The 144,179-nt window shown below is 46.1% G+C and overlaps 1 protein-coding gene across 4 annotated transcripts; it reads left to right on the top strand.

The window, feature by feature from the left end:
• Window positions 1-49,895: 49,895 nt before the first annotated feature.
• On the top strand, window positions 49,896-133,429 carry PPP2R5C (protein phosphatase 2 regulatory subunit B'gamma). Of its 4 annotated transcripts, none has more exons than XM_077269211.1 (16): window positions 49,896-50,074; window positions 52,731-52,796; window positions 58,432-58,591; window positions 107,282-107,481; window positions 108,374-108,484; window positions 108,807-108,899; window positions 109,007-109,137; window positions 111,845-111,904; window positions 118,347-118,455; window positions 126,317-126,370; window positions 126,557-126,727; window positions 126,801-126,928; window positions 127,710-127,811; window positions 128,194-128,266; window positions 129,881-129,962; window positions 132,539-133,429. In XM_077269211.1, exons 1-15 carry the CDS (start codon window positions 50,048-50,050, stop codon window positions 129,932-129,934), a joined length of 1,539 nt encoding a protein of 512 aa, XP_077125326.1. In that variant the 5' UTR covers window positions 49,896-50,047; the 3' UTR covers window positions 129,935-129,962; window positions 132,539-133,429. The 4 variants fall into 4 exon arrangements, with proteins under 4 accessions (XP_077125326.1, XP_077125313.1, XP_077125321.1 ...); XM_077269198.1 differs by having other exon boundaries at window positions 129,846-129,962; XM_077269206.1 differs by lacking the exons at window positions 49,896-50,074; window positions 52,731-52,796; window positions 58,432-58,591 and adding an exon at window positions 88,434-88,772 and having other exon boundaries at window positions 129,846-129,962.
• Window positions 133,430-144,179: the final 10,750 nt, after the last annotated feature.

Raw genomic sequence — 144,179 nt, 5'->3', positions numbered from 1 at the left:
TGACCGATGCACAGTGACACCATCTGCAGCAAGTTGATGCTGCAGCTCTCTGGAGGTGGTCTGAGGATTGTCCTTGACGGATCTCACCATTCTTCTTCTCTGCCTTTCTGATATGTTTCTTGGCCTGCCACTTCTGGCCTTAACAAGAACTGTACCTGTGTTCTTCCATTTCCTTACTATGTTCCTCACAGTGGAAACTGACAGGTTAAATCTCTGAGACAGCCTTTTGTATCCTTCCCCTGAACAATTATGTTGAATAATCTTTGTTTTCAGATCATTTGACCGTTGTTTTGAGGAGCCCATGATGCCACTCTTCAGAGGAGATTCAAACAGGAGAACAACTTGCAAGTGGCCACTTTAAGTAGCTTTTCTCATGATTGCATACACCTAGCTATGAAGTTCAAAGCTCAATGAGGTTACAAAACCAAATAAAAGTGCTTTAGTAAGTCAGTAAAAAGTAGGTAGGAGTATTTAAAACAAGAAAATGATAAGGGTGCCCATACTTATGCACCGGTCAAATTTTGTTTGAATGCAGATTGCACATTTTCTGTTAGTACAATAAACCTCATTTCAAGGCAGAAACATTACTGTGTCCAACAGTTATTAGATATATGAAACTGAAATAGCTGTTGCAAAAAATTTTTTTTATAAAACATTAAGCTTATTATTAATAGGGGTGCCCAAACTTTTTCATATCACTGTAGAAGGCAGTGATCAGGGAGAAGGGACACTAATGAAAGCTTTGCACTGGGTTCATTATACATATCCATAATTGTCATATACTTTCCGCTCATGTAGAATTGATCTAATTTATACCATATGCTCTAATTTTCCGAGTCCCTACCACACCCGTACATTTCACATGTTCATCCACTTCTGAACAGCTAGAGATCGCTCCCGGTCTTTTGCCTCCTTTTCACTATTCTTGGAACTCCGTCTTTAATGTGTCATGATGTTTCCTATTTTGTAAGCCGGAGTGACATTCCTTGGGTAATCCGGGAATCCACCCACGTGCATCTCGCTCTATACCAATACTGCGGTCTCTTTAGGGTCGGTAATGGACTCCATTATAATACATAATGCACTGACAATTACCCACTTAAGATCCTCCACTGTAAACTGCACACAACGCCCCAGGCAGATTTACTGTAGAAGCCGGAGCAATGGAAAATCTGTGTACTGTGTATAACTACAAAAAAATGGCAAGACTGTAAATGACACCAATGGTACAAAGCCAAACCGGCCACCAAAATGGGGGATTGTGTCCCCTATTCTTCCCTTGCCCCAAGACCATGACTAGGAGTAGATGAATGGTGTGGCAGGTCATGCAGGGAATTTAATGACACTGACAAGTGCAGCGCTGCGTTTGGCTATCTTCAGTGTCAGATATAATTGAATGGCAGCGCACATGAACAACATAAAACATCTCTTGGGTGTGATCCCCCATTCTGGTGATCATAGAGGTCCTGGCTGTTGTAATTTATTACGCTTTGCTTATATAGCATCATCATATTCCGTGTCACTTTACAGGCATCATCATCATTGTCCCCATTAGGGCTCACAATCTACATTCCCTATCAGTATGTCTTTAGAGTGTAGGAGGAAACCCATGCAAATGCGGGCAGAACATACAATCCTTGCAGATATCATTCCTGGTGAGATTTGAACCCAGGGCCAGCGGGGCCCCAAGCAGACAGGGGGACCCAATTACCGTCGGGGACACCGGTGCACTATGGTTCCCGGTGCCAGGGCCCGTGAGTGGTCCCCCCGCCTGCTTAGGGCCCCAATATTTGCCTCTCCCTGTTCCTCCGCTGTGGCGTCTTCTGCTTCTTCTGACTGTGATATTTCAGGTCAGAGGGCGCAATGACGTGACTAGTCTGCACTCTCTGCCTGAACAGACAATGCAGAGAGCAGGAAGACGAAGACGCTGACGCTGAGGAGACCAGAGCAGCAGCCAGCGAGGAGAGGTTTTTAATTTTTGGCGCATTATATGGGACTCAATATATATGGAGCATGATATGGGGCCCATCATATACTGGAGAATCATATGAGGCCCATCATATATGGAGTATTATATGGGGTCCATTATATATGGAGCATCTTATTAGTCCCATAATATGGAGCATTATATGGGGCCCATCCTGTTAGGAGCAATGTATGGGGCTCATCATATACTGGAGCATTATATGAGGTCCATCATATACTGTATGGGGCCTATTCTGTATGGAGCAATATATGGGGCTCATTGTTCTGTATGGAACAATATATGGGGCTGATTATACAGTATGAAGTAATATGTGGCTCATTATACTGTATGGAGCATTATATGGTGCCCATAATACTATATGGAGCAATAGATGTGGCTTATTATTCTATATGAAGCAATATATGGGGCTCATTATACTGTCTGGAGCAATATATGAGGCTAACTATTCTGTATGGAGCAATATATGGGGCTCATTACAGTGTATGGAGTATTATATGGTGCCCATAATACTGTATAGAGGAATATATGTGGCTTATCATTCTGTATGGAGCACTATGTGGTGCCCATAATACTGTATGGAGCAATATATGGGGCTCATTATTCTGCATGGAGCAATATATTGTATGTGGCTCATTATTCTGTATGGAGGAATATATGGGGCTCACTATTCTGTATGGGGCTTATTAGTCTGCATGGAGCAATATATGTGGCTCATAGTCTGTATGGAGAATATATTTGGCTAATTATTCTGTATGGGGCTCATTATTCTGCATGGGGCAATATAAGGGGCTCATTAGTCTGCATGGAGCAATATATGTGGCTCATTATTCTGTACGGAGCACTATGCAGTGCCCGTAATACTGTATGGAGCAATATATGTGGCTTATTATTCTATATAAAGCAATATTTGAGGCTCATTATACTGTCTGGAGCAATATATGTGGCTCATTATACTGAATGGAGCATTATATGGTACCCATAATACTATATGGAGCAATATATGTGGCTTATTATTCTATATAAAGCAATATATGGGGCTCATTATACTGTCTGGAGCAATATATGAAGCTCATTATTCTGTATGGAGCAATATATGGGGCTCATTATTCTGTATGGAGCAATATATGGGGCTCATTACAGTGTATGGAGCATTATATGGTGCCCGTAATACTGTATGGAGGAATATATGTGGCTCATTTGTTGTGATTTTGCTTTTTGCTCCCTCTAGTGGTCATTAGTGATTTGACTCTGGAGCGTCTGTCTTTTCCTATATCCTCACCTGGGCCGTTAGTTCAGGGGCGTTGCTATATAAGCTCCCTGGACCTTCAGTTCAATGCCTGGCATCGTTGAAATCAGAGCTAATCTGTTGTGCTCTTGTCCTCTGATCCTGGTTCCTGTTTTTCAAGCTAAGTCTGCTTCTTTGCTTTTTGCTTTTGTTTTTGTTTGGTATTTTTGTCCAGCTTGTTCCTATCTGTATCCTGACCTTTGCTGGAAGCTCTAGGGGGCTGGTGTTCTTCCCCCGGACCGTTAGACGGTTCGGGGGTTCTTGAATCTCCAGCGTGGATTTTTATAGGGTTTTTGTTGACCAGATAAGTTATCTTGCTATATTCTGCTATTAGTAAGCTGGCCTCTCTTTGCTGAACCTGGTTCATTTCTGTGTTTGTCATTTCCTCTTACCTCACCGTTATTATTTGTGGGGGGCTTGTATCTTGCTTTGGGGTCCCTTTCTCTGGAGGCAAGAGAGGTCTTTGTTTTCTTCTCCTAGGGGTAGTTAGATTCTCCGGCTGGCGCGAGTCATCTAGCGATCACCGTAGGCATGATCCCCGGCTACTTCTAGTGTTGGCGTTAGGAGTAGCTATTTGGTCAATCCAGTTACCACAGCCCTATGAGCTGGATTTTTGTATCTTGCAGACTTACACGTTCCTCTGAGACCCTGTCCACTGGGGTCGGAACAGTATGCCAGGCCAGTATTAAATGTTTAATGCATTGCAGAAGTGGGATTATAAGAGAGAAAATTTTGAGTTTTTTTTTTCCCTCTCTCATTTTTTTTTTTCTTTTCCCCTTTACCTCAGAGTGGCTTAAGCTTGCTGCAGACATGAATGTCCAGACCTTGATTACAAGTGTGGACCAGCTTGCCGCTCGTGTGCAGGGTATACAAGATTATGTTACCAGAAATCCTAGGTCTGAACCCAAGATTCCGATTCCTGAACTGTTTTCAGGAGACCGATTTAAGTTTAGGAATTTCAGGAATAATTGTAAATTATTTTTGTCCCTGAAACCTTGTTCGTCTGGAGACTCTGCTCAACAAGTAAAAATTGTTATTTCATTCTTACGGGGTGACCCTCAGGATTGGGCTTTTTCGTTGGCGCCAGGAGATCCGGCATTGGCTGATATTGATGCGTTTTTTCTGGCGCTCGGTTTACTTTATGAGGAACCCAATCTTGAGATTCAGGCAGAGAAAGCCTTGCTGGCTATGTCTCAGGGCCAGGACGAGGCTGAGGTGTATTGCCAAAAATTTCGGAAATGGTCCGTGCTGACACATTGGAACGAGTGTGCACTGGCCGCCAATTTTAGAAATGGCCTTTCTGAGGCCATTAAGAATGTTATGGTGGGTTTTCCCATTCCCACAGGTCTGAATGATACCATGTCCCTGGCTATTCAAATTGACCGGCGGTTGCGGGAGCGCAAAACCGCAAATTCCCTCATGTTGTTGTCTGAACAGACACCTGATGTGATGCAATGTGATAGAAAAACCGCAAATTCCCTCATGGTGTTGTCTGAACGGACACCTGATTTGATGCAATGTGATAGAATCCTGACTAGAAATGAGAGGAAAATTCATAGACGCCGGAATGGCTTGTGCTACTATTGTGGTGATTCTACACATGTTATCTCAGCATGCTCTAAACGTATATCTAAGGTTTTTAGTCCTGTCACCGTTGGTAATTTGCATCCTAAGTTTATTCTGTCTGTAACTTTGATTTACATAGTTACATAGTTACATAGTTATTGAGGTTGAAGGAAGACTTTAAGTCCATCTAGTTCAACCCATAGCCTAACCTAACATGCCCTAACATGTTGATCCAGAGGAAGGCAAAAAAACCCCATGTGGCAAAGAGTAACTCCACCATGGGGAAAAAAATTCCTTCCCGACTCCACATACGGCAATCAGACTAGTTCCCTGGATCAACGCCTTATCAAGGAATCTAGTGTATATACCCTGTAATATTATACTTTTCCAGAAAGGTATCCAGTCCCCTCTTAAATTTAATTAATGAATCACTCATTACAACATCATACGGCAGAGAGTTCCATAGTCTCACTGCTCTTACAGTAAAGAATCCACGTCTGTTATTATGCTTAAACCTTCTTTCCTCCAGACGTAGAGGATGCCCCCTTGTCCCTGTCTCAGGTCTATGATTAAAAAGATCATCAGAAAGGTCTTTGTACTGTCCCCTCATATATTTATACATTAAAATAAGATCACCCCTTAGTCTTCGTTTTTCCAAACTAAATAGCCCCAAGTGTAATAACCTATCTTGGTATTGCAGACCCCCAAGTCCTCTAATAACCTTGGTCGCTCTTCTCTGCACCCGCTCTAGTTCAGCTATGTCTTTCTTATACACCGGAGACCAGAACTGTGCACAGTATTCTAAGTGTGGTCGAACTAGTGACTTGTATAGAGGTAAAATTATGTTCTCCTCATGAGCATCAATGCCTCTTTTAATACATCCCATTATTTTATTTGCCTTTGTAGCAGCTGCCTGACACTGGCCACTGAATATGAGTCTGTCATCCACCCATACACCCAGGTCTTTTTCATTGATGGTTTTGCCCAGAGTTTTAGAATTAAGCACATAGTTATACATCTTATTACTTCTACCCAAGTGCATGACCTTACATTTATCCCCATTAAAGCTCATTTGCCATTTATCAGCCCAAGCTTCTAGTTTACATAAATCATCCTGTAATATAAAATTGTCCTCCCCTGTATTGATTACCCTACAGAGTTTAGTGTCATCTGCAAATATTGAAATTCTACTCTGAATGCCCCCTACAAGGTCATTAATAAATATGTTAAAAAGAAGAGGGCCCAATACTGACCCCTGTGGTACCCCACTGCTAACCGCGACCCAGTCCGAGTGTGCTCCATTAATAACCACCCTTTGTTTCCTATCCCTGAGCCAGCTCTCAACCCACTTACACATATTTTCCCCTATCCCCATTACTCTCATTTTATGTATCAACCTTTTGCTCACTGTCATCTTATCCTGTCATGGCGTTTGTAGATTCAGGTGCTGCCCTGAGTCTTATGGATCTCTCATTTGCTAAGCGCTGTGGTTTTATTCTTGAACCATTAGAAAATCCTATCCCTCTTAGGGGTATTGATGCTACGCCATTGGCAGAAAATAAGCCGCAGTATTGGACACAGGTTACCATGTGCATGACTCCTGAACACCGCGAGGTGATACGTTTTCTCGTTCTACATAAAATGCATGATTTGGTTGTTTTGGGGCTGCCATGGTTACAGACCCATAATCCAGTCCTTGACTGGAAGGCTATGTCAGTGTCTAGTTGGGGCTGTCGTGGTATTCATGAGGATTCCCTGCCTGTGTCTATTGCTTCTTCTACGCCTTCGGAAGTTCCGGAGTACTTGTCTGATTATCAGGATGTCTTTAGCGAGTCCAGGTCCAGTGCATTGCCTCCTCATAGGGAATGTGACTGTGCAATAGATTTGATTCCAGGCAGTAAATTTCCTAAGGGAAGACTGTTTAATCTGTCGATACCTGAACATACCGCTATGCGTTCATATATCAAGGAGTCTCTGGAGAAAGGACACATCCGTCCGTCTTCTTCCCCTCTTGGTGCGGGATTCTTTTTTGTGGCTAAGAAGGACGGATCTTTGAGGCCTTGTATTGACTATCGGCTTTTAAATAAGATCACTGTCAAATTTCAGTATCCTTTGCCGCTGTTGTCTGACTTGTTTGCCCGGATTAAAGGTGCCAAGTGGTTTACCAAGATAGACCTTCGTGGTGCGTACAACCTTGTGCGCATTAAGCAAGGGGATGAATGGAAAACCGCATTCAATACGCCCGAAGGTCATTTTGAGTACTTGGTGATGCCTTTTGGGCTCTCTAATGCCCCTTCAGTTTTTCAGTCCTTTATGCATGACATTTTCCGGAACTATCTGGATAAATTTCTGATCGTTTATCTGGATGATATTCTGTTTTTTTCTGATAATTGGGACTCGCATGTGGAGCAGATCAGGATGGTCTTTAAAATTTTGCGTGAAAATTCTTTGTTTGTCAAGGGCTCAAAGTGTCTTTTTGGTGTACAGAAGGTTCCCTTTTTGGGGTTCATTTTTTCCCCTTCTGCTGTGGAGATGGACCCAGTCAAGGTCCGAGCTATTCTTGATTGGACTCAGCCCTCGTCAGTTAAGAGTCTTCAGAAGTTCTTGGGTTTCGCTAACTTCTACCGTCGTTTTAGCGCTAACTTTTCTAGCATTGTGAAACCTTTGACGGATATGACCAAGAAGGGCTCCGATGTGGTTAATTGGGCTCCTGCTGCCGTGGAGGCTTTCCAGGAGTTGAAACGTCGGTTTACTTCGGCGCCTGTTTTGTGCCAGCCTGATGTCTCGCTTCCCTTTCAAGTTGAGGTGGATGCTTCAGAGATTGGAGCAGGGGCCGTTTTGTCGCAGAGAGGCCCTGGTTGCTCTGTTATGAGACCTTGCGCCTTCTTCTCTAGGAAGTTTTCGCCTGCGGAGCGAAATTATGATGTGGGCAATCGGGAGTTGTTGGCCATGAAATGGGCATTTGAGGAGTGGCGTCATTGGCTCGAGGGTGCTAAGCATCGTGTGGTGGTCTTGACTGATCACAAAAATCTGATGTATCTCGAGTCTGCTAAACGCCTGAATCCTAGACAGGCCCGCTGGTCATTGTTTTTCTCCCGTTTTGACTTTGTTGTCTCGTATTTACCAGGTTCAAAGAATGTGAAGGCCGATGCTCTTTCCAGGAGCTTTGTGCCTGATGCTCCTGGAGTCGCTGAACCTGTTGGTATTCTTAAGGATGGTATTATCTTGTCAGCTATTTCTCCTGATCTGCGACGTGTGTTGCAGAGATTTCAGGCTGATAGGCCTGATTCTTGTCCACCTGACAGACTGTTTGTGCCTGATAAGTGGACCAGCAGAGTCATTTCCGAGGTTCATTCCTCGGTGTTGGCAGGTCACCCAGGAATTTTTGGCACCAGAGATCTGGTGGCCAGATCCTTTTGGTGGCCTTCCTTGTCTAGGGATGTGCGGTCATTTGTACAGTCCTGTGGGACTTGTGCTCGAGCTAAGCCTTGCTGTTCTCGTGCCAGCGGGTTGCTCTTGCCCTTGCCTGTCCCTAAGAGACCTTGGACACATATCTCCATGGATTTCATTTCTGATCTTCCGGTGTCTCAGGGCATGTCTGTTATCTGGGTGATATGTGATCGCTTCTCCAAGATGGTCCATTTGGTTCCTTTGCCTAAACTGCCTTCCTCTTCCGATCTGGTTCCTGTGTTTTTCCAGAACGTGGTTCGTTTGCACGGCATCCCTGAGAATATTGTGTCAGACAGAGGATCCCAGTTCGTTTCCAGATTCTGGAGATCCTTTTGTAGTAGGATGGGCATTGACTTGTCGTTTTCGTCTGCTTTCCATCCTCAGACTAATGGACAGACGGAGCGAACTAATCAGACTTTGGAGGCTTATTTGAGGTGTTTTGTCTCTGCTGATCAGGACGATTGGGTGACCTTCTTGCCGTTAGCTGAGTTTGCCCTTAATAATCGGGCTAGTTCCGCCACCTTGGTTTCGCCGTTTTTTTTGCAACTCTGGTTTCCACCCTCGTTTTTCTTCGGGTCATGTGGAACCTTCTGACTGCCCTGGGGTGGATTCTGTGGTGGATAGGTTGCAGCGGATCTGGAATCTTGTGGTGGACAACTTGAAGTTGTCACAGGAGAGGGCTCAGCGCTTTGCCAACCGCCGCCGCGGTGTGGGTCCCCGACTACGTGTTGGGGATTTGGTGTGGCTTTCTTCCCGCTTTGTTCCTATGAAGGTTTCCTCTCCCAAATTTAAACCTCGTTTTATTGGTCCTTATAAGATATTGGAAATTCTTAATCCTGTATCCTTTCGCCTGGATCTTCCTGTGTCGTTTGCTATCCACAACGTGTTTCATAGGTCCTTGTTGCGGCGGTACGTTGTGCCTGTGGTTCCTTCTGCTGAGCCTCCTGCTCCGGTGTTGGTTGAGGGCGAGTTGGAGTACGTGGTGGAGAAGATCTTGGATTCTCGTCTCTCCAGGCGGAGGCTTCAGTACCTGGTCAAGTGGAAGGGCTATGGTCAGGAAGATAATTCCTGGGTGGTCGCCTCTGATGTTCATGCGGCCGATTTAGTTCGTGCCTTTCACGCCGCTCATCCTGATCGCCCTGGTGGTCGTGGTGAGGGTTCGGTGACCCCACACTAAGGGGAGGGTACTGTTGTGATTTTGCTTTTTGCTCCCTCTAGTGGTCATTAGTGATTTGACTCTGGAGCGTCTGTCTTTTCCTATATCCTCACCTGGGCCGTTAGTTCAGGGGCGTTGCTATATAAGCTCCCTGGACCTTCAGTTCAATGCCTGGCATCGTTGAAATCAGAGCTAATCTGTTGTGCTCTTGTCCTCTGATCCTGGTTCCTGTTTTTCAAGCTAAGTCTGCTTCTTTGCTTTTTGCTTTTGTTTTTGTTTGGTATTTTTGTCCAGCTTGTTCCTATCTGTATCCTGACCTTTGCTGGAAGCTCTAGGGGGCTGGTGTTCTTCCCCCGGACCGTTAGACGGTTCGGGGGTTCTTGAATCTCCAGCGTGGATTTTTATAGGGTTTTTGTTGACCAGATAAGTTATCTTGCTATATTCTGCTATTAGTAAGCTGGCCTCTCTTTGCTGAACCTGGTTCATTTCTGTGTTTGTCATTTCCTCTTACCTCACCGTTATTATTTGTGGGGGGCTTGTATCTTGCTTTGGGGTCCCTTTCTCTGGAGGCAAGAGAGGTCTTTGTTTTCTTCTCCTAGGGGTAGTTAGATTCTCCGGCTGGCGCGAGTCATCTAGCGATCACCGTAGGCATGATCCCCGGCTACTTCTAGTGTTGGCGTTAGGAGTAGCTATTTGGTCAATCCAGTTACCACAGCCCTATGAGCTGGATTTTTGTATCTTGCAGACTTACACGTTCCTCTGAGACCCTGTCCACTGGGGTCATAACACTCATTATTCTGTATGGAGCACTATGTGGTGCCCGTAATACTGTATGGAGCAATATATGGGGCTCATTATTCTGCATGGAGCAATATATGTGGCTCATTATTCTGTATGGAGGAATATATGGGGCTCATTAGTCTGCATGGGGCAATATATGGGGCTCATTAGTCTGCATGGAGCAATATATGTGGCTCATTATTCTGTATGGAGGAATATATGGGGCTCATTATTCTGCATGGGGCAATATATGGGGCTCATTAGTCTGCATGGAGCAATTTATGTGATTCATTATTCTGTACGGAGCACTATGCAGTGCCCGTAATACTGTATGGAGGACTATACTGTCTGGTTTCAGACCTAATGTACATTTCTGAACTAATGTAAAATTTACAATATTATTATTATTATTATTATTATTATTTATTGTTATAGCGCCATTTATTCCATGGCGCTTTACATGTGAGGAGGGGGATACATAATAAAAACAAGTACAATAATCTTAAACAATACAAGTCATAACTGGTACAGGAGGAGGACCCTGCCCGCGAGGGCTCACAATCTACAAGGGATGGGTGAGAATACAGTATGTGAGGATGGAGCTGGTCATGCAGCGGTTTGGTTGATCGGTGGTTACTGCAGGTTGTAGGCTTGTCGGAAGAGGTGGGTCTTCAGGTTCTTTTTGAAGATTTCGATGGTAGGCGAGAGTCTGATGTGTTGTGGTAGAGGGTTCCAGAGTAGGGGTGATACGCGAGAGAAATCTTGTATGCGATTGTGGGAAGAGGATATAGATATCACTCATGTAATGTAAGAAGTAAGTGAAATGTTTGGCATTGTACTATACCTATATTTCTCTGCCATATCTGTGCATTATGAATTGTGATATGGGTTAAAGTGGCCCACTGAGCCTCTTTTGCCCGGGGCCCACGAAAACCTGGATCTGGCCCTGCCAGGACCTCAGCGCTGCAAAGCAACAGTACTAACCAGTGAGCCACCATGCAATCATACAAATTTAACAATTATAAGTTATTGGACGGATAGGTAACTATAGACATTGGCAGAATTGGAGTTCAATGGCAAAGTTGGGTCCAAATCCAGGAAAGATGGGCAGAACAATAAGGGTACATGCCCATGGTCAGTAAACGCTGTGGGTTGGACGCTGCGTACTTGTGCAGCGTCCAGCCCGCAGCGGCCAGATGTTACAGCATAGTGGATGGGACTTCTAGAAATCCCATGTCCACAGACGCCCGCAGCTCACCCGTGGAGATAAACATGCCGCGCGTCTCTCCAGACCGCAGCATGTCTATTTATCTTGCGGAGACGTGAGCCTCCTCATCAGAAATGTAGTAAATACAATGTATTGGACGGGGTGAATCTGCACGGTTCAGTGATCACAGAGGATTCACCTGCCGTGAATAGACGGCAGCGCTTTGAATGCACCGAACATACGCTGTGTCCAAAGTGCTGCTACTTCCGAATCGTGGGCACATACCCTTAGGTAAATGAAGTGTCAATAGCCGAGTAATCAAAGGGATAATCCAAACTGACTGGATGGCTAATTTCTGGATATTTAGAGGTCTAACGATCGGTTTGCTTCTCGGTTTACAATAGGTTTAATCCAGTGCCTTATTCACTGAGCCAGGTGATGACATATGAACCCCGGTCTGTGTGAATTACAGAGTAACACTTCCCATTACTAACATGTGCGATCCTGTGAAATGTCAGGACCAGATGCTGTCACTTCTGCACAATGACCTTTTCCAGCCGGATGCAAGAGACATGAAGTCCTGACGACTGCACGGTCAGCACAGAGCTCTGCTCAACATTATGCAGAAAATATCCTGGGACTGGGGCGGAAGGAGGAAGAAAAGAAGCATGGGAATGGCTCCTGTCTGCATCCCCGGAGTCTGGCAAAAATCACTAATGCCATATTTATGTTATTAGCACTTGTATTGAAAGGCGTTGTCTACTTTTCATTAAAAGGGATCTCGAACAATAACTGGGACCTGTAATGATCAGCTGTAATCTGTGGGGTAAACCGGAAGCAAGTTGTCAATTTCCCTGCAGTGCCCCCAGAGGGGTAATGAGGCATTGCACAGATGATGTTCTTTAGCCGCTCCTTGCTTTCAAATTTGACGGCACAAATATATTTGCTGTTTTAAGAATTTGTTACAACTTATTGGTGTAAGGCCATGGTCACACGTTCAGAAGTGGCTCAGTATTGTACATGAGTATTTGTAAGCCAAAACCAGGAGTGGTGATAATACAGAAGTGGTGACGTCTATTCCTCTGATTGTTCCTCTTCTGGTTTTGGCTACAAATACTGATATAATAAACTAAAAAAGGGGCATACAATAGAGAAAGCTCATCCATAAAAAAAACAAAGAGAGATGGACGCCAGAGCTATATAAAATACTCAATAATTGTTATTACAAAATTAAATAACATGATAAATAATAAATTCAGTAAAGACGAAGACAAGAAGACGACACTTAAGTGCCACGTGAGAGCAGGGGAGTGGTAGAAAGTCTATCTATGAGGCTGCCATCACACTAGCAGTATTTGGTCAGGATTTTACATCAGTATGTGTAAGCCAAAACCAGGAGTGGAACAATCAGGGGAAAAGTATAATAGAAACATATGCACCACTTCTGCATTTATCACCCACTCCTGGTTTTGGCTTACAAATACTGATGTAAAATACTGACCAAATACTGCGAGTGTGACGGCAGCTTTAGCCTGAGCAAAATCAATCAAAGCAGATATGTTTGGTAGTGGTTTACATACGAAAAATATAATAAAATCAAAATTAGAAGTGAATACTTGATGTAAAGAAAAATTATATATTAACTTGTTATAACTAAACCCCAGTAGCACAATAATACAGCACAGATATAAAGAAACCACTACAATAGCTCTAGGTATACATCATAATTAGATCAAATTTCAAAGTGATTCAATAGTGCAAATATATCCAATAAAGTGCATAGTGCCACAGTACCACAAGATGTAAGGAGCAAACATGCCCACAATCAAATAATAAACAATAATATGGGCATAAAGAAAGTGGAGGGGGGAAGCCTAACCATGGGCTATACACTTATAAAGTCAAGTGAAAGCAATATACAGATGTTAAAAGATGCCCAGATAGACAGACCTGCAAGAGACGTGGAGGATGGGAAACCCCAAAGCGCGTTTCTCTCAATGCTTCTTCAGGGGGCGTCTGATATAATACTGACTAAATACAAATGTGTGAATGTTGTGGGCTAAAAATGATAAAGATTTAAGAGGGGATTCTGCGCAGTAATCTGCAACACCTCAGGAGCCAATCCACATCCCATACATTGAAATTTCTGAATCCGCTTTCACATGGGATGGAAAATTTCCTGCCATACTGTATATATTTGATGCCACCAAAAATAAAAATAACAAAAATTATTGTTACTTATTTTGGGCATAAAAGTTGGGAATTGCAATGGATTTGCATCATATTTGTGTGAACATACCCTACAGATACAATCTTGATTTTCATGATAAATGATGCTGCAAAATTGTCCTAATGTCCCTATAGAAAATATTGGCAGATCTCATGAAATAGAATCCACCAACAGCAAGCTTGAGCAGCTTTAGGCCATGCTCAGTATTTGGTCAGTATTTTACATCAGTATTTGTAGCCAAAATCAGAAGAGGAACAATCAGAGGAGACGTATAAGGCTGGAGTCACACACAATGTATACAAAAAATCTGTCCGATTTTGTCTGCTGAGAATCGCACAAATGTTCTCGGTATGGTGATCCGTATGTCATCCGTGTGCAATGCCAGGATGCATTTTTTTCTAAAAAAAGTATCCGTGTGTCATCCGTGTGTCATCCGTATGGTGAGATTTTCTCACACACTTGCAAAATGAGCAAATAATGGCTGAGCCTTTCCTGTCACCTGCCCAATGCCTGAGAATTTCTCGCAAGTCACACGCATGGTCCGTGTGCTGTACTATTTTTTCTCACGCCCATAGACTTGCATTGGCGATTCTCGGCTGAGAAATGCGGACAATCGCAGCATGCTGCAATTTCACTCGCAAGTGTAATACGGACGAGAAAAAAACGGATAATAGGGGCTGCCCCATAGAGTAACATTGGTCCGAGTTCTATGCGATTTTTTATCGCATAGCACTCGTCCGTATTAGAGACTAGTGTGACCCCGGCCTTACAGAAACCCGTCACCACTTCTGTATTTATCACCCACTCCTGGTTTTGGCTACAAAAATACTGTAAAATACTTTGGCTACATGTAAAATACTGACCAAATACTGAAGGTGTGAACGTGGCCATACTGTTGCAGCATTCTGGGTTCAAAATTATTTTGCATAAGTCATAATTCTCATAATAATACTGAAACGGCTTGATTTCCAATTATTATACTTCTCCTTTAAAACTCTTTTTTATATGGGAAAGGGCTTGTTTTTGTTTCCTTCATTTTTACTTTCAGCCCATGAAAATCACCTTCCGCCATCTCTCATCCAACAAGTAACAGCTGAAGGTCAGGCTTGAGGACAGCAGCCAATTATTGCCATGCAGCAGTATTTGTAATGGAAGAGCGGCGCTCGGCCCTGGAACGCTCTCAGCTTGTTGTGTAGCAACACTCCCCGTGTTTCCTGATTACCAAACATAAAAAAAACCTCACCAAGCCCAAAATAATGAGAAATTTCACAGTGCAACTTCTGCTCTCACAAATTAAAAGTATTAAAAAAAAAAATAGAAACAAAAACAGATTGCACCATATTATTCCCAAATGGTTGTTCTGTTTGTTCGTTTTTGTGCTTTCATTTTTTCTCTCCTTCTTTAAATAGCCATAATATTTGTTATTATTATGTCCACATAGATATGCAAGGGTTTATTTTTTGCAGGATATGTTGTAATTTTGAATAACAACATTCAGTTTACAATATTTGGTCCAATTAATCATTTACATGTCTTTTTTTAAGTGACTTGTGGAGACACAGTAGCGTATCTTAATCAGAGCTGCCACTAGGAATTTCGGGGCCCCATACTGGCAAACTTTTCGGGGCCCCCTTGAGACTCCGCCCAGGCTCCACCCCAGCCCCGCCTCCACCCCTCGAACTGTCCACAGTCAAAAGAGTTTTAAAGCCGCCACCACGACAAGGTCGGGCCCTACCCTACTCTAACCTATTAAACATTTGTTAAAATATCCAATACAATTTAGGTATATTTTTATTTTTAAAATGACCAATACCACATAAAGGGGACAAATACCACCGCACCATGACCAGATATCATATTACCACCAGATACTGACCAAATAATAGCACATACAAGCACAAATACCACCACACCATGTCCAGACCACATATTACCACCATATGATCACCAATAATACCACATACAGGGAACAAATACCACCGCACCATGACCAGACCACATATTACCACCATATGATCACCAATAATACCACATACAGGGAACAAATACCACCGCACCATGACCAGATACCATATTACCTGTTGTGAATTCCGTTCTCGAACTCCCTCCTGTGGTCATGAATGGTACTTCGGTGAGTTCTGTCCTTGGACTCCCTCTGGTGGCTGTGAGTGGAGCTGCTGGTTCTGAGATTCCTTCTCCACCTGCCCTCGTTTAGGGCTAGGCTGGATTCTCTATTTAACTCCACTCAGATCGTTACTCCATGCCAGCTGTCAATGTTCTAGTACTGGTTCAGATCTCTCCTGGATCTTTCTGAGGACCTGTCTACTCCAGCGAAGCTAAGTTCCTGCTTGTTCATTTGTTACATATGGTTTTTCTTGCTAAGTCTAGTCCAGCTTGCTATCATGAAACTGCCTGGCTAGCTGGAAGCTCTGGGGGTGCAGAGTGGCACCACCGCACCGTGAGTCGGTGCGGGGGTATTTTTTGCACACTCTGCGTGGTTTTGTAGTTTTTTTGTGTTGACCGCAAAGATCCCTTTTCTATCCTCAATCTGTTTAGTTAGACTGGCCTCCCTTTGCTAAAGCCTATTTCATCCTGTGTTTGTGATTTCCTCTTAACTCACAGTCAATACTTGTGGGGGGCTGCTTTTACCTTTGGGGAAATTTCTCTGAGGCAAGTGAGGCTTTGTTTCCTTTCTTTAGGGGTAGTTAGCTCTTAGGCTGTGAAGAGGCATCTAGGCAGAGTCAGGCACGCTCCACAGCTATTTCTAGTTGTGTTAATAGGAGTAGGGTTTGCGGTCAGCAGAGTTCCCATTTCCCCAGAGCTCGTCCCGATTCCGTGTTTAACTATCAGGTCATTCCTGGTGCACCTAACCACCAGGTCCATAACAGTACAGCTGGCCCACAAAGTGTTAATGCATCCCAATAGAGGGAAAAGAGAAGTTCTGAGACCATTTTTTTTTTCTCTGCAGTATGTTTTGCCTTTCTTTTCCCCTTAAACTCTGGGTGGTTCAGAACTCAGGTGTGGATATGGACATTCAAGGTCTGTCCTCTAGTGTAGATCAACTCGCTGCAAAGGTACAAAACATTCAAGATTATGTAGTTCAGAATCCTATGTTGGAGCCTAGAATTCCAATTCCTGATTTGTTTTCTGGGGATAGATCTAAATTTCTGAGTTTCAAAAACAATTGTAAACTGTTTCTTGCTCTGAAACCCCGCTCTTCTGGTGACCCTATTCAGCAAGTAAGAATCATTATTTCTTTGTTGCGTGGCGACCCTCAAGACTGGGCATTCGCCCTGGCGCCAGGAGATCCTGCATTGTGTAATGTAGATGCGTTTTTTCTGGTGCTGGGATTGCTTTATGATGAACTGAATTCTGTGGATCAGGCAGAGAAAATTTTGCTGGCTTTGTGTCAGGGTCAGGGTGAAGCGGAGGTATATTGCCAGAAGTTCAGAAAGTGGTCTGTGCTTACTCAGTGGAATGAGTGTGCCCTGGCAGCAATTTTCAGAAAGGGTCTTTCTGAAGCCCTTAAGGATGTTATGGTGGGGTTCCCCACGCCTGCTGGTCTGAATGAATCAATGTCCTTGGCCATACAGATCGATCGGCGCTTACGTGAGCGCAAAACTGTGCACCATTTGGCGGTATCCTCTGAGCAGAGGCCTGAGCCTATGCAATGTGATAGGACTTTGACCAGAGCTGAACGGCAAGAACATAGACGTCAGAATGGGCTGTGTTTTTACTGTGGTGACTCCACTCATGCTATCTCTGATTGTCCTAAGCGCACTAAGCGGTTCGCTAGGTCCGTCACCATTGGTACTGTACAGCCTAAATTTCTTTTGTCCGTTACTCTGATTTGCTCTTTGTCATCCTATTCTGTTTTGGCATTTGTGGATTCAAGCGCTGCCCTGAATTTGATGGACTTAGAGTTTGCCAGGCGCTGTGGTTTTTTCTTGGAGCCCTTGCAGCATCCCATTCCTTTGAGGGGAATTGATGCTACGCCTTTGGCCAAGAATAAGCCTCAGTACTGGACCCAGTTGACCATGTGCATGGCTCCTGCGCATCAGGAGGATATTCGCTTTTTGGTGTTGCATAATCTACATGATGTGGTTGTGTTGGGTTTGCCATGGCTGCAGGTCCATAATCCAGTATTGGATTGGAAATCAATGTCGGTGTCCAGCTGGGGTTGTCAAGGGGTACATGGGGATGTTTCATTGTTGTCAATTTCTTCCTCCACTCCTTCTGAAGTCCCTGAGTTTTTGTCGGATTACCAGGATGTATTTGATGAGCCCAAGTCTAGTACCCTACCTCCTCATAGGGATTGTGATTGTGCTATTAATTTGATTCCTGGTAGCAAGTTCCCTAAGGGACGACTTTTCAATTTGTCTGTGCCAGAACACGCCGCTATGCGGAATTATATAAAGGAGTCCTTGGAGAAAGGGCATATTCGCCCGTCGTCGTCACCATTGGGAGCAGGGTTCTTTTTTGTGGCCAAGAAGGATGGTTCTCTGAGACCTTGTATAGATTACTGCCTTCTTAATAAAATCACGGTCAAATTTCAGTACCCTTTGCCTCTACTGTCTGATTTATTTGCTCGGATTAAGGGGGCTAGTTGGTTCACCGAGATAGACCTTCGAGGGGCGTATAATCTCGTGCGTATTAAACAGGGCGATGAATGGAAAACAGCATTTAATACGCCCGAGGGCCATTTTGAGCACCTGGTGATGCCATTCGGCCTTTCTAATGCTCCCTCTGTGTTTCAGTCCTTTATGCATGACCTCTTCCGAAAGTATCTGGATAGATTCATGATCGTATATTTGGATGATATTTTGGTCTTTTCGGATGATTGGGAGTCCCATGTGAAGCAGGTCAGAATGGTGTTCCAGGTCCTTCGTGCTAATTCCTTGTTTGTGAAGGGATCTAAGTGTCTCTTTGGAGTTCAGAAGGTTTCCTTTTTGGGTTTCGTTTTTTCCCCTTCTACTATCGAGATGGATCCTGTTAAAGTCCAAGCTATTTATGATTGGACTCGGCCTACATCTGTGAAGAGCCTTCAGAAATTTCTGGGCTTTGCCAATTTTTACCGTTGCTTCATCGCTAATTTTTCTAGTGTTGTTAAACCGTTGACTGATTTGACCAAGAAGGGTGCTGATGTGGTGAATTGGTCCTCTGCGGCCGTTGAGCCTTTTCAGGAGTTGAAACGTCGTTTCTCTTCGGCTCCTGTGTTGTGTCAGCCAGATGTTTCGCTCCCTTTTCAGGTCGAGGTTGATGCTTCTGAAATTGGAGCAGGGGCTGTTTTGTCTCAGAGAAGTTCTGATTGCTCTGTAATGAAGCCATGCGCTTTCTTTTCAAGAAAGTTTTCGCCTGCTGAGCGTAATTATGATGTTGGCAATCGGGAGTTGTTGGCTATGAAGTGGGCATTCGAGGAGTGGCGACATTGGCTTGAAGGAGCCAAGCATCGCGTGGTAGTCTTGACAGATCACAAGAATCTGACTTATCTCGAGTCTGCCAAGCGGTTGAATCCTAGACAGGCTTGTTGGTCGCTGTTTTTCTCCCGTTTCAATTTTGTGGTTTCGTACCTTCCGGGTTCTAAGAATGTGAAGGCTGATGCCCTTTCAAGGAGTTTTGTGCCTGATTCTCCTGGGGTTCCTGAGCCAGCTGGTATTCTCAGAGAGGGGGTAGTTCTGTCTGCCATCTCCCCTGATTTGCGGCGGGTGCTGCAGGAGTTCCAGGCTGATAGACCTGACCGTTGTCCAGCGGAGAAACTGTTTGTCCCTGATAGATGGACTAATAGAGTTATCTCTGAGGTTCATTGTTCGGTGTTGGCTGGTCATCCTGGGATTTTTGGTACCAGAGATTTGGTGGCTAGGTCCTTTTGGTGGCCTTCTTTGTCGCGGGATGTGCGTTCTTTTGTGCAGTCTTGTGGGACTTGTGCTCGGGCTAAGCCCTGCTGTTCTCGTGCCAGTGGGTTACTTTTGCCCTTGCCGGTCCCGAAAAGGCCCTGGACGCATGTTTCCATGGATTTTATTTCAGATCTTCCTGTTTCTCAAAGGATGTCGGTCATCTGGGTGGTTTGTGATCGCTTCTCTAAAATGGTCCATTTGGTACCCTTGCCTAAATTGCCTTCTTCCTCTGATTTGGTTCCGTTGTTTTTCCAGCATGTGGTTCGTTTGCATGGCATTCCGGAGAACATCGTGTCTGACAGAGGTTCCCAGTTTGTTTCAAGGTTTTGGCGTTCCTTTTGTGCTAAGATGGGCATTGATTTGTCTTTTTCTTCGGCTTTCCATCCTCAGACAAATGGCCAAACCGAACGAACCAATCAGACTTTGGAAACCTATCTGAGATGCTTTGTTTCTGCGGATCAGGATGATTGGGTGACCTTCTTGCCATTGGCTGAGTTCGCCCTTAATAATCGGGCCAGTTCGGCTACTTTGGTTTCGCCTTTTTTTTTGTAATTCTGGTTTTCATCCTCGTTTTTCTTCAGGGCAGGTTGAGCCTTCGGACTGTCCTGGTGTGGATTCTGTGGTGGACAGGTTGCAGCAAATTTGGACTCATGTGGTGGACAATTTGACCTTGTCCCAAGAGAAGGCTCAACGTTTCGCTAACCGCCGTCGCCGTGTTGGTCCCCGACTTCGTGTTGGGGATTTGGTTTGGTTGTCATCTCGTTATGTTCCTATGAAGGTTTCTTCTCCTAAGTTTAAGCCTCGTTTCATTGGCCCTTATAGGATTTCTGAAATTCTTAATCCTGTATCATTTCGTTTGGCCCTTCCTGCTTCATTTGCCATCCATAATGTGTTCCATAGGTCGTTGCTGCAGAGATATGTGGCGCCTATGGTTCCCTCCGTTGATCCTCCTGCTCCGGTGTTGGTCGAGGGGGAGTTGGAGTATGTGGTGAAGATTTTGGATTCTCATATTTCGAGACGAAAACTTCAGTACTTGGTCAAATGGAAGGGCTATGGTCAGGAGGATAATTCCTGGGTTGTTGCCTCTGATGTCCATGCTGCCGATTTAGTTCGTGCCTTTCATTTGGCTCGTCCTGATCGGCCTGGGGGCTCTGGTGTGGGTTCGGTGACCCCTCCTCAAGGGGGGGTACTGTTGTGAATTCCGTTCTCGAACTCCCTCCTGTGGTCATGAATGGTACTTCGGTGAGTTCTGTCCTTGGACTCCCTCTGGTGGCTGTGAGTGGAGCTGCTGGTTCTGAGATTCCTTCTCCACCTGCCCTCATTTAGGGCTAGGCTGGATTCTCTATTTAACTCCACTCAGATCGTTACTCCATGCCAGCTGTCAATGTTCTAGTACTGGTTCAGATCTCTCCTGGATCTTTCTGAGGACCTGTCTACTCCAGCGAAGCTAAGTTCCTGCTTGTTCATTTGTTACATATGGTTTTTCTTGCTAAGTCTAGTCCAGCTTGCTATCATGAAACTGCCTGGCTAGCTAGAAGCTCTGGGGGTGCAGAGTGGCACCACCGCACTGTGAGTCGGTGCGGGGGTATTTTTTGCACACTCTGCGTGGTTTTGTAGTTTTTTTGTGTTGGCCGCAAAGATCCCTTTTCTATCCTCAATCTGTTTAGTTAGACTGGCCTCCCTTTGCTAAAGCCTATTTCATCCTTTGTTTGTGATTTCCTCTTAACTCACAGTCAATACTTGTGGGGGGCTGCTTTTACCTTTGGGGAAATTTCTCTGAGGCAAGTGAGGCTTTGTTTCCTTTCTTTAGGGGTAGTTAGCTCTTAGGCTGTGAAGAGGCATCTAGGCAGAGTCAGGCACGCTCCACGGCTATTTCTAGTTGTGTTGATAGGAGTAGGGTTTGAGGTCAGCAGAGTTCCCATTTCCCCAGAGCTCATCCCGATTCCGTGTTTAACTATCAGGTCATTCCTGGTGCACCTAACCACCAGGTCCATAACAATTACCACCAGATAGTGACCAAATAATAGCACATACAAGGAACAAATACCACCATACCATGTCCAGACCACATATTACCACCATATGATCACCAATAATACCACATACAGGGAACAAATACCACCACACCATGTCCAGACCACATATTACCACCATATAATCACCAATAATACCACATACAGGGAACAAATACCACCACACCATGACCAGACCACATATTTCCACCACATAGTGACTGAATACTACAATACTGATCAGTAATAAAAAAAACCACAATACTAATATCACTATAAGTGCCAGAATTCACAGGATAACTGCACTTAGTATGCAGTGTCTGTGTACAGGTAATACAGTGATCACCGGTGACATTATACACAGGAGCTCTGTATATAGTGTATAATGTAAAGGTAATACAGTGATCACTGGTGACATTGTACACAGGACCGCTGTATATAGTATACAGTGCATAGCATCAGTGTACAGGAAAAACACTGACTCACCAGTGACGTCTCTAGGTGAAGTCCTTCATCTTTGCTTTTAATCTTCATCCAGCACAGACCGCTGTCACTTCATCCAGTCAGGGCTCATTTCTGCAGGAAATAACAGCTTATCTAGAGCACCGCTTGCAGAACACATTACTTATTTGTTTCCCAAATTCTAAACTACAACAGATGAAGAAAAAAAGTAACAGCGTCGCTCTGCACAGTAACAGGACCGCCCCCCCCCCCCCATTTAAAACAGTATCCTCAAAAAAAATAAAAATAAATACATCACTGTAGTAATAATATCCCTTAATTAGCCCCTGTGGTAATAATATCCCCCATCATGGCCCCCGTGTGTCTCATTCCTGACTCCAGCCATATGTTCTCCGATTCTGTCCCCATGGGATGTCCTATCCTGTCCCATATGATCTCTCCATCCTGCCCCATGATCCTGTCCCATCTGTCCCATGATCCTGCACCATCTGTCCCATGATTTTGCCCATCTGTCTCCATCCTACCCCATGATCCTGCTCCATCTGTCTCCATCCTGCCCCATCTGCCCCATGATCATGCCCCATCTGTCTCCATCCTGCACCATGTCTCTATCCTGCACCCCGTGTCTCCATTCCTGCACCCCGTGTCTCCCATCTGCCCCTTGTCTCCATTCTGCCCCTTGTCTTCATTCTGCCCCGTGTCTCCATTCTGCCCCGTCTCCATTCTGCCTCTTGTTTCCATTCTGCCCCCGTGTTTCCATTCTGCCCCTGTGCCTCCATTCTGCCCCTGGTCTCTATTCTGCCCATTGTCTCCATTCTGCCCCGTGTTTCCATTCTGCCCCGTGTCTCCATTCTGCCCCCGTGTCTCCATTCTGCCCCGTGTCTCCATTCTGCCCCCGGTCTCTATTCTGCCCATTGTCTCCATTCTGCCCCGTGTCTCCATTCTGCCCCGTGTCTCCATTCTGCCACCGTGTCTCCATTCTGCCCCGTGTCTCCAGTCTGCACCCGTCTTCATTCTGCCCCTTGTCTCCATTCTGCCCCTTGTCTCCATTCTGCCCCTTGTCTCCATTTTGCCCCTTGTCTCCATTCTGCCCTGTGTCTCCATTCTGCCCCTTGTGTTGTGAATTCTGCTCTTGGGTTCCCCCCGGTGGTTGCTGGTGGTAATGCAGTTGTCCCTGGGTTGCAATCCTGGGCAGGTGTTCCTGCTGATTGCAGCTCTGACTGGGGTATTTAGGTGTGCAGGATTCATTAGTCCTTGCCAGTAGTCCATTGTTCTTGGAGGTTATTCATCTCTGTCTGGTTCCTCCTGCCCTGCTGCCAAATCAGCCAAGATAAGTTTCTGGTTTTGTTTCTGCTGCACACATGCGGTGTGCTTTACAATTCAGTGCTATTCATTGTTTTTTTCTTGTCCAGCTTAGACTGTGTTTGGATATTTTCAGTCAAGTTGGATTCTCAGGAGATGCAGAGATACATTCTATGTCTTTAGTTAGATGGTGGAATTTTTGTATTATCTGCTGTGGATATTTTTAGGGTTTTAATACTGACCGCTTAGTATTCTGTCCTATCCTTTCCTATTTAGCTAGCATGGCCTCTTTTGCTAAATCCTGATTTCTGCCTGCATTTGTCTTTCCTCTTATACTCACAGTCAATATTTGTGGGTGGCTGCCAATCCTTTAGGGTTCTGCTCTGAGGCAAGATAGAATTCCCATTTCCATCTATAGGGGTATTTAGTCCTCCGGCTGTGTCGAGGTGTCTAGGATGTGTGAGGTACACCCCACGGCTACTTCTAGTTGCGGTGTCAGTTTAGGGTTTGCGGTCAGTACAGGTTCCACCTTCTCCTGAGAAAGTCTCATGCGGCTCCAAGGTCACCGGATCATAACAGTACAACTGGCCAACAATGAGTTAAATGCATCTCAGAAGAAGGGAAGAAAGGTGTTGAGCCATTTTTTTTTTCTGTAGTCAGCTTTGTCTCCTCTTCCCTCTTTTTCTCTGGGTGGCTGAGGAGTCTTGTGCTAGCATGGATGTTCAGGGATTGGCTTCTCGTGTGGACCAGCTTGCTGCTAGGGTACAGGGTATTTCTGATTATATTGTTCAGACTCCAGTTTTGGAGCCTAGGATTCCTACTCCTGATTTGTTTTTTTGGGGACAGGTCCAAATTTTTGAGTTTTAAAAACAACTGTAAACTGTTTTTGGCTCTGAAACCTCGATCCTCTGGTGATTCCATTCAGCAGGTTAAAATTGTCATCTCCCTGCTGCGTGGCGATCCTCAGGATTGGGCATTTTCCCTGGAATCTGGGAATCCGGCCTTGTTTAATGTAGACGCCTTTTTTCAGGCTTTAGGATTATTATATGATGAACCAAATTCGGTGGATAAAGCAGAGAAGACCTTGTTGACCCTGGTTCAGGGTCAAGAAGCAGCAGAATTGTATTGTCAGAAATTTAGAAAATGGTCTGTGTTGACTAAATGGAATGATGATGCTTTGGCGGCAATTTTCAGAAAGGGTCTTTCTGAATCCGTCAAAGATGTTATGGTGGGGTTTCCCACGCCTTTCGGTCTGAATGATTCTATGTCTTTGGCCATTCAGATTGATCGGCGCTTGCGGGAGCGCAGAACTGTGCGCGCTGCGGCGTTGTCCTCAGAGCAGATGCCTGAGCCAATGCAGTGTGATAGGATTCTGTCTAGAACGGAACAACATGGATTCAGACGTCAGAATAGGTTGTGTTTTTATTGTGGCGATGCTTCTCATGTCATTTCAGTCTGCCCTAAGCGTACAAAGAGGATCGCTACTTCATTTACCATCAGTACTGTACAACCTAAATTTCTGTTATCTGTGTCCTTGATATGCTCATTGTCATCATTTTCTGTCATGGAGTTTGTGGATTCAGGCGCCGCTTTGAACTTAATGGACTTTGAGTTTGCCAGATGTTGTGGATTTCCCTTGCAGTCTTTGCAGAACCCTATTCCTTTAAGGGGCATTGATGCTACACCTTTGGCTAAAAATAAGCCCCAGTTCTGGACACAGGTGACCATGTGCATGGCGCCAGCCCATCAGGAAGATTGTCGATTTCTGGTGTTGCATAATTTGCATGATGCTATCGCGCTGGGTTTTCCGTGGTTGCAGGTACATAATCCTGTGTTGGATTGGAAGTCTATGTCTGTGACTAGTTGGGGATGTCAGGGGGTTCATAATGATGTTCCTTTGATGTCAATCTCCTCTTCTTCCTCTTCTGAAATTCCAGAGTTTTTGTCTGATTTTCAGGATGTATTCGATGAGCCCAGGTCCAGTTCTCTCCCACCGCATAGGGACTGTGATTGCGCGATTGACTTGATTCCAGGCTGTAAGTTTCCTAAGGGCCGACTTTTCAACCTGTCTGTGCCTGAACATACCGCCATGCGGAGTTATGTTAAGGAGTCTTTGGAGAAAGGGCATATTCGGCCATCTTCTTCACCGTTGGGAGCGGGTTTTTTTTTTGTTGCTAACAAGGATGGCTCCTTGAGACCCTGTATTGATTATCGCCTCTTGAATAAGATCACGGTCAAGTTTCAATACCCTTTACCTCTGCTTTCTGATTTGTTTGCTAGGATTAAGGAGGCTAGTTGGTTTACGAAGATTGACCTTCGGGGGCATATAATCTTGTTCGTATTAAGCAGGGTGATGAATGGAAAACTGCGTTTATTACGCCCGAAGGCCATTTTGAATACCTTGTGATGCCATTTGGGCTCTCTAATGCTCCATCTGTTTTTCAGTCCTTCATGCACAATATCTTCCGGACTTATCTTGATAAATTCATGATTGTATATTTGGATGACATTTTAATTTTTTCCGATGATTGGGAGTCCCATGTGGAACAGGTCAGGATGGTATTTCAGATCCTTCGTGATAATGCCTTGTTTGTGAAGGGGTCTAAGTGTCTCTTTGGGGTGCAGAAGGTTTCTTTTTTGGGCTTCATTTTTTCTCCCTCATCTATAGAGATGGATCCGGTTAAGGTTCAGGCCATTCATGATTGGATTCAACCCACATCCGTGAAGAGCCTTCAGAAATTTTTGGGCTTTGCTAATTTTTATCGCCGTTTCATTGCTAACTTCTCCAGTGTGGTTAAACCCTTGACCGATTTGACGAAGAAAGGCGCTGATGTGACGAATTGGTCCTCTGCGGCTGTCTCTGCTTTTCAGGAGCTTAAACGCCGATTTACTTCTGCCCCGGTGTTGCGTCAACCGGATGTTTCTCTTCCGTTTCAGGTTGAGGTTGACGCTTCTGAGATTGGGGCAGGGGCCGTTTTGTCTCAGAGGGATCCTGTTGGTTCCTTGATGAAACCGTGTGCATTCTTTTCCCGTAAATGTTCGCCTGCTGAACGCAATTATGATGTCGGCAATCGGGAGTTGTTGGCTATGAAGTGGGCATTTGAGGAGTGGCGACATTGGCTTGAGGGAGCTAAGCACCGTAATGTGGTCTTGACTGATCATAAAAATCTGATTTACCTCGAGTCTGCCAAGCGACTGAATCCTAGACAGGCTCGATGGTCCTTGTTTTTTTCCCGTTTTGATTTCGTGGTTTCGTATCTTCCAGGTTCTAAGAACATTAAGGCTGATGCCCTCTCTAGGAGTTTTTTGCCCGATTCTCCTGAGGTCCTTGAACTGGTCGGCATTCTGAAAGAAGGGGTGGTTCTTTCTGCCATTTCCCCTGATTTACGACGGGTTCTTCAGGAATTTCAGGCTGACAAACCTGACCGCTGTCCAGCGGGGAAACTGTTTGTTCCTGATAGATGGACTAGTAGAGTGATTTCTGAGGTTCATTGTTCTGTGTTGGCTGGCCATCCTGGTATTTTTGGTACCAGAGATTTGGTGGGTAGGTCCTTTTGGTGGCCTTCTTTGTCACGTGATGTGCGTTCCTTTGTGCAGTCCTGTGGGACTTGTGTGCGGGCCAAGCCTTGTTGTTCCCGTGCTAGCGGGTTGCTTTTGCCTTTGCCGGTCCCTGAGAGGCCTTGGACGCATATTTCTATGGATTTTATTTTGGATCTTCCGGTTTCCCAGAGGATGTCTGTTATCTGGGTTGTTTGTGACCGGTTCTCTAAGATGGTTCATTTGGTGCCTTTGCCTAAATTGCCTTCCTCTTCTGATTTGGTTCCGTTGTTTTTTCAGCATGTGGTTCATTTGCATGGTATTCCGGAGAATATTGTGTCTGACAGAGGTTCCCAGTTTGTTTCTAGGTTTTGGCGGGCCTTTTGTACTAGGCTGGGCATTGATTTGTCTTTTTCTTCCGCATTTCATCCTCAGACAAATGGCCAGACCGAGCGAACTAATCAGACTTTGGAAACTTATTTGAGATGCTTTGTGTCTGCTGATCAGGATGATTGGGTGGCTTTCTTGCCATTGGCCGAGTTTGCCTTTAATAATCGGGCTAGTTCGGCTACGTTGGTTTCGCCCTTCTTTTGTAATTTTGGTTTTCATCCACGTTTTTCTTCGGAGCAGGTTGAGCCTTCGGACTGTCCTGGTGTGGATTCTGTGGTTGACAGGTTGCAGCAGATTTGGGCTCATGTGGTGGACAATTTGGTGTTGTCCCAGGAGGAGGCTCAACGTTTTGCTAACTGTCGTCGGTGTGTTGGTTCCCGGCTTCGGATGGGGGATCTGGTTTGGTTGTCTTCCCGTCATGTTCCTATGAAGGTTTCTTCCCCTAAGTTTAAGCCTCGGTTTATTGGTCCTTATAGGATTTCTGAGATTATTAATCCGGTGTCTTTTCGATTGGCCCTTCCGGCCTCTTTTGCTATCCATAATGTCTTCCATAGATCTTTATTGCGGAAATATGTGGTGCCCGTTGTTCCCTCTGTTGATCCTCCGGCCCCTGTGTTGGTTGATGGGGAGTTGGAGTATGTGGTTGAGAAAATTTTGGATTCTCGCTTTTCGAGGTGGAGGCTTCAGTACCTTGTCAAATGGAAGGGTTATGGCCAGGAGGATAATTCTTGGGTTTTTGCCTCTGATGTCCATGCTGCTGATTTGGTCCGTGCCTTTCATCTGTCTCGTCCTGATCGGCCTGGGGGCTCTGGTGAGGGTTCGGTGACCCCTCTGTCATGAATCCCCAATGGCTAGGGATAGCACAGGACAAGCAAAGTATAATAAATATCGGACGAGCTCTAGGGTGATGGAACCTGGGCTGACCGCTGCCCTACGCCTGACAAACGCAACTAGAGATAGCCAGGGAGCGTGCCTACGTTGGTTCTAGACGCCACGCACCAGCCTAAGAGCTAACTAGTACTGCAGAGAAAACAAAGACCTCACTTGCCTCCAGAGGAATTAACCCCAAAGATATAGTTGCCCCCCACATGTATTGACGGTGAAATGAGTGGAAGGCACACACATAGAGATGATGTATATAGCTTTAGCAAATAGAGGCCCGCTGAAAACTAGAAAGCAGAATGACACAAAAGGGGACTGAGCGGTCAGCAAAAAACCCTAATCAAAAAAACCATCCTGAGATTACAAGAACCCATGTGCCAACTCATGGCACATGGGGAGAACCTCAGTCCACTAGAGCAACCAGCTAACAAAGAGACATTCTAAGCAAGCTGGACAAAAAACCAAACAACTGAAAATCAGCACTTAGCTTATCCTGAAAGATCTGGGAGCAGGTAGGCAGGAACCAAACAGAGCACATCTGAACACATTGATAGCCGGCAAGGGAAATGACAGAAAGGCCAGGTAAAATAGGAAACACCCAGCCTCTGATGGACAGATGGAAACCAAAGGCCGCAACCCACCAAAGTCACCCAGTACCAGCAGTAACCACCAGAGGGAGCCCGCAAACAGAATCCACAACAGTACCCCCCCCTTGAGGAGGGGTCACCGAACCCTCACGAGAACCCCCAGGGCGACCAGGGTGAGCTCTATGGAAGGCGCGGACCAAATCAGTCGCATGAACATCGGAGGCGACCACCCAGGAATTGTCCTCCTGACCATAACCCTTCCACTTAACCAAATACTGGAGTTTGCGTCTGGAAACACGAGAATCCAAGATCTTTTCAACAACATACTCCAATTCTCCCTCCACCAGCACCGGAGCAGGAGGCTCGACCGAAGGAACAACAGGCACCTCATACCTCCGCAACAACGACCGATGGAACACATTATGAATAGTGAACGATGCTGGGAGATCCAAACGGAAAGATACAGGGTTAAGAATCTCCGAGATCCTATAAGGACCGATGAACCGAGGCTTGAACTTAGGAGAAGAGACCTTCATAGGGACAAAACGAGAAGACAACCACACCAAGTCCCCAACAAGAAGTCGGGGACCCACGCGGCGACGGCGATTAGCAAACTGCTGAGTCTTCTCCTGAGATAACTTCAAATTGTCCACCACCTGATTCCAAATGTGATGTAGCCTGTCCACCACCACGTCCACTCCAGGACAATCCGAAGACTCCACCTGACCAGAGGAAAAACGAGGATGAAACCCCGAATTACAAAAAAAAGGAGAGACCAACGTGGCCGAACTAGCCCGATTATTAAGAGCAAATTCGGCCAGTGGCAAAAAAGCAACCCAGTCATCCTGATCAGCAGAAACAAAACACCTCAAATAAGTTTCCAAGGTCTGATTAGTTCGCTCCGTCTGGCCATTCGTCTGAGGATGGAATGCAGACGAGAAAGACAAATCAATGCCCATCTTGGCACAAAACGTCCGCCAAAATCTAGACACAAACTGGGATCCCCTGTCAGAAACGATATTCTCCGGAATCCCATGCAAACGAACCACGTTCTGAAAAAACAAAGGAACCAACTCAGAGGAGGAGGGCAACTTAGGCAAGGGCACCAAATGAACCATCTTAGAAAAGCGGTCACACACAACCCAGATAACGGACATTTTCTGTGAAACCGGGAGATCAGAAATAAAATCCATGGAAATGTGCGTCCAAGGCCTCTTCGGGATGGGCAAGGATAACAACAACCCACTAGCCCGTGAACAGCAAGGCTTAGCTCGAGCACACACTTCACAAGACTGCACAAAGGTACGCACATCCCTAGACAAGGAAGGCCACCAAAAAGACCTGGCCACCAAGTCTCTTGTACCAAATATTCCAGGATGACCAGCCAACACAGAAGAATGGACCTCGGAGATGACTCTACTGGTCCAATCATCCGGAACAAACAGTCTTTCTGGTGGACATCGATCCGGTTTATCCACCTGAAACTCCTGCAATGCGCGTCGCAAGTCTGGGGATACGGCGGACAATATTACCCCATCCCTAAGGATACCAGCAGGCCCAGTGTCTCCAGGAGAGTCAGGCACAAAACTCCTGGAAAGAGCATCTGCCTTCACATTCTTTGAACCTGGCAGGTATGAAACCACGAAATTGAAACGAGAAAAAAATAACGACCAACGAGCCTGTCTAGGATTCAAACGCCTGGCAGACTCAAGGTAAATGAGATTCTTGTGATCAGTCAAGACCACCACGCGATGTTTAGCACCCTCAAGCCAATGACGCCACTCCTCAAATGCCCACTTCATGGCCAAAAGCTCCCGATTACCCACATCATAATTGCGCTCGGCGGGCGAGAATTTTCTAGAGAAAAAAGCACATGGCTTCATCACCGAGCCATTAGAACTTCTCTGTGACAAAACCGCCCCCGCTCCAATCTCGGAAGCATCAACCTCCACCTGGAAAGGAAGTGAAACATCTGGTTGACACAACACAGGAGCAGAAGAAAACCGGCGCTTAAGTTCCCGAAAAGCCTCCACGGCCGCAGGAGACCAATCAGCAACATCAGCACCCTTTTTAGTCAAATCAGTCAAAGGTTTAACAATACTGGAAAAATTAGCAATGAACCGACGATAAAAATTAGCAAACCCCAAGAACTTCTGAAGGCTCTTAACAGATGTAGGCTGTGTCCAGTCACAAATAGCCTGAACCTTAACGGGATCCATCTCAATAGTAGAAGGAGAAAAAATGTACCCCAAAAAAGAAATCTTCTGGACTCCGAAGAGACACTTTGAGCCCTTCACAAACAGAGAATTGGCCCGCAAAACCTGAAACACCTTCCTGACCTGTAGAACATGAGACTCCCAGTCATCAGAAAACACCAAAATATCATCCAAATACACAATCATAAACTTATCCAGATATTCACGGAAAATATTGTGCATAAAGGACTGAAAGACTGACGGAGCATTGGAGAGTCCAAAAGGCATTACCAGATACTCAAAATGGCCCTCAGGCGTATTAAATGCGATTTCTCTAGTCACCTTCCACGACGGCATATGGAGGTTGCCTCTTTGCCCTAATGGGGAACAGGAAATGGAGAGGTTAAAAGGCCCTCCCACCTCCCTCTCACCAGTGTCTTTCCTGTTCCCCATGGGACAGGAGAGGTTTACTTCGTATGCAGTGGTGGCCGGTGACTGCTGCATCTAACAAGCGTCGGCTTGTGTGTAACCGGGCAGCATGGGGTCGTATCTTACCTCCCCGCCTATGCTGCTCCCGTCGCGCCGCGCTGCGGTGTCCTCGGGACCTGTGCCTAGCCTTCCCGCGCCCCCGTGAGGGCAAAGCAGGCTAGTGTTTCCTGACCGGAGTCCTCCTGGAGCTCTCCGGTCTCCTTCCCCTCCAACATGCTGCTGGCAACCCGGAAGTGATCGCGCGCGTCACTTCCGGTCCTTTCTGCGCTCCCTGGAGGCACTTCTGCCGGCGGTGTCTCGTGCAGGACGGCGTCCTCCACGCTGGACCATGGAGGGGAAGAGGGGTATCCACATCGCTGGGGGCAGGTGCATACCGCCGCGTATAAAACCTGCCAGAAAACGTCGCAGGTAAGACCGTTCCTATCATGGAGAGCAGTACCTGCCCTGCGCTTGCAGAGCCCAGCGCTGCCCCTGCCACAGTAAGTGCCGCAGGGACAGGGGTCCTTAGGTAGTAACTTTGGGGTATCCTTGGTCACTCTCTCTCTCCCCTCTCATTGCAGGGAGAAAGGTCTACCCCCAAAACTACTGTTAAAAAGAAGTGTGCCATCTGTAATATTAAGCTGCCACCTTCATGGGAGAAAAAACTCTGCAGGACCTGTACTGACAAAGTTGTCAGGGCAGAGCAACCTTCTTTACTAGAGGAAATCCGGTCCCTGGTCAAGCAAGAGGTGCAATCCTCCCTAGCAGCCTTTACCCCTCCACCCCCTCCGCCACCCCCTCCACCACCCTCTCCAGCCAAAAAACGGAAGATCCAGGAGGAGGATTCTGAATCTGAGTCAGACCTCTCTTATGCCTCATCCTCAGGTCGTCAGGAGGAATCTGCATCCTCTATTACATCTGAGGCCAGAAAATATCTCTTTTCTTCAGACTGGATTGAGGACTTAGTAGCCGCAGTACGCAGTACTATGGGGCTGGAGGAGGAGCCAGAACCCCAGTCCATACAGGACCAGATGTTTGGTGGCATAACTAAGGGTAAACGGGTGGGGTTTCCAATCCACCAGAATATTTCTGATATGATTGACCAAGAGTGGGAATTACCTGAAAAACGCCTCAGTACTCCATCCGAGATGAAGCGTAGATTCCCCTTAGAAGGCGAAATGACCAAATGGGATGTCCCTAAAGTTGACTCTCAGGTGGCAAGAGTGGCTAAAAGAACGGCTCTTCCATTCGAAGACTCGTCACAATTAAAGGATCCGATGGACAGGAAGATAGAGAGTCTATTAAAGAAATCATGGGAGACCTCCTCGGTAGCCCTCAAAGCTAATATCGCATCAACATGCGTGGCTAGAGCTCTATTCCGCTGGATAGGTGAACTGGAGTCTCACATATCCCAGGGCACTTCAAGAGCTGAATTATTAGACTCCCTTCCTAGTCTCCTTAGAGCCACGGGTTTCCTAGCAGATTCTTCGATGGAAACTATCAGAATTGCTGCAAGGTCGTTAGTACAGACTAACTCGGCCAGAAGGGCGCTGTGGTTAAAAATGTGGTCTGGTGATATCACCTCCAAAGCCAAGTTATGCGCCATACCATTTAAAGGTAACTACGTCTTCGGGCCTTCTCTTGATGACATCTTGGAGAAAGCAACCGATAAAAAGAAAGCCCTCCCAGAACAAAAAACCCCCAAAAAGAAGTTTTTTCGTCCCTTTCAGGCCCAAACCTCTCAGAGAGGGAAAGGCAAGTCCGGGAGGTGGAGTTACCCGAAGGGAGGGGGGAGAAACATCCTCATCCCTCAACAACAGCAGCAGCAGTCTCAACAGGAGAAACGGTGACTTCGATCCAGTGGGGGGGAGACTTTCAAATTTTTACTCCCAGTGGCAAAACATCACCTCTTGCCCCTGGATCCTCAATGTCATCAAAGAGGGTCTCCTAATAGAATTCATTTCCTCCCCCCTACGGGGTCTAAAAGTCACCTCCCTACCTTCCCTGAAAGATCAGTCAAAATTGGCGTCCGGTCTCAGAGCCCTAAAGATGTCAGGTGCGATTTCCCAGATACCGGAATCGGAGAGGGATCGAGGCCACTACTCTCGCTTATTCCTGGTTCCCAAGCCATCGGGCGAGTCCCGTGTCATTATAAATCTAAAGAATCTCAATCGGCATATAAAGTACCGAAGATTCAAGATGGAATCAGTGAAGAATGCCATCCCCTTGATAGGTCCACACTCCTTCATGGCCACTCTCGATCTGAAAGATGCCTACTTTCACATCCCCATTCACCAAAGACATCGCCAATATCTCAAATTTGCTGTACAGAGAGGGCGTCTGATAGAGCACTATCAATTCAACGTCCTCCCATTTGGAATTTCCTCGGCTCCAAGGGTATTTTCCAAAATAATGGGGGAGGTAGTCTCCTTTATCCGGAAGCAAGGCGTCTGTATAGTGCCGTACCTAGACGACCTTCTGTTAATAGCTCCTTCCAAACAGGCCCTGGAGTCTCATGTATCCAAGACTCTCGAAATCCTGACATCTCTTGGATGGGTGCCGAATCTGGAAAAATCACACCTACGACCCTCCAAATGCAGGAAATTCCTGGGAGTTCTCCTGGACTCTGCAAGACAAATGTCCTTCCTCCCAGTGGAACACCGTCAAACCCTTTTATCAAAGGTCAAAACGTTCAGGGACACCAGATCCCCTACAATCAGAGAAGGCATGTCTCTTGTAGGCTCGATGACAGCCTGCATTCAATCGGTACCATGGGCCCAGGCCCATTCCAGAATTCTTCAGGCACATATCCTGCAGAATTGGGATGGCCATCCCAGTTCTTTGAACAAAAGACTGTACACGTCGGGCCGTGTCAAAGCCTCCCTGGCATGGTGGATGTCCCCAAAAAATTTACAAAAAGGGGTCAGCTGGACGCAAGTCCCACTGACCACAGTAACAACAGACGCCAGCCAGAGAGGCTGGGGGGCCATGATAAATCACACCCCTTTCCAAGGTCTCTGGGACCAGTCAACAAGCAAGAAATCTTCCAACTACAGAGAGCTAAAGGCTGTAGAAGAAGCCCTACTAGTAGGAGGTCATCTGATCAAGGGACATCACGTTCGGATATATTCGGACAATGTGACCACGGTGGCCCACATCAGACATCAGGGCAGTTCAAAAAACAATTGCCTGAAGAATATATCTGCCCGGATATGCTCCTGGGCAGAAAGACATCTCTTATCTCTGACAGCGGTTCACCTGAAAGGCTCGTCCAACATTCAGGCAGACTATCTAAGTCGCCAAGACATACATCCGGGGGAATGGTGCCTGAGCAACCGAAGCTTCGAGATGCTGGTGAACAAATGGGGTCTCCCAGAAATCGACCTCTTTGCATCCAGCCGAAATGCGAAAGTCGAAGCATTCTTCTCTCTGAACCCCAGGGACGGCTCCAAAGGAGTGAATGCACTGGTCCAGAAGTGGAATTTCCGGCTGGCTTATGCGTTTCCACCAATCCCAATACTGGCGAAAGTCTTACAGAAAGTGCGAGAAGAACAAACGCCTACCATATTGGTAGCTCCGCTGTGGCCCAAGAGGAGTTGGTACAACCTGATAGTGGACCTTCAGGTGGATGGGCCGCTCCACTTTCCGATAGAAGAAGACCTTCTTTCTCAAGGACCAATCCATCTCCTAGATGCCCACAAGTGGAATCTGGCGGCATGGCTACTGAAGCCCAAATATTAAGAGCCAGAGGACTATCAGAAGCAGTGGTTTCCACACTTCAAAAATCTAGGAAACCTGTAACCATTGCAATATATAATAAAATCTGGAAGAAATTCTCATCCTTTTGTCTCCCTGAGGTGCCGGATCCCTTCAACCCGAATATTTCAAAAATTCTAGACTTTTTGCAAAAGGGCTTAGAAATAGGCCTCAGGCCTAGCACCTTAAAAGTCCAGGTGTCCGCCCTCAGTTCAATATTTGATCAAGATCTGGCAAATCATCGCTGGATCAAGAGATTCATGATATCGGCTTCTAGAATGAACCCTAAGAAGCAAATAACAGTACCACTGTGGGATCTCAACCTAGTATTACAGGGGCTCACAGGTCCCCCCTTCGAACCATTATCCTCCTGCTCCCAGAAAAACCTAATCTACAAAACAATTTTTCTAGTGGCTATTACATCAGCAAGGAGAGTGGGAGAATTACAAGCTCTCTCAATAAGAGAACCATACCTAACCATTCGAGATGACTCTATAGTACTGCGCCTAGACCCTTCCTTTCTTCCAAAGGTCGTATTGGACTTCCACCGTTCCCAGGAAATTATTCTACCTTCTTTTTGCCAAAATCCTGCAAATTCCAAAGAAGAGAGATTCCATATGCTGGATGTCAGGCGCACTGTATTGTTTTACTTAGAACAAACCAGTTCTTACAGAATTGACCACAATCTATTTATCCATCCATCAGGACAAAATAAGGGAAAAAAGGTAGCCAAAAGTACTATTGCCAACTGGATAAAGAAAGCAATAGCAGAGGCATACCTTGCTCAAGACAAAACTCCTCCAGTGGGAATCAAGGCTCATTCGACTAGATCAACCTCAGTCTCCTGGGCAGAAAGAGCAGGTGCATCAGCAGAGCAAATCTGCAGGGCAGCCACATGGTCTTCATTGCATACTTTCTCCAGGCATTACAGATTGGATGTAATGCCCAACAAGGATTTAGCCTTCGGCCGGAAAGTACTCCAGGCCGTTGTCCCTCCCTAGTGCCAATCAGTTGGTATTCCTCCATATGCCGTCATGGAAGGTGACTAGAGAAAATAGAATTATTCTTACCGTTAATTCGGTTTCTAGGAACCTTCCACGACGGCGCTAGTTCCCTCCCTATACTCCTGGATTTAAATCTGGGATTCAAGGTAAACCGGTGCTATGGTTTTCAGTTATAAGTCACTGGTGAGAGGGAGGTGGGAGGGCCTTTTAACCTCTCCATTTCCTGTTCCCCATTAGGGCAAAGAGGTAACCTCCATATGCCGTCGTGGAAGGTTCCTAGAAACCGAATTAACGGTAAGAATAATTCTATTTTTCCACTCATCACCCTGTTTTATCCGCACCAGATTATACGCACCACGAAGATCTATTTTAGTGAACCACCTAGCCCCCTTAATGCGAGCAAACAAATCAGTAAATAATGGCAATGGATACTGGTATTTGACTGTAATCTTATTCAGAAGGCGATAATCTATACAAGGCCTCAGGGAACCATCTTTTTTTGCCACGAAAAAAAAACCTGCTCCCAGAGGGGACGAAGATGGACGAATATGTCCCTTTTCCAAGGACTCCTTAATATAATTCCGCATAGCAGTATGCTCTGGCAGTGACAGATTAAATAAACGACCCTTAGGGAACTTACTGCCAGGAATCAATTCTATCGCACAGTCACACTCTCTATGGGGAGGGAGCGAATTGAGCTTAGGCTCCTCAAAAACATCCCTATAATCCGACAAAAACGCAGGGATCTCCGAAGGCGTAGATGAAGCGATAGAAATCGAAGGTGCATCATCATGAACCCCCTGACATCCCCAGCTTAGCACAGACATTGTTTTCCAGTCCAGGACAGGATTATGAGTTTGTAACCATGGCAGACCAAGCACTAGTACATCATGTAAATTATACAGTACAAGGAAGCGAATCACCTCCTGATGAACGGGAGTCATGCGCATGGTCACTTGTGTCCAATACTGCGGTTTATTCATAGCCAATGGTGTAGAATCAATTCCTTTCAAAGGAATAGGAACTTCCAGAGGCTCTAGACTAAAACCGCAGCGTTTAGCAAATGACCAATCCATAAGACTCAGGGCAGCGCCTGAATCCACATAGGCATCGACGGAAATGGAAGACAGTGAAAAAATCAGAGTCACAGACAAAATGAACTTAGACTGCAGAGTATCAATGGCAAAAGATTTATCAACCCTTTTTGTGCGTTTAGAGCATGCTGATATAACATGAGCTGAATCACCACAATAAAAACACAAACCATTTTTCCGCCTATAATTTTGCCGTTCACTTCTGGACTGAATTCTATCACATTGCATAGTCTCAGGTGCCTGTTCAGAAGACACCGCCAACTGGTGCACGGGTTTGCGCTCCCGTAAACGCCGATCAATCTGAATGGCCATGGCCATAGACTCATTCAGATCTGTAGGCGTAGGGAACCCCACCATAATATCCTTAATGGCCTCAGAAAGACCATTTCTGAAGTTTGCAGCCAGGGCGCACTCATTCCACTGAGTAAGCACCGACCATTTCCGAAATTTCTGACAATATATTTCCGCTTCATCATGCCCCTGAGAGAGGGCTAATAAAGCCTTTTCAGCCTGAATCTCTAGGTTAGGTTCCTCATAGAGCAATCCCAATGCCAGAAAAAACGCATCCACACTGAGCAATGCAGGATCCCCTGGTGCCAATGCAAATGCCCAATTCTGAGGGTCGCCCCGTAGGAACGATATAACAATCTTGACCTGTTGAGCAGGGTCTCCAGAGGAGCGAGATTTCAAAGAGAGAAACAATTTACAATTGTTCCTGAAATTCAGGAAGGTAGATCTATCTCCAGAAAAAAACTCGGGAATAGGAATTCTAGGTTCAGACATGGGAGTGTGAACAACGAAATCCTGTATGTTTTGAACCTTTGCCGCGAGATTACTCAGGCTGGAAGCCAAACTCTGGACATCCATGATAAACAGCTAAGATCAGAGCCATTCAAGGGTTAAGAGGAGGTAAGAAGCAGCTAGACAGCAATTAAGGGCTAGGCAGCAAAACTCTGAAGGAAAAAAAAAAAAAAAAAATTTCCCTTGAACACTTCTTTTTCTCCTGCTTCAGCCCAAACAATTAACACTTTGTGGGCCGGCTATACTGTCATGAATCCCCAATGGCTAGGGATAGCACAGGACAAGCAAAGTATAATAAATATCAGACGAGCTCTAGGGTGATGGAACCTGGGCTGACCGCTGCCCTACGCCTGACAAACGCAACTAGAGATAGCCAGGGAGCGTGCCTACGTTGGTTCTAGACGCCACGCACCAGCCTAAGAGCTAACTAGTACTGCAGAGAAAACAAAGACCTCACTTGCCTCCAGAGGAATTAACCCCAAAGATATAGTTGCCCCCCACATGTATTGACGGTGAAATGAGAGGAAGGCACAGACATAGAGATGATGTATATAGCTTTAGCAAATAGAGGCCCGCTGAAAACTAGAAAGCAGAATGACACAAAAGGGGACTGAGCGGTCAGCAAAAAACCCTAATCAAAAAAACCATCCTGAGATTACAAGAACTCATGTGCCAACTCATGGCACATGGGGAGAACCTCAGTCCACTAGAGCAACCAGCTAACAAAGAGACATTCTAAGCAAGCTGGACAAAAACCAAACAACTGAAAATCAGCACTTAGCTTATCCTGAAAGATCTGGGAGCAGGTAGGCAGGAACCAAACAGAGCACATCTGAACACATTGATAGCCGGCAAGGGAAATGACAGAAAGGCCAGGTAAAATAGGAAACACCCAGCCTCTGATGGACAGATGGAAACCAAAGGCCGCAACCCACCAAAGTCACCCAGTACCAGCAGTAACCACCAGAGGGAGCCCGCAAACAGAATCCACAACACCCCTCCTCAAGGGGGAAGTACTGTTGTGAATTCTGCTCTTGGGTTCCCCCCGGTGGTTGCTGGTGGTAATGCAGTTGTCCCTGGGTTGCAATCCTGGGCAGGTGTTCCTGCTGATTGCAGCTCTGACTGGGGTATTTAGGTGTGCAGGATTCATTAGTCCTTGCCAGTTGTCCATTGTTCTTGGAGGTTATTCATCTCTGTCTGGTTCCTCCTGCCCTGCTGCCAAATCAGCCAAGATAAGTTTCTGGTTTTGTTTCTGCTGCACACATGCGGTGTGCTTTACAATTCAGTGCTATTCATTGTTTTTTCTTGTCCAGCTTAGACTGTGTTTGGATATTTTCAGTCAAGTTGGATTCTCAGGAGATGCAAAGATACATTCTATGTCTTTAGTTAGATGGTGGAATTTTTGTATTATCTGCTGTGGATATTTTTAGGGTTTTAATACTGACCGCTTAGTATTCTGTCCTATCCTTTCCTATTTAGCTAGCATGGCCTCTTTTGCTAAATCCTGATTTCTGCCTGCGTTTGTCTTTCCTCTTATACTCACAGTCAATATTTGTGGGGGGCTGCCTATCCTTTGGGGTTCTGCTCTGAGGCAAGATAGAATTCCCATCTATAGCGGTATTTAGTCCTCCGGCTGTGTCGAGGTGTCTAGGATGTGTGAGGTACACCCCACGGCTACTTCTAGTTGCGGTGTCAGTTTAGGGTTTGCGGTCAGTACAGGTTCCACCTTCTCCTGAGAAAGTCTCATGCGGCTCCAAGGTCACCGGATCATAACACCCTTGTCTCCATTCTGCCCCTTGTCTCCAATCTGCCCCCTTGTCTCTATTCTGCCCCTTGTCTCTATTCAGCCCCCTGTCTCCATTCTTCGCCGAGCTGGATGGAGACACATGGTCCATGTGTCTCCATCCTGCCAGTGAAACATTGCAGCTTGCCGCTTTCAATATAAAAAAAATTTAAAAAAACCTTTCTTCTTACCTGGCCGCACTCTGCGGCGGAGATCTCTCCCGGCGTTTCAGCGCGCACTTGCCAGAAAATGATAATGATGTTATACGCCGGCGATGCGCACTGACGTCAGCTGCCAGCCTCTGATTGGCTGGCGGCTTTAACCATTGCCGGGCGGGCCCACACGGGTCCGCAAGGCTGCAATAGAGTAAATGAACCTGTGTCTTGGACGCAGGTTCAGTTACCGATAGAAGCCTGCCGCTGGGGCCTGGGCCCAATGAGTAGAAGAGACAGGGCCCGATGCAGGCCCCCTCTGCCCACCGGGCCTCATACACCAGTCAGGGCAGTAATGCCCTGATGGCAGCCCTTATCTTAATTAACCAGATGTCTATTTTTAGCAAGCCAGGAAGAATAGACTTATGTATATGGTGACTTTTGAATTTTTGTGTTTCTTTCTGGTTGGTCAAGAAAACAGACTTTTGCTTGTGTCAGCCTGTAATATTGACTTGTAATATTGCTTGTAAATTGACATTTGATGTAATATACTGTGCTCTTATACTTGATGACTAGCGATGTTTGCTGATATGCTAATTATGCATTGTCTAGGCCAGGTAGTTTATTGACTTTTAAAACAGAGGAGGAAAATCTATGCAAATAGATTACAGAATCAAACAATGTGATTTGGTCTTTTCAGCATTACCTGTAAATACTGAATGAAGGACTCTTGATAAGTATAAAAAGAGGTCATACACCTCTTTAAGAGTCAGAGATTCAGCCAAGACATCCAGAGAGTCTCTACAGGACTGCAGCCAAGACATCATGGCTCCATCACGAGGGACACAGATTCATCATTTTATAGGATGCCAGCTTAGGGGACCTCGGCCCCGGCTGGAAGAATACAGATCTGCTCCATTGATCATTGCTGAACCATGGATACGTTTTTGAAACCCAGATTCGGACCATCGTTTCACCTGGCACTTAAGGATACCTTTGGAGAAACTAGGTTGAGATCATCTGGTCACCAGGAACCTATGGATACTTTTTTTTTTGCCTTGGGGTATTGTTTGAAGTTTTTACGTCAAAATCTTCATAATGTGAAGCACGAAGAAGCTGTTTAAATCTGCGCTGCCAGCAGGCCAGTGATGAGCGGGAGACAAGATACGTGGAAATACGGTTTATTTGTCAATGTGTTTCGAAGTGATACGCTTCATCAGGAAAAACCACAATGATGAACACCATGATGTGACACAAGTGTGTCACATCGAAACGCGTTGACAAATAAACCACGTTTCCATGTATCTTGTCTCCCGTTCATCACTGGCCCTGTCATGATTCTCAATGGCGAGAGAACATAGCCCAGCATATATGAGAACTAGCTCTTGGAAGATGGAAACTATACTGACCATGAACTAAACCTGCCGCACAACTAGAAGTGGCCGGGTAGCATGCCTACGTTTTTTAACCCTAGATGCCCAGCGCCAGCCGGAGAACTACCTAATCCTAGCAGAGGAAAAGACAGTCCTGGCTCACCTCTAGAGAAATTTTCCCAAAAGGCAGACAGAGGCCCCCACATATATTGGCGGTGATTTTAGATGAAATGACAAACGTAGTATGAAAATAGGTTTAGCAAAATCGAGGTCCGCTTTCTAGATAGCAGGAAGACAGAAAGGACACTTTCATGGTCAGCAGAAAACCCTATCAAAACACCATCCAGAAATTCCTTTAAGACTCTAGCATTAACTCATAACACCAGAGTGGCAATTTCCGATCACAAGAGCTTTCCAGACACAGTAACGAAACAGCAGCTGTGAACAGGAACAAAATGCAAAAACACACAAGGACAAAAGTCCAACTTAGCTGGGAGTTGTCTAGTAGCAGGAACAAGCACAGAAGGCTTCTGATTACATTGTTGACCGGCATGAAACTGACAGAGGAGCAAGGTTATATAGCGACTCCCACATCCTGATAGGAGCAGGTGAACAGAGGGGATGATGCACACAAGTTAATTCCACAAGTGGCCACCGGGGGAGCCCAGAATCCAATTTCACAACATGGCCCGCTGGCAGCGCACATTTAATCCCGACCTCCTACGTTTTTACAGGCGTTGTGACTTCACAGCCACATCAGGAGAGTAAAACTGCCGTTTGTCTCCATTTTTGTTCTCGGGCGAGACCCTATTGCGCTTATTGTCTTTCGAGTTTCATTGGTCCAAAATCTTCACAATGGCTCATCAATCTTTCACAAACATCAGAGGTGCTTTTTATTTTCGTCTGCAAACCTTTTATTTTATTTTTCACTTTTGCAACAAGAAGTCGCATCTTCTCCTAAAATTCGTCCCCAATCATACATTCACCCCGGGGGAGGGTATTTAAAAAGTCGCAATTGAAGCCCTCAAACCACGTCCACAACAAAGAACATGAAAAAAAGACAAGCAAGTAGATATATAATAGACTTTAAGAAAGGCCAAATTAAAAACAGCTGAAACACACCAAAAACAAGACAAAAAAATGCCACAAATAAAATGAATTGGGCCCATAATGTGATCAAAAACTGTAAAAAATCAAAATGGGTTGGAACTGGAAAAAATACAGCTATTCTGACATTGTTTATTGCCTCTGGTCTCTTTTCTACAGTCATTTTATGATAAAAAAAAAAACAGCAGAAAACACAAAGTGACCAACAGGGGGGATTACAATATAATTCTTCTAAAAGATGGTGCTTCTTTGGGGACACATTTTTACCATGAATTTATGACATGTCTTGAATAAACGAGGCGTAAGAAAAAGCACCACTTCATTAAAAAAAGTGGTGCAATATACAGAAGGAGCAAAGTATGACAGTTGCCTATAGCAACCAGTTATAATCCAGCTGTCGTCTTTTTTTCAAACAACCTTTGCAAAATGAAAGCAGTGACCTGATTGGTTGCTAATTGCTCCATTTTGTCATGTACAGTATATCTGATCAACCAATCATATTATAGTTTTTATTTGTCCTCACTAGGTTAGGACATGTAAGCTGTGATTTAATTGGTTGCTATGGACAACCCTTCTACTGAGCTCTATGTACAAAGCCATAGACCTCCTCCAATCACATTTCAGCTTTCAATAGTTCACTGCAAAATAGGACATATAATCTGTGATTTTATTGGTTGCTACAATCAACTATGTTTAACTGCACATATCATCTAGAGTCCAGCTTTCATTTGTATACTGTAGCTTAGGACATTTAAGCTGTAATCTGATTGGTTGCCATGGAAATTCATCTTCTAGGCCCTAGGTATAAACCGCAGCATAGCTATTGTCCTTTGACAACCAATGAGATTCCAGCTTTCATTTAAGTGCAGGTTAAGATATATAAGCCGTTATCTGATTAGTTGTTCTGGTGCCTTCACTTTCTGGGCTGTTCTTATACAAGAAGGAGCAAGTTTATTTTTCTATGGCTGTCAGAAGAGACAGTGATGGAAAAGCTCAGAGAACAGGGGTCTGGAGAGGAACTAAACTGCCCCTTCGGGTTAAGAATAACCTCTAATTAACAGAAAAAGACCTGTCTATGTAATGACGCATCCTCCTCAATACAAACTGCATTGAAAAATGGAAAAGTGGATTGGGCCTGCTCCAAAAGACCTTACTTTTGGTTTGGAATCGGACATCAAAACAATCCTTGTAATTGGGGATAAATTGGCCGCTGGACAGCACTGGTGCAACTTTCCTTAGGAGAGAAAATGATTGGATGATCCTCGGTTCCTCCAGTGACAGACCTACAGGATTCACAGACAATTACGGTAGTATGGTCGCCATCTTAAAATCGTGTATCAAAACCGCCCCTAAGATTTTTGTAGGAAGTCTTCATGTGATTCACCCTCGCTTGGTGGCAGATTGTGGCGTTGAGGGATTATCTGGCTTCTAGCATCCCAAGGAAATTGGTGAAAGACATGTAAGGGCTCGGGCCAGCGTCACTAGAGGGGACAAGGGCCGGACCTGTTTTTCTTCAATATAGCTGTGCGAGATAATTATTTGCACGGCCGGGTCAGCGCTGCAGACTGCTTCGTACATCTATCGGTGGCATTCTGCAGATTTTCTGTCTGGATTTCCAGAGTTAATGGAAATTCTACAAACTTTTCTGCATAGATATTGACCAGCAGTGCATATGTTTTTTAATGAAAAATATGGATGATACCGCCGCCTGCCATGAGCCAGAATATGGATTCACTCTGTAAAAGCAGCTCCAGCTATGGCTGACTCAGTGCTTCTGACATGCTACATTCCCTGCTGTGGTCCTTGCAGAACAGTGCCTTTGGCCACCACAATCGCGGCCATTACAGCTTTCACTTGCCCACTTTCCTAGAGTTCAGAACTTAAATTTGCCTTTTTGTTTCCCAAATAAACACCGTCAACACAGACAGAGCTGCTAGACCTGGGGAGGGTAAGTAATGCGCAGTTTGTTTGATTATTTTAAACAAACTGCACTCAGGAAATACATAAAATAATAATAAATCATTATTTGTATATAGTGCTACCATATTCCGCAGCACTTTACAGTTTGCACACATTATCATCGCTGTCCCTGATGGGGCTCACAATCTAAATTCCCTATGAGTATGTCTTTGGAATGTGGGAGTAAACCGGAGGAAACCCACGCAAACACGGAGAGAACATAAAAACTCATTGCAGATGTTGTCGTTGGTGGGATTTAGGAAACAAAGGTTTCCAAAACTGGAAAACATATATGTCTCGCTATATTGAGATTATGGTGTCACATTAGGACATTGCATGTAAAGATTTCCTATGGTGTCACAATTGCGGCCTGCAGCCTACCACGATCGCCACACAGTCAAAAATGTTTCTAAATGTTGCATTTTCTGTTGATGATCGCAATTCACATGGGACTCACTTGCAGTAAAATTCAATGGAGGTTGCATTTAACATCGATCTTTATGCAACTTTGTGCAATTTGGACATTTTTTTTTACACCAAAATCACAGTTTTAAAATGGCAGTGCTACAGAACGTTACAGATATAGCACAAATATTTTGAGTCATGCAATGGCAGTTCTCAGATATGTCAGGTGACCAAAAACATTTGTGCATCATGATTTGACACTGAATTACCCCTACAAAAATTAGCCACTGCAAAAGGACTAATCCGACGTCTTTCCTTCGCAGAACCTGCAGGAGTAAGGCGGATTTCAGATTACAGTATTTTCAGGTTCTATGCAAAAAGGACCACACACAGACCGATGATAGCCTTATTCTTGTGCACATAAATCTACACGAAAGAAAAAGATGCAGCACCATCTGATTATCACAAGAATAGTGCAGGTAACGACAGGCTACTCTAGCACCCATACCTGAAGTGGAGGAGTGCGCAGAGCTGCACACAGACCCTTTCACGTATGCAACTTATCGGATGAAAGAGGACTCAATTATCTATAGGAAATTCCAAGTAGAGTGTTGACATCACTGTGCAGTTAGCATGAAGTCATTGAGCACAAGCACCATCCTCCTGTGCAGTTACTATGAAGTCATTGAGCATGAGCACCATCCTCCTGTGCAGTTAGCATGAAGTCATTGAGCACGAGCACCATCCTCCTGTGCAGTTACTATGAAGTCATTGAGCATGAGCACCATCCTCCTGTGCAGTTAGCATGAAGTCATTGAGCACGAGCACCATCCTCCTGTGCAGTTAGCATGCAGTCATTGAGCACGAGCATCATCCTCCTGTGCAGTTAGCATGAAGTCATTGAGCAAGAGCACCAGCCTCCTGTGCAGTTAGCATGAAGTCATTGAGCATGAGCACCATCCTCCTGTGCAGTCAGCATGAAGTCATTGAGCATAAGTACCATCCTCCTGTGCAGTTAGCATTAAGTCATTGGTCATTGAGCATGAGCACCATTTTCCTGTGCAGTTAGCATACAGTCATTGAGCATGAGCACCATCCTCTTGTGCAGTTAGCATGAAGTCATTGAGCACGAGCACCATCCTCCTGTGCAGTTAGCATGAAGTCATTGAGCATGAGCACCAGCCTCCTGTGCAGTTAGCTTACAGTCATTGAGCATGAGCACCATCCTCCTGTGCAGTTAGCATGAAGTCATTGAGCACGAGCACCAGCCTCCTGTGCAGTTAGCATGAAGTCATTGAGCACAAGCACCAGCCTCCAGCATGAAGTCATTGAGTATGAGCACTATCATCCTGTGCAGTTAGCATGAAGTCATTGAGCACGAGCACCATCCTCCTGTGCAGTTAGCATGAAGTCATTGAGTATGAGCACTATCATCCTGTGCAGTTAGCATGAAGTAATTGAGCATGAGCACCAGCCTCCTGTGCAGTTAGCATGAAGTAATTGAGCATGAGCACCATCCTCCTGTGTAGTTAGCATGAAGTCATTGAGCACGAGCACTATCCTCCTGTGCACTTAGCATGAAGTCATTGAGCATGAGCACCAGCCTCCTGTGCAGTTAGAATGAAGTCATTGAGCATGAGCACCATCCTCCTGTGCACTTAGCATGAAGTCATTGAGCACGAGCACCATCCTCCTGTGCAGTTAGCATGAAGTCATTGAGCATGAGCACCAGCCTCCTGGGCAGTTAGCATGAAGTCATTGAGCATGAGCACCAGCCTCCTGTGCAGTTAGCATGAAGTCATTGAGCACGAGCACCATCCTCCTGTGCAGTTAGTATGCAGTCATTGAGTACGAGCACTATCCTCCTGTGCAGTTAGCACGAGCACTATCCTCCTGTGCACTTAGCATGAAGTCATTGAGCATGAGCACCATCCTCCTGTGCAGTTAGAATGAAGTCATTGAGCATGAGAACCATTCTCCTGTGCACTTAGCATGAAGTAATTGAGCATGAGCACCACCCTCCTGTGCAGTTAGAATGAAGTCATTGAGCATGAGCACCATCCTCCTGTGCACTTAGCATGAAGTCATTGAGCACGAGCACCATCCTCCTGTGCAGTTAGCATGAAGTCATTGAGCATGAGCACCAGCCTCCTGGGCGGTTAGCATGAAGTCATTGAGCATGAGCACCAGCCTCCTGTGCAGTTAGCATGAAGTCATTGAGCATGAGCACCATCCTCCTGTGCAGTTAGTATGCAGTCATTGAGCACGAGCACTATCCTCCTGTGCAGTTAGCATGAAGTCATTGAGCATGAGCACCAGCCTCCTGTGCAGTTAGCATGAAGTCATTGAGCATGAGCACCATCCTCCTGTGCAGTTAGTATGCAGTCATTGAGCACGAGCACTATCCTCCTGTGCAGTTAGCACGAGCACTATCCTCCTGTGCACTTAGCATGAAGTCATTGAGCATGAGCACCAGCCTCCTGTGCAGTTAGAATGAAGTCATTGAGCATGAGCACCATCCTCCTGTGCACTTAGCATGAAGTAATTGAGCATGAGCACCAGCCTCCTGTGCAGCTAGCATGAAGTCATTGAGCATGAGCACCAGCCTCCTGTGCAGTTAGCATGAAGTCACTAAGCACGAGCACCATCCTCCTGTGCAGTTAGCATGAAGTAATTGAGCACGAGCACTATCCTCCTGTGCAGTTAGCATGAATTCATTGAGCATGAGCACCAGCCTCCTGTGCAGTTAGCATGAATTCACTGAGCATGAGCACCAGCCTCCTGTGCAGTTAGCATGCAGTCATTGAGCACGAGCACCATCCTCCTGTGCAGTTAGCATGAAGTAATTGAGCATGAGCACCAGCCTCCTGTGCAGTTAGCATGAAGTAATTGAGCATGAGCACCAGCCTCCTGTGCAGTTAGCATGAAGTCATTGAGCATGAGCACCATCCTCCTGTGCAGTTAGCATGAAGTCATTGAGCATGAGCACCAGCCTCCTGTGCAGTTAGCATGAAGTAATTGAGTATGAGCACCAGCCTCCTGTGCAGTTAGCATGAAGTCATTGAGCATGAGCACCATCCTCCTGTGCAGTTAGCATGAAGTCATTGAGCATGAGCACCTCCATCTTACTCCATCTGTTTGTGGGTGGTTCTGTAGGACCACCTCCAAATATGATGTAAGCCCATTTGCAACTACTGTGACATCTATGTGGCTCGGTTACGTTACCGCCTCTTTCTGGCTGAAGAGTATAATTAGCAAATTACTAAAAGACGTCATTCCGGAAACCGCAAGTCAGCAATAGGCTGTACTGCAAGTGTGGCGGTGCCAGATGGTGCGAACATGCCGCCCGCTGCACTCCCATCAATAAGTAGGGAGAAGGTAAACACAATTTTAGAGATAAATTATTTAGATGGAAAATGACAGAAGCCGAGGGAATACAGGGAGGAAAGATGTCTGGCCAGAGCTTCTCAATGCCAGCAAGGAGATGAGATGTACGAGCCCCCCACAGACTATAGGGCTGCAATCACCCAAGCCTATCTTCAAGGAATTGTCTATCTTTAGATTAATAAAGCTCTATCAGTTAAGAATGACACTCTGCAACTCTCTAATATACTTTGCATTTCAATACCTCCGTTTCCATAATCTCTGCTTGTTTTCAGTGAATAGAAACATTCTGTATTTTCATGCAAAAGGTATAAAATTGCTGTAATCTAGTCCGGCTCACATAGCTGAAGACTTAGTGCAATGTATCAGTGTAGGCAATCTTCATGTGTTTATAGCGCTCGGATGTGCTGTCCAGTTTATACTGTTTAACGGTTAAAACTGATGGTATAAAAAAGACAAAGACCAAAAACGGATAAAAATGGGATCCAGCGCACTGAGGAAAAATGGTTCTTGTTTTCTTGTATGCAAAACCCCCCCAAAAAACACGGGACCCCTTTAGAGATAGGGGGTCCCTGGGCAACTTCAATGTTGGGAATCCCGTACAACCATCCCTTGTGGAAGGGTGAAGCAGGGACAGCGCCAAGAGCCAGACATGGGCCAGAGCCCACTCTCCCCTGGTGATTGCTGTGTGGCACAGCCAGCATCCAAATCTAACTGCTAGGTCTGATCGCTGACAGTTATAAAGCTGTAAATGGAGGAAGGTGCCCCTTCTGATGATCATCGTCTGCCCCCAACCCCGCAGCCTGTAGCTTCATAAGGGGTCGCTAATTTTACACTTCATTGTCCTATATAGTACATGTGATCCAGTGATCACAGATTCACAGGGACTAATAACGGAGAATTTTTTTTCATTTGTTTACCAGGACATGAAATTTGGTAAATCCCAAACAACTCGACAAATTACACCATTTACCAAAATGCAGAAGCCGTGTGTGAAGAAGTAGTTACACCCTACCAGTGTTACCGTCTCTACAAAAGCAGAAGTTTAGGCAGTTTGCTGATCTGGAGGTTTTTTTTTACCTCCAACAAAAATGTAAAGACATCAGCAATGATCTTAGAGAAGTTTGTAGCTGCCCGTCCATCTAGGAATAGGTTATAACACCATTTTATTCTATGGTGAAAAATATTATTCACAGGGTAAAACATTCAAGACAATGTTTCCAGGATTCTCAGTAAATTCACCTCAAGGTCAAAGAAACTGCAAAGAAAAAAAGAGCTAAAGCTCAGAGACTAAAGGCCCCAGCATGGGAAAAGCTAAGCTCTATGACAATACAATTAGCTTAGCAATTATGGTTTAGTCTGAAGTATTTCCAGGAAAAAAGCTGTTTTTATATATTTAAAAAAAAAAAAAGCACATGGCAGCACAGGTAAAAGTTAGTAAAGTTGTCCATTGTCATACTCAACAGCAGTGATGACTGCAGAACTACAAGTCCCGACATGCCACTGTGTTGTGAGTGATATAGTCCTGTATGGACGAGTCGTGAAGTTTCCCACCTGCGACCCCCAGAGCTCGCACTGACTGAGCACTCAGACCCCGCTCCGCCTCTCACGAGAGCCCCCGAGAATGAGTAATGGGGGCGTGTTCACAACAACGGGGCGGGGACTCGACCTATAGACGTTGAGGCACGTGATTCGCCGTGGCCAATGGGAGCTGGAGCGGCCGGAGGTGAGGCGCTGCGGCAGCAGCCTGCGAAGAAGTGAGAGGAATACACGGAGGAGGCGGGCGGGGGAGGGCTGAGTGTCACCGAGAGCCGCCGCAGCCGCACCAGGAGCGCCGCCATGCCGAATAAAAACAAGAAGGACAAAGTGAGTCTTCCCTATCCGGCCGCAGCGTGTGCGGAGTGTGCGGCGGCCCCGGGGGATGTGACTGGAGGTGCGGCAGCACGGATTAAACTTTAGCGGGCGCTCCGGGGCCTAGCCTGCCGCCTGGGACTGGAGTAGTAAAAGTTGCGGGGAAGGGAGGAAACTTCGTGCTCTCGTCCCCGGAGCCTTCTCACAGCTAGTGCGAGCGAGGAGCCAATCAGGACGCGGCTTCATTGCACAGACCCGACTGAGAGCCGCAGTCAGATTGGTGGGATGGTTACTATGGTGATCTGTAACACTTCTACAGAAATAAGTACACCCCCTGCACCATCTAATATCACTGACCTCATATAGAGTGTCATGTGACCACCGTATGTCAGAGGAAAGGGGATTCTGCTCCAGAGCTGCACTCACTAGTCTGCTGGTGCAGTCACTGTGTACATACATTACATTACTGATCCTGAGTTACATCCTGTATTATACTCCAGAGCTGCACTCCCTATTCTGCTGGTGCAGTCACTGTGTACATACATTACATTACTGATCCTGAGTAACATCCTGTATTATACTCCAGAGCTGCACTCCCTATTCTGCTGGTGCAGTCACTGTGTACATACATTACATTACTGATCCTGAGTTACATCCTGTATTATACTCCAGAGCTGCACTCACTACTCTGCTGGAGCAGTCACTGTGTACATACATTACATTACTGATCCTGAGTTACATACTGTATTATACTCCAGAGCTGCACTCACTATTCTGCTCGTGCAGTCACTGTGTACATACATTACATTACTGACCCTGAGTTACATCCTGTATTATACACCAGAGCTGCACTCACTATTCTGCTGGAGCAGTCACTGTGTACATACATTACATTACTGATCCTGAGTTACATCCTGTATTATACTCCAGAGCTGCACTCACTATTCGGCTGGTGCAGTCACTGTGTACATACATTACATTTCTGATCCTGAGTTACCTCCTGTATTATACCCCAGAGCTGCACTCACTATTCTGCTGGGGCAGTCACTGTGTACATACATTACATTACTGATCCTGAGTTACATCCTGTATTATACCCCAGAGCTGCACTCACTATGCCTCATAATTGAGACTATTGACTACTAGATCGGTGTATTTATGGCGCTTGCTTTGGCGATTCCCTTTTGGGACATGCCATCTTTCTCCCAGGCCTCTACAACACGGTATATGGTAAGAATTGCCAAGTGACCATGGCACTGAGGACGGCCCCCATAGATTTCTACCAGAGTCAGTATTTAGTGTCTGAACCACTTGTATTTTTGCTTCCTCTAATTTGTGGTGTAATTTCCTTGTATTATTTCAGTGTATTGTTGCGTTTATCAGAATCCTTTGCGGAAAATATTTTATGTGATCTGATGCATGAGCACAAGGTGGATTTTTTTTTTAGTCTTAGTTAAAGGGATTGTCCATCACTGGACAACTTTTGCTTAACTACATCTGGGTGTCTTTTAAAGTAAAAACCGTGGATTCTCCCCTTCCACAGCTGTTCTGTTCCAGTGATGTTGTCTCTGCTATTCACGGCGGGTCGCTTGAACGGCTGCAGCTCATCAATGTTCTGAAAGAGTAGACGTCTTCTGTGAGCAAGTGGGAAGCTGATTGGCTGCAGCAGTCATATGACACACCATCGTTATGACTCGCAGGGAATAGCAGAATCGTGTATGTGCCACTGCAGCAGGTTGGTGTGTATTAAGTAAATGCTGTCCAGTAGTGGAGAACCTCTTTATTTCTTTTATGAAAGTTTCCGCCATCCCAGCGGTTAGTCCCCAAGGATCCTGGGAGCGGCTTATCCTCGTTATCGGTGTTGGGGATAGCAATGGAATATTGCTAAGTTCCCTGCAAGGCAGAGGGGGGCGCTGTGCAGCCAAACAGGGAGGATCGTTACAGACCCCACTGGTGGTAGACTTTCTGTAGTATCCTCCAAAATGCAGATCTCGTCCCCCGCTTGTCATTTTGATGTGATGATTTCACGCTGTACTTTATCGGGTTATTTGTGGAGCTAGCTTGTAAGAAGTTGCGTTTTTTTATGCAGTCCATTAACCCGAGGTACTTTGACAAGTCTAGTGGTTGGTCCAAGCTTTGATATTTGTAATATACAGGTGAAGCCGTGCACATTGAAGATCTTCAGCAATTGCTAAACTTGCAGTTCCCTAATCTACTTCTATTATTGAATGTGAACTAAGCAAGGTGGGCAGGAAGCTGTGGTAAAACAGAGCCCCGGGATGTATTCTGGCCCCTTTGTAAAGATAGGGGAGGATTAGGGGGGTCTATGCATAGTCAAGAAGCTCCGAGTCTGGGCACAGTTCTCCCACCGCCTCAATTATCACTTTATTGACCGTATTCTTTTACTCCCTGTTACCAGCCGCTTTGCTGGAGAGTGGCTGACCATAGCATCCTTCATTAGCCCCATTGACCGGAAGTGAGGAAACCTCCCTGCCCCCATGGTCACTGACAGTATGACGCATCTCCAGAGACCTTTCCATTCACACATGTGATCTCAGCCGCCTCTCTGACATGGAGCCTCTGGAGACCCCGATCTTGTCTGTCCTTGTCGGGAATACAGAGATCTGATTTTACTTCCAGTTTTATTTTCTTTCTTTTTTGTACTTTTCAGGAACCTCCGAAAACTGGGAAAAGTGGCAAAGGTGGAAAAGAAGGTCAAGAGAACCCTGAGCATGAAGTGAGTGCTGACAAGACGAGGAGGCTTGCGTGCCCCTGTGCGGCTCTGGCACGCTGTAAGCTTTTTCTGTAGAGGAGCAGGGGAGCTGCGACATTGGACACAGCTTAGATCTGCGCAGGAAATAAGGAGCAGCCGGCATCCAAGGGCATTCTGGGAAGCACTGGAGGTCGCCCTCTTACTATGTCATATAATGCTAGCAAGACTTGGTCCCTGATGGCCAGTCATGGAGGGGGACGCTCTTTGTATGTATGGTGCTTACTGTGTGTCAGACATTTATCACCCCTCCTCGTGGTGGTAGGAGACACTCAGCCTGCATCCTTGTGTCCGGTCTGTTTGTCATTAATAGTTGGCATTCATATTGATCGCGCTGTGGCTGCTCATCCCACTTTCAGCAGCATGTCGGCTGCAGCTTTGTGACTTTTACTACAACTCCCTCCAGTGTCTGTGTATGCGCAGGGCCCCTTCCTTATCCACATGCAAAATGTTTGGGGGGCAGCACAGGGGGAGTGCAGTAATTCTGCGGATGTGCTGCAGCTTTCTTAGACTAATCGACAGGGTGCTGAGCTGGGAAATATGAGCTGTTCCAGGGGGGTTTTGGCGTTTAATACCAGGAGCGTTTTGGCTGTCTGCCCGACATAAGTGGTGATATTGGCGAGATAGATCTGCATCGCATTGTGCACTAGACACTGTGTAAACAGCCGCTCGGTGCGAGCTTGGCAGCTTCATGTGTTGATCTCTTGTAAGTAAATTGTATGAGGGCCGGATCATGCAGACACGTGCAGTATGTAAGCTGGCATCGCTGCAGCCACCCGTGCCAAGGTAGGACTGATAAGAATAGATATTCTCTGAGTGTATTCAGACATGGTAGATATTTCTGCAAATGAAAATCCATTCCAGTGGCTTTTGTCTGTGTGTGTGTGTGTCTGTGGCAAGAACATGGATTTCTGCAAGCCCACGTCTCCAGATGAAGGTGCAGATGCTAACAAATTGCTGCATGTGAAGTTTGGTATATGCGGATGTTCCCTCTGCGGCTTTACTGCATGTTTCCCCCTTTCTATTGCAATGGATGACGTCCATAGGATAGATTTGACTTGCTGTGAATTTGAACCGCTGCTCAATTTATCCTATAGATTTTTTTTTCTTTGCAGAACCTGCAGATAACATCATCCATGATGCTGCAATATGCAGCTGATTTTCCACCTGTAAAATCCTCTTCCTAAATGCATGGTGTGCACATGTTGCACAGACTTTGCATGTTGCAAAGTTGAGGCACTTAGGAGCTGAGTTACATTACAGCATCTTTTATACTACACATCTGCATTCACAGCTCTTGTGGATGTTACTAGAAACTGTCAGCAGGCTTGTTGACTGTCTCCTCTAATGGCTTAGTTTTTCCTACATTAAATGGGTGCCTGGTGTTAAAGGGTTTGTCCAGTGCAGATCATTTCTGGGACATAAGCATCAGTAACTGTCCTGTCAACACTTGGATGCACTCGTGATCATCATGGCTTGCATGCTTGCCTACCTTCAGAAGTGAGCTGCACCCGATAAACTTTGTAAGATTACATTGCCCCAAATACATCTCGCCAGCACATGCCGTCATTGAAGTGAATGGCATTTACTTAGCAAATGGAATCAGAATTTCAGCAGCAGAGATCTCTGTGCAGTGCCAAAGGGGGATGGGGTTGATTCCTCTACAGATCCTGTGCAGCGCTTTCACAAAGCGGCCTCAGATCTTGTCTCCTTGTGCGCACACCTGACTTCCTGTGTGCTTCACATGATGACGATCTTACGGGTTTGTTCGGCGGCACACTTTCAGCACTATTGACTTTCTTTGATGTGCTGCTAAGACTGAGTCTGAATGTAAATGACAATCTGGTGGCGGAGCTATAATAGACGGGGGGAAAAGTAATCTTAAAGGGCTAGTCTCTCGAGAATGTCCCCTGTCCATATATGCCCTATTAGAGCATAGGCACATCAGCTGGGTGCGTGACCAGGGTTGATCAGATGATCTGATGACACCTCCTTGTGACCTGGCCAGTGCCATAATATTCTTTGATTATCAAAATACCATAAAAGTATAGAAATCACACATTGAACACATTGCAGATCTCTGCTGGACGTAGGCGCCAGATTATGGTTGTGTGCTTAAAGTGCCCCTCTTGGCAGGATTGTGCACAGTAACTACAGACAGTGTCAGGTTGGTGCTGTTATACTGATTACACTGATACCTGGTGATGAAATCCGTCTCGTGGCTGTTTAATCTTTATTCATAGTTTTCAGTTAATGAGATTCTTGGGCGGCCTGTGGGGGTCTTTATGTTGTGCGCTGCTTACATATTCATCTGTATGGCTTCTGACAGGTCACTGATCCTTCCCTGACCTGCCTCCTATTTTACATAATGCATATAACATTGTTGATAATATTGTTGATGACACTTAAAATATTGTTGGCTATTGTGAGGGTTAGGAAAAACTTTTTACATTCAGCAAAACGGCGGCGGCGCCTGTGCAGTAGCATTTATCTCTTACCGATAGATGCTACTGCGCAAGCGCCAATTCCATTTTGCTGCAGCCAATTTTTTTTTTTTCCTCCACGGAAAAGGTGATGGCGCATGTGCAGTAGCATCGATCGCTTGCCTTTATATTCTACTGTGCAGGCACCACCGCCGGTGCCTGCAGCAAAATAGCGCGCACCCGCACAGTAGCATCTATGTCTTACTGACAGATGCTGCTGCACATGTGCCGCCATCAGTAAGAGAGAGATGCTACTGGGCAGGCCACGCCGCTCGTGCCATTTTGCTGGATGTAAACGGTGATTTTTTTTCTTGATGCCAGATGGGTAGTTGTCGTTATGGCTAGCTCATCTTTTCGCTATAGCGGAGCATTAGGAATATGTGGAAGAAGCAAGTTGTGTTGCTAAGAGCAGGGCAGCGTATTCTAGTAGAGAAGTATAATGATCTTGTGTCTGCTCATGCCGTGATGTCAGGAGGTTAATGCAAGCTTGTGGAAGAAACTGGGTCAGTAGTTTGATCTGTGGGTGCTTAAAGGGAGACTGAGACTACAGACATCCGGATTCCCCAGCATTCATACCAGGAGTGGGCGACTGCAGCATTTAGGCCGGCGTCACACTTGGCGTAAGACAATACGCCACGTATTATACGTCCGTACTACGGCCGTAATACGGAGAAATGTTCCCAAAATAGTGATCCGTAGTCAGGGTGTGTCAGCGTACTTTGCGCATGGCATCCTCCGTATGTAATCCGTATGGCATCCGTACTGCGAGATTTTCGCGCAGGCTTGCAAAACCGACATCTAATGGATTTATGTGCTCAAATGTTAGGGAAAACATATATATATATATATATATATATATATATATATATATATATATATATATATATATATATATATATATATATATATATATATATATATATATATATATATATATATTCTGTATTTAGATGTCATTCAGCGCGATATCTGTGAACAGCCGGTAATTCAATTGCCGGCTTTTCATTTCTCCTGCACAAACCCGACAGGATATGAGACATGGTTTACATACAGTAAACCAGCTCATATCCCCTTTTTTTTTGCATATTCCACACTACTAATGTTAGTAGTGTGTATGTGCAAAATTTCAGCCCTGTAGCTGCTGAAATAAAGGGTTAAATGGCGGAAAAAATTGGCGTGGGCTCCCGCGCAATTTTCTCCGCCAGAATGGTAAAGCCAGTGACTGAGGGCAGATATTAATAGCCAGGAGAGGGTCCATGGTTATTGGCCCCCCTGTGGCTAAAAACATCTGCCCCCAGCCACCCCAGAAAAGGCACATCTGGAAGATGCGCCTATTCTGGCACTTGGCCACTCTCTTCCCACTCCCTGTAGCGGTGGGCTATGGGGTAATGAAGGGTTAATGCCACCTTGCTATTGTAAGGTGACATTAAGCCAGATTAATAATGGAGAGGCGTCAATTATGTCACCTATCCATTATTAATCCAATTGTTGGAAAGGGTTAAACACACACACACATTATTAAAAAGGATTTTAATGAAATAAACACAGCGGTTGTTGTAATAATTTATTGTTCTCGCAATCCATTTCCAGGCCCTCGCTTGGCAAAATAATAAACGCACAAGATACATACCTTCTGATGTCAGATCACGTCCCACGAAGTAATCCATCTGAAGGGGTTAACTAATATTACAGGCACGAGCTGCGATAAACCACTCGCTCTTGCCTGTAATCCCCCGGGTGCTGAAAGGAAAGCAGAGTGATCTATACTTACATTCAGTAGCGGTGATGCGCCCCTGCTGGATGTTCTCATGAACTGCAGCCTGGGAACTTTTTCCCACGCTCCAGGTCATATGAGGACATCCACCAGGGGGCGCATCACCGCGACTGAAGGAAATGTAGGTCAATGACCTACATTTCATTCATTCGCCGGGGATTACAGGCACGGAGCACAGCTGCATTTGCAGGGCTCCTGCCTGTAATATTAGTTAACCCCTTCAGATGGATTACCTCGTGGGACGAGACGGTTCACCAGAAGGTATGTATATTGTGCGTTTATTATTTTGCCAAGCGAGGGTTTGCAAATGGATTGCGAGAACAATAAATTATTACAACAACCGCTGTGTTTATTTCATTAAAATCCTTTTTAATCATGTGTGTGTGTGTTTTTTAACCCTTTCCAACAATTGGATTAATAATGGATAGGTGTCATAATTGACACCTCTCCATTATTAATCTGGCTTAATGTCACCTTCCAATAGCAAGGTGGCATTAACCCTTCATTACCCCATATCCCACCGCTACAGGGAGTGGGAAGAGAGTGGCCAAGTGCCAGAATAGGCGCATCTTCCAGATGTGCCTTTTCTGGGGTGGCTGGGGGCAGATGTTTTTAGCCACGGGGGGGCCAATAACCATGGACCCTCTCCTGGCTATTAATATCTGCCCTCAGTCACTGGCTTTACCATTCTGGCGGAGAAAATTGCGCGGGAGCCCACGGCAATTTTTTCCGCCATTTAACCCTTTATTTTAGCAGCTACAGTGCACAAATTTTGCACATACACACTACTAACATTAGTAGTGTGGAATATGCAAAAAAAATGGGGATATGAGATGGTTTACTGTATGTAAACCATGTCTCATATCATGTCGGGTTTGTGAAGGAGAAGGAAAAAGCCGGCAATTGAATTACCGACTTTTCACTAACAGCGCTGCGTATTTCTCGCAAGTCACACTGCAGGTCCGTGTGGAATCCGTATTTTTCTCGCCCCCATAGACTTTCATTGGCGTATTATTTGCGCAATACGCTGACAAACGCAGCATGCTGCGATTTTGTACGGCCGTAGAAAGCCGTATAATACTGAACCGTAATATACGGCTAATAGGAGCAGCCCCATTGAGAATAATTGTGCCGTATGTTATGCGAGTTTTACGGACGTAGTTTCTGCGCTCTTACGTCCGTAAAACTCGCCAGTGTGACGCCGGCCTTAAGCTGTTTGAAGGAAGGAAGGTCGCTCTGATTAGCTACCATGAAAGCTGAGGGCCTAATGGAGACCCCCAGATCTGTTATTAGGGTCTGTTATATTGTTCTTAATTCTTATTTTATTTTTTTCTTTAACTTTTAGGTGTCCAACAAAAAAGCGAATAACGTCCCCCCACCAGCTCAGGTATCGAAAATTAAGGTACCCACCCCTCAAACTGTTGTGAAGAAGGAAAAGCGACAGAGCTCCTCAAGATTCAATGTTAGCAATAACCGTGAACTGCAGAAGCTGCCGGCATTAAAAGGTGCGGTAATTTCGACATTAAGAGTTAGTGCAAATTGATTTGTCGGACCCGCTTGTTCGGCCACAACGGTAATCTGTGGTCACTGGACGGGAGCTATTAAAGCCGCATCTTAACGTTAATCCAGGCCGGCTAATCAAAAGAAGAGCTGCAGATGCCAGGAGGTAGGAAGCGTTCACGGGACTCCTGTCCTGCGGCCACAGATTACTGCCATAGCCTGTGTTTCCAGTCCTGTGGACGATTCACACCAATTCTAGCTTCATTCCTTAACCCCTTAGTGACCAAGCCAAACTTTTCAAATCTGGCCAAGTGTCCCTTTATGTGGTAACAACTCTGGAAGGATTCAACAAATCCCAATGATTTTGAGTTTGTTTTTTCGTGACATGTTGTACTTTGCTAATGGTAAATTTATTTCTATATGTTTTGTGTTTGTTTATAAAAAAATAATAATCAGAAATTAGACAAAAAATGTTAAAAAATGTGCAATTTCCAAACTTTGAATGATTAAAGAAAATTTACAAAACTTGAAGTGACTTTTGGGGTCCTAGATATTGGAAAACCTCCAAAAGTGATACCATTTTAAAAACAGCACCCCCTGACATAATGAAAACTGCTTTCAGGTAGTTTTTTAACCCTTCAGGCGATGTTAAGGAATGAATGAAAAAATGTATTTTTACCATTTAAATGTTGCTAACTTCTGAATAGGCCGCTATAGGCCGGAGACTCTAAGGCCGCTATTTGGCTGTGAATTGCTGTGGCAAACATCAGGACCACACAATCATGATGTCAGGGTGCCGATGGGGGTAATGAGGAAGCCCCTACACTCGGTTAACCATTTATATGATGTACAGTTGTGCTCAAAAGTTTACATATCCCGGCAGAATTTTTGCTTTCTTGGCTTTTTTTCAGAGAATATGAATGATGATACCAAAACCTTTTCTCCACTCATGGTTAGTGTTTGGGTGAAGCTATTTATTGTCAAACTACTGTTTTCTCTTTTTAAGTCATAATGACAACCCAAAACTTCCAAATGACTGATAAAAAGTTCACATACCCCATTTCTTAATACCATGTATTACCTCTCTAACATCATTGACAGCTTGAAGTCTTTTGTGGTAGTTGTGGATGAAGTTCTTTATTTTCTCAGATGGTAAAGCTGCCCACTCTTCTTAGGGAAAAAGCCTCCAGTTCCTGTAAATTCATGGTCTGTCTAGCATGAACTGCAAACTTGAGATCTCCCCAGAGTGGCTCAATGATATTGAGGTCAGGAAACTGAGATGGCCACTCCAGAACTTTCACTTTGTTCTGTTTTAGCCAGTGACAGGTCGACTTGGCCTTGTGTTTTGGATCGTTGTCATGTTGGAGCGTCCAAGTGCATCCCATGTTTCCGGGCTGATGAGTGCAAATTTGCCTCCAGTATCTGCTGATAATGTGCTGCGTTCATTTTTCCTTCCACTTTGACCAAGTTCTGTGCCTTTTGTAGCTCACATCAGCGATCCACCTCCGTTCTTTACAGTAGGAATGGTGTTCCTTTCATCATAGACCTTGTTGACCTCTCTCCGTTTATGGTTGTGGCCAAAAAGTTAAAATTTGGTCTCATCATTCCAAATTACCTTGTTCCAGAAGTTTCGAGGCTTGTCTCTTGTGCTGTTTTGCATATTGTATGCAAGATACTTTGTGGCATTTGTGCAGTATTGGCTTTCTTCTGACGACTCCACCATGCAGCCCCTTTTTTTTTTTCACGTGCCTCCTTATTGTGCATCTTGAAGCAGCCACAATTTTACTGGCAGTTGTGGATGACATTTTTGTTGGTGTACCTGACCGTGGTTTTTTTCACAGAGCCCCTACTTTCCATTTGTTATTCACAGTTTGAACGCTGCTGACTGACATTATCATTCCCTTGGATATCTTTTTGTATCCCTTTCCTGTTTTATACGGTTCAACTACCTTTTCCTGTAGATCTGTTGACAATTCTTTTGCTTTCCCCATGACTCACAATCCAGAAACGTCGGTGACTGGATGAAAGATGCAAGAGTCTGTCTGGATCCCAGAAACTCACTCAGCTTTTATGCACACACACTGATTACAAGCAAACAGGTCACAAGTGAGGATGTTCCCTTTAGTAGCCATTCACACCCATTTGTGTCAACTTCTGTGAGAACTTTTGATCAGGGTCATTTGGATGTTTTGGGTTGTCATTATGATTTAAAAATAGAAAACACAGTAGTTTGACAATAAATGGCTTCATCCAACCACTAACCATGAGTGGAGAAAAAGTTTTGGCGTTATCATTTACCGTATATACTCGAGTATAAGCCTTAGGTGGGAAATGCAGCAGCTACCGGTAAATGTCAAAAGTAAAAATAGATACCAATAAAGGTAAAATTAATTGAGATATCAGTAGGTTAAGTGTTTTTGAATATCCATATTTAATCAGGAGCCCCATATAATGCTCCATAAAGTTTATGATGGCCCCATAAGATGCTCCATATTAAAATATGCCCCATATAATCCTGCATAAAGGTTAATAATGGCCCCATAAGATGCTCCATGGACACATTTGCCCAATATAATGCTGCACAAATGTTGATTATGGCCCCATAAGATGCTCCATAAAGATATTTGCACCATATAGTGCTGCACAAACGTTATGGCCCCATACAGACACTTGCCCCATATAGTGCTGCACGAACGTTATGGCCCCACAAGATGCTCCATACAGACACTTGCCCCATTTGCTGTTGCTGCGATAAAAAAAAAAAAAAATCACATACCTCTTGTCGCTCAGACCCCCGGCACTTTCAATATTCACCTGCTCCCCGTTCCGGGCGCCGCTCCATCTTCAGCGTCCTCTGCACTGACGTTCAGGCAGAGGGCGCGCACTAACCACGTCACCGCGCCCTCTGACCTGAGCGTCACTGCAGAAGACGCTGAAGACAGAGCGGCACCGGAACGAGGAGCAGGTGAATATCACGCAGCGCTCCCCTCCCCGTTATACTCACCTGCTCCTGGCGCTGTGCAGTCCCTGCTTCCCCGGCGCCGGCAGCTTCTTCCTGTTCTGAGCGGTCACCGTTACCGCTCATTACAGTAATGAATATGCAGTTGGAGCCGTATATACGGAGGTGGAGCCGTATATTCATTACTGTAATGAGCGGTACCATGTGACCGCTCAGTACAGGAAGAAGCTGCCGGGGAAGCCAGGGACCTGCAGGGACCGTGCCAGGAGCAGGTGAGTATAATTAGACAGCCCCCGCTCCCCCTCTCCTGCCGACCCCTGGGTATGACTCGAGTATAAGCCGAGAGGGGGACTTTCAGCCCCCAAAAATGGGCTGAAAATCTCGACTTATACTCGAGTTTTTTTCATAGATATATAATAGCATTACCAGGTGGTAGTCATTAATTATAGTGAATATTTTTTGCTTTTTTGCACATATGTTGTTATATACTATTAAGTACTCTACCAGGCCATCAAAATTGATATAATAAAAGATTTCTTTGAGGGAATTTAGGGCTACTATATAAAAGGACAAAGTTTTTCTAGTTGCTATATAACCATGATGGATATGTTATAAAGATACCTCTGTTTTCCAGTTACGTTAGTTCCTGAAATTTTAAAACATCTTTGTAAGGCTGGGTTCACATTGCGTTAATGGCAATGCGCTGACGGCATCCGTTACATAGCGGCACTAACGCTATGTAACGGATGCGTTAGCGCACCCATTAACTGCCATTATGTAGCGCATCGCTAATGCATGTCATAATCGGCATGCGTTAGTGATGTGCCGTCATTCTGTGACGGACCCTCGGACGCGGTCTGCAGCGTTTTCGGGTCCGTCACCGCTAGCACAGATGGAGCATCTGCGCTAGCGCGATCGCATAACACGATCTTTAAAAGGCACTTGCGTTGCGCAGTCCGTTCAACGCATGTGTTGAACGGACTGCACTTAACGCAATGTGAACCTAGCCTTAGAATTAATAAAAATGTGTGTTTTATAAAAAATTCTTTGTAGTCACTTCAATTCATTTTTTGCACCCACATTTTGATGGAAAGTGCCAATAATAAGGTGGTACATTATTAAGAGCGGACATGTAAGACTTAGCCTTTCCTTCAGTTTTAGACTTTTGCATTATCTTTTGCTCTGTAATATGTAATTATTGGAATAACTTCTGTTACGAGAAGAATCGATATACAAATTGGCCATCTCGCAGAGGGGAGGTTGCCACCTTATTAGTCAATGACAAACGAGCCTTGTGACATGGCCAGGGATAAATGCTAAGTCAGAAACTCATCAACACAGATAAACCCTCATCTCTGTAGAGTCTGGCTGGAGGAGCCCCATGGCCTTGAGGCAGTATCAGTGGCAGGGGGATGCTGGTTCTCCTTATCCCCTTCCCACCCTATGACAAAGTAGTATGTCACGAGGAGGATGCCAGTGCATGTAGCCAGCTAGGAAGCTGGGCCTCATCCATACAGGCGAGGTGCCGGCTGTGGTATACATCCAGCACCTGCCTCTAACCGCAGCAACTGGAGCTATTTTCATGTTAATCTTATACAGCAGCATTTAAGTGGACATTGCCCTCACCCATGCTGCAACTGAGGATCCGCTGAAGGCCCCCATCTCTGCCATCTTGGTGCACTTCTAATCCCCAACCACAGGCTGGGCTTCATTGGAGCGTAACTTGTGCTTTGTAGAATAACCCAAACCATTGCAGGTTCAAGTCCCCCATAGAGGAACAACAAATAACTTGGAAAGAGATGTGGATGGTAAATATATATAAAGCGCCACATTATATATATATATATATATATATATATATATATATATATATATATCTCTATCTATCTATATCTCTATCTATCTATATCTCTATCTATCTATATCTCTATCTATCTATATCTCTATCTATCTATATCTCTATCTATCTATATCTCTATCTATCTATATCTCTATCTATCTATATCTCTATCTATCTATATCTCTATCTATATCTCTATCTATATATATATCTCTATCTATATATATATATCTCTATCTATATATATATATCTCTATCTATATATATCTCTATCTATATATATCTCTATCTATATATATCTCTATCTATATATATCTCTATCTATATATATATATCTATATATCTATCTCCTATGATCTAACCCTTAAAGGCTGTGAAAAAGAAAATTGATTGAAACTATGAAAATGGTGGGGGAGAGTTTCATTGCTGCAATTACTTCAAAATATGCAAGAAAATATTAGGAAACTTTGAATGTGTACCACAAAATGTCGGTACACAAAAAACAGAAACCTCTACAGCTCTGTTGGTGAGAAAATAAAAACATTACAGGCCTCAAAATAATGACGCTAAACAATGTTTTCTCCCTTGTTTTAATGCCACTAAAATAATAAAAAAACTAAGTTTGGTATCAGTATAATTGTACAGACCTGGAGAATTGTTGGCAGGTCATTTCAATTAGACAAGGAATGGCCTAAGAGAAAAAATATTAAACGCCCCAAAAAATGGTGGAATTGCTTTTTTTTTTTAATGGGGTCTTTACCTCTCCCAGCTGGTACTTGTAAGATGCTTTCTCCTGCAGGGCATTGCCTGTCGGACTCCATACTAGTCAGAATGAAAGCACGGTGCACAGCAGCCATCAGTCACCGAGCTGCTTAGGCTGCCGAGCCACAGACCCTCTATGGTGATGTCCACATGGGCCTGATCCGCTCTGAGTTTTTCCATGTTGGTAACATCTGCATGAAATTATCCAAACTTGGTTGTGAAAATGCTTCTCTGCAAAGGGTGAAAGACAGTTTTCATCAAGACTCCTTTTACGCTGTGGATTTTTTACACAGAACATGGCCGTGGTTTGCACCTACTGCAAATTTTCTGCAAATAAATCCATTATGTGAGCGCTCCCTACGAGGAGCCCTGTCATATACAGGGTATCATACATTTTGCTATTGTACAGGCAGCAGAAGGGTTAGCAGCGTTCTCAAGAATAGTCAATGGCTGATAATGCACTTTCCTAAAATATTTAAACCCTTCTTTCTATTTATTTGATTAGCATTAGTACTACACTCCCCAGCACTCGTGGTCACAGGCATCAATGGCAACTGCCTTGGTCATGGCTCTTCTCCCCATTGTCACAAATTAAGGTTTGCTTTAGGTCTGCCCTTCTTCAGACATCCCAGGGTCTCCACACACCCAGGTGGTCTTCACATACAAGTCTATAGTGTTAATTAGTTGAACAGCTGGTGGTGCTGCATCCTGAGGGGATGATGGTGTGAACCATTGGCACTTTCCTGGGTGAGATGTGCAGTCGGTGAGAGAAAAGGCTCCATCTCTTCAGTAATTGCCTAAACATCATTCCAAGGAAGATATCTGTATCCCAGACGCGTCTCACTTTCTTAACACTTTACTTCTTGATGTAATTTTCCTGTAACCTTTCGATCTGCTGCTTGACTTTTACAAACGTGTCTTTTATAATGTTTTGTTGCACGATGGGTTAAATGATTAGCAAACTGGATAAATGCAAGAGAAATTTGGATGCATCTTTCATAGAAATCTGCTCCTTTCTCCACTTATGAACCACTTCTCCTGAACTCATCTTTCAACTCTGAACAACTTCCAGAACACTGGGGGATCAGATTTCAGCTCCTTATTAGATGCCTATGGAGAGGGCAGAGGGAAAGTGGCTCTCATCCCAAAGCTGGATTCCCAGCTACATTGCTCATTATTGCTGTATAATCTCCTCCATAGTTCTGCTGCTTCTGAACATGTGCTACATTGAGACATGTCTTTTTGTGCTGTGTATGGGGCAACATCATGCCAGCTAGTCTCAGCACACTAGCTCAGAGACAACTGAAAATTGCAAAGTCTGCAAAGGGGAAAACTGTTGAAAAAATGCAGAATGCAAATCAAATTCATGGCCAGAAATGTGTTATTCCTCATTTACACACAGTCTGGCTCTGTACTGCTGCACTTGAGTGTGATATATCTGCGATACATGCTGTATGTTGTGTACAGGCGCTGAACCAGCAGGGGGCGCACCAGCAGAAATGGGACTGGTGTGTAAGTTGTTATATAGCATAGTATCCGGAGAAGATGTGGGGAGCAAAGTATTGTCTGCTCCTGGACTCATTTCATCAGGCGCTACATCCCTGAAGTAGTTTGCATTCTCCGTCTCCTTTCATACTACGAGTACACACTGATGGTGAATGGTCTCCAGGGCCTGAGGCAAGAAGTTTAGATTGTCCGCGGTCCTTGCAGATAAGGGTTTACAGCGATTACATGCTTTGTGCAGCGCTGCAGAATATGTTGGTGTCATCAAAACGGGAGATATTAGCACTGCAGTGATATTACAGAACAGACGCAGTAGAGAGGAGCCTGATCAGGCAATGTGGTTTCCCCAGCGGTCAGCCGATCGATGCCGATCTCACTTCTTCAGGCTGGTTTATGCCGGACCTTGGGTGTCACAGTTCCAGTAGGCTCCTCTTTAATATTTTATTGGTTCAGACAGTTGCGCAATCAGCGATACCAAAAAGTTTATTTATTTTGTTACATTTTTATGTAATCCTATCGTCAGGAGCAAAGAGCAGCAGGAAAGTCACCTTCCCACACTTCAAGCGGCATCGAAGAGGTTAACCCACTCTAATGGAGCCAACTGTAGAGCGCAGCTCCTGAGCCCGCTTACTATACACATTGTGCACATCTGCTGTATTTATATGCTGGTTGTCAGCCAGTGGAAACTAGGGCAGTGTGAGCCCCTTATGTGCCATGCAGACAATGACTGGCCAGGTTTGGCAAGGTTGGTGTCAGCTTTGTCTCCAAAACCCAGCGCTTATCTGAGTAATCTGGATCTGACTCCTATAATCTCTGGTGATTAGCTAATCAATCTGGAGCTGGCTTCTCTAAACCCTGGCGATCAGTTGATTGATCTGGATCTGACTTTTCTAATCACTGGCGATGAACTGATCGATCAAGTTTTGGCTTCTCTAATCCCTCACTCTCATCCGATCCCTTCAGATCTGGCTTCTCTAATCCCTGGCTCTCATCTGATCTATGGAGATCTGGCTTCTCTAATCCCTGGTGCCCATTTGCTCTATCCAGGTCTGGCTTCTGTAATCCTTGGCACCCACCTGATCCATCCAGATCTGGCTTCTGTAATCCCTGGCGCCCACCTGATCCATCCAGATCTGGCTTCTCTAATCCCTGGTGCCCATTTAATCTTTCCAGATTTGGCTTCTCTAATCCCCAGCTCTCATCTGATCTATCCGGATCTGGCTTCTCTAATCCCTGGCTTTCATCTGATCTATCCAGATGTGGTTTCTCTAATCCTGGGTGCCCATTTGATCTATCCGGGTCTGGTTTCTCTAATCCTTGGCACCCTCCTGATCTATCCGTATCTGGCTTCTCTAATCCCTGGTGCCCACTGGCTCCATCCTGATCTGGCTTCGCTAATCCCTGGCGCCCACCTGATCCATCCAGATCTGGCATCTCTAATCCCTGGCGATGAGCTGGGTTTCCTAGGAGAAGGATGGTTTGGACACCTGAATAGATGGCAATGTCCAAATTAACTATTAGGCTATGTGCACACGTTCAGGATTTCTTGCAGAAAATTCCTGAGAAAAACCTGAAATTTTCTGCAAGAAATCTGCATGCGTTTTTGCCGCGTTTTTGGTGCGTTTTTTTCCAGACATTTCCCAATGCATTTTATAGTGGGAAATCCGCAAAAAACCCGCAAAATTAATGAACATGCTGCGTTTTTTACCGTGATGCATTTTTTTCGCAGAAAAAAACGCATCGTGCACAAAAATTGCGGAATTCATTCTAAATGATGGGATGCATATTGTATGCTGTTTTTTTGCGGTTTTATAGCGTTTTTATCGCAAAAAAAACCGCGAAAAATCAGCAACGTGTGCACACAGCCTTAAAAATGAATGCGTATTTCTTGCAGAAAATGTCTGTGTTTTTTTTTGTTTTGTTTTTTTAAGGAAATTTCTGCAAGAAATCCTGAACGTGTGCACATAGCCTTAGAGTTCTTCCTCATGTATATGTGTCCTGAATGGGGTGACCCCCTTTATGATTTGGGTAAGGCCATGTTCACACTTTGCGTTTTTTACCGCGGATCCGCGGCGATTTTGATGCTGCGGGTCCGCAGCAGTTTCCATAGCATTTACATTAACATGTAAACCCTATGGAAACCGCAAACCGCAGTGCACATGCTGCGGGAAAAACCGCGCAGAAACGCAGCTGTTTAAAACCCGCAGCATGTCACTTCTTTGTGCAGAATCGCAGCGATTCTGCACCCATAGAAATGCATTGAACCGCTTACTTCCCGCATGGGGCTGTGCCCACGTTGCGGGAAGTAAGCGGATAATGTGCGGGTGGTATCCGGGGTGGAGGAGAGGAGACTCTCCTCCAGGCCCTGGGGACCATAAATAGTGTAAAAAAAAAAAAAAAGAATTAAAATAAAAAATGATGCTATACTCCCCTCTCAGCGCTGCCCGCGGCCGTCCGGTCTTCGGTTTGCTGTGCGAGCAGGACCTGTGGTGACGTCGCGGTCACATGACCGTGATGACGCCCGGGTCACATGACCGTGACGTCACGAAGGTCCTTCTCGGCACAGCATCTTTGGAACCGGAGCGCCGCGTGCAGCGCCGAGGAGATCCGGACATCAGAGGGGGTGAGTATAACCAATTTTTATTATTTTTTATCATTACTATTGATGCTGCATATTGCTGCATATGCAGCATCAATAGTACAGGAGTAATCCCGCAGCGGAAACCGCGGAACAAACCGCGATAAATCTGCAGGGATAACCGCAGCTGTTTTGCCCTGCAGATTTATCAATTCCGCTGCGGGATAAACCTGCAGAGCACACCGCAAAGTGTGAACATGGCCTAAATGTTGTCCTGTCCTCTCTTTGGGATATTTATACAACAGAGGTGTCCTGACTTCGACCCCTTCATCTACCACCTCAGGGGTGCACAAGTCTTGGTTGAGCGCCTGAACCCCTTTGTCCCTGCTCTGTTTTCCTTCACACATTGAGGGGATTCCTGTGAACAGTGAAACCAGTTCAGAGTTTATTGATGCTACCACTATGAAGAGACACCCCGTGCGCGGTGTTGGTGACGGCGTCCCCTTGCATTCATGTGACAGCTGCTTTTATTTTTTTCTTAGCTTGGGAGTTGCTTTCACAATCTGCCATATTAACCGTTTCTCCCCTTTCATTTTGTTAAAATCTCATCTTGGGCGGAAAAGCCTATTAAAGTCCTCCTCGTCTGTTCTTTTCTTGGATCCTTTAAGCCCAGCCCATGTGGCGTTGTCACATCCTCCAATAAATTCTCGTACTACAGCTTTAATTCCTGCAGAATGGAATCCTCCCCGCACGTTTCCTCAGACACCTCTGTATCCTGGTGAATGGGGTTTACTGTGGTCACACCTGAATTCTTAGTTTCCTCATGTATTTGCCCCTTAGCGATGTGACATACATGTACGTCACCTGCACAGCTGTGACTTCTGCAGGTTCTCTCTGAGTCCAAGTCACTCAGCAGGCGCTGGCTGTGATCAGAGAGGACTCCTGTCCTGACAGTTTTGTTTTTTGGTGGTGGAAACAACAACTGATGACAAATTGGGGTTCTATAGTGTCAACAGTGGTATTGAGCATGTGCGACCAATGCTTTATTCTCTGTAGGAGTGGTGGTCACACATGCTCACAACCGCTCCAATCACAGAGGGGACTTTGAGACCATCATACAATAGGTTGGGGACCCAGTGACCATACAAATCTTGTGGGAAAGGTGACACGCGCTGTTTATAGAACAGCCCCTAGGTGGCAGTGTATGCAGGAACTGGAGGCGACTTTCGTATAGGAGAAATAAAACTGGAGTTACCTGTCTGTTGGGAATGTATTTATAACCTCTCCAGCCTGTCCTACATTGGTCCCACAACCTGTAGTAACTTCAGGCTGTGAGCGTCTGGACATCATGTTGGGAAATGTTCTGTTTAGAGCAGTGACTTCACCAGCAGAATAGTGAGTGCAGCTCTGGAGTATAATACAGGATGTAACTCAGGATCAGTAATGTAATCTATGTACATAATGACTGCACCAGCAGAATAGTGAGTGCAGCTCTGGAGTATAATACAGGATGTAACTCAGGATCAGTAATGTAATATATGTACATAATGACTGCACCAGCAGAATAGTGAGTGCAGCTCTGGGGTATAATACAGGATGTAACTCAGGATCAGTAATGTAATATATGTACATAATGACTGCACCAGCAGAATAGTGAGTGCAGCTCTGGGGTATAATACAGGATGTAACTCAGGATCAGTAATGTAATGTATGTACACAGTGACTGCACCAGCAGAATAGTGAGTGCAGCTCTGGGGTATAATGCTGAGTATAATGTATAAAACCTTTTCCCTTAGGCCTCTTTCACACTTGCGTCGTGTGACTTACGTCGCAATCCGTCGTTTTGGGCAAAAAACGGATCCTGCAAATGTGCTCGCAGGATGCGTTTTTTGCCCATTGACTTGTATTGCTGACGGATTGCGACGTATGGCCATATGTCGCGTTCGTCGTGCACCGGATCCGCCGTGTTTTGGCGGGTCGTCGTCACGAAAAACGTTCAAGGGAACGTTTTTTCGTACGTCGGATCTGCCACTTTCGACCGCGCATGCGCAGCCGGAACTCCGCCCCCTCCTCCCCGGACTTTAGAATGGGCAGTGGATGCGTTGAAAAACTGCATCTGCTGCCCACGTTGTGCACAAATTTCACAACGTGGGACAGTACGGCGCGCCGAAGCTTAGCAACGGACCCGTACCAACGTAAGTGTGAAAGAGGCCTTACAGAGCGATGATTTCTGTGTAATTTTCCTCCAGTTAATGATGATTGGCGTAGCAGGAGCTGACCTATAGTCTGCATTCAGTCCCTACACCTCCTTTTTTCATCCGTGCCGATCGCCTGAGGATCTGCACAATGGGGAAACTTTTAATTAAAAGACGGAGCTTTCGCTTTATTGTAATTGACATAAATATTTATGTTTGTTTTCTGTGATTGACAGTTACATGGACCTGTGCCATCCTCCTCTGAGCTGCCCATAAACAAGTGCTCAGCTGAGCATACATGTGTATTGTAATGGGATGAGACATAAGCGTCTATCCGACCCTTCCAGCAGCAGCTTATCCTCCCGGGCTGTTACAGCATGGGGTCTGGTATGAATAATATATGACCAAACCTCTCTTCCATTATTTCATGAATTGCCCTCTGCCCACATTGACAACCGGGTCGTACTGGCATGAGCCCCCTCACAGGTGGCATAGGAAATCTCGAAACTGCCAACCCACGGCCATTGTACATCCTGCATTTTTATCCCTAATTGCCCTTTTAAGGGTTAATGCTGGACCTCTAGGCCACCGGTATGTGCTTGGAGTATATCTGAGCACTGAGACCCCCATTTACTAAAACAAATGGTCGTTATTTGTGCCTATAGATGGTGAGAAATGTACAGCTAATGGAATTGTCTGACCATGTGTGTGATCGGTCACACATCGCAGTGTCTCTGAGCAATAAGATCAAAAATGTTCTGCAGATCAAGGTCGTATCTTCTACTTATAGTAGCTAACAGAACGAAAACCGGATTAAAGTAAACCTGCAGGGTGCAGCTAAATATCGAGGAGATGAGCTGCAGATGTAGACCAGTCCAGGCCCTCAATAACTTCGCCGGTCAATTGGAGGAAGTGGACGCAGCCAGGGAGGAAACGTGACATGCGTTATTTCCATTGTCTTATGGAAAGGGAACATAGAAAGAAGAGGGAGCCATGAAAGCATCGTGCAGGCGGCGGCTGCAAACCATCAAAAGACCAAGCCCGTATTATCCTCCAAAAATAGCTTTATCCCCACGTTACCTGAGCTCCTCGCACAAAGGATTAGTGTAGAGTAAATTGAGAGGAGCACACGTGCGTGCAGAAGATTGCATCACTTCATAGTGGTGTTATGCTGCCGCCTTAGTTATGTTTGTAGCATCTTACTGTTAGGGGAATTGCATAAATAGCAATTGCTTTTCTTTGGAAAGCTTACAGTATGTGTTTCCACTATCCTGCTAGGATTTGTCTTGGTTAATTTACTTGTTAAGGATTAAATCAAACCCGAGCAGACGATCCCAAACAGTGCCTGCACCAAAATATGCAGCAGTGATCTGTTGTGATCACGCCTTTGCTGCTTTATTTTTCCATATGCTGTTCCTCCTTTTTTTTTTTTTTTAAATGCATTTTTTGGTGTAAATTTGAAGCACTTTTGTTTTGCTGAGATTCTTCAGTTGAAAAAAAAAGTTAAAATTGTTAGGTGGTGTGCCCACGTTGCGGATTTTTGTGTTTTTTTGCTATAACGCATAAAAAACGCATACATTATGCATCCCATCATTTAGAATGCATTCCGTAATTTTTGTGCACATGATGCATTTTTTTTTTCTGCGAAAAAAAAAACGCATCGCGGTAAAAAAAACGCAGCATGTTCATTAATTTTGTGGATTTTACGTGTTTTTCCCGCTATTTAATGCATTGGGAAGCTCTGGAAAAAAACGCGTCAAAAACGCGAGAAAAACACGTGCGGATTTCTTGCAGAAAATGTCCGGTTTTGCTCTGCAAGAAATCCTGAACGTGTGCACATGGCCTTACTCTCTCCCCCACAAGCTGTTTTTTTTTTTTTTTTCTTTTTCTTTTTTTTTTACTTTATTTTTCCTGCAGGTGTTTTTACCAAACTATGCAAGTGTCCTTTCAGCACAGAGGTTTTCCCATATTTGTAGGTCCCAGCAGTCGGACCCCCAGCGATCCCAAGAGCAAGGGTCTACAGAACTTTCTGAATGAAGGTTGAGCAGTGACTACTCAGCCTTTAGCGGCCTATTTGTTGCTTGGAGCCTGGAGACTTTCCAGGGAAAACCTGCAACCCTCGGAGGTCTATTGTATGGTGCGTTGGCTTTCCAGGAAATATCAGCAAATCTTGGAGGTTTACTTAAATTTACGGCTGCATGTAGAAAAGCCGCGGAGACACCATCACGTGTTTCTCAACGCAAGCAATGAATAGCCAGGTCTTTCACCGGGAAGGAACAACCACGGGAAGGGCAGCATCCAATAAAGGAAAACCACCTATGCCAAAACATGGTATCCATCCACAGACAGCTGTTTCGGGGTATTTGCCCCTCATCCGTGTGGAGTAGGAAACTGGCTATTAGGAGCAGTGCCTAGTGAAAAGACTATAAACATAAGGATGAATGACCTCGGGGATATCAAAACATCCAACACCGCGGAGACACCATCACGTGTTTTTCAACGCACTGAGCCAGAACACTGCCCCCATCCCTTATGGGAAATATGCAAATGCATGTAGAAAAGCCGCGGAGACACCATCACATGTTTCTCAAGGCAAGCAATGAATAGCCAGGTCTTTCACCGGCAAGGAACAACCACGGGAAGGGCAGCATCCAATGTTTTGGCATAGGTGGTTTTCCTTTATTGGATGCTGCCCTTCCCGTGGTTGTTCCTTCCCGGTGAAAGACCTGGCTATTCATTGCTTGCGTTGAGAAACACGTGATGATGTCTCCGCAGCTTTTCTACATGCATTTGCATATTTCCCTTTAGGGATGGGAGCAGTGTTCTGGATCAATGCGTTGAGAAACACGTGATGGTGTCTCCGCGGTGTTGGATGTTTTGATCTCCCCGAGGTCATTCATCCTTATGTTTATATTTAAATTTACGGGACATTGATGCCGCCTCGGAGGTCTACTTTATTGCACTTGATCTTGACGCAGTCCTCGGAGGCCTACTTTACTGGTTGAGGCCTTGGCTGACCAGTGACTACTTGCAGCTCTGAGTCCTACATTGTTGCTCGGGGTTCTTGTTTTCCTGGTTATGTGGGATTTCGGTCCCTTAGAGAGAATGTCATCAGGATTTCACCCCCCCATACACACCCCCAAAAACCATTTTTCTCCTACGCCTCATTGGGGGACATAGGACCATGGGTGTTATGCTGCTGCCACTAGGAGGACACTAAGTAAACACCGAAAGAATAGCTCCTCCCCTGCAGTATACACCCTCCTGCTGGCTCTCAGTGAACCAGTTCTTGCTTAGTGTCTGTAAGGAGGCACTTGGGTCTGTTTCAGACCCCACCGTTTTTATTTTAATTTTTGATTTTTTGTTCTATTTTTTCCTTTAGTGGAGCGAATGGGGGCAACGGATCCCTTCTAGGCTCCGATCTCCCCCGAACCATCAACAGGCAAGTACGTGGAGCGTCCCTCCCGTATCCTTTCCTGCAACGTTGGATGCCAGCCCTGAGCTCATCTTGCGGGCGACTGTTCCTTTGCGTTCCAATCTCCCCCCCCCCCCCCCCCCCCCCTCCATAGCAGGCGACCACATGGTGTAGCCCTCCATCTACCTCTCCTGGAGCCAGGTGCATAGCCGGACATATTATGAATGGCGTCCGTGCAGCCCCCCTCTGCATCACCACTGATATAGCGGATGACGCATGTCGGCAGAAGCTCTCCACCCCCTCCCTGACTATGGCGACGGTGGATTGAGCACCGGCCCACCGCATCTACCGTGAGTACACTGCGGGGGCCGGGGGCCGAGGCCCTGGGGGTTCCTGGTCCCCGGGGTATGGGAGGTCCGCACCTTAAAGCCCGGGTCCGTGGGTGGTCTGCAGTGCGGCAATTCCTTCAGAGAGTGTGGCTTAAGAATGGCGCTAATAGCGTTCGGCGCTGCAGGCCGCAACCGCAGGTTTACAATTTAGCCCCCGGCTTTTCCCTTTCATACAGGCCGGAGTTTTGGCCACACCCACTGGCAGTTGCCGCCGCCCACTTTCTGGTGCTTCTCGTTCCCTGAGAGACTTTCACTTCCTGATCTCGGCGGCCATCTTGGTACACCCACAGGGCTGATGCTGCAGCGCTGCTCCAGCATTTTCGATCACAGCCTTCAGGATTAGCGATTCCTATGCATAACTCCCGTGGCATCACACTGCGGACCTCCACTGGGGACTCAAGACACAGGACCATGGGTAAGCTTCAGAAACATAGCTTAACCCTTCCCCTGCTAGTAAGCGCTTTCCTTCAGGCTTTACTAAGTCTCAACCAAAGCCTCACAAAAAGTCTGGGAAAACCCACACTGTATTTTTTTCACTGCATGTACCTCTTGTAAGGTATCATTACCCCGGGGTCACAATACTGCATTAGGCACAGCTTGTGAACCGGTGACGGCTCAGGAACCACCTGTTGCTGATACTGAACCCAGCGAGCCTAGTCCCCCTGAGTGGGTTTCCTCCCTTTCCCGGTCTATGGCATCCCTGGCAAAAGCGTTAGAATCGTTCCGAGACCCTTCCTCTAACCAGGGCACTAATACGGACGACGCTTCCGATGGTCAGAACCCCTCGTACTCCAGGGGTCGTACCTTGCCAAGGAGTTCTCACTCTTCCAGGAAAAGGACTCATGCCATATCCCCAGACCATCACCGGTTTTCGGGTTCTGAGAGCTCCACTTCTCGCTCCCCTTCCATGGGGCTAGTAGAGAACCTGTTTCAGAGGACGATTCTGACACGTCCCTAGATCAGGAATTTCATCACGTTCAGGAGACTCTCGACTCTCTAATTGAGTCAGTGAATAAGGCTTTGAGACTTGAGGAGGAACCCTTATCTAAAACGGATCATGCCGTGTCCTTTAAGAGGACCAAACGAGCTCACAGAGTGTAAGGGTACTGTCTCACAGTGGCACTTTTGTCGCTACGACGGTACGATCCGTGACGTTCCAGCGATATCCATACGATATCGCTGTGTCTGACACGCAGCAGCGATCAGGGACCCCGCTGAGAATCGTACGTCGTAGCAGATCGTTTGGAACTTTCTTTCGTCGCTGGATCTCCCGCTGTCATCGTTGGATCGGTGTGTGTGACACCGATCCAACGATGCGTTCGCTTGTAACCAGGGTAAACATTGGGTTACTAAGCGCAGGGCCGCGCTTAGTAACCCGATGTTTACCCTGGTTACCATCGTAAAAGTAAAAAAAAAAAAAAACAGTACATACTCACATTCCGGTGTCCGTCAGGTCCCTTGCAGTCTGCTTCCCGCTCTGACTGACTGCCGGCCGGAAAGTAAGAGCAGAGCACAGCGGTGACGTCACCGCTGTGATCTGCTTTCACTTTACGGCCGGGAGTCAGTCAGAGCGGGAAACAGACGGCAACGGACACCGGAATGTGAGTATGTAGTGTTTTGGTTTTTTTTAACTTTTACGATGGTAACCAGGGTAAACATCGGGTTACTAAGCGCGGCCCTGCGCTTAGTAACCCGATGTTTACCCTGGTTACCCGGGGCCTTCGGCATCGTTGGTCGCTGGAGAGCGGTCTGTGTGACAGCTCTCCAGCGACCACACAACGACTTTCCAATCACGGCCTGGTCGTATCACTGGTCGTGATCGTTGGAAAGTTGCAGAGTGTGACAGTACCCTTAGCCACTCATCCCGAGTTTAAGCAAATTGTTGAATCTCACAGGATCCGTCCAGATAAACGATTCACAGGGCAGAAGCCCATGGAGTCCTAATATGCCTTTGTGACCAATCTTTTCTTAGATCCTGGGCAATCTCCCCTGGTAGATCCTCCGGTATCGTGCCTGGCTACTAAATCTGTTTTATCCTCCTCGGAGGGCGCCTCTATTAAAAATCCAACCGATCGTCAGATCGACAATATGGCGCGTTCAGCTTTTGAAGCCTCAGCGGCCGCACTCTTTCCATCTTTTGCCGCTACGTGGGTGGCTAAGGCTATGACCCACTGGGCTGAGGTCTTGTCTTCAGCAGTACTGGATACCCCCCCCCCTCCCCCCCCCGAGATAGCAGACCTTGCTACTCAGATAGCCAGAGCTGGAGATTTTGTAGTGACCGCGTCCCTGGATGCCGCTGACTGCGCTTCTCAAGCAGCAGCAAATGCCATCACCATCCGGAGGTCCTTATGGCTCAGAGACTGGCGCGTGGATTCTATTTCCAAAAAGTCATTGACTTCTCTCCCATATCAGAGCGGTCGCCTTTTTGGCGAAAAGCTCAACCAGTTAATTTCTGACGCCACTGGAGGGAAGAGTAAAATTTCTTTAACAGAGACCCTCTCAGCCTTTTCGGAACCTGCAACCACAGGCTCGGTCCCGATTTTTTTTTTTTCTTTTTTTTTTCTTCGTTACAACTCAAATTGGTCCTCTACTTCCACATCTCCCGGTTTCGGCCGGGCACAACGCGGAGACAGAGGTTCACAGGCCTCTTTTAAAGGTACCTTCACACGAAGCGACGCTGCAGCGATAGCGACAACGATGTCGATCGCTGCAGCGTCGCTGTTTGGTCGCTGGAGAGCTGTCACACAGACCGCTCTCCAGCGATCAACTATGCCGAGGTCCCCTGGTAACCAGGGTAAACATCGGGTAACTAAGCGCAGGGCCGCGCTTAGTAACCCGATGTTTACCCTGGTTACCAGCGTAAAATCTAAAAAAAACAAACAGCACATACTTACATTCACGTCCCCCTGCGTCCACTTCCTGACTGACTGAGCGCCGTACAGTGAGAGCAGAGCGGTGACGTCACCGCTGTGCTGCTTTCACTTTCACTTTGCGGCGCTGAGTCAGAGGAGGAAGCAGACTGCAGGGGACGCAATGTGAGTATGTGCTGTTTGTTTTTTTTACATTTTACGCTAGTAACCAGGGTAAACATCGGGTAACTAAGCGCGGCCCTGCGCTTAGTAACCCGATGTTTACCCTGGTTACCAGTGTAAAATATCGCTGGTATCGTTGCTTTTCCTTTCAAACACAACGATACACAGCGATCGGACGACCAAATAAAGTTCTGGACTTTATTCAGCGACCAGCGACATCACAGCAGGATCCTGATCGCTGCTGCGTGTCAAACGAAACGATATCGCTAGCGAGGACGCTGCAACGTCACGGATTGCTAGCGATATCGTTATAATGTCGTTTCGTGTGAAGGTACCTTAAGCCTTCCCCTTCATGGAGAGGCTGGTCAAGGCAGCCGGGATCCAGAGGCGCCAGAACGGGCAGACCTTCCACACAATGACTACCTGCGGTATCCGGGGGACACCCTCAAAGTAGGCGGCCGCCTGCTTTCCTTCAGTGCTGCGTGGCTCTCGGTCACTCACGACGAGTGGGTCCGCGGTCTAATGTCCTCCGGATACAAGATAGATCTCTTATCTCATCCCCCAAACCGTTTTTTTCCTGTCTTCTCCTCCCAGGGCAAAAGTATCAGAGAAGACGGAGTTATTATTCCGGTCCCTCAAAGCGAAAGGTTTCAAGGTTTTTATTCAAACCTCTTCATTGTTCCAAAGAAGGACGGTACAGTACGGCCCATAATGGACCTAAAACTGCTGAACAAGTTCATCAGGGTGCGACGGTTCCGGATGGAATCGCTTCATTCTGTTATCGCCTCCATGGGAAAAAGGCGAGTTCCTGGCGTCTATAGACATCCAGGGCGCATACCTCCACATTCCTATTTTACCTTCTCACCAAAGGTTTCTTCGCTTCGCAGTTCAGGAAGATTACTTCCAATTCGTTGCTCTGCCCTTCAGCCTCGCCACCGCTCCCAGGGTATTCACCAAGGTCATGGCGGCTGCCGTGGCCATACTCCACACCCGAGGAGTGGTGGCGCTCCCGTATTTAGACGATATCCTCATCAAAGACCCCTCTTTACCCTCCTGCGAAGAAGCCGTGGCCATCACAATAGATACCCTTTCTCGCCTGGGTTGGAAGATAAACTTCAAAAAATCTTCCCCAGTGCCGGCTCAGCGAATTTCCTTTCTAGGAATGATACTCGACTCGTCCCGGGGGTTGGTTCTTCTTCCCCCGGAAAAGATCTCAGTCTTACAGTGAGAAGCTCAGAATCTCTCTCAGCCTCGCTCTCACTCTCTGCGCTTCAGTATGAGAGTCCTCGGCAGGATGGTAGCAGCTATGGAGGCGGTTCCATTTGGCCAACTACACCGTCCTCTACAGCATGCCCTCCTGGCTGTTCGGGACAGGAACCCGTTCTCCCTAGACTGTCAGTTCCTCCTTCCCCAGCGAGTCAGACAGTCTCTCAGGTGGTGGACATTGAAATCCTCCCTGAATCAAGGGAAGTCTTTTCTTCCAGTACACTGGCTGGTTGTGACGACAGATGCCAGTCATCTAGGCTGGGGAGCGGTGTTCCTTCATCACACTGCTCAGGGCTGCTGGTCCCCCCAGGAATCACGCCTTCCAATCAACATCTTGGAAATCCGGGCGATCAGGCTGGCACTTCTCCAGTTCCATCCCTTCCTAGCAGGTCGCCCAATCAGGATTCAGTCCGACAACGCCACTGCAGTGGCATACATCAACCGCCAAGGGGGAACCCGCAGCAGGGCGGCCATGACAGAGGTAGGCCACATCCTCTGATGGGCCGAGGAAAACCGCTCAATGATCTCTGCGGTTCACATCCCGGGAGTGGACAATTGGGAGGCAGACTTCCTCAGTCGGCAATGCCTCGACTCCGGGGAGTGGTCTCTCCATCCGGAGATCTTCCACTAGATCTGCTGTCGTTGGGGAACGCCGGACGTGGATCTGATGTACTCACGGCTGAATTCCAAGGTTCCAGACTTCATGGCTCGGTCCCACGATCCGGCAGCCATCAGGGCAGACGCTCTTGTACTCCCGTGGCATCATTTTCGGCTTCTTTACATATTTCCCCCGCTTCCTCTCCTGCTGAGAGTCATCAAGAAAATCAGAGCGGAGAGGGTACCGGTAATCCTGATTGCGCCAGATTGGCCGCGCCGGGCGTGGTACGCGGAACTAGTTCAACTAGTTGCCGATGTTCCCTAGCGATTACCGAATTGCGCAGATCTGCTATCTCAAGGCCCCTTTTGCCAACAGAACTCAGAGGCCCTGTGTTTGCCGGCATGGCCGTTGAGTCCTGGGTCCTAATCCAGGCAGGTTTCTCTCCAGAAGCCATAGCTACCATGATCAGCGCTAGAAAGCCTACGTCTATGCGTATCTATCATCGCACTTGGTAGACTTCCTTTTCATGGGTAGCGACCTAGGACCTTCTCCTCTACATTTTTCCATCCGTTACATTCTCCAGGTCTTACGAAAGGGTTTGGACTTGGGTCTCGCCCTTAGTTCTCTCAAGGTGCAGATCTCAGCCCTGTCTGTTCTCTTCCAACGCAGGATTGCCAACAGATTACAGGTCAAGACGTTTATTCAGGGAGTCTCCCATCGGGCGACCCCCTATAGGATGCCGTTGGAACCATAGGATCTTAATCTGGTCCTCGGAGTTTTGCAACAGGCTCCTTTTAAACCTCTACAGGAGGTTTCCCTGTCTCTTCTTTCATGGAAAGTTGCTTTTCTAGTTGTGGTCACCTCTATTAGACGAGTCTCCGAGCTGGCGGCTCTGTCCTCTCAAGTTCCGTTCCTGAATTTTCATCAGGTTAGGGTGGTTTTGAGGACATCCCCGTCTTTTCTACCGAAAGTTGTATCCTCTTTTCATCTCAATGAGAAGATTGTCTTACCGTCACTCTGTCTGGCACCAGTCCATCGCATCAAGAAGGCCCTTCATACACTGGATTTAGTGAGAGCTCTTAGGAGATACGTCTTGCGGACAGTGTCTTTCCGCAGGTCAGATGCCCTATTCGTGCTCCCGGAAGAACCGAGGAAAGGATTTCCCGCTTCCAAGGCGACAATCGCCAAATGGATCCGTTCGGCTATTCAGGAGTCCTACCGAGTCAGAGGTCTTCCTGTCCCAGCAGGGATTAAGGCTCACTCCACTCGGTCAGTGGACGCGTCTTGGGCCATCCGGCACCAAGCTTCGGCAGCACAAGTTTGTAAGGCTGCAACTTGGTCCAGCCTTTATACCTTTACAAAATATTACCATATTCACTCTCAGGCCTCGGCAGACGAATTTTGCAGGCGGCCGTGCCGCATCTGTAACTTGTGGGTACAAGCAGCAATTGCAGTTAATTGTTTCCCACCCAGGGACTGCTTTAGGACGTCCCATGGTCCTGTGTCCCCCAATGAGGCGTAGGAGAAAAGGAGATTTTTGTGTACTCACCGTAAAATCTTTTTCTCCGAGCCAATCATTGGGGGACACAGCACCCACCCTGTTAACCTATTGGCTTTGGTTTTGTTTTGAGTTAACTTGGTTTTGACATAGTTCATCCTTGTTAAATATTAAGCTCCTACTGCTTTGTTACTGAACTGGTTCACTGAGAGCGAGCAGGAGGGTGTATACTGCAGGGGAGGAGCAATTCTTTCTGTGTTTACTTAGTGTCCTCCTAGTGGCAGCAGCATAACACCCATGGTCCTGTGTCCCCCAATGATTGGCTCGGAGAAAAAGATTTTACGGTGAGTACACAAAAATCTCCTTATGTGTGCTGATTGCTCTTTCAATGACAAGTCCAGCAATACCGTTACATGGGCGGACTCAAGCTCTATTCCCAGCCCAGCGCTGGTTCCTCCTGTTTGAATGACAACTCCTTTTCCTGCAGTCACTCAGTCTAGAGGCTGTCAGTCAAACCAGTGGAGGCAGTGCTGCGTTGGGAATAGAGCTGGTGTGACAGATGCTTCATATCTACCATCAAACACTGATTTCTATGTAACGGAGGATCGGACTGGCCATGTAATGATATTGTTGGACTTGTCTTTGGAAGTGCCTCATGCACATACAGCTCTGGCAAAAATTAAGAGACCGCCACATCAAAACCCTGTTATGGGCAGCCCAATCTCCAGACCTGAACCCCATTGAAAACCTCTGGAATGTAATCAAGAGCATGATGGATAGTCACAAGCCATCAAACAAAGAAGAACTGCTTACATTTTTACGCCAGAAGCACTGTGAAAGACTGGTGGAAAGCATGCCAAGACGCATGACAGCTGTGATTTAAAAATCATGGTTATTCCACAAAATATTGAATTCTGAACTCTTCCCTAGTTAAAACATTAGTATTGTTGTTTCTAAATGATTATGAACTTGTTTTCTTTGCATTATTTGAGGTCTGAAAGCACTGGGGGTGTTTTTATTTTATTTTCACCATTTTTCTTTGTCAGAAAAAAAAAACAAAATTTATTACTCGGAAATTCCGAGACATGTTGTCAGAAGTTTATAGACAATTTACATTTTACTCAAAAATATACCTATAAAGAGAAAAATCAGACAAACTGAACATTTTGAAGTGGTCTCTTAACCCGTTTCTGACCTCGGACGGGATAGTACGTCTGAGGTCAGATCCCCTGCTTTGACGTGGGCTCCGTCACATGATCGGGGGTCAGCGATGAGTCAGGAGAGTAACCATAGAGGTCCTTGAGACCGCTATGGTTACTGATGCCTGTTTGCTGTGAGCGCCACCCTGTGGTCGGTGCTCGTCTCGTAGCAAGCCTGCAATTCATCTGATGATCGCTGCTATGTAGCTGAGCCGATCGAGAGGTGCCAGCTTCTAGCCTCCCGTGGAGGCTATTAAAGCATGGTAAAAGTAAAAAAAAAGAAAAGGTTAAAAAAATATGAAATAAATAAAATAAAATATAAAAGTTTAAAGCACCCCTCTTTCGCCCCATTCAAAATAAAATTAAAAAAATCAAACCTACACATATTTGGTATCGCCGCTTTCAGAATCGCCCGATCTATCAATAGAAAAAAAGGATTAACCTGATCGCTAAACGGCGTAGCGAGAAAAAAATGTGAAACTCCAAAATTACGTTTTTTTTGGTCGCTGTGACATTGCATTAAAATGCAATAACGGGCGATCAAAAGAACGTATCTGCACCAAAATGGTATCACAAAAAACATCAGCTCGGCATGCAAAAAATAAGCCCTCCCCCAACCCCCGATCACGAAAAATGGAGATGCTATGGGTATCGGAAAATGGCTTTTTTATTTATTTATTTATTTATTTTTTAGTAAAGTTTTGATTTTTTTTTTCACCACTTAGATAAAAAATAACCTAGACATGTTTGGTGTCTATGAACTCGTAATGACCTGGAGAATCATAATGACAGATCAGTTTTAGCATTTTGTATAGGATATACTTAGGCACACTCTGAGTCTGATGCAACAAAAAGTGTTTAATACATACAGTATTCAAAATGTTCTCAAACGTTTCGGTCTGCAAGGACTTTTATCAGTGTCTGGTCATTACCAGACTTGCGGTGGATACCGCGTCTCTTTCCTTCTCTCCAGCCCCTCTCCGGCTTGATCGGCTGGTTATAGCACTCTATCCACAGGATTTCCTGTTCATCCCAATCTTTTGATGCAATATCTTGTTCTCTAAAGGGTTTATATTATATACCCTACTCTGCTTAGCTATAGAACACACTGATGAAGGTCCTTGCAGACCGAAACGTTTGTGAACATTTTGAATACTGTATGTATTAAACACTTTTGTTGCATCAGACTCATCAGAGTGTGCCTAAGTATATCCTTTACCATATTGTAAGGTCTGGGCACCTACTTTCTAGGCACCTCCACCCTTGGGCTGTGCTAACCATTTATTGTACTACAGTTTTAGCATTTAGTGAACCTAGCAAAAAAGCCAAATAAAAAACATGCATGGGATTGCACTTTTTTTGCAATTTCACCGCACTTGGAATATTTTTCCCATTTTCTAGTACACGTCATGGTAAAACCAATGACGTTGTTCAAAAGTACAACTCATCCCGCAAAAAATAAGCCCTCACATGGCCATATTGACAGAAAAATAAAAAAGTTATGGCTCTGGGAAGGAGGGGAGTGAAAAACTAACCTGGAACAATGGAAATTCCCAAGGTCATGAAGGGGTTAAAGGGAACCTGTCACCCCCAAAATGGAAGTGGAGCTAAGCCCACCGCCATCAGGGGCTTATCTACAGCATTCTATATATTTGTATATTTTATTCCTTTCGGTGTCACTATGGTTACCGACGGTACTTCCGGGGTTAAACACACCTTTCATTTCCGGTGGCCAACGCTATTTAAACCCACTGCTGGCATTTTGTAATACTCCCCCTGAGGAAGGAGTGTGTCCGAAACGTACGTTCGGGTGAGTGCACGGATCCCGGGATCCCCCATACCTGTGCAGCTTGTAAGGGAATGCCTACTTCTTTCGGCTATGCACATACGTACTGTACATGTCCCTTAGTGGTTAAGTATTTTCATCGAAGTATGCTGCCCTTTGTTTTTTGCACTTGCTGTTTATTGACTACTTGTGGTCTGTAACATTAGGCAGACATGTCTATTACCACCTTCTCTTTTTGACTGTCTCTCCTGACGGGGAGTGACTTATTAGCTATTGTCTAAAGGGAGTAAGGTGATGGGTGGTTCCCTGCATCCGTGCACTCTTGTTTCTTGTTGTACCTGTTTACAGTGGTTGCTCTCCATGTGCGCCATTTTTTAGGCCTGTATTATTCTCTGTCCTATTTATTGTCTCAATAAAGTATTTGCATATTATGACACCTATGGACTGTTTTGGTCGTTTTTTTTTTTTTTGTGGCTTCTTTGACCCCCCCCCCTCCCTGTGTATCTATGCTTAGCGACTAGTCCACGTGAATACGTCCATTACTATTCAGCAGGCTACTATTATTATTATTTTCATTTGAGTTGATGATTTTTTTCTAAAGTATTGGTCATGCTGATTTTGTTTGAGGTTTTTTTTCATCTAGCATTCTGTAATGCTGTAGATAGGCCCCCGATGTATCCTGAAAGATGAGGAAAAAGAGGTTAGATTATACTCACCCAGGGGCGGTCCTGGTACAATGGGTGTCGCGGTCCGGGGCCTCCCATCTTCTTACGATGACGTCCTCTTCTTGTATTCACGCTGCGGCTCCGGCGCAGGCGTACTTTGTCTGCCCTGTTGAGGGCAATGCAATGTACTGTAGTGCGCAGGCGCTGGGCCTCTCTGACCTTTCCTGGCGCCTGCGCACTGCAGTACTTTGCTCTGCCCTCAACAGGGCAAACAAAGTACGCCTGCGCCGGAGCCGCAGCGTGAATACAAGAAGAGGACGTCATCGTAAGAAGATGGGAGGCCCCGGACCGGACCACGACGCCCATCGGACCAGGACCACCCCCTGGTGAGTATAATCTAACCTCTTTTTCTCATCTTTCAGGATACATCGGGGGCTTATCTACAGCATTACAGAATGCTGTAGATAAGCCCCTGATGCTTGTGGGCTTAGCTCAACTTCGATTTTGGGGGTGACAGGTTCCCTTTAATGACCGCCAATATGTCTTTTTACTGACCTGAGATATAAGAGAATAGCATCCCCCATACAGGTGACAATCCAGCAGCTGTTGGCTGCACACTATAGCTGACAACTTGCTGCATCAGCCACGATCATAGTAGGCACCACCGATATCTGTTTAACCCCTTAGATGCTGCTGTCAATAGTGAATACAGTTGTGCTCAAAAGTTTACATACCCTGGCAGAATTTTTGCTTTTTTTGACCTTTTTTCAGAGAATATAAATAACGCCAAAACTTTTTCTCCACTCTTTGTTAGTGGTTGGGTGAAGCCATTTATTGTCAAACTACTGTGTTTTCTCTTTTTAAATCATAATGACAACCCAAAACATCCAAATGACCCTGATCAAAAGTTTACATACCCTGGTGATTTTGGGCTGATAACATGCACAGAAGTTGACACAAATGGGTGTGAATGGCTACTAAAGGTAAGATCCTCACCTGTGACCTGTTTGCTTGTAATCAGTGTATGTGCATAAAAGCTGATTGAGTTTCTGGGATCCAGACAGACTCTTGCATCTTTCATCCTGCCACTGACTTCTCGGGGCATTCCAGAATGCTGTAGATAAGCCCCTGATGCTGGTGGGCTTAGCTCACCTTTGATTTTGGGGGTGACAGGTTCCCTTTAATTTTTGCCAGAGATGAATAGTTTGAGGGTGAAATCCTGCTGACATTCCCATTATGGCTGTAATGATTGTGGTGTTGTCGGCTGGTGATCTGCAGTGAGAGGGCGGTGGAGTTATTAGAGATCGACCCTCATTATTCCCCGAAATGGCTTAAATTCTTATAATTCTCCCCATAGCCTAGTGAAGAGTCTTCCCCTTGTAAGCAAAGGCCTTCGGAGGTGCAGAACGTGGATTTTACATATTGTGGGGTTCCCACTGTGTAATGAAACTTTCGTCAGCTTTCTGTTGGATCTTATTTCAAACCTTTTCAGATCTTTGCTGTAAGTAAATGTAAACCTCACTTAAAGTCCAAAGAATAAAAAGAAAATCTGCGTGTCTGGCAAGATGCTGTGTGGAAGAGTCTCCTTTGACCAGATGTGTGCAGCCATAACTTATGGTCCGTAGGAGCACGTTCACATGGCGCTGTATCCATGTGCTGTTGATGGCCATGTAACGGATGCGAGGAGATTGGCAAAACTCTAATTCTGTTGCCAACTTATTTGTAATTTCATGCAATATAATCTGGGGTGTGTTAAAGATTCACTTATTTTTGATTTTTGCTTTTCCAACTTGTATTTAATGTTCCCCGTATGATGCCGGAGAAGACGTCCTTTGGGAATGGATCGTTTTATAGTTTATTTTGCATTATAACCGGAGCTGCCACAGAAGCCTTTGCTGACTGGTGCTGCCTGTCTTGCTGCCAGTAATGTGCATGGTCCGGTCAAACCCAGCAGTGTGGTCCGGTGGCCTGTCGTCCGTTGATCACTTATACCTTTACGATGTTTGTGACAAATAATGTCCCAGCAAACAGCGCACCATATTGGGTCTAAGAACATATCCCCCCCCCCCATCCTTCATAAGTGATCACTGTTATGTGATGTATGATTGCCCAGCATCCCCAAATAGGGTGCAAAGGGTTAATTTTTGCAAATCTTGTGTCTAAAGAGGATAATCTTAGAAAATTACGGGGTAGTAACATTTTGATGCAGTGTTATTGTGCCGAGCGACAGATAATCAATCAATCAATCAGGTAGTGTATACGCTATGGATACAGGATGGTGCCGGGTGGCAGATTCAGTGTGGCATTGTGATACTGATGGGGTAGTAGATGCAATGCTGGTGTCAGGGAGTGGATACACTATGGCTGCAGCACTAGTGCCGGGTAGTGGATACATTGTAGCTGCGGTACTACTTGCGGGCAGTGGATACGCTGTGGCTGCAGTACTACTGGCGGGCGGTGGATACGTTGTAGCTGCGGTACTGGTGTCGGGTGGTGGATACGTTGTGGCTGTGGTACTAGTGCCGGGTACTGGGTACACTGTGGCTGTGGTACTACTGCCGTGTAGTGGATACGTTGTGACTGTGGTACTAGTGTTGGTTAGTGGATACGTTATGGCTGCGGTACTAGTGCCAGGCGCACTGGATATGTTATGGCTGCGGTACTAGTGCCGGGTGGTGGATACATTGTGTTTGCGGTACTAGTCTTGGTTGGTGGATACATTGTGACTGTGGTACTAGTGCCGGGTGGTGGATACGTTGTGACTGCAGTACTAGTGTCGGGTGATGGGTACACTGTGGCTGCGGTACTAGTGCCGGGTGGTGGATACGTTGTGGCTGCAGTACTAGTGTCGGGTAGTGGATACATTGTGGCTGCGGTACTAGTGCCGGGTGGTGGATAAGTTGTGGCTGCGGTACTAGTGTCGGGTAGTGAATACATTGTGGCTGCGGTACTAGTGTCGGGTGGTGGATACATTGTGGCTGCGGTACTAGTCCCGGGTGGTGGATAAGTTGTGGCTGCGGTACTAGTGCCAGGCGCACTGGATATGTTATGGCTGCGGTACTAGTGCCGGGTGGTGGATACATTGTGTTTGCGGTACTAGTCTTGGTTGGTGGATACATTGTGACTGTGGTACTAGTGCCGGGTGGTGGATACGTTGTGACTGCAGTACTAGTGTCGGGTGATGGGTACACTGTGGCTGCGGTACTAGTGCCGGGTGGTGGATACGTTGTGGCTGCAGTACTAGTGTCGGGTAGTGGATACATTGTGGCTGCGGTACTAGTGCCGGGTGGTGGATAAGTTGTGGCTGCGGTACTAGTGTCGGGTAGTGAATACATTGTGGCTGCGGTACTAGTGTCGGGTGGTGGATACATTGTGGCTGCGGTACTAGTGCCGGGTGGTGGATACATTGTGGCTGCGGTACTAGTGCCGGGTGGTGGAAACATTGTGGCTGCGGTACTAGTGCCGGGTGGTGGATACATTGTGGCTGCGGTACTAGTGCCGGGTGGTGGATACATTGTGGCTGCGGTACTAGTGCCGGGTGGTGGATACATTGTGACTGCGGTACTAGTGTTGGGTGGTGGACACATTGTGACTGCGGTACTAGTGCCGGGTGGTGGATACATTGTGACTGCGGTACTAGTGTTGGGTGGTGGACACATTGTGACTGCGGTACTAGTGTTGGGTGGTGGACACTTTGTGGCTGCGGTACTAGTGGCTGGCGGTGGATACATTGTTGCTGCGGTACTAGTGGCTGGCGGTGGATACATTGTTGCTGCGGTACTAGTGGCTGGCGGTGGATACGTTGTGACTGCAGTACTAGTGGTGAGCGGTGGATACTTTGTTGCACAGGACAATTCTTTTGCCTTCCTTTGTGACCAGTGCTCCCCGTTCTTATTGTGCAGCAGTCCTCACTTCTTCACGTCCCTTTAACCCTCCCTCCTATCACTCAGCTTTGGGGACAGATGAGGAGGGGGCTCTCGCCTTGGTCCCTCCTCTTCTGGGGTTTGTTGTGTTCCTGGTGAGTTTCCAGCACCTCTGACCTCTACTCCCCCAGTGTCATGCAATCAGAAAAAACAAAGTTCTACTTAAATGGAGGTGGAGCTCGTCCCCTGTCCGTCCTCTCTATCCGACAACGGCCAATCAAATCCTCCTTTCTATTTGTAGTTTTTAGTGTCCTTTTCAGTGTCTGGGTTTGGCCAATCAGCCACCTCCTGTTTGGTGACATCACCGGCTCCAGCCCTGTTCCCTCCAGCTGCAGACCTGCCCCGCTTCCTTTCTCTCATTTTTTTTTCTTTCTTTCTTTTTTTTTTTTTTTTTTTTTTTTATAACTAAAATGGAGTCCGGATCCCTGCCTTAAGGAGAACGCTGCTGTTTTTTTTTATCCTCCTCTCCGGTGGGTTTTCTTTGATGCTGACATGTAACGAGCCTGCGAGCAGGATGGTGGTAGACGCAGCGAATTCCAATGGCCCCTTTCAGCCAGCAGCTCTGCTCTATATCCGTGGTGAGTTGCATTTTTTCCTTCCTCCCCTGTTACAATAGTGAGGGCTTCATTAATAAGTACCTATTGTGGAAGAGAAGCAGGAAGTGCTCCGCCAGCTTAACCCTCCAGCTCCCAGGTTGGGCGCAGAAAACCGGATCCCGCCAGCTCACATTTAACCCTCTTAATGCTGCCTTTTACTGCTTGCTTGTGTTTTTTTTGTTTGTTTTTTTCATCCCCTCCCCCTTCTTCCTTCTTTTCTCCGAGCTCTGCTGCTTGTGTGAAAGGATGTGAAATTGGGAGGCAGGGGGCTGCCAAGCCTGGAAATGCAGACAGGAGACGTCCACACCAATGTCATATCAACTCCTCTCTCCCCCATGTTTGGTGGTGGAAGCCGTGATCTCATGAATTAAACATTAATCACGGGACTCAGCCATTTCTATGATCCCCGCTCGTTTCTATATTTGGACTCCTTACGGGTGGGACGTCTTTGATCTGTGATGATGCCCCCACCTTTATTTTTTGTTAATGCATTTGCACAACCTGTACCAGGGCATCTGTATATTGCATTGTGCATAGCAACATGAAGGAGTTAAGTTTTGGAATTTTTTCCCTCCCCTGTAAAATGTTGTATTTTTGGACATATTGTAAGTGCATGAGTACACGAGCGCTGCAACATATTCCATAGCAATGTACACGGTAATCGTAAAATCTAATCTCAAAGCTGTCTGTCTGACTAGCATGATGGGACTTGTGGTTTGGGACGACACATGTTGAATCTCATGTAATGGGCTTGTGTCTTATCGGGGGCCCTATATTGGTCCTGATTATTAGGTAGATAGGAATTCTTTCCGGTTGTTGATGTTTCCGTGTTGATTGACGATTCCAGATGCTGAGAGTTGTCATACTGATGTTGTGGTTTTGGGATCCCAGGATCATGAGATGCAGTCCGGGATCCAGTGTGATTGTATCATTGGTTGGCTCTATTACTTTGCAATATACCGTACTTGTTTGTTTTTTGCTTTTTAATTGGAATTTTATTACCTGTAAGATATCTTTTGGAGATGGATAATATAGAAGACCACCACCAATGTGTATGGTGGGCTTCCTGAATCTCCCCCAACAGAAGACGTCAAACAGACCAGAGGCATTAAAGGGAACCTGTCACCCCCAAAATCGAAGGTGAGCTAAGCCCACCGGCATCAGGGGCTTATCTACAGCATTTTGGAATGCTGTAGATAAGCCCCCGATGTATCTTGAAAGATGAGAAAGAGGTTAGATTATACTCACCCAGGGCGGTCGGGTCCGATGGGTGTCGCAGCCCGGGGCCTCCCATCTTCTTACGATGACGTCCTCTTCTTGTATTCACGCTCCGGCACAGGCGTACTTTGTCTGCCCTGTTGAGGGGAGAGCAAAGTACTGCAGTGCGCAGGCGCTGGGAAAGGTCAGAGAGGCCCAGCACCTGTGCACTGCAGTACTTTGCTCTGCACTCAACAGGGCAGACAAAGAGCGCCTGCCCCGGAGCCGCAGCGTGAAGAGAAGAAGAGGACGTCATCGTAAGAAGATGGGAGGCCCCGGACCGTGACACCCATCGGACCCGGACCGCAGCGGGACCGCCCCTGGGTGAGTATAATCTAACCTCTTTTTCTCATCTATCAGGATACATCGGGGGCTTATCAAAACGCTGCGGATCCACACTAAATCCACATCGTGTGCACATAACCTTAGAGTCTGACGGCTGTTGTAACCTGTAAAGAAGTTAGAGGCATTTAGGTGGTAAAAATACACTCTTTCATTTCTGTCATGCCACTTTGCATTAATTCCTGAAAAGCACCTGAAGGGTTAATAAAATACCTGACAGCAGCTTTCAATATGTCAGGGGGTGCGGTTTTTAAAATGGTATCACTTTTGGGGGTTTCCCAATATATGGGTCAACTACAGGCACTTTAAACATGGATAGGTGCCTAAAAAAATAAATTTTGTAAATTTCCTTAAAAAAAATGAAAAATTACTGCTACATTTTTTTAACCTCCTAAAGTGCTAAAAAAAAAACAAAAAAAAAAAAACGTTTTACAAATGGTGCTGATGTAAAGCAGATATGTGGGAAATGTTATTTATTAATGTTTTTGTGTGGTATGACTATCTGGATTAAAGGGATAATCAATCAAAGTTTGAAAATTGCAAATTTTTTAACATTTTTTTTTTCAAATTTCTGATTTTTTTTTTTATAAACACACACAAAATATATCAACCTAAATTTACCAGTATCATAAAGTATAATGTGTCACGAAAAAACATTCTCAAAATCACTGGGATTTGTTGAAGTATTCCAGAGTTATTACCACATAAAGTGACACTGGTTACATTTCAAAAATTTGGCTCCATCACGAAGGGGTTAAATCGAGAGATTATTCCAGTTGTTACCAATGTTATCCCTTATATCAATCTCTCTCCTTAAGGTACCGTTACACTAAACGACTTACCAACGATCACGACCAGCGATCGTGATCGTTGGTAAGTCGTTGTGTGGTCGCTGGGGAGCTGTCACACAGACAGCTCTCTCCAGCGACCAACGATCAGGGGAAAGACTTCGGCATCGTTGAAACTGTCTTCAACGATGCCGAAGTCCCCTGCAGCACCCGGGTAAACATCGGGTTACTAAGTGCAGGGCCGCGCTTAGTAACCCGATATTTACCCTGGTTACCATTGTAAAAGTAAAAAAAAAAAACACTACATACTCACCTTCTGATGTCTGTCACGTCCCCCGGTGTCCACACGCTGCTGCAGAGAGCTTTCCCTGCACTGAATGTGTCAGCGGCGCCGGCAGTAACAGCGGTGCCGTCACCGCTGTGCTCTGCTTTACGGCTGGCGCTCGCACAGTCAGTGCAGGGAAAGCTCCCTGCAGCAGCGCGTGGACGCCGGGGGATGTGACAGACATCAGAAGGTGAATATGTACTGTTTTTTTTTTTTTTTTACTTTTACAATGGTAACCAGGGTAAATATTGGGTTACTAAGTGCGGCCCTGCGCTTAGTAACCCGACGTTTACCCTGGTTACAAGTGAACACATCGCTGGATCGGTGTCACACACACCGATCCAGCGATGACAGCGGGTGAGCAGCGACGAAATAAAGGTCTGGACTTCTAGCTCCGACCAGCGACATAACAGCGGGATCCAGATCGCTGCTGCGTGTCTAACACAACGAGATCGCTATCCAGGACGCTGCAACGTCACGGATCGTTGTCGTTCTCGTTGGGTGTGACGGTACCTTAACTTCATAGTCTGTTTACATTTTACCTGTACTGATGATACTTATCAGCCGCAGACGTCCGTTGTAGAAAGCCCTTGGCTCATGGAAGTATCAGGCCTGGTTTTGTTTTCAGCCCTTTTACTGTGGGCAAGGGTGTTCCTGACAAGCACAGATGCCAAAACACGTAATAATTACAAGATGTCCCCTGCTGAAGCCAGAAACTGTGAAACTCATGTACAGTGAAAGTTCTTGAACCCACAAAATCTTAATATTCTAGTGTTTTATTGTGGCTATTTTGTTGCAATTAGTATTTTGTCATGTCGCCTACATTTTATCACCATCTGCAGCTGTAAGGCCTCTTTCACACTAGCGTCGTGCACTGCACGTCGCTATGCGTCGTTTTGCAGAAAAAACGCATCCTGCAAAATAGCTTGCAGGATGCGTTTTTTCTCCATAGACTTCTATTCGTGACGCAGTGCGACGCATTGCCACACGTCGCAACCGTCGTGCGTTGGACCGTCGCCACCAAAAAACGTTGCATGTAACTTTTTTGGTGCGTCGCCTGCAGCATTTCCGACCACGCATGCGCAGCCGGAACTCTGCCCCCGCTTCCCCGCACCTCACAATGGGGCAGCGGATGCGTTGAAAAACAGCATCCGCTGCCCCCGTTGTGCGGCGCTTCCACATTATGCGTCGGTGCGCCGCAACGTCGCATTGCGACGTGCAGTGCACAACGCTAATGTGAAAGTAGCCTAAGCCTGCTTTGCTATTGGACAGTTTTTTTGATTATTTCCCCCATTTTTTTTTTTTTGCACTTTTAAGAAGTGAAATCATGACGGGGATTTTACATGTAAAGTTTTGGGGCTGTTTTGCTGGCACTGTACACAAGTGTGAAGATGAAGGGGATTTCTTACTTTCTGTTTACCTTACTTCCCAGTTGTGATCATGTGATAGTTGCAGCCAATCACTGGCCTAGGCGATTGTGAGTGGAAGACAGGGAGGTGAACAGAGACCGGTGGGGAGCTCTGTGTCGATGGAGCAACAGACACTTACTGCCTCTTTCCAAATACAGGATGATACTAAAAAACTCTTTAACATAGACCTGGTGTAATGGGTTTTCTTGTTGCATATGCAGGGCATTTTTCCCTACTTATTTTCAGAATTGTTGTAATTCTGAGTTTGAAGTTTTGCAACAATTTCATTTAACCACAGCAGATGCCTGCACTGCAGATGCAACTGTGAACTGCACCCCAGGACTCCAGTTACATCAGCAGATATAATACCAAACCCTTGCTCCAGTGAGGACCCTCCACCACGCAGCGACGTGGACTTAGCGGAAGGGTATTAGCACTTCTACAATCTCAGCCAGTGGTGGCCATGAGATGCCCGATTCCTGTGGTTGTGGTTTTAGTTCATAATGTTGCACAGATACTTAGTAGTTTGGCTGCGAGTCTGTCTGGTGACAGGTTCTCTTTAAAGGGAACCTGTCACCCCCAAAATCGATGGTGAGGTAAGCCCACCGTCATCGGGGGCTTATCTACAGCATTCTGTAATGCTGTAGATAAGCCCCCGATGTTACCTGAAAGAGGAGAAAAAGAGGTTATAATATACTCACCCAGGGGCGGTCCCGGTGCGGTCCGGTCCGATGGGTGTCTCGGGTCCGCTCCAGCGCCCCCTATCTTCATTCCATGACGTCCTCTTCTGGTCTCCATGCCTCGGCTCCTGTTGAGGGCAGAGCAAAGTACTGTAGTGCGCAGGTGCTGGGCCTCTCTGACCTTTCCGGCGCCTGCACACTGCAGTATTTTGCTTTGCCCTCAACAGGGCAGACAAAGTACGCCTGCGCCGGAGCCGCAGCGTGAAGACCAGAAGAGGACGTCATGGAATGAAGATGGGAGGCACCGGAGCGGACCTGAGACGCCCATCGGAGCGGGACCGCCCCTGGGTGAGTATAATCTAATGTCTTTTTCTCCTCTTTCTGTAGATAAGCTCCTGATGACGGTGAGCTTACCTCACCCTCGATTTTGGGGGTGACAGGTTCCCTTTAAAAAAGATTACATGATGGAAACGGGCGAGTCCGTGACCAATCGGAAAGAGGCGCTGATGGAGGCTTATCGGTAATAATAGCCATTCAGATTATCAACCTTAAAACGATTGGGGCCGATGTGCGAAACTTCGCTCCAACCGTCACGGCAGTGAAAATTAACTCTTTATTTGGAATGTTTCCTCACTACAAATTTTACCTCCCACACCCCGGTGTGCATGGAAGTCACGATAAGTGATTGTGCCCTATAATAAAGATTTGAAGTCCAAAAAAGAAAGTGTTTTTTGTTACCCTCCCAATTTGGTCTTTAAAGGGGATGACATCATTCATGGGGCTATTTCAAGTGGGTGCTCTTTGGTCCCCATGGGATCGAATTATGTCATGGGGAGGGTTTGCCTGTATTATACAGTCATGGACAAAAATTTTGAGAATGAGACAAATATTAATTTTTCCAAAGTCTACTGCTTCATTTTTTCTAATGGCAATTTGCATATACTCTGAATGTCAGAGTGATCAGCTTAACAGCAATTACTGTACTTGCAAAGTCAATATTTGCCCAGAAAATGAACTTTAACCCCAAAACACATTTCAACATCATTGCAGTCCTGCCTTAAAAGGAGCAGCTTACATCGTTTTAGTGATTGATCCATTAACACAGGTGTGGGTGTTGAGGACAGGGCTGGCGATCAATCAGTCATGATTAAGTAAGAATGACATCACTGGACACTTTAAAAGGAGGCTGGTGCTTGGTATCATTGTTTCTCTTCAGTTAACCATGGTTATCGCTAAAGAAACACGTGCAGCACTGCACAAAAATGGCCTAACAGGGAAGAGTATCGCAGCTACAAAGATTGCATGCACCTCAGTCAACAATCTATCGCATCATCAAGAACTTCAAGGAGAGCGCTTCCATTGTTGTCAAAAAGGCTCCAGGGCGCCCAAGAAAGACCAGCAAGCGCCAGGACCGTATCTTAAAACTGTTTCAGCTGCGGGATCGGACTACCAGCAGTGCCGAGCTTGCTCAGGAATAGCAGCAGGCTGGTGTGAGTGCTTCTGCACGCGCTGTGAGGCGGAGACACTTTGAGCAAGGCCTGGTTTCAAGGAGGGCAGCAAAGAAGCCACTTCTCTCCAGAAAAAACATCAGGGACCGACTGATATTCTGCAAAAGGTACAGGGAGTGGACTGCTGAGGACTGGGGCAAAGTCATTTTCTCTGATGAATCCCCTTTTCGATTGTTTGGGACATCTGGAAAACAGCTTATTCGGAGAAGAAGAGGTGAGCGCTACCACCAGTCTTGTCTCATGCCAACTGTAAAGCATCCTGAAACCATTCGTGTGTGGGGTTGCTTCTCAGCCAAGGGAATCGGCTCACTCACAGTCTTGCCTAAAAACACAGCCATGAATAAAGAATGGTACCAGAATGTCCTCCAAGAGCAACTTCTCCCAACCGTCCAAGAGCAGTTTGGCGCCCAACAATGCCTTTTCCAGCATGATGGAGCACCTTGCCATAAAGTAAAGGTGATAACTAAATGGCTCATGGAACAAAACATAGAGATTTTGGGTCCATGGCCTGGAAACTCCCCAGATCTTAATCCCATTGAGAACTTGTGGTCAATCAAGAGACGGGTGGACAAGCAAAAAACAACAAATTCTGGCAAATGCAAGCATTGATTATGCAAGAATGGACGGCTATCAGTCAGGATTTGGTCCAGAAGTTGATTGAGAGCATGCCAGGGAGAATTGCAGAGGTCTTGAAGAAGAAGGGTCAACACTGCAAATATTGACTTGCTGCATTAACTCATTCTAACTGTCAATATAACCTATTGGTACTCATAATATGATTGCAATTATATTTCTGTATGTGATATAAACATCAGACAAACACTAATAAAAACCAGAGGGCAGCAGATCATGTGAAAATATAATTTTGGTGTCATTCTCAAAACTTTTGGCCATGACTGTACACTGGGTTCAGCAATTCGGATGCCCCATTTCTCCCAGCGCAAAGAGCGGATTTTTGGCTTTGCATATTTTTTATTTTTGCATTTATCTGCAGCTAATAAATCCAATGTATTTGACAGCCGGATGATGCGCTGCATTGGGGCGGATTCTTGCACCCTGGACCATTGACTCGCAGATCGCTGTCCGCATGGACCATATATCGCAGTCTGGTATGGCTGTGGCGCCGGATTTATTGTGCATATTCTGCCCCTCCGTTTTCCTCTTGTGCCATCATCACATGCCCTCACCAGATTTTGTGCCAGCTGCCTTTTTTTCATATCCGGGTGGCACTGGATATCTACAGAAGATGGTTGGCTCGGTGTGATAATCCACAAGTGTCCTGCTGCTCCCCCACCCCCCTTCTATCCATGATCTACAGATATTTCACATTTCGTCTCCATGTTCAGGCTTGATTCAGTGACTACATACCGAGGAGCGTACATGATTGACGTGCCGCCGCCGCATTCACTGTAGGGGCGGGAGGCTGCCGCTGCTTTTATTGTTGCAAGTAGATTCTTGTTCCTTTTTTTTTCTTTTTTTTTTTTTTTTCTTGCAGTCCAGAGATTTTTCTCTTTTAGACCTTTTCTGTCGGCGGTCAAACAAGAAATACGAGGATTGCGACCATTAAACACCCAAGTTTCTGTCTATGGGCCATTGCATCATTCTTTATTTTTGCTGCACTTATGACTGCTTGCTGTTTTTTTCTGTTACCAGTCTTGGTTTGGGAAGAGGTTGACTTTCCCTATAGGAGATGGAAACCATATAGGCTAACAGCCGGTTAGAGTCAAATTGACAGCTTAGGCTACGTTCACATTAGCGTTGTGCGACGCAGCGTCGGGCGCCGCTGCGGCGACGCATGCGTCATGAGCCCCTATATTTAACATGGGGGCGCATGGACATGCGTTGCACTTGCGTTTTGTGACGCATGCGTCACTGCGGCGCACGCATCAGGGCGCAGAGGACGCAGCAAGTTGCATTTTTTTTGTGCGTCCAAAATCAAGCAAAAAAAGGACGCATGCGTCACAAAACAATGCGTTTTGCATGCGTTTTGCATGCGTTGTGCGTTGCGTCGCCGATGCGTTGCGTCGCCGATGCGTCGCCGACGCAACACACAACGCAAATGTGAACGTAGCCTTATACTGTAGCTTCATATTTACTCTCTCATTTGTTCTCTTAAAGGGATCCTGTCCCTGTAACTAAAAGAGCCACCATGTGCTGCACTAATGCTGCATTCTGACAAGGTGGCTCTTTTAGTTATTGGTCCTGGCACTGCTGAAATAAGTTTTTGAAATTTGTCCCTCTTACCGTGAAATGGCCACAGGGGCCGGTCTTTCCCCCTTAATCCAGACGCCTCACAGCCGTCACTCATGGCTTCTGCGCGCCGCCTCCTCTTCCTTCATTATCGTCCAGAGCTCCTGCGCTGTAAGTTCGAAGGGCAGCGCAACTGCGCATGCCCGAAAAAAAAAAAATAAATAAATAAAAAAAAATAACAGCTCAGGCGCCGGGGACGCTAATGAAGGAAGAGGAGGCGGCACCCGGCGCGCAGAGGCCTTGAGTGATGGCTGTGGTGCGTCTGATTAGGGGGGAAAGACGAAAGACATGCCCCCAGGACGATTTCATGGTATGAGGGGCAAATTTCAAAAACTATTATTTCAGCAGTGCCAGGAACCAGAACTAAAAGAGCTACCTTGTCAGAATGCAGCATTAGTGCGGCACAAGGTGGCTCTTTTAGTTAGAAACGCCCGGGGGGGCGGTTGGGTGACAGGTTCCCTTTAAAGGGGTTGTTTATCTTTAGTATGAACCCCAATTGTCTAATATGTTTATTCCATCTTTTGGCCCCTAATTGGATGGAGAACAGAGGTCTCTGACCTCCCCATTTGCAGTACATGTTGACCACGGACCCCAGCTCTAACATCTGAACATCATAAATTACTTTTAAAATGAAGCAGGACTTGTCTACTTTAATAAATATAGTGGGTACGGAAAATATTCAGACCCCTTTAAATGTGTCACTTTGTTTCATTGCAGCCATTTGGTAAATTCAAAAAGGTTTTTTTTTTTTTTCCTTCTTCTCATTAACCCTTTCGTGACCGAGCCCGTTTTTTGCCTTCGTGACCAGACCAATTTTTTCAATTCTAACCACTGTCACTGTGAGGTCATAACTCTAGAATTCTTCAACGGATCCCAGTGATTCTGAGATTTTCTTGTGACATATTGTACTTTATGGTAGTTGTAAAATTTATTTGATATGACGTGTATTTATTTGTTAAAAAAAAAGGAAATTTGGCGAAAATTTGTAATTTTCAAACTTTTAATTTTTATGCCCTTAAAAATATCGCACAACATAGTTAATAAATAACATTTCCCACATGTCTACTTTACATCAGCACAATTTTTGAAACATAATATTTTTGTTAGGAAGTTATAAAAGTTAAAAGTTGACCAGCGATTTCTTTTTTTCCAACGAAATTTTCAAAACCATTTTTTTAGGGACCACCTTACATTTGAAGTGAGTTTGCGGGGTCAATATGACAGAAAATACCCAAAAGTGACACCATTCTAAATACTGCACCCCTCAAGGTGCTCAAAACCACATTCAAGAAGTTTATTAAAGGGAACCGGTCACCCCCAAAATCGAAGGTGAGCTAAGCCCACCTGCATCAGGGGCTTATCTACAGTATTCTGTAATGCTGTAGATAAGCCCCCGATGTATCCTGAAAGATGAGAAAAAGAGGTTAGATTATACTCCCGCGGGCGGTCCGATCCGATGGGCGTCGTGGTCCGGTCCGGCGCCTCCCATCTTCTTAGGATGACATCCTCGTCTTGTCTTCACGCTGCAGCTCCGGCGCAGGTGTACTTTGTCTGCCCTGTTGAGGACAGAGCAAAGTACTGCAGTGTGCAGGCGCCGGGCCTTTCTGAGGTTTCCCAGCACCTGTGCACTGCAGTACTTTGCTTTGCCCTCAACAGGGCAGAAAAAGTACGCCTGCGCCAGAGCCACGGCAGGAAGACAAGAAGAGGACGTCATCATAAGAAGGTGGGAGTCCCTGGACCGGACCACGACGCCCATCGGTTCGGACCGCCCCTGGGTGAGTATAATCTAACCTCTTTTTCTCATCTTTCAAGATACATCGGGGGCTTATCTACAGCATTCCAGAATACTGCAGATAAGTCCCTGATGCTGGTGGGCTTAGCTCACCTTCGATTTTGGGGGGTCACAGGTTCCCTTTAACCCTTCAGGTGCTTCACAGGAATTTTTGGAATGTGGAAGGAGCAAATAAACATTTACTTTTCTTTCACTAAAATTTTCCTTTAGACCTAATTGTTTTTACTTTCGCAAGGGTAACAGTAGAAAATGGACCATACATTTTGTTCTGCAATTAATCCTGAGCATGCCGATACTCCATATGTACTGTTTGGGTGCAAGGCAGGGCTCGGAAGGGAAGGCGCGCCATTGGACTTTTTGATTGTAAAATATGCTGAACCCACAGGTGCTTCAGACGTTTATAACGTAGAGCTGTGGAAATAAAAAAAAAAACAAAAACATTTTTAGCTCCATATTTTGCATTTTCATAAAGGTAACAGGAGAAATTGCACCATACAGTTTGTTGTGCAATTTCTCCTGAGCATGCCGATACCCCATATGTGAGGGTATACTACTGTTTGGGCGCAGGGCTTGGAAGGGAAGGAGCGCCATTTGACTTTTGGAATGCAAAATTGGCTGGAATCGATAGCGGATGCCATGTTGTGTTTGGAGAGCCCCTGATGTGCCTAAACAGTGGAAACCCCTAACAAGTGACCTCATTTTGGAAGCTAGACCCCTCATGGAATTTATCTAGATGTCTGGTGAGCACCTTGAACCTCCAGGGGCTTCACAGAATTTTATATTATTGAGCTGTCAAAATAATAATAATAAAAAAAAAATTACCACAAAAATGCTATTTTAGCCCCCACTTTTTATTTTCACAAGGGTAGCAAGAAAAAATGGACCCCAAAGTTAGTTGTGTAATTTCTCCTGAGTATGCCAATAACCAGTATGTGGTGGAAAACTACTGTCTGGGAGCAGGGCATGAAAGGGAAGGAGCGCCATATTACAGTGTAGGTTTTGCTGCATTGGTTTGAGGGGGCCATGTCACATTGGCAGAGCCCCTGAGGTGCCAGAACATCAGAAACCCCCGTACGTGACCCATTTTACTAACTACACCTCTCAATGAGTTCATCTAGGGGTGCAGTGATCATATTGACACCACAAGTGTCACAGAATTTGATATCATTGGGCAGTGAAGAAAAAATAATTACATTTTTATCATGGAAAAATTGTTTTAGCCCCAGATTTTACATTTTCACAATGGGAAATGGGTAAAAATGGTGCCAAAATGTGTTATACAACTTCTTCTGAACTTGGCAATACCCCATATGTGGCTGTACAGTACTGCTTAGCCACACAGCAAGACTCTGGAGGGACAGAGCTCTATTTGACTCTTGGAGAACAAATTATTATAGAATAGTTTCCAGACTCTCTATAAAGAGGCCCTACATGTCAGAAAAGCAGAATCCCCCCCCCCCTCAGGTGACCCCAGTTTAGAAATTACACCCCTTTAGGAATTTATCTACAATTGTAGTGATGATTTTAACTCCGTAAGTGTTTTCCAGAAACAGGCAGCAGTGGATGTTGCTGAGTGAAAAATGCAAACTGCCGTTGTAGTGACCAGTACGCTGTAGTGACCAGTACGTTGTAGTGACCAGTACGTTATGCCCAGCCATTGCTTCTGGATACATTCACCCATAAATTAGGCGTGCTCTCATCCCTACAGAAATGCCAAACATGTGGATGATGTATGTGGTTTAGGTACACTGTGGGGCTCAGAAGGGAGGGGGGCATTTGAATTTTGGAGTTCAGAATTTCCTTTAGGGGGGCGAGTAGCCATAACTAGTGATGAGCGAATATACTTGTTACTCGAGATTTCCTGAGCCCGCTCGGGTGTCCTCCGAGTATTTTTTAGTGCTCGAAGATTTTCATTGCCGCAGCTGAATGATTTACATCTGTTAGTCAGCATAAGTACATGTGGGGGTTGCCTGGTTGCTAGGGAATCCCCACATGAAATCAAGCTGGCTAAGAGATGTAAATCATTCAGCTGCGGTGATAAAAACTAAATTTCCAAACACTAAAAAATACTCTGGGTACACCCGAGCGTGCTCGGGAAATCTCGAGTAATGAGTATATTCGCTCATCACTAGCCATAACGCTTTTCCAGAGCCTTTGTAATAGCAGTAACGTGGAAGCCCCCAATATTTCCATTAACAGATGGACCTGAGTGAGGACTTGCTTTTTTTGTGGATTGAGTGGAAGCTTTTACTGGGAGCATTTTACATAACGTTTGGGATCACATTTATCTGGTGCTCTACGTTGAGCACTTACTTTGGGGTTTCTATCTAAATCTCTGAGTGGCGTGACAAATGAAACCCCCGATCTATTCGCTACAATGAGGCAGCAGAGTTACTCTGGACTCCGTCTGGCCTCTGTTCATCGGTGTCCTTCTTTTCAGAGGTGCACAAAACTAGTTGACTGCACTTTTATGTATGACTATAAAAAGAGGGACCTCGCCGGATCACCGGTTTTATGGCATCCACAGTGCCTCCATCTGCCTCATTATAGGGAATCTTCTGCCGGGGGTTCCGTCTGAATCACTTATTTCAGAGATTTACACGGAAACTCCGGTGTAAGCGTTCAACGCAGTGCATGGGTTAAATGTGCGCCGAGCTTTACTGCGATCTTTGGGAGGCAGAATGAAAAAATCAACAGCATGTGAAGAATTGGTTTTATTTATTTTTTTTATGCCGTTCCTCGTGTGGTATAAGTGATTAGGCGACTTTATTCTTCAGGTCAGTGTGATTACAGCGATACCAGATTTATATCTGGTTTTTATGTTTGGCAGCTGTCACACACTAAAAGACACTTTTTATTGCAAAAACAAGTTTTTGCATCACTATTTTGAGAGCTAGAATTTTTCAATATTTTGGCCGACAGTCATGTGATGGCTTGATTTTTGCGGGTCGAGCTGACTTTATTGGTATCATTTACGGGCTCATGATATTTTTTTGTTGCTTTTTATTCTGATTTTTGGGAGACAGATGAACTCCAGGAATTCAGGAATTTTTTTTTATGACGATCTGTGTGTATTAACATTAATAAGGCAGCTTTATTCTTCGGCCCCGTACGATTACAGTGTTTAACTGGCCATCGTAGCTGGCAGACTCAGAGGTCATCACATGACCTCGGGCTGCCGGGACAAGGCGGGATCCCCCATGATGTGATCAGATCTCATCATGGGGGGCGTCGGAGAGGCGAGTATAGCAGGGGTCTCCGTCTGCTATCTTCTAAATATCGCGATGATAGCAAAGGGTTAACATCATTGGGACTTGATCTAATCAGGTCCCAATGATGTCGCCTGTCAAAGCAACCGCTCTGCACAGGAATCACAGTGCTTGCAGGACCCTGGGGGTCCTGAGTGCTGCTAGACCGCCCACCGTTAATAAACGTCGGCGCTGCACAAAGCCCAGCAAGCACCAACTTATATCTATTGTGGGCGGTCTTGAAGAGGTTACTATACACTCTGCACCCCATCTTGACTAAAAAAAACCCAAAAACATAAATGTAGACATTTTTGCAAATTTATTAAAAAAGAAAAACTGAAATATCACATGGTCATAAGTATTCAGACCCTTTGCTCAGTACTGAGTAGAAGCACCTTTTGAGCTGGTACAGCCATGAGTCTTTTTGGGAGTGATGAAACAAGTTTTTCACACCTGGATTTGGGGATCCTCTGCCATTCTTCCTTGCAGATCCTCTCCAGTTCCGTCAGGGTGGATGGTGAACGTTGGTGGACAGCCATTTTCAGGTCTCTCCAGAGATGCTCAATTGGGTTTAGGTCAGGGCTCTGGCTGGGCCAGTCAACAATGGTCAGAGTTGTTCTGAAGCCACTCCTTTGTTATTTTAGCTGTGTGCTTAGGTCATTGTCTTGTTGGAAGGTGAACCTTCAGCCAAGTCTGAGGTCCAAAGCACTCTGGACGAAGTTTTAATCCAGGATATCTCTGTACTTGGCCACATTCATGTTTCCTTCAATGACAACCAGTCATCCTGTCCCTGCAGCTGAAAAACACTCCCATAGCATGATGCTGCCACCACCATGTTTCACTGTTGGGATTGTATTGGGCAGGTGATGAGCAGTGCCTGGTGTTGGGATTGTATTGGGCAGGTGATGAGCAGTGCCTGGTTTTCTCCACAAATACCGCTTAGAATTGTCAACAAAAAGGTCTATCTTCGTCTCATCCGACCAGAGAATCTTATTTCTCATAGTCTGGGAGTCCTTCATGTGTTTTTTAACAAACTATGCGGGCTTTCATATGTCTTGCACAGAGAGGCTGCCGTCGGGCCATTCTGCCATAAAGGCCACACTGGTGGAGGGCTGCAGTGATAGTTGACTTTGTAGAACTTTCTTCCATCTCCCTACTGCATCTCTGGAGCTCAGCCACAGTGATCTTGGGGTTCTTCTTTACCTCTCTCTTCTAGGCTCTTCTCCCACGATTGCTCAGTTTGGCTGGACGGCCAGGTCTTATGACCATATGACATTTTGGTTTTTCTTTTTTTACTAAATTTGCAAAAATTACTACATTTGTTTTTTTTTTTGTTTTTGGTTTTTTTTTTCAGTCAAGATGGGGTGCGGAGTGTACATTAATGAGAAAAAAAATTACTTTTTGATTTACCAAATGTCTGCAATGAAACAAAGAGTGAAAAACTTAAAGGGGCCTGAATACTTTCCGTACCCACTGTACTTTATCCCGCATGGAATTGGATTTCTGGAGCGATTTTACTGAGAATGTCTTGTGGTGTTCCCCTGTTATGTCTCCTGGAAATGTATGAGTGTTACCATTCCATTGGCACTAATTGGACAATATTAGCATGTGTAAGGACACGCGGTAGTTAATATTTTTAGACATTTCCAGGAGGAATAACAGGAGAACGGCCCCACAAAAAATTAAGGTGATAATCTCAATAGGGGTTTGGTCAGAACCAGCCTTCACCATAATTGTGTCGTTTGCTTTCTTTTATCATATGACGACGACACATCCCAGACTGGTGGATTGCATTCTCACCGCGGACACCATCTTTTAGGAGATGAAATGCCTTTCTTGATATTCCAGCATTGGCCCCTCCTGGGGTTGTGTAACTGATGCTTGCACGACTGCGTCCCCCATGTTGTGTGGCCGCTCTTCCATTCCCAGCCCTGAGCAGCCCTTGTCGGTGCGTCGTCGTCATTTAGCACCTTTCCAGTTCCAGCGCGGGCAGCCATCAATGGTTTCCAGGCAACGATGACGAAGGCTGTAATCGAGTTTGACTGTGCATTGTGTGTTATTTGCTGGGATAAACTCCCGGTGGTTCTCCTGCCCCCACTGCCCGTCTTCTGCTTGGTGCTCAGGGCGATGGCGAAACGCGGCATCAGGGCTCATTAGCAATCAGGAAAGGGCAGGAGAAGCTGTTGCCAGGCCAGGGATGCCAACCAGACTCTGCGAACACTGCCTCTCCAGAGAGACCCGTACCCGCTGCCTCTCACACCTGCAAGACAGACCATTTGTAGTTTTTAAATATCAACTTTTACGGTTTTTATTTATTTATGTTTTCTAGCTTAAGTCTTGCAACATTCCAATATGCTTTGCTTCTCAATTCTTCGCAGTTTCTAAGATCTTGGCTTCCATGCACTCTAAATTTTCCATTCAAGGGCTAAAAAGCTTTGATGCGGCTGATACCTCTCACAGCTGAGAGTTTGTTACAGATGTATCTAGATAAGATAATACTCCAGAGTGATGCATTGTAGCAGAACTATCAGAACAGGAATTTTGTTGCTGATGTGTTTTGTAGTGGTCTGAGCATAAAACCGCATTTATTCCCATATGGATATATATATGTGGACAATTGTAGCTTCAGCTTTGTGGGAACAAAGTCTTGTGCTGAAGGATTTAAGCTTTCCCATCACTGTAACTATGAGGCCGCCCTCTGATAACAGCCCATGGCATTATCCTCCACCATCTGTACAGGGGGCACAATGCAGTAAGAGCCCAGTGGTGGCCTCTTTACACCACTCTATCCGATGCACAGCATTGTGCTTGGTGATGTACGGCTTCATGCAGCTGCTTGGCCATGAAGCTCCTGGCGGGGGCGCAGAGGTGGTCTGGACTCTGCAGTTCGGGGTCGACTTTTCTGCCCTCTGCTCCTCAGCACTCGGCCCATTGTATTGTAACGTTGCGGGGTCTCCCCATTGTGGCTGAGTTGCTGCGGTTTCTTCCTTTTCTCAATAATATCACTCACCGGTGATGGGAGAATATTTAGGAGGAAGACATGTCATGGACGGACTTGTTACCCCGGTGGCTCCCATTACAGGACTGTGCTGGTATCAGTGAGCTCTGAATCACCGGCCGCTCTGTCACATGATGGTAAAGGCGGATGGCATGTGGCGGACCGTGAAAGGCCAAAGGCTATACACTAGACGGAGTGAGAGTGAAGGGCCGGAGGATATAGACTGGGGGGTGAGGAGTCCTATAGACTATAATGTGTCCACTGATCTTGTAATCAATCACAGCAGTGAAACCACCAGCCATCAGACACTTATTTTGTGCCGATGATGAATGTTGTTCATGGTCAGTTATGCGTCCTGCGTATTCTCTGACCGCTGGTTCGGCGTGTGCGCTGTGCTAGTATTGGGTCGCTGGGGGTTCATGGCTCTTTGGTGTTTGCAATGACTTAATTCACATAATGTGCCGCGGACGCAGACTAACAGGATTGTGCACATTGAATACACTTGTTGCAGACTCTCAGCTGTGAGCAGCCTCCACTGCACACTGTAAATTCATATAACCATTGCTGATACCAGACGATCCTCGCTGGACCCACATTTAGTTCCATCCCAAAACCCACAGTTAGGAGTGACGTTGACCCCCCCTGGCAGCTGACACAAGTTTCTAGCTGCAGTTTCCTGAGCTCCACTTCCGCACATGCTTTTATTGAGGCTTTGTATCCCATAGCAGCCACATCAATGGCCCTCCTCTCAGAACTGTCTGTTTGGCCACAGAAGCGGGGACAGAAAACTTTTTTTTTTTTTCCCCCCCCCCATTTTTGGGCTATTTTAAGAATTTGATTTAAAATTTGTGGGTTTATTTAACCCCCTTACAGCTTTTGCAATTTGGCATAAGCAGGTTGGGACCCCAACAAGCTGATGGAAGCTGTGTATAACCACTGCTGCTGTTGGACTCGATGGTTCTGTGATCAGCCATGCCGGGATCAAACCGTCACTCTACAGTCCACACCCCCTTTGTCCTCACCATTTTAGGTGTACCGTCAAGAGCACCTCGCTGTAGGATGTGGAAGTGGTGGAGTCACAGTTGCATGGCAGCCATGGAAACTTGTGGCGTGATGGTGTGGCAGCGCAGGGAGGACGTGGACTGCGTCTTCCTGACATTCGTCTGCATACAGATCACTGATGATGGCCATCGTTACGTGCGGCCTGCTTATACCAGAATGGAAGGACAGGACAAATGTTGTTCACTACCAAAGAAAAGATGGAAAGGCTCCCTCACGAGAGAGACCGCGCAGATGGTTATTAGCGTCCATTATGTCACGTTCAGGATAATGAGTGCTGCTCCCATCGGGAGCGTGAGAACGGAGGTTTTCGCAACATAGAAAGGCAGCACATTCCTGTGATGAACCATTGCTTAGGGGGTTTGTGTATTCATAATCTATAGCTCTACGGTGTAATGGCCATTCTTGGGTCGCATGCACTTTAAGAGGAGCTGAGCTGCAGTTCTGGAGAGCAAACACTTTATGGTGTATGGAGCCGTGTTCTCCGGGACCGGTTGTGCAGCGTCCCCTTTTACTCTTTTTCTCTGCACAGCGGCGCCCCCTACCCTAGTCAGCTACTTATCACATATTTGGTAAGTGAATGCTGGTCTTCACCCACTAGCTCATAGAACTGAAAATAAGATAGAGTTTACAGAAGGGAAAAGTGGTGAAAATGCAGGATACAAGTTCTATAATGGCCATGTACACACACACAGGACTTGTAGATATAAGAAACCTTTTCAGAATAATCCAAGAGTAGAGAGCCTTACGAACAGAAGTAATGGGTGATATATAAGACGCATCTCTTGGCGACATTTTTACAGTTTGCGTTAAAGCTTTGTCTTTCCGTTTGCAGATGTTCCCCCAGCCGAGCAGGAAAAGCTGTTCGTCCAGAAGCTGCGGCAGTGCTGCGTACTCTTCGATTTTGTCTCTGACCCACTGAGTGACCTGAAATGGAAGGAAGTGAAGAGAGCGGCGCTGAGCGAGATGGTGGAATACATCACCCACAATCGCAACGTCATCACAGAACCGATCTACCCTGAGGTCGTTCACATGGTGAGCCCTCCAGAGAGTGACCAAGGCAGGCAGCCATGCAACACCAAAAACCTCTCCTGAGACATCAACGTCTGGCATGCTGTCAGTGAATGGAAATGTTCCATCTAAACTCTTGCTTACATTCACTGACAGCATGTAGTGATGAGCGAGTGTACTCGTTGCTCGGGTGGTCTCCAAGTATTTGTAACTGCTCGGAGATTTAGTTTTCGTTGCCTCAGCTGCATGATTTACAGCTGATAGACAGCTTGAATACATGTGGGGATTCCCTAGCAACCAGGCAACCCCCACATGTACTCAGGCTGGCTAGTATCTGTAAATCATGCAGCTGCATAAACAAAAACTAAATCTCCGAGCAGTTACAAATACTTGGAGACCACCCGAGCAACGAGTGCACTTGCTCATCACTAACAGCATGTCAAAAAGGGACCCTGTTACAATTAAATTACTATCAATCTATCAGCACCATGTAATAGAGCAGAGTGAGCTGAACAGATTGATCTGATTGTATTTTTTTTTACATAAAATATCAATATAACTTTTTGCTTAGGAGTCCAGTGGGCGGAACTAGTCTATGATGAACTCTGGCTGCATGAGCAGAATGCCAGTCCCCGCCTACTGGACTCCTCATAGCTTGTTCCGGATGAAAGCTCCTACAGGGAAGTCTGTCAGTCACCGATTAGGACCACCCAGAGGACTCCTAAGCTATTTTTTTTTGTCATCTGGTGTCCCAACCTGAATATCAGGCCTTTACATACACTGCCTGGCATTAAGCCACCTTGACTAGTGTCAAAGTCTTGATAGATATTGCTTAGTTTCAGAGACCATAGATACTATCTGACTTAGTAACTCATTCATGTGTTGTTGTTTTTTTTTTGTTTTTTTTTCTTCTAAGTTTGCAGTGAACATGTTCCGGACGTTACCTCCATCCTCCAATCCAACAGGGGCAGAGTTTGACCCGGAGGAAGACGAGCCAACGTTGGAGGCAGCATGGCCTCACTTGCAGGTAATGGCCTCTTAACTCTGTCCCAGACTCGTGAGCTCAGCTTATAAGGGGGCAGAAAATTAAAGGGCTGATAACTGAGGGCAATAAATTGTATTCTACCCCCGAAGGAACATATTCCAGAGATAAATGCTTCCAAAAAACTGCACAGCCTTTGGACCCCCCCCCCAAAAAAAAAAAAAAAAAAAAAAACTCAGCACATGCCAGCGATATGTCACGTTCCTATTTGAATGTCTGTCATGGTGGATTTGCTTTTATTAAAAATTTGTGAACAGAAAGTTATATCTTACTTCACTATTTAATTTGTGTTCCCCGTTTCTTTCAGCTTGTGTATGAATTTTTCTTGAGATTCCTGGAATCTCCCGACTTCCAACCCAATGTAGCAAAGAAATACATTGATCAGAAGTTTGTTCTTCAGGTTTGGAGGTTTTGTTTTTTGCTTTTTTTGAGTCAGCAAAGTTTTGTTTTTCTTTTTTGTCTTGTTTTCTTTGTATGTCTTAATATATATTTTTTCTAATTCCCTAGTTATTGGAGCTCTTTGACAGTGAAGACCCCAGAGAGAGGGATTTTCTGAAGACGACTCTCCACCGAATCTATGGGAAGTTCTTGGGTCTCCGGGCATACATCAGGAAACAGATCAATAATATATTTTATAGGTGGGTGTGGGTTGTCAGAACCTTTTACTGGGCGCCTCAGTGGAGAATATGCGCCGTATTCCTGATTACTACGTTTTCAGTATAATGTCTCATAGCCAGACCATGGAAATAGCATCCAGTGTAAAGTCTCCATGTAGCGAGGCCAGGGGAAGCTATGATGGAATATGGTCTTTCCTTAGGGAGATGGGAAAACTCAAAGGTGTCCACCTACAATTTTTAATTGCATGTATTTGGGCTAAAAAATACTTTTGCACAGTTTTAGATTTTACAGTTTGTTTTCCTGCACATTCACTTTATGTGGTCTGTGGTCTTAAATCGTCTGAGAGGAGCTCAGAAAAAGATGGCTAAAAGAACTAAAATGAGTAAACACGACGGCTGTAAGAAGCCAAACGGTGCAACATTTTTAATGAATCCAAAATTGCAAAAATAATTTGTAGCCCCAAATACATGCACGTAAATTTTTTTTAAAAAAAGTATTACCCCAAAAATTATTGCAGCACATAATTCACACATCGGGTTTCTGGAAATGAGAGATTACAGTTGAAATCTTTACTGATATCTAAATAGTGTAGTTTAAGAAAAAGATGCATCAAGGGTGAATGGAAACCAAGAACATCAACTAACCGAGGGCTGGATTAAGTCACCACAAAAATCAACGTACAAAAAATTAAATCCCAGGTGGATCTGATTTGTGCGAATTTCAATCACTGTGACTCATAATGTGTCTCAGTAGTGTGTGTGCCCCCACATGTCTATGTGCACTTTTGATGTCTGGCCATGCTCCTGATGAGGCGACGGATGTGTCCTGGAAAGCCTGTGGATCTACTTGGTGGCTTCTAATGCACTGATATATCATGTCCCTGAGGTTATCTGATGGATCCAGGTCTGGCGGACGTGAAAGCCTGTCATTGTCACCTGGAACTTCCTACACACTCTGGTCACAGGAGGCCAGCCTTGTCCTGCACCAGGAGGAGCCCAAGCCTCTCTGCACCAAAGGAAGGTCTGAAAGTGGCACCCGTGCCAGTCCTGGTACTGCTGAGTATCATGTGGAGGTTTATGTGACCCTCGAAGGAAATCCCTCCCAAGACCATCACTGACCCACCCAACTGGTCATGCTCGAGCATAATGTTCCAAATTTTTACATCACAGTTGAGCGCAAGTTCACCCATGGCAGGTGACTGAAGAAAACAAGGCGCCAATGCAGCCCTGCAAATACTGGTGTTCTCTGGCGAATGTTTGCTCGGAGCTGTTCTTTGTGCACAGTTTTCACTTGAAGACTTTGGGCCCCATGTCTCTCTCATTGTCTGTTTTATAGTTTGCCTACATGCCACATTACCAGTAGTCACGGAAGGTCATCTTGTAGGGCTCTGGCATTCGTTTTTTGTTTCTCCTCTCACAAAAGAACAGATACCAGTCCTGCAATTGGGCTGATGGTTTTTCTTCGACTCTGGCTCTCCTCATGTGTCCTGGTGTCTCCTCAGCGCTCTTGAGACTTTGCTGGGACACTTGAAGCCTTGTAAGGAGAAGCTGGACTCCTGTGAAAGCTGCATGGGCCCCGGGCACCACCTCATGGTACCTGTAGTGACAAGGACACAACGAAAAGCTACAGAAGAATCGGGAAGGAGCGAGGACAGTCTTCTGCGGCCACCACCGCCACGTTCCCATTTGGATGTCATCCATTGCTCCTGTTGTCACTTAAGCCCACTGACATTGATCCACAATAGCTTCTGCTTCCTGACTGAATTGATGGATGTTCCTGAAGTGCCAGTGCCTTGGTGTTACACGGGGATGTGCCCGTGTGCCCTCCATTCCTGAGCTGTCCTATATTGTAAGGTTTTTCTTTATTTCTCCTCCGTATAGTCTCCTGGTACAGAATGTTCTTGGCGCCGAGGTCTTTTTGTTTCTTAATTGAAGGATCTGGTCATAAGTATTGTTCTTTTCTCCGCATGCTGGAAGTAATAAATGCACGTTACTGCTCGTTCCCCCGGTATCACGTGAGCTGCTGCTTTGTGATTGTGACGTCAATAATTTATACTTTCAGTCCTGTCGTTTTTTTGATCCATGTTTCGTGGTAAATGTTCTTCGCTGCCTGCAGCTTTTCCCGACTCACGGACTGTCTGACCTTTGCCCAAATATGTTTAATTTTCTGTCGCACACATAGAGTTCAGTGCATTGGACGAACGTAGCATTTCCCAGTCTGTTCATTGTGCATCGAAACGGCTAACAGTTTGGTCTCTGCAAACATGGTGGGCACATCTGGTGACCCCACCAGCGTCTGTCACCCCCAACTCCGTTCTGAAGCCACAAGTGCCACAGAGGATACGTGAGAATTGAGATAATGTTCCCTTAACCCTTTCCCAATGTTGGGAGTCTGGACAGTCATTTAATTGGGGTTATCTCCCTTTAAACACATATGGCAAGTTCTATTGAATGCTTTACCGCTGCGGAAAAAGCCAAGCAAGTCAGGGTTGCACCCACTTGTATTAAAGGGTTATTTTCCCTATCCCCCCACATTTTTTTTTTATCTTCTAACGATAGGGTAGAGGATAATTTGCTAGGATCCTATCACTACATAAAAATCGAAAATTAAGAATGAGCGGCCAGGTTGCCCATGGCTTTTTTTTTTTTTCATTAATGTGACTGGTCACCGGTGTAGGTCGGTGCAGATATTTTTCCATATCTCATTTGTTCTTTATTCTCTTTTTAGGTTTATTTATGAAACAGAACATCACAACGGCATAGCAGAGCTGTTGGAAATCCTCGGGAGGTGGGTTCTTTTCATGTATTTATTTGATTTATGCACCAATTCTGCAGGGAAGCAAACATGAGATGCTGTATGAGCAGACGGGGGTCTTCAACCGGAGCTGAAAATCAGCACAAAGATGGGAAGAGAGTCACACATTTCACTCACTGCCATCTCCAGTCAGACAGCGCCCCTGGTGGCCACCCTCAGAAAAAGCAAACATTTTAGCTGACTTTATAAGACATGAAATGTTCTAATAACAGCAGACAAATGCCCTGTATTCATCAATCTGTCTGTTGCTTATATGGCACCAACATATAGTGCAGCATCGTGCAGAGTCACTGTTACTAACATTGCCTGCCTCCTGGGTGCTTACAATCCGACATCCCACTACAGTATATTTCTCCTTCGCCACATTGGGGGACACAGGACCATGGGTGTTATGCTGCTGTCACTAGGAGGCTGACACTAAGTTGAGACAAAAAAGAGTTAGCTCCTCCCCTGCAGTATACACCCTCATGCTGGCTTCCAGAGACCCAGTTCAAGCTTAGTGTCCGTAGGAGGCACACTGGATTTAAACTTTTCTATCCCGGACGAAGGGGGCGACGCATTCTTTCATGTTCCGATCTCCCCCGAACCAACAACGGGCGAGCACGGGAGTTTTACCTCTCCGTATCCTCTCCTGCAACGAGGGAAGCCACTGCCTGAGCTGATTCTAGGAGCGACGGGCCCCTTCAAGGGCACCGATCTCCCCCCTCCCTTATCAGACGAGCACTGGAGTGTCACCTTCAGTATCCTCTTCTGCAGCCAGGCCTATTGCCGGACTTTTTGCCCTGCCCACCAGGTTTTACCTCGGCTGTTCAGAGGCACCTTGCTTTGTGGCGTCCTTGCAGCCCCCACTGCATCACCACTGAGAAAGCGGATGATGGAAGGAGGCGGACGGTTCCTCTCCACCCCCCTTTTTATGGGGATGGTGGATAGAGGCTTCCCCCAACCCTGCACCGTCCTAATCCTCCAGGCACAGCTCACCAGAAGAGGTGCAGCAAGCTTCTCTGCGTTTCTCCCCTTCTGTCGGGGTAAGTGCCATAACATTTGGGGGAGGGTCGGTCGTCCCAGCGGTTCCGGAGGGCTCCTTCACCTTTTCAAGGTCTCCCCTAGGGGCCGGCGCCGCCCCCCCGGTCCTGGCGCTTCTCCCTCTCTGCGAGATTTCCCTCACCAACCCCCGGCGGCCATCTTTCTTCTCTCTGCACGCCGCATCTCCAGCTCCACGTGCAGCGCTCTGACTGCCGGCTGCGCTCCTCCAAGTGCAGCGCCCTGTCCGCTGGCTGTCTCTCCACCAGCACCGCCGCTCTCCCTCTCTCAGCGGGACACAGAACCACGGGTAAGGAGACGACGTTAGTTCTCCCTTGCAGCGTCGCCCTCGCTTCCACAGCTTACAGGCCCTACCTGTGCGCTATCTCTTACTTTAGCGTACACCATGTCCCAGTCAAGGACCAGAAAGATCACTAAGGTGCATACTACCTTTTTACTGCGTGTACCACCTGCCAGGCTCCTCTTCCTCGGCCTCAGAGTTCCTCCCTCTGCTCAGCCTGCGATGCCCAGGAGCCCTCCGCCGCTACCGACCCCAGTATATCTAGTCCCCCGGAGTGGGTGGCGTCCCTGTCACAGTCTGTGGATTCGCTGGCCAAAGCGATTAAATCCCTTCAGGACCCCTCTGGGGAGCGGGGCCCTCTTTTTCCTGGGTTAAGAGATCCCTCTGTAACTGGGGAATCGTCGGCCAGCAGGGGCCGCTCTCACCGGAAGGAGGCACGGTCATCCAGAAAACTGATCCGCACTACCTCCCCTGAGCACTCGTCACACCAGTCAGCCTCTGGTAGCTCCACTTCTCGCTCACCCTCCCTAGGGGCCCGTAGCGATCACGACTCTGAGTATGAGTCTGATGCATCCTTAGACCCGGATGCTCCGGAGTTTAGGTCTACTGTCGACTCCCTCATTGAGGCAGTCAATCATTCACTAAAAGTGGACGATGATTCTAATTCTGCCCCGGACCATTCTGTTTCCTTTACGAGAAGCGTTCCCATAAGACGTTTGCCTCTCACCCAGATTTCCTGGATATAGTCAGGCGACACAGGGAGCGTCCGGATAAGCGTTTTACAGGCAAAAAGACTCTGGAGTCGAAGTATCCCTTTTCCGCAGATCTTGTTAAAGATTGGACGGAATCTCCACAAGTAGATCCTCCGGTTTCGCGCTTGGCAACCAAAACTCTCCTATCCGTTCCTGACGGTGCTTCAATTAAGAGTCCCACAGAACGCCAGCTAGATTCCCTAGCTCGCTCAGTGTACGAAGCCTCGGGTTCTTCTCTATCTCCCTCCTTCGCTGCGGCGTGGGTTGCCAAGGCAATGGTTTACTGGGCGGATGCCCTCGCAAAATCCATTCAGGAACAGGAACTTCCGCCTGAGGTGGCAGACCTGGCCAAACAAATTGCCGTGGCTGGAGATTATGTGATGTATGCGTCCATCGACGCGGCGGACTGTGCAGCAACTGCAGCTTCTAACGCCATCACCATTAGGAGAGCTATCTGGCTCAGAGAGTGGCGCGCAGATTCCTCCTCAAAAAAGTCTCTGATTTCCCTTCCCTTTCAGAGCGGGCGTCTTTTCGGAGAAAAATTAGACCAGCTTATTTCCGACGCTACAGGAGGAAAGAGCAAGTTCCTCCCACAACATAGGCCCAAAGCCGCTTTTCAGCGTCAACAATATTTTCGCTTTCGGCCCTTTCCCAGTTGCCCATTCTGGTCCAATTCTGCCCCCTCATCCAGATCAGAACGATCCGCTCGCCTAGACAGGGACTCTCGACCTTCCTTCAGGCCGAATCAGTGCTGGCGAGGAAAGCCTAGGCAACCCAGAACCAGAGGGTCCAGGCCTGCCAGATTCACCTCACAATGACTCGAGGTCTATTCCAGTCGACACCTCCAAAGTAGGCGGACGTCTGCTTCTTTTTCAGCACGTCTGGCTCTCCGTCGTCCACGACGAATGGGTCAGGGATCTGGTGTCGTCTGGCTACAAACTAGAATTCTCCGCCTCCCCTCCAGCATGGTTTTTTCCCTCTCGTCTCCCAAGTTCGGGAGCTCAATCTTGCGCCCTTCGCTGCGCCATCGAATCCCTCCGCCAAAGCGGGGTCATTGTTCCGGTTCCGGAACACGAGAGATTCAGAGGTTTCTACTCGAACCTCTTCGTCGTGCCGAAAAAGGACGGGACGGTACGCCCCATTTTGGACCTGAAGCTCCTAAACAAGTACGTAAAAGTACGGCACTTCAGGATGGAATCTCTCCAATCAGTCATCTCCTCTATGGAAAGAGGGGAGTTCCTAGCATCAATAGATATCAAAGATGCTTACCTTCACATCCCAATCTTCCCGCCACATCAAAGGTTTCTCCGTTTCGCCATCCTGGAGGACCACTTTCAGTTCACAGCCTTACCCTTCGGTCTCGCCACGGCACCCAGGGTATTTACAAAAGTCATGGCGGCTGTCATGGCTATTCTTCACTCTCGAGGAGTGGTCGTGTTGCCATACTTAGACGACCTCCTCATAAAAGGTCCGTCTTATCAGGCCTGCGAAGCAAGCGTCCGCATTACCTTGGATTCTCTTTCGCGCCTGGGCTGGCTAATCAACTCGGACAAGTCCTCTCCCATTCCTGCCCGACGGATTTCATTCCTAGGCATGATCCTGGACACATCGAGGGGACTGATCTTACTTCCTCGGTCCAAGGCCCAAGAGCTTCAGCAGGGAGCTCGGACCCTCTGTCACCCTCGTCCCCGGTCCATCCGTTTTGCCATGAAGATTCTGGGAAAGATGGTGGCCGCAATAGAAGCTGTTCCCTTCGCTCAACTCCATCTCCACCCCTTACAACAGGCTCTGTTGGACATCTGGGACAGGAATCCCTTATCCCTCGATCGCCCATGCCCTCTGTCACCACGGATCAGGCAAGCCCTCACATGGTGGACTCTGGGATCATCTATCCTCCAGGGGAAGTCTTTCCTCCCGATCCGCTGGCTGGTGGTAACTACCGATGCCAGTCTGCTCGGCTGGGGAGCGGTTTTCCTACACCACTCTGCCCAGGGGCGTTGGACGATTCGGGAGTCGAGGCTCCCTATAAACATCCTGGAAATTCGTGCGATCAGACTCGCCCTGAGACGCTTCCACCCCCTGCATGCGGGTCACCCAGTTCGAGTTCAATCTGACAACGTCACAGCCGTGGCGTATATAAACCATCAAGGGGGTACCCGCAGCAGGGCGGCGATGCAGGAAGTCTCCCACATTCTTCGTTGGGCCGAGGCCAACCACTCTATCATTTCCGCGGTGCACATTACGGGCGTGGAGAACTGGGCGGCGGATTTTCTCAGCCGTCAGGGCCTCGCCTCGGGGGAGTGGGAACTTCATCCAGAGGTTTTCCGGCAAATCTGTCTTCGCTGGGGAACCCCGGACGTGGATCTGATGGCGTCCAGACTGAACGCCAAAGTTCACAACTGCATAGCACGTTCTCGGGATCCCCAGGCCATCGGGGTGGACGCTCTGATATACCCGTGGCATCGGTTCCAACTTCCGTACGTGTTCCCTCCGCTTCCCTTACTACCGAAGGTGATCCGAAAAATCAAGACGGAGGGGGTTCAGGTCATCCTTGTTGCCCCGGATTGGCCACGTCGCGCATGGTACGCGGAGCTCGTTCAGCTTGTGTCCGACATTCCCTGGCGGTTACCAGACCGCCCAGATCTGCTTCGTCAAGGGCCGATCTTCCACAAGAGCTCAGGGGCCCTACGTTTAACGGCGTGGCTGTTGAAACCTGGATTCTAGCCCAAGCTGGTTTCTCTCAGCAGGTCATTCCCACCATGATCAAAGCTCGCAAGACGTCCTCCGCTCGCATCTACCATCGCACCTGGAAGGCCTACTTCTCGTGGTGCAGGCTCCGAGGTCGCCCTCCGCTTGCTTTCTCTATTCCTTCCATTTTGGATTTCTTGCAGTCCGGTTTGGATTCCGGCCTGGCACTGAGTTCCCTCAAGGGTCAGATCTCGGCTCTATCCGTGTTGTTTCAACGTAGGATCGCTGCCAACTTGCAAGTCAGGACCTTCATTCAGGGGGTCTCCCATGTGGTACCCCCATACAGAATGCCGTTAGAGACCTGGTATCTCAATTTGGTCCTGAGCGTTCTTCAGGAACCTCCGTTTGAACCTCTTCAGGACGTGCCGCTACCTGTCCTCTCCTGGAAGGTTGCCTTCCTTGTGGCAGTGACATCTATCAGATGGGTCTCAGAATTGACCGCTTTATCCTGCCGGGCGCCTTTCCTTGCCTTCCACCAGGACAAGGTAGTTCTACGCCCATCTCCGGACTTTCTCCCTAAGGTGGTCTCCTCTTTCCACCTTAACGAGGACATCATTCTTCCCTCTTTCTGCCCACAGCCAAAACACAGGGTCGAAAAGGCCCTTCATTCCCTGGATGTGGTACGGCCCTCAGGAGATACATTTCCAGAACTGCTCATTTCCGCAAATCGGACTCCCTCTTTGTTCTCCCGGAGGGTCACAGAAAGGGTTTAGCTGCGTCTAAGGCCACGATAGGATTCTTCGCTAGCAGACCGAATCCATCTGGCTATCGGGTCAGGGCCAGACCTGTCCCGGCGGGGATTAGAGCACACTCTACTCTGTCGGGTGCTTCCTGGGCCATCCGGCACCAGGCGACGGCGGAGCAGGTTTGCAAGGCCGCAACGTGGTCCAGCCTGCATACTTTTTCAAAGCACTACAATGTCCATATTCAATCTTCTGCGGATGCGGCCCTTGGCAGACTTATTCTGCAAGCGGCCGTAGCGCATTTATAGTCAGTTGGTACACGGAGTTTATTTGGTTGTTTTGTTTCCCACCCAGGGACTGCTTTGGGACGTCCCATGGTCCTGTGTCCCCCAATGTGGCGAAGGAGAAATAGGGATTTTTGTGTGTACTCACCGTAAAATCCTTTTCTCTGAGCCACTCATTGGGGGACACAGCACCCACCCTGTTAGCCTTATGGCTTGTTACCTTTTTGGTTCCTGACTGTCTTCGACATGTTATACTTTAATGTTAGGTATTTTACTGTTATTATTCTCCTACTGCTTTTGCACTGAACTGGGTCTCTGGAAGCCAGCATGAGGGTGTATACTGCAGGGGAGGAGCTAACTCTTTTTTGTCTCAACTTAGTGTCAGCCTCCTAGTGACAGCAGCATAACACCCATGGTCCTGTGTCCCCCAATGAGTGGCTCGGAGAAAAGGATTTTACGGTGAGTACACACAAAAATCCCTATTTTTGGATTTATTCTCACATTGGCAGACTTACCATCTTCTCATCACTGGTTTGGTCATTACTACCCCCCCCCCCAATGGTGGAGATGCGCCGTCTGCTGCTGTTGAGCCGCCATAATAGAAATTCTCTTTATCCTGTGTTCCAGTATAATAAATGGATTTGCCTTACCATTAAAAGAAGAGCACAAGATATTCTTACTGAAGGTGTTATTACCGTTACACAAAGTGAAGTCACTCAGCGTCTACCATCCACAGGTAACATCCCCGTCCTTGCCGTGAAGATGCCCAAACACATGAGATGGCTTCTCCGGCTTCCCCCTACACATGAATGTTCAGCTTTATCCTGTGGTTTTGGCAGGGAAAGTAATATAAACTGATATTAAATGAACGAACACTCACAGGAACACTCATTGCTGACTGGCTGTATGAATGGGCCACCAATCACCAGAGAAACTGAACCTGCACCATTGCTGGCAGAAACTGGCTGTCTTAGGGCTCCTTCTCACTTGTGCGAGACTCGGATGAGTCTCGCACGGCAATACCCCGGCGCTGCTGCCGGCACAGAGGAGCGGAGTGTGCGGCTGCATGTATTCCTATACTGCTGCACGCTCCGATATGACTGCCGGGTACAGAGCCTGGTTTTAACCATGCGAGACTCATCAGAGTTGCTCGCAAGTGAGAAGAAGCACTTACAGTGCCATCCTTTGCCTCCAAGAGCAGCTGCGGGTGGCTCTGTGCTCCACTTGCTGCCGTTAGCCTCTTGTTTGACGCTGAGCTCCACCTGCTGCCGTTAGCATCTCGTATGGGGCTGAGCTCCACCTGCTGCCGTTAGCCTTTTGTATGATGCTGAGCTCCACCTGCTGCCGACAGCCTCTCGTATGGCGCTGAGCTTCACCTGCTGCCGTTGGCCTCTTGTATGGGGTGGAGCTCCACCTGCTGCCGTTGGCCTCTTGTATGGGGTGGAGCTCCACCTGCTGCCGTTAGCCTCTCGTATGGTGCTGAGCTCCACCTGCTGCCGTTAGCCTCTCGTATGGCGCTGAGCTCCACCTGCTGCCGTTTGCCACTTATATGCACCCATTGGCCTCTCTGCGACATGATTGCAGGGAGCGATGGTATTGTAGCCAGGGATCAGCAGAAGAACTTAGAGCCTGCCTTTACAGTACTTCTGTAGCTGGATTTCATAGGTAGGAAACGGATTTTTACTATATATTATAATACTTAAGGGGCTAAGAAATTAAAGTGAAGAAACAAGTTTTTAAAAATTCATGTTTTTCCCTCTATAACAGTAAAAAAATAACAATAAAGCCACCTCGTTCCATTAAAGTTCGATCTATTATTATTAATATTTATTTATATAGCAATAAATTTACAATGACAGACTGGTACAGAGGGGAGAGAGGACCCTGTCCTTGCGGGCTTACATTCTATGGGTTAATGGGGAAGAAGGTCGGGGGTGCCGCAGCTCTGGTGCTGGTGAGGCGGCAGCTCTGGTGCTGGTGAGGCGGCCGCTCTGGTGCTGGTGAGGCGGCCGCTCTGGTGGTTGGTGAGGCGGCCGCTCTGGTGGTGGTGAGGCGGCAGCTCGGGTGGTTGGTGACGCGGCAGCTCGGGTGGTTGGTGACGCGGCAGCTCGGGTGGTTGGTGACGCAGCAGCTCGGGTGGTTGGTGACACGGCAGCTCGGGTGGTTGGTGACGTGGCAGCGGCTCGGGTGGATGGTGAGGCGGCAGCTTGGGTGGTTGGATCTATCAAAAGATTATATTTAGTAACCAGATCAAGACGCCGTAAAGAGAAAATAAAATAGTATGGCCAGAATTACGGCTTTTTTGTTTTTTTTAGCAATAAGAAATGTTCAACACATGTCAATAAAAATTTCAGCCTAGGGCAAAAAAAGAAGCCCTCGCACAGCTCCATCAACCGAAAAATGAAAACATGCTTGTGCTGTTCTCAAAAAGTAACAGCACAAGCAAAAAATATTTTTGTGCACAAATTTTCAGTTTTTTGTTTTTTTACCACTTAAAGAATCCAAAAAATTGTGGTCTGTGTGTGTATAATATATAATTATTTTTTTTGCTAAATTTCACTGCACTTGAATATTTTTTTTTCATATTTGCTCACGGGATTGAGCGGTAAACTAAATGGTGTCATTCAACTTTGCAATTCGTTCCACTAAAACCAAGCCCTCATACAGCTATGTAGATAGAAAAATAAAAAATGGGGATCTTGGAAGAGGGGAGGAAAAAAAAAAAAAGTAAAATTGCCATATCAGGGAGGGGTTTAACCCCTTAATCCCATATGACGTACTATACCGTCGAGGTGGGGTGGGCCTTAATTCCCGGTGACGGTATAGTACGTCATACGCGATCGGCCGCGCTCACGGGGGGAGCGCGGCCGATCGCGGCCGGGTGTCGGCTGCATATCGCAGCTGACATCCGGCACTATGTGCCAGGAGCGGTCACGGACCGCCCCCGGCACATTAACCCCCGGCACACCGCGATCAAACATGATCGCGGTGTACCGGCGGTACAGGGAAGCATCGCGCAGGGAGGGGGCTCCCTGCGGGCTTCCCTGAGACGATCGGTACAAGGTGATGTACTCACCTCGTACCGAACGTCTTCTCCCTGCAGGCCCCGGATCCAAAATGGCCGAGGGGCTGTATCCGGGTCCTGCAGGGAGCACTTCCGGGTCGGAGCAGGCTGCAGATGAAAGCTGCAGCCTGCTCCGATGAAAGTATGATCGCAGATCTGATAGAGTGCTGTGCACACTATCAGATCTGCGATCTGTGATGTCCCCCCCTGGGACAAAGTAAAAAAGTAAAAAAAAAAAATTTCCACATGTGTAAAAAAAAAAAAATAATAATTCCTAAATAAATAATAATAATAAAAAAAATATTATTCCCATAAATACATTTCTTTATCTAAAAAAAACAAACAAAAACAATAAAAGTACACATATTTAGTATCGCCGCGTCCGTAACGACCCAACCTATAAAACTGGCCCACTAGTTAACCCCTTCAGTAAACACCGTAAGAAAAAAAAAAAAAAAAAAAACGAGGCAAAAAACAACGCTTTATTACCATACCGCCGAACAAAAAGTGGAATAACACGCGATCAAAAAGACGGATATAAATAACCATGTTACCGCTGAAAACGTCATCTTGTCCCGCAAAAAACGAGCCGCCATACAGCATCATCAGCAAAAAAATAAAAAAGTTATAGTCCTCAGAATAAAGCGATGCCAAAATAATTATTTTTTCTATAAAATAGTTTTTATCGTATAAAAGCGTCAAAACATAAAAAAATGATATAAATGAGGTATCGCTGTAATCGTACTGACCCGACGAATAAAACTGCTTTATCAATTTTACCAAGCGCAGAACGGTATAAACGCCTCTCCCAAAAGAAATTCATGAATAGCTGGTTTTTGGTTATTCTGCCTCACAAAAATCGGAATAAAAAGTGATAAAAAATGGTCACGTGTCCGAAAATGTTACCAATAAAAACGTCAACTCGTCCCGCAAAAAACAAGACCTCACATGACTCTGTGGACCAAAATGTGGAAAAATTATAGGTCTCAAAATGTGGAGACGTAAAAACTTTTTTGCTATAAAAAGCGTCTTTTAGTCTGGTTTCACACTTGCGTTTTTATCTGCATGCGTTTTTTAAAAAAACCGCATGTGTGAAAAAATGCATGTAAACGCGGTAAAACGCATGCGTTTTTATAGAAAAACACAAGAAAACAAGAAAAAAACAAAAAACTCTAACCCTACCCCTAACCTGAAATACGTGGCACTGAAATACGTGGCACTGAAATATACGTTTATATACGTATATACGTATATAAGTGCCACGATATTTCAGTGGCCACGTATATAAGTGCCACGTATATAAGTGCCACGTATATAAGTGCCACGTATATAAGTGCCACGTATTTAAGTGCCACGTATTTAAGTGCCACGTATTTAAGTGCCACGTATTTAAGTGCCACGTATTTAAGTGCCACGTATTTAAGTGCCACGTATTTAAGTGCCACGTATTTAAGTGCCACGTATTTAAGTGCCACGTATTTAAGTGCCACGTATTTAAGTGCCACGTATTTAAGTGCCACGTATTTAAGTGCCACGTATTTAAGTGCCACGTATTTAAGTGCCACGTATTTAAGTGCCACGTATTTAAGTGCCACGTATTTAAGTGCCACGTATTTAAGTGCCACGTATTTAAGTGCCACGTATTTACGTGCCACGTATTTACGTGCCACGTATTTACGTGCCACGTATTTTTCAGTGCCTGAAATACGTGGCACTGAAATACGTGGCACTGAAATACGTGGCACTGAAATACGTGGCACTGAAATACGTGGCACTGAAATACGTGGCACTGAAATACGTGGCACTGAAATATCGTGGCACTGAAATAACGTGGCACTGAAATAACGTGGCACTGAAATACGTGGCACTGAAATACGTGGCACTTAAATACGTGGCACTTAAATACGTGGCACTTATGACTGTCAGAAAATGTTCAGTAAACGGTTAGGGGTAGGGTTTCAGGTAGAATTGGGGAGTTTCCACTGTTCAGGCACATCAGGGGCTCTCCAAACGCGACATGGCGTCCAATCTCAATTCCAGCCAATTCTGCGTTGAAAAAGTAAAACAGTGCTCCTTCCCTTCCGAGCTCTCCCGTGCGTCCAAAAAGGGGTTTACCCCAACATATGGGGTATCAGCGTACTAGGGACAAATTGAACAACAACTTCTGGGGTCCAAGTTCTCTTGTTATCCTTGGAAAAATAAAAATTTGGGGGGCTAAAAATCATTTTTGTGGGAAAAAAAATGTTTTATTTTCACGGCTCTGCGTTGTAAACTGTAGTGAAACACTTGGGGGTTCAAAGTTCTCACAACACATCTAGATAAGTTCCTTGGGAGGTCTAGTTTCCAATATGGGGTCACTTGTGGGGGGTTTGTACTATTTGGGTACATCAGGGGCTCTGCAAATGCAACGTGACGCCTGCAGACCAATCCATTTAAGTCTGCATTCCAAATGGCGCTTCTTCCCTTCCGAGCTCTGTCATGCGCCCAAACAGTGGTTCCCCCCCACATAGGGGGTATCAGCGTACTCAGGACAAATTGGACAACAACTTTTAGGGTCCAATTTATCCTGATACCCTTGTGAAAATACAAAACTGGGGGCTAAAAAATCATTTTTGTCAAAAAGAAAAATAATTTTTATTTTCACGGCTCTGCGTTATAAACTGTAGTGAAACACTTGGGGGTTCAAAGTTCTCACAACACATCTAGATAAGTTCCTTGGGGGGTCTAGTTTCCAATATGGGGTCACTTGTGGGGGGTTTGTACTGTTTGGGTACATCAGGGGCTCTGCAAATGCAACGTGACGCCTGCAGACCAATCCATTTAAGTCTGCATTCCAAATGGCGCTCCTTCCCTTCCGAGCTCTGTCATGCGCCCAAACAGTGGTCCCTCCCCACAAATGGGGTATCAGCGTACTCCAGACAAATTGGACAACAACTTTTGGGGTCCAATTTATCCTGATACCCTTGTGAAAATACAAAACTGGGGGCTAAAAAATCATTTTTGTGAAAAAAAATAATAATTTTTATTTTCACGGCTCTGCGTTATAAACTGTAGTGAAACACTTGGGGGTTCAAAGCTCTCAAAACACATCTAGATAAGTTCCTTAGGGGGTCTACTTTCCAAAATGGTGTCACTTGTGGGGGGGTTTAATGTTTAGGCACATCAGGGGCTCTCCAAACGCAACATGGCATCCCATCTTAATTCCAGTCAATTTTGCATTGAAAAGTAAAATAGCGCTTCTTCCCTTCTGAGCTCTGCTATGCGCCCAAACAATGGTTTACCCCCACATATGAGGTATCGTCGTACTCAGGACAAATTGCACAACAACTTTTGTGGTCTAATTTCTTCTCTTACCCTTGGGGAAATAAAAAAATGGGGGTGAAAAGATCATTTTTGTGAAAAAATATGATTTTTTATTTTTACGGCTCTGCATTATAAACTTCTGTGAAGCACTTGTTGGGTCAAAGTGCTCAACACACATCTAGATAAGTTCCTTAAGGGGTCTACTTTCCAAAATGGTGTCACTCGTGGGGGGTTTCAATGTTTAGGCACATTAGGGGCTCTCCAAACGCAACATGGCGTCCCATCTCAATTCCAGTCAATTTTGCATTGAAAAGTCAAATGGCGCTTCTTCCCTTCCGAGCTCTGCCCTGCGCCCAAACAATGGTTTACACCCACATATGGGGTATCAGCGTACTCAGGACAAATTGCACAACAATTTTTGGGGTCCAATTTCTTCTCTCACCCTTGGGAAAATAAAAAATTGGGGGTGAAAAGATAATTTTTGTGAAAAAATATGATTTTTTATTTTTACGGCTCTGCATTATAAACTTCTGTAAAGCACTTGTTGGGTCAAAGTGCTCACCACACATCTAGATAAGTTCCTTAGGGGGTCTACTTTCCAAAATGGTGTCACTTGTGGGGGGTTTCAATGTTTAGGCACATCAGGGGCTCTCCAAATGCAACATGGCGTCCCATCTCAATTCCAGTCAATTTTGCATTGAAAAGTCAAATGGCGCTCCTTTGCTTCCAAGCTCTGCCATGCGCCCAAACTGTGGTTTACCCCCACATATGGGGTATCAGCGTACTCAGGACAAATTGTACAACAACTTTTGGGGTCTATTTTCTCCTGTTACCTGTTGGTAAAATAAAACAAATTGGAGCTGAAATAAATTTTGTGTGAAAAAAAGTTAAATGTTCATTTTTATTTAAACATTCCAAAAATTCCTGTGAAACACCTGAAGGGTTAATAAACTTCTTGAAAGTGGTTTTGAGTACCTTGAGGGGTGCAGTTTTTAGAATGGTGTCACACTTGGGTATTTTCTATCATATAGACCCGTCAAAATGACTTCAAATGAGATGTGGTCCCTAAAAAAAAATGGTGTTGTAAAAATGAGAAATTGCTGGTCAACTTTTAACCCTTATAACTCCGTCACAAAAAAAAATTTTGGTTCCAAAATTGTGCTGATGTAAAGTAGACATGTGGGAAATGTTATTTATTAAGTATTTTGTGTGACATATGTCTGTGATTTAAGGGCATAAAAATTCAAAGTTGGAAAATTGCGAAATTTTCAAAATTTTCTCCAAATATTCATTTTTTTCACAAATAAACGCAAGTTATATCGAAGAAATTTTACCACTAACATGAAGTACAATATGTCACGAGAAAACAATGTCAGAATCGCCAAGATCCGTTGAAGCGTTCCAGAGTTATAACCTCATAAAGGGACAGTGGTCAGAATTGTAAAAATTGGCCCTGTCATTAATGTGCAAACCACCCTCGGGGCTTAAGGGGTTAAAGTCTTTTCATCACAAAATGACTGTTCAAACCAAGCACTCAGTACACCCTTGTTGTAGCCAGACTATTCAGTGCACCTTACTACATATGGTATTTTTTTTTAACAAGAAAAACTTTTGCTAAAAGTATGTGCGTCTCATAGTCCAGATGCAGCTTCTGTGAAGGAGGAGAACACTTGACACCGCCTCCTTCCAGACCACAGAGGAAGCCACCCTTTCTTCTCCTTTCTGACACTGATCTATGTGATCGATGCAGGCACAAGAGAAAGAAGCAGGCACCTGTACGGAGGCTGCACGTGCTGAGAAGAAAACTGAAGGACCTTCCACCCGATTAACCCAATAACCGTTCAGGTGAAGTGAGTGATTACATGACCTTAAGTTAGTTAGGTGGAAGGTCCTTCAGCTACTCAGCTCTTGCAGCCTCCGTTCACATCCCAATCAGGAACTGCAAGATGTGTGTGTGAAAATGTGCATGTAGCAGGGCTGCATGTCTGTGTGCATGGGTAGCAGGGCTGCGTGCACGGTTAGCAGGGTCGACCTTCAAAGCCAAGTGTTTTGGCAGTCGGGAGACCTGCATAGAAGACACAAGGGTTTTCACCTCTTTCTCAGTAAAAAGGCACAAAATGAGTCCAATAGATAGTTGTAAATGTAAAAAGCAAAATCTGCCCCCGTCTGCCTTTTTTATATATTTTTTTTGTCCATATGTGTTTTTATTCATTGATTTTTCTCCTTTTAGCTGGCGTATTGTGTTGTTCAGTTTTTGGAGAAGGACAGTACACTGACTGAACCGGTAAGTTTCAGGTGTTTTTGTGGGAAAATCAGAATAATCCTCATTATTGTACTGGAAGGAAACTAGGGAGGATGGACAATGTGGGTGCAATGAGGAAGGTTGTAATTTACACCTATAGATTATGGCAGCTGTGAAGATAATGTCGCCTCCGGGAACTGACCATATGGGTATTGCGCTTTCCTGCAGGTGGTGATGGCGCTGCTGAAATATTGGCCGAAGACCCACAGTCCTAAGGAAGTTATGTTTTTAAATGAACTAGAGGAAATTTTAGACGTCATAGAGCCCTCGGAGTTTGTGAAGGTGATGGAGCCGCTCTTCAGACAGCTGGCCAAGTGCGTGTCCAGCCCCCATTTCCAGGTATGCCAAGCTACTAACCAAACCCCTACCTAAGTGTTACCTTGTAAGAAACCCTCACCTTATTGTGTTTCAGGTGGCGGAGAGAGCGTTGTACTATTGGAATAACGAGTACATCATGAGCTTAATCAGCGACAATGCAGCTAAAATCCTTCCCATCATGTTCCCATCCTTGTACCGGAACTCCAAGACACATTGGAACAAGTAAGAAAACATTTTCTCCTGCCCAACACCATTACCCTGTTGGCCATGGGTTGTATGGTGGCCTCTATGGAGTTATGAGTGGCACGGAGAGGCGACCACTACAGCTTCTGCATGGCTTTCATCTAGACCGCATTTAATAAATGGAAGGAATAAATCTCCGCGTATATATGGGGGTACGCCCATCTGATTGCGGCAGGTCATGTCCTAGTGATGTACCAACTCTTAATCACTGAGGGTCCGACCTGAACCCTTCATTGTTTTACTCACCTGCTGTGCACATGAGGCAACGTTCAGACCTATATACCGTACATATGTGTGTGTGTATATAATTTTTCTTTCCTGAAAAAATACCTTAGATTTTGTTTTTGATAAAATGTAAAACACCGTTTAATTATACAAGTCATACCATACTGTTGTTTTGCCACTCAGCAGTCTTATGTCTTTTTTTAACACTATAACAGAATGATTAATATCTGTTACCCAAAAAATAACTAAACCATTCAAATCATCACACAGTATACAACATATATACACATATATATATATATATATATATATATATATATATATATATATATATATATATATATATATATATATATATATATATATATATATGTATATATATATAACTATTTTATAAAAAAAACGTTGAAAAAATTGGAGGGGAATCTTAAAGCCAAGCACCTCCTGCATTTTTTTTCTGCACGATTTCATGTAATCTTTTTAAGTATTGCTTACTAATTAATTTGTGATTTTTAATTTTTTTTTGTCATTCCAGGACGATTCACGGCTTGATATACAACGCTCTGAAGTTGTTTATGGAGATGAACCAAAAACTCTTTGATGACTGCACTCAACAGTTTAAGGCAGAAAAGCAAAAGTAAGTCAGAGATCGCAGCTATAGAAGTGTTGGCCTTGGGGCCGGTATCATTACTAGAGATCTGGCCACCATTAGACCACTTATACTGGGCTTGTAGCGATGATCCGCTCCCATGAGATGCAGCCACTGCGGAGTTTGCAGAGCCGTTGCTGAAGTCCTGCAGTTCTACTCTGCATTTTTCCTTTCATTGCTCCACGCCGTGCATAGACTTGCCGTTTATTTCGGCAGCGCTGGTCCATTTATGCTGCAGATTTTTTCCTCGGTGTGTAGACTCTTGCATACATAATTTTATTTTTTACAAAGTTCTTTAGCATATTTTTAGGGGAGCCCATTTTATAGATTATAATTTTCTTTCCTTTCTGCATGTCTGTCTGTCTTCCAGGGAAAAACTAAAGCTGAGAGAAAGAGAAGAAGCCTGGGTTAAAATTGAGAATCTAGCCAAATCCAACCCCCAGGTGTGTACGGCAAAACTTGTAGCCTTATGTCTAGGCTTTTATGGGTGAATTCATGGAGCAGATTTGCTGCAGATAAATTCACATTAAACGGAATTGATTTCCAGATATTTTTGCAACAAATCTGAACACACCTGAAGGGATCACTGGGGGTCCGACTGCTGGGTCCTGCACAGATTCCTGGAATCGGGCTGTACAAATGGAGGTCAGACACTCTGCTCCATTCATTGCCTAAGGGACTGGCAGTCACTCAGACAATGACTGCAGCAGAGATGTAGATTCAGATGGGGTCCCAGTAGTCAGACCCCCAGCTATTAGTAAGTTAGGATAGGAGATAACTTACAATCTTAGTACAACATTTTTTAACTATTGTTTGTGGAATCTCAGAGCGGTACTGTATGGGTTTTGCTCTAATGGGTGACTTGTGAGACCCCCACAGATCCTGAGAATGAAGGGAAATAAGTAGTGATGAGCGAGTATACTCGTTACTCGGGTTTTCCTAAGCACGCTCGGGTGATCTCCGAGTATTTGTTAGTGCTCGGAGATTTAGTTTTCGTTGCCGCAGCTGCATGATTTGCTACTGCTAGACAGGCTGAAGACATGTGAGGAATGCCTGTTTGTTAGGGAATTCCCACGTGTATTCAGGTTGTCCAGCAGTGACAAATCATGCAGCTGAGGCGCCAAAAACTAAATCTCCGAGCACTAACAAATACTCGGAGATCACCCGAGCGTGCTTGGGAAAACCCGAGCAACGAGTATACTCGCTCATCACTTGAGATGAGCATTGCTATCCTGCTGAAGGCTTTCTTCACTTCTTCAAGGTTAGTCCTGGGACTCCTTCATTCATAGGATCGGTGGGTCTCTTGGACCCTCAGAATTTTGAGAACCTTGCGACCAGTGACTCCTGTGTGAATGGGAAGGTAATGGGCACGAGCGACCAGCATTCTTATGCCCCTCTATAGATGTGTTGGTCGGATATGTGCTCTGAAGAGATGCCCCTTAAGTCACCTGATGAGTGCCCTGTTTACTGCACTTCACCATGCTGTTAGGAATATTTATCCAATAGATCATATTTATTGGTTGTATAACTGCAGCGTCTGCATTAGGCACTCGCTGACACCTCTCAGAATCATGACCTTTTCTCAGCAGGTCTCTCCTTATCTCCTAATGTGGCAAAAATAGCCGCTAACTAAAGCCAGATGTTTGGAGAATGTGATCTTGCAGGGGAAGGGTGGGCCGGGCTGACAAGTAGCAGTGTTTACATAGCGGCCCCCTGACGTGTTATGTGACAAGGGGGAGATAGATTCCTCAGCTCCTCATGTGCAAGTGAAGACTGACTGTGCACAGGTCGTACAGCAATTCTTCTCTGAGTTCTGGCTAGAAACACTCAACTTGTGTGACGGGCTCTTGTGGCTTTTTTCCACTGGTTTGTTCTGATATTCTATTGATGAACCAGGAATCTCAGGATGATCAAGTCCCAGGTCCGGTGTATTCAGGCGTGTCTGCCTAGAGGAGGATGGATGCAATGAATTAAACAGTTAGCGGCTCTTCGTCCTCGGCTGATTACTGCTTTGCATTTCAGTACCCCATGTATACTGACACATCTGCTCTGAACAGTCCTGTTGCAATGGAAACAGACGGCCCTTTACTAGAAGATGTACAGATGCTTAAGAAGACAGTGCGGGAAGAGGCATCTCAGGTAACGGTGGCCAACCGATTCATCTGTTTTAGGCCCCTTGCTTCCAGTTTTGCTCATATATATCTGTCACTGTGCAGATAAATAATATATTGTGGGGCAAAGGGGAGTTTTAAGGAGCCGTTCCTGCAAAGAGTGAGGTCTGCTGAGAAAACAGCGCAGTGCTCTGCAGGACGGGTATCAGAATCCGACTATTACCGAGACTACAAGGCCACTCATGCCAACACAGGCAAACGTGTAACAGCACTAACAGACGGTGCCTAGTACACAAATCATACATGAAGATTGCCGAACGTTGGCTCTGACCCAAGCTGTATAGTGCATCCTTCCAGATTCCATCTTCCAGGCCCAAGTGCGAAGCCTCCCTCTACATCCAGGCCCAATGCGAAGCCCCTTCTACATCCAGATCCAGGCCCCGGTGGGAAGCCCCCCTCTACATCCAGAGCCGGGCCCCAGTGGGAATCCCCCCTCTACATCCAGAGCCAGGCCCCGGTGAGAAGTCCTCTCTACATCCAGAGCCGGGCCCCGGTGGGAAGCCCCCCTCTCCAGCCAGAGCCAGGCCCTGGTGGGAAGTCCCCCTCTCCATCCAGAGCCAGGCCCTGGTGCGAGCCCCCCCTCTCCATCCATAGCCGGGCCCCGGTGCAAAGTTCCTCTCTAAGTCCAGAGCCAGTCCCCGGTAGGAAGCCCCCCTCTGCATCCAGATCCAGGCCCCGGTGCGAAGCCCCCCTCTACATCCAGAGCCAGGTCGCAGTGTGAGACCCCCCTTCTACATCCAGGTCCTGGTGCGAAGCCCCCCTCTACATTCAGGTCCTGGTGCGAAGCCCCCCTCTACATTCAGGTCCCGGTGCGAAGCCCCTACTACATCCAGATCCAGGCCCCGGTGGAAAGCCTCCCTCTACATCCAGATCCAGGCCTTGGTGCGAAGCCCCCCTGTACATCCATAGCCAGGTCCCAGTGCGAGGCCCCCCACTACATCCAGATCCAGGCCCTGGTGGGAAGTCCCCCTCTACATCAAGAGCCAGGCCCAGGTGGGAAGCCCCCTTCTACATCCAGAGCCAGGCCCCGGTGGGAACTCCCCCTCTACATCCAGATCCAGGCCCTGGTGTGAAGCCCCCCCTCTACATCCAGAGCCAGGCCCCGGTGGGAAGTCTCCTCTACATCCAGAGCCAGGCCCTGGTGGGAACTCCCCCTCTACATCCAGATTCAGGCCCTGGTGTGAAGCTCCCCTCTACATCCAGTTCCAGGCCCCTGTGTGAAGCCCCCCTCTACATCCAGAACCAGGTCCCAGTGCGAGGCCCCCCTCTACATCCAGAGACAGGTCGCAGTGCGAGACCCCCCTTCTACATCCAGATCCAGGTCCCGGTGCGAAGCCACCCTCTACATCCAGGTCCCCGTGCGAAGCCCCCCTCTACATCTAGAGCCAGGTCGCAGTGCGAGACCCCCCTTCTATATCCAGGTCCCGGTGCGAAGCCCCCCTCTACATCCAGGTCCTGGTGCGAAGCCCCCTCTACATCCAGATCCAGGCCCCGGTGGAAAGCCTCCCTCTACATCCATAGCCAGATCCCAGTGCGAGACCCCCCTCTACATCTAGATTCAGGCCCCGATGGAAAGTCCCCCTCTACATCAAGAGCCAGGCCCTGGTGCGAAGCCCCCTCTACATCCAGAGCCGGGCCCGGGTGGGAACTCTCCCTCTACATCCAGAGCCAGGCCCCGGTGGAAAGCCTCCCTCTACATACAGATCCAGGCCCTGGTGTGAAGCCCCCCTCTACACCCAGAGCCAGGCCCCGGTGGGATGTCCCCCTCTACATTTAGATCCAGGCCCCAGTGGAAAGCCTCCCTCTACATCCAGATCCAGGCCCTGGTGTGAAGCCCCCCTCTACATCCAGAGCCAGGTCCCAGTGCGAGGCCCCTTCCCCCTTACATCCAGATCTCGGTGCGAAGCCTCCCTCTACATATAGAGCCAGGCCCCGGTGGGAAGTCCCCCTCTACATCCAGAGCCAGGCCCTGGTGCGAAGCCCCCTCTACATCCAGAGCTGGGCCCCTGTGGGAAGCCCCCCTCTACATCAAGATTCAGGCCCCAGTGGAAAGCCTCCCTCTACATCCAGATCCAGGCCCTGGTGTGAAGCCCCCCTCTACATCCAGAGCCAGGTCCCAGTGCGAGGCCCCTTCCGCCTTACATCCAGATCTCGGTGCGAAGCCTTCCTCTACATATAGAGCCAGGCCCCGGTGGGAAGTCCCCCTCTACATCCAGAGTCAGGCCCTGGTACGAAGCCCCCTCTACATCCAGAGCTGGGCCCCGGTGGAAACTCCCACTCTACATCCAGATCCAGGCCCCTGTTTGCGTCCCTAAGCACTTTGGTTGCCAATATATGAGTGGGTATCACTGTCGGAGACCAGAACAATGCACTGCAGCCTATGGGTCTCTTCAGACACAGCGCCACTCCCTGCTTTCATGGGCAAAATGATCACGGACTGGTTGGTTGTGCTGCAAAAAAAACAATAAGTTTGATACATGAAAATCAGAAAGTTCATATCTGCTCCTCGTCTGATTTAATTTATTTTTTTACCTCCTTTTCCAGGCTTTGAAAGATCTAAAGAAGGAAAGACCCCTCGTACGACGCAAGTCAGAATTGCCTCAGGACATCTATACCATGAAAGCCTTGGAATCTCACTGCAGAGCTGACGATTTAATAACACACGACGGGCATTAGACTATGACAACTAAATATTTTGTGGATTGTTTTTTGTTTTTTTTGGAAGCAGTTACACAGCAGAATTTTTTTTTTCTGTGCCATACCAATCTGTTTTATTGCAGTCAGTTTTCTTCATCCCAGTTCTGTAGGCAATAAATAACGTGAAACCATGCGCAGCCTAAGGTCAGATGTTCAAACAATGGTAAAAAAAAAAAAACCCACACAAACTTTTCTCTGGTATATGCAGAACATCGGGTTAATCGTTTCGCCCGCTCCAGCGGCTCCTACAAGAGATGCACAGTGTGTAGATCACCGCCCACACTCCGCTGTGACAGCCATGCAAAATGCCGATGGTGCTTCAGTGAGATCTCTCCTCCCCCGGTCCATGTACTAACCTGTCTGTGATCGTTTAGCTGAGAGTCTGCTCTAATCTCCACTAGAGGGGAACAACATAGAGGCTTTAACTGCATGTGCCGCCTAGTTTTATTTGGGAAAAACGTTTTTCTTTGTTACGTATAGTTTGCTTCAGACCAGCCTCATTTACTGTTCTTTTCTTTTTCCCGTAAATAGAAAGCCATATTTTTGTCAGTCGCCGTCTTCCCTCCTGTGTGTGTATATATATTTTTTCTTTTATTTTAAAGTATTACAATGCCATTTTTAAAAAGTGCACTAACCAAACTGTTGTATTACCATTGGGTCAATCAAAAAAAAAAAAAAAAAAGAAAAGGAGAAAAAAGTGTTTAAAAATCTGTTTAAATAAAATGCCGTTTCACTGCTGATCTTGTCCTGGGCATGGGCGCTCATACACTTTTTTTATTTTTTATCTTTCATTTATCACAGTAAAGTTGCATTAGATGATAACTGGGGGCTTTATGTTACTTACCCCGCAGTCCGCATTGGCCGCTCATACAGGTGGATATTTTTGATTTGCAAAACTTTTAATATCGGGGCTGAGTGCAAGAGTTTCACATATCCAACATTTCTCGTCTAAGTACAGACTGTGATGTCCCTAGCCAAAATTGACAGGTTTGTAGATATTTATCTGAGGGTCAGAAGAATCCCTTGGGCAATCCGTACTGGGACCGTGAATATTAATGTGTGTAATAAAGGAGGATGAGGACAATTGAGACTGATAGAAGCTGCACACATCTCACACAGATCACCGATGAAACGGCTGCAAATAAGTCCACGTTGCTGTTTAACGTTAGATGCTGCTAAACATTCACCAAGGTTTCACAATGGCAAAGCACCAAAACAGTTTTCTGGTTTTGGGGGGGTTTTTTAAGTGGCCACAATTCAGGTTTCCATTATTTTATTTTTTTCTTAATTTTGTTTAAATTTACATGAAACATACATAGTATTAAAGTGAAACATCTGACATTTATCTTCAGCATTTCCTTTTCCTGAGTCTGCGTGGCCATTAGGTGCGGCTGCGTGGGCTTGTATGTTTGACCCGTCGGCAGGATCCGATGTCTATGGGCCATCTTGGCAAGGAAGAAGCGCGATCGGTCTAGATTTGTGTGCGCGCTGGGGTGGTTCACTAAAGTTTTTTATGGTCAGAACTAGAGATGAAAGAATATATATTTTTTTTTTTCCCATGTTTGTAAATTATTAAAACCTGCCCCTCAGTGATTTTAGTTATTCTAAAGAAGAATCGATTCGCTACACAAGTCTGCAAAGTGCTAAACTTGTATCACTCATAAAATAAATATATATATATATATATATATATATATATATATATATATATATATAATTTTTTTTTTTTTTTTTTTCATCTCTAGGAAGATCTTTAAGGATCTGATGAGCTTTGCTAACATTGTTTGCGAAATTATTGTTTGATCAAAAGTCCGATGTAATAAATCAGAGCTGGAGATCGTGGTTGATTTGGTTTTGCATGTATCGGCAGAACCAGGAGTCCCTCTAACCAGCTCCGACCCGGCCGGGGTCAGTGAACGCTTTTCTACTGTTGCCGTAAAGGCACAGGATTTTTTGGGTTGTAACCTTGCTGGTCTGTTCCCCCGTTGGCTGCAGATCTTTCCTGTTAAACTTGAAGTAATGCTTTCCGATAAGGAGCGTGACGCCATCTCTTGGAGTGACAATGGGTGCTTGTACATTATATGTATATATGGTTATACCATTGTTTGAACTTCCATCTTTTGCTGTGTTTTTTTTTGTTGTTTTTTTTTAATTCTAAGGTCAATGTATTTCTGCAATTTTATTTTTTTCCCCGTGACCAATCCCAGCCTGTTTTGCCATGTTTCTTTGCCTGCCTGTGTAATTACTCTCATTTAGATTTTTTTTTTTTATGCTAAACATTCACCAAATCCCACAGATCGGCTAGTATTTATTTTTATTCTACAATACCATAGAAAAAATAAAATAACTATTCCAGACTTGGATCTGAATGAACATTTTGTGTTAATCTTCCTGGTCTGCTAGACTAAACCAAACTAATATGTATAATTACACGGGAAGGAGGAAGGACCGACGCGGTAGCATTATTATTATTTTTTTTTGGGTGATGGTTTTTCTCAAGTTACTTGTACACCCTTTCCAGAGATTTTAGCTATACACAAGGAATGTCGACCGTACTATGACGAGTGTCTTTTAAGTGTGGCTTTAGTATGGCTTCTTCATTTTAATATTGTACATACATTGTACTTTGTTATATGGTAATAAGTAATAAAACTTTAGACTTCATATTTTGTACAAAATGGTCCTGTGTACAGATTATGGCTTCAAATTTAAAGGATTTTTTTGTACACTTGTAAATTTGTACCCAGATTGCCGCCCATGCCTCTAGCTTAACATTTTCTTTTAACAGTGAGGTGGGACCGACTGCCCCTAGACAGTCTGCAGAGCACTTAAAACCTCCTGTGCTCCTGGTATATTATTTGAAGTCAATAATTTCACTTTCAATATGGTGGGTGTCACCTTGTGAGTTGTAAGGTGTCAATAAACTTACAATTCTGACAGTCAACAGATTTGTGATTACTCACTTTTGTTGATCCAGAGAAAGGTAGATGGGTGATCGGCTAGTGCTTGCCTTCTTATATCATATAGATTCCTTGACCAGATCGTCCTCCTTACAGGGATTGAACACTTAGTTCCTTGACATCCACTTATCCCTGATCACAGGGAGTTTGGATACTAGAAATTTCACCAATCAGAAGTTTCAACCAGGGCAACAAGTGTTTGATTCTTCTACAGCACCCCTAGAGGATAGAAGAAGTATTACAGTTTGTTGAAAGTGATGGGCACGTTGGGTCCTCCAGGTAGAGATGCTTTTTGCTCTGGTTATATTAAGTCCCAAACGAAGCTTCATATATGACATGCCAACATATTGTGGCGCACAGCTGTGCTTCCCAAAAAAAGGTGTGGAATATGGGAAGTGGCTGCACGCAGGGGAGAAGGACCACTGTACATCTGCCGCATAGTTACTTTTGTTGTTTTCCATCACATTCGTTATCAATAAAATCTGCTGCTGATAAAGAAGGATGAGGATTATTCTGCCACATGAGAATAACAGACTTAACGCCCACGTCCCAACTGTCCTCGCCGAGGACTAAAACTTTGGCGTCAGGAGAAAATAAATTAGAAACATCTTGCCATAAATTGTCCAGAATCTGGAGTAATCGGCCGATGCTTCATTATTGTCTTCTGCTGCCAGATCTGTTTTTAATACAAATTGTGGAGCCAAACTGTGCACATCACATACAAAGCTCATATTCGGGTCACTCTGCTTTCAAATAAATTTAAAGGGCGTCTCGAGCAAAATGATGTGGTGTCGAAAAATGAATTTGTGAGGAAGCGATCTTAGACCAGGGAGTACTGAGCTACTTATTTGTATAAAAACTTAGCAAAACAAAACATGGCCACAATCACTGCCCCTATAAGGGATTACAAAGCAGATATTAGACCGTGTACAAACATGGCACATTATAAAAATCTACCTAACTGTTTAAAACTGAGCGCTGCAGAAAAGCAGCATTCTTTTTTTCTGGCGTCTTTCTATAATTATTTGTAAAATAAAAGGATATTGAACAGAGGGCTCCACCTAGTGTCAGTACATGGCAATGACAGTATCAGGTGATGTGTAGCTAAGGCCAAGTTCACATTTGTGTTTGGCAGAGCTGCGGATGGCTGCGTACTTCCTCTGTTAAGCCCCTCCCACTGTTGCACCTCTTCCATTCAGCTACGTCTGCATGCGTCCTGCGTACCTATCTTTAACATTGGGTATGCAGGCTATGCGGATTACACTTGCGAGAAACTCGGACGAGTCTCGCATCTCAATGCCCGGCACTGCCGCCGGCACTTGGACCGGAGCGTTCAGCTGCATAGAAATACATGCAGCCACACGCTGCGGTCCCGAGTGCTGTCCGCAGTGCCGGGTATTGATGCGAGACTTGTGTGAGTTTCTCGCAAGTGTGACTCCGGCCTAAGCAGGGGGCTGAGTATAGGATCATTAGTGAGTATAGAGATTGGTGGGTCGGTGAATATGAGGATGAGGGGGTCAATGAGTATTATTACTGTGGTGAAATGTGTGTGTGTGTGTATGTATGTGTGTATATATGTATACAGTTATATGAAATAGTTTGGGCACCCCTATTAATCTTAAGCTTAATGTTTTATAAAAATTGTTTTTTTTGGACACCGTAATGTTTCTGCCTTGAAATGAGGAAATGTGTTTGATGTTTCGGGGTTAAAGTCTTCCTCCTAAACAGCGTGGATGGGTATGTGTGTGGCCGACATTGTAAGCCCCCCCCCTTCCAGATGCTGCGGATGTGCGAGGTCTTACCCGGGCCAAAAAGGAAGTCCTGAGGTGAGATCGTTCCATTAATTATACACTGATCACAAGTACTGCATCTCCATTTGATGGATGGGGATAAGCTATATGCGGTTTGAGGTGTATATGTGTCATATACTCCTTCATAGGAGTGCATTTTCTCCCTAAAGAGACTAACATATTTGTGTGGTCCAGAAGGTCTCGGGGATTTGGTTATTTGATTATTCCCCTTGTATGGGAATTTTTTTCTTGTGAGTCTTTCATGTTCTTATGTAGTTGGCCATACCAACTTTTTAGCTAAAATTTATTAAAAGTTATTTTTTATTTATTGGTCACACCCTGCTTTAAAACACTGCCTTGAAATGAGGTTTATTGTACTAACAGAAAATGTGCAATCTGCATTCAAACAAAATTTGACAGGTGCATAAGTATGGGCACCTCACCAGAAAAGTGACATTAATATTTAGTAGATCCTCCTTTTGCAAAAATGACAGCCTCTAGTCGCTTCCTGTAGCTTTTAATGAGTTCCTGGATCCTGGATGAAGGTATTTTTGACCATTCCTCTTTACAAAACAATTCCAGTTCAGTTACGTTTGATGGTCGCCGAGCATGGACAGCCCTCTTCAAATGAGAGTGAAAAGCGCTGCGGAATATGTTGGCGCTATATAAATAAAAATTATTATTATTATTAAATGATCCCACAGATGTTCAATGATATTCAGGTCTGGGGACTGGGATGGCCATTCCAGAACAGTGTAATTGTTCCTCTGCATGAATGCCTGAGTAGATTTGGAGCGGTGTTTTGGATCATTGTCTTGCTGAAAGATCCATCCCCTGCGTAACTTCAACTTTATCACTGATTCATGAACATTATTGTCAAGACTCTGCTGATACTGAGAGGAATCCATGCGTCCCTCAACTTTAACAAGATTCCTGGTGCCGGCATTGGCCACACAGCCCCAAAGCGTGCTGGAACCTCCACCGAAATTTTACTGTGGGTAGCAAGTGTTTTTCTTGGAATGCTGTGTTTTTTTGCCGCCATGCATAACGCCTTTTTGTATGACCAAACAACTCAACCTTGGTTTCATCAGTCCAGAGGACCTTCTTCCAAAAAGAAATTGGCTTCTCCAAATGTGCTTTTGCATACCTCAGCCGACTCTGTTTGTGGCGTGCTTGCAGAAAAGGCTTCTTTCGCATCACTCTCCCATACAGCTTCTCCTTGTGTAAAGTGCGTTGTATAGTTGACCGATGCACAGTGACACCATCTGCAGCAAGTTGATGCTGCAGCTCTCTGGAGGTGGTCTGAGGCTTGTCCTTGACTGATCTCACCATTCTTCTTCTCTGCCTTTCTGATGTTTTTCTTGGCCTGCCACTTCTGGCCTTAGTAAGGAAATGGAAGAACACAGGTACAGTTCTTGTTATGTTCCTCACAGTGGAAATTGACAGGTTAAATCTCTTAGACAGCTTTTTGTATCCTTCCCCTGAACAACTATGTTGAATAATCTTTGTTTTCAGATCATTTGACAGTTGTTTTGAGGAGCCCATGATGCCACTCTTCAGAGGAGATTCAAACAGGAGAACAACTTGCAAGTGGCCACTTTAAGTAGCTTTTCTCATAATTGCATACACCTGGCTATGAAGTTCAAAGCTCAATGAGGTTACAAAACCAAAAAAAGTACTTTAGTAAGTCAGTAAAAAGTAGGTAGGAGTATTTAAAACAAGAAAAAGATAAGGGTGCCTATACTTATGCACCTGTCAAATTTTGTTTGAATGCAGATTTTCTGTTAGTACAATAATCCTCATTTCAAGGCAAAAACATTACTGTGTCCAACAGTTATTAGATATATGAAACTGAAATAGTGTCAGCTCTTTCGGAACTCCTAAGGTGAACCCACAGAACCATGACAACGAGCCTCCCAAGGGCGAGCTGGCCAGGTAGACCACCCCCAATACAGGGAGCGGTAGGGGCAGGCCCGAGGGAGACTTGCCGCAGAAGCTGATACCCGGGGACAGGAAGTAGGAGCGGAAAAGACGCAGAACTGGCTAAAACGAAGACAGGACTGATTGGCAATGACCGAGACAAAGAATAGGCAGGGTATGGCGGACGCCCAGGACAGACTGGATATGGCGGGAACACAGGACAGGCAGGTTATGGCGGGAACACTGGACAGGCAGGGTATGGCGGAAACACAGGGCAGGCAGGGTATGGTGGAAACAGGACAGGCAAGGCACGACGAACGCACAGGACAGAGCAAGGAACAGCGAACAGGACAGAGCAAGGCACAGAGGGACCTGGGTCAAATGAGGAGAAATGACAATCAGGCATGGAGCAGAGGAAGGAGTTACCTTAAATAGGAGAGACGCAGAAGGACTTCCGGGTCAGGGTCCTCCAGGGTCAGAGAAAGGAGGGAGCGTCAGTAAAGCAGAGGAAGGAAGTGCGCACTCCTCTCTCCAACTCCATCCACGCACGCACACCCGATGGGAGCCAGGGGCCGGCGGTGAGACTGGAGAAGAGACCGGAAGGCGCGCGAACACCGCAGGAGCGCGCCGGGTTGGGTAAGTATGCCGGCGAACGGGACGGAGCGGCAGGCGGGGCGGCGGCGCTGAGTGGCGCCGTGACAGTACCCCTCTCCTTACTCCCCCTCTTTCTAAGACCAGAAAGGAATCTGGCTAAAATACGAGGAGCCTGTATGTTTTCACGGGGTTCCCAAGACCTCTCCTCGGGACCAAAACACTTCCAATTGACCAAAAGGAGAGTTTTACCTCTAGACCTTTTCATGGCAAGAATATCTTTAACCTCAAAAACGTCCGGGTCAGAAACCGGCCAAGGAGTTTGAGCAGGAGAAGCATGGAACTGATTGAAAACGACTGGTTTCAGAAGGGAAACGTGAAAAGAGTTGGGTATGCGAAGAGAAGTGGGCAATTTCAATTTGTAGGCAACGTCGTTAATACGAGCCAAAATCTCGAAAGGACCAATGTACCGAGGACCCAATTTATACGAAGGAATTTTAAGACGAATGAACCTGGAAGACAACCTGACCTTATCACCTGGCTGATATGACGGAGGATCCAGGCGTCTCTTATCGGCATGTCTCTTAATCCTGACCTGAGCCTATTCAAGAGCGATTTTGGTCTCCTGCCAGACCCTGGAGAACTCAGACAGAAGATCGGCCGCTGGCACACCCGAGACAGGAAGCACCGGCAGAGGAACTCCAGGATGTCCATAAACGATGAAGAAGGGAGATTTGGACGAAGAGTCATTGATACGGTTATTGTACGTGAACTCGGCCTACGGAAGCAAATCAGACCAGTTATTATGATGACTGTTGGAAAAATGACGGAGATAAGTCATTAGAATTTGGTTAGTGCGCTCAGCTTGTCCGTTGGACTGTGGATGGTAAGCAGTAGAGAAATCCAAAGTAACATTCATCAGCTTGCATAGAGCGCGCCAGAATCGAGAGGTAAACTGGACTCCTCTATCAGAGACTATGTGTAGAGTAAAACCGTGAATCCGGAAGATATGGGCTATGAAGATTCTTGCCAACTCTGGAGCGGAAGGTAAACCAGGCAAAGGGACAAAATGAGCCATCTTGGAAAATCAATCCACGACTACAAAAATGACCGAATGTCCAGAAGAGCGAGGAAGATCCGTAATACAATCCATGGCGATAAGTTGCCAGGGAGCCGAAGGAACTGGAAGCGGATGCAAGAGACCGGAGGGTAAATGTCTAGGAACCTTGTTCCTTGCACAAGAAGGACAAGAGGCGACAAAACTTCGGATGTCTTGTAGAAGAGACGGCCACCAATAATAGCGTGTGATGAGAGCGAGTGTCTTCTTGTACCCTACATGGCCTGCTAATTTGGAGGCGTGACCCCAACGTAGAACTCGAGACCTCTTGTTAGCCTGGACGAAGGTCTTACCTGGAGGTAAAGAAGACATGCTGATCGGAGCTACAAAAATGATCTTGCAGGGATCCATGATATGTGAAGGTTCTTCTACATCGGATGCAAGAAAAGATCTGGACAAGGCATCAGCTTTAAAGTTTTTGTTGCCAGGACGGAAATGTAATTCAAAGTCAAAGCGGGCAAAGAATAACGACCATCTGGCCTGCCGGGGATTTAGTCTCTGCGCAGAACGGATGTATTCCAGATTCTTGTGGTCAGTATAGATCTTGAAAGGGTGAACAGCTCCCTCCAGTAAATACCGCCACTCCTCCAGCGCCAACTTGATGGCCAATAGTTCTTTGTCACCAATGGCGTAATTTCTCTCTGAGACGGAGAAGATTTTGGAAAAGAAACCACGAATAGCCAATTGTCCGGAAGATGATCTCAGGGATAGTACCGCGCCAGCACCAATGGCAGAAGCATCTACCTCAAGGATGAAAGGCTTGTTGACCTCAGGACGACGAAGTACAGGAGCGGAAGCAAAGGCTTGCTTAAGAGACCGAAATGCTTCTTCAGCTTCCGAAGTCCAGATGTGAGGATTAGACCCTTTGCGAGTCAAGGTAGAAATTGAGGAGACCAGAGTAGAGAAATGTGGAATAAACTGCCGGTAGTAGTTTGTGAACCCGAGAAAGCGTTGAATTGCCTTTACCCCTTGAGGACGTGGCCAGTTAAGAACGGCAGACACTTTATCCGGATCCATCCGTAAGCCTGAGTCAGAGATGACATAGCCGAGAAACGGTAACGAAGATTGTTCAAAGACACACTTCTCGAGTTTGGCATAAAGATGATTCTGTCTAAGACGAGATAGGACTTGGCGGGCATCTCTCCTGTGGGAAGTAAGATCCGAGGAAAACACAAGAATGTCGTCTAAATACCCCACCACGCAGGTGTAGAGTAGATCCCGGAAGACATCATTCACGAATTCCTGGAACACCGCTGGAGCATTACACAGGCCGAAAGGCATGACAAGATACTCATAGTGGCCGTCTCGGGTATTAAAGGCAGTTTCCACTCGTCTCCAGAACGAAAACGGATTAGGTTGTAAGTTCCGCGAAGGTCTAATTTCGTGAAAATTCGTGCTCCCCTAAGGCGATCGAACAGCTCTGGAATAAGAGGTAGAGGATACTTATTTTTGATCGTGAGATTGTTGAGGCCTCGGTAGTCAATACATGGACGGAGGGATCATCCTTTACGAAGAAAAAAACAGCACCAGCAGGAGAGGAGGACGTGCGAATAAAGCCTTTGCCAAATTCTCCTGGACATATTCAGTCATGGCCTGGGTCTCGGTTGGAGACAACGGATAGATACGACCCCGGGGTGGAGTGGAGCCAGGTACAAGATCGATTGGGCAGTCGTACGGCCGATGTGGAGGCAGGATCTCTGCTTCTTTCTTGTTGAAGACATCCAAGAAAGACAAGTATGAGGAAGATAAATTGGCGGGCACAGAACTTGGACGAGGTGGTTTTCGTGGCTGAACAGGAAGCAGGCAGTTACTCTGACAGAAGAGTCCCCAGCGCAGGATTTCACCAGACCGCCAGTCAAGACAAGGCTCGTGAGTCCTCAACCAAGGAAGACCAAGCAAAATAGTATGGGACAAGGAGGGCAGCACATAGAAGACGATCTTCTCCCAATGCAGGATTCCAATTTTGAGTTCCAACTCTTCTGTAACCAAGGTAACGGACTACCGCAAAGGTTGACCATCGACCGACGCAATCTGTTGAGGAGTCTCCAGGGATCTGACCGGAATCCGCAACCTCCTAACTGCCTCGAGTTGGATGAAATTCCCGGCCGCCCCGGAATCTAAGCAAAATCAGAAAAAAACGCTTATTACCCAGATGCAAAAGAACAGAAAGAGTGAGGGGTTGAAAGGGTTCAGGGATACCTAGGGAGACCTCTCTTACCTGTCCTAGGTTGAGGCGTTTCCCGGCCTCAAAGGACAGGAACGCAAAAGATGAGCCGCACTGCCACAATAGAAACAGAGACCTTGAGCCAGTCTCTCCTTCCGGCGCTGTTCCGCCGGTTTGAGACGATCCACCTGCATGGGCTCTGGGACAGAAACAGGAGACGTCGTCACAGGAGACGGACGGGAAGGACACAGAGTAGCCGAAGGAAGACGAGGAACTCTCCTTTCCCTAGCGGATTCTCGGGTACGCTCTTGGAAGCATAAATCTATGTGGGTTGCCAGGGATATTAGATCTTCCAGGGTAGTCGGAGTATCCCGACCCGCCAATTCGTCCTTAATTCGAGACGAGAGACCTCGCCAAAAGGCTCCCACCAATGCCTCGTTGTTCCATCCTAACTCAGATGAAAGTGTGCGAAACCAAATGGCGTATTGACCCACAAAGAACCCTGATGAAGGTTAAAAAGAGACCCGGTGGTAGGGGCCAAACGACCCCGTTCGTCGAATACTTTACGAAAAGTATCTAAAAAGATGGATAATTGAGGGACAAGAGGGTCACCTTGCTCCCAGAGGGGGTTTACCCAAGCTAAAGCCTCTCCCTCTAAGTGGGAAATTACAAAGGCCACCTTTGCTCGATCAGTAGGGTACTGCATAGGGAGCAACTCAAAATGGAGTTGGCACTGGTTCAGAAACCCCCTACATAATTTTGGATCCCCACTGTAACGAGGTGGTTTAGCCAGGCGAGGCGGTGGGTGAGGGACCGAGGACTGAGAGGAAACCGGAGCAGGAGACTGGAGGACACGAAGGCGATCATCCACGGAAGCCAGAAAATTAAGGATGTGAGTTTGGGTGTCACACTGCTGAGCAAGCTCCTGTTGGAGACCTGCCAGCTG

This window comes from Ranitomeya variabilis, chromosome 1 (genome assembly GCF_051348905.1).
Source record: "Ranitomeya variabilis isolate aRanVar5 chromosome 1, aRanVar5.hap1, whole genome shotgun sequence".
Taxonomy (NCBI): domain Eukaryota; kingdom Metazoa; phylum Chordata; class Amphibia; order Anura; family Dendrobatidae; genus Ranitomeya; species Ranitomeya variabilis.
Note: the sequence above shows the minus strand (reverse complement) of the source record. Positions and strands in the feature narration are given on the sequence as shown.

Excerpts from the sequence above, each read along its gene's own strand:
- PPP2R5C (XM_077269198.1), top strand. The coding sequence starts at position 50,048 with ATGCCGAATAAAAACAAGAAGGACAAA. Across the intron at positions 109,138-111,844 it reads ATCAATAATATATTTTATAG|GTTTATTTATGAAACAGAAC; the intron begins GTGGGTGTGGGT and ends TTCTCTTTTTAG. Across the intron at positions 126,929-127,709 it reads TCCAAGACACATTGGAACAA|GACGATTCACGGCTTGATAT; the intron begins GTAAGAAAACAT and ends TTGTCATTCCAG.